At 42.7% G+C, this 144179-nt stretch overlaps 2 protein-coding genes across 2 annotated transcripts in view; one reads left to right on the forward strand and one right to left on the reverse strand.

Moving 5' to 3' along the window:
* The first annotated feature begins 7241 nt into the window (after positions 1-7241).
* Positions 7242-94582, forward strand: adamts3 (ADAM metallopeptidase with thrombospondin type 1 motif, 3). Its single transcript, XM_086169746.1, is given in 25 exon segments — positions 7242-7624; positions 8017-8038; positions 11397-11527; positions 11529-11568; positions 11571-11848; positions 35396-35552; positions 52078-52268; positions 58845-58928; positions 60506-60662; positions 65775-65880; positions 67011-67154; positions 68082-68214; positions 70063-70176; positions 73049-73194; positions 74299-74474; positions 75385-75518; positions 75990-76113; positions 79020-79103; positions 80567-80647; positions 82945-83108; positions 84101-84257; positions 84987-85119; positions 90170-90377; positions 91149-91266; positions 93923-94582. Coding segments are annotated over 25 exon segments (3573 nt in total). The 5' UTR covers positions 7242-7561; the 3' UTR covers positions 94351-94582.
* Positions 94583-123291: 28709 nt separating this feature from the next.
* Positions 123292-144179, reverse strand: part of npffr2a (neuropeptide FF receptor 2a) — a 26164-nt gene continuing 5276 nt past the window's right edge. The window contains exons 2-4 of the mRNA XM_086169626.1: positions 141335-141669; positions 133853-133952; positions 123292-126131 (exon numbers count right to left, since the gene is read on the reverse strand). Of these exons, the coding sequence (XP_086025752.1) occupies positions 125279-126131; positions 133853-133952; positions 141335-141662 (1281 nt within the window). The 5' untranslated portion in view covers positions 141663-141669 and the 3' untranslated portion in view covers positions 123292-125278. The remainder of the gene's footprint in view (positions 126132-133852; positions 133953-141334; positions 141670-144179) is intronic.

Genomic DNA, 144179 nt, shown 5'->3' on the forward strand with positions numbered 1-144179 from the left:
AAATAGCAAGAAAAATACGATCTGAAAGAAATTGTATTTTGTTATTTGTTAATGTATTTATTTATGTATTTATTTATTTATTATCACCATTATTGTTATTGTTATATTATATATATTATAATCCTTATCATTATTTAGGCTACAGGAGAAAATCAATCTCTCCCACAACTTCCTGGTTTTGATGAGATCATCAGATCACATGACCTCTAACCACATGTGCAGTTTTGCACCTGGTTCTCCAATCTGGGTTCTTCCTTTTGGGTTCCAGCCTCCTGAACAATTCCCTGCTTACATGGTTTCATCCAGCTTTATTGGCACCTAGGCCGAGATGCTCAGGACTACCTTGACAGATAGATTATAGATCTAAATAGATAGATAGTTAGTTAGCTAGCTAGCTTGCTAGATGGATATATGGATAGCTTGCTAGCTAGCTAGCTAGATGGCTAGCTGGATGGATATATGGATAGCTTGCTAGCTAGATGGGTATATGGATGGCTAGCTAGCGAGATGGCTAGCTGGATGGATGGATCAGTGGATAGTTTTCTTTTTCGGTCTACTTTACCGATGAACCAGTGGAGCGTGTCACAGCCTCTCCCTAAGCTCCGCCCCCTCCGCAGTCACATTATTCACTAGCCCAAGGCTAACTTTGCATTAGCGTACGCTCACGTCACCGGGCTAAATTAAAAATAAATGATTAACATTTAAGATGTAAGTAAGCCCCCTTCGTCTAGTCTGCGGTCCATTCATCGTAACCCCCCCCCATTTAAGCCCCGCCCCCTCTTTTAACCCCCCTGCTGCCCCCCAAACAGCTATTTAGCCGCACAAAACAAAAACAAAATAAATGGCCTCCCCCCAGGAGAGGGAGTCGGGGAGGGGGGGGACCCCCATTCAGAATATGACAACCGTCTTTTAAATTATGTTGGATCCCCAATGCCCCCCCATTCTGGTGGAATGCCCTCCTTGGGACTTTTATTGCCCCACCCTTTCTATTTGCGGTGACAAAAAACAAAAACATTGACCCCATGCAGGGTCAGGGAGTTCGGGGTTGTCCGGGTGTGCATGTGTATGTTTGAGTGTGTGCGTGTGTGTGTGTGTGTGTGTGGGGTGGGGTGGGGGGGTCGGGAAATGGAGGGCTGTGGGGGGGCTTGGGGGTACTTTTTCCCCTGAGACGCACAATGTGACTCGGGCATAACTTCACTGTCTGACGTCATGAGTCATTGTGTCGGACGTTTCTCTCTCTTCTTTCTGTCAGGAGGGGTGAAGGGGGGGGCGAAGAGTGAAAGAGAAGAAAAGGCAGCATTCCAGATTCCTTCGCTGACCCCCCCCCCACCCACCCTCGGACACCCCCTTTTATAAAGCGACCCAGGCTGGGCTTTGTGCGATCGATGACGTTCCTCTTTCTTCTTTTTTTGGAAAAAGCACATACCTACATCTTGTAATTAGGTTAGCCGTTGCCCTTGTTGCCCTCTTGTTGCATTCAGGATGGGGGCACCCAGATTAAAACATGCACAAACTCTGCAGCAGCTTGGGATCCCCCTCTCCCTTCCTTCCTTTCTGGTCTGCTTCGTGTTTAATATCTGGCAGGGCAGATAAATGAAACACAGCCATCCCTCGCCTGGGGGATTTGACCCTCCGGAAAAATATAAATACAAACAAACTGGATTTACAGGAACACAGAAAGCAGGAAGTGGATAGTCGGACAACCTCGTAAAATGAAACAGACCCGCTTCTCCTTCTCGCCATCTTTGATGCCCTTTAATGAGCGCTTCATCACACATCTGTGCCTTTTTGGACATTTTAATCATTCAATCTTTCACTTTTCCCTCTCCTCTCTTCTCCCGCGAGCTGTGTTTCCACAGAGCCGGGATCATTTATCATCATTTATTTCCATGTATTTTTGGTATGCAATATACCCTTGTTTTTCGCGGGGTTTACGTTCCAAAAAAAACCCGTGATAGGCAAAATCCGTGAAGTAGAAACCTTTATTTTTTTTTTACAATTATTATACAATTAATGCAGTCATTAATGCACAGAGCTAACACAGACTCCATCCTTACCATGGTCTTGTTGCGGACAACCCTTTTTGCATCCTTATTAAAACTTATTGCTGCTGTCGTCCTTATGTTTTTTTTCTTCCTTCTTTATGGAACGAACGGAAGATATATTAATTCCGTAATGCCGACCTGCAGCCGCATAGCTTTTACCTTCCCTTAGCATGTCCAGAAGTTTAACTTTATCTGCGATGGATAGCATCTTCCGCTGCCTTTTGGGCATTTTGTCAACATTATGGGTTTTAGAGAAACTCGAAATATGCTAGAGAATTTGCACGTACGTAATGTACATTTGACAAACTGTTTTACGTACGTGTACATATTAAACTGCAACGTTATTGACGCACAGGTAGAGAAGAAGCGGAGTGACTTTTTAGCCAATCAGAATGCAGAACACAATGCACCATGCAAATCCGTGAAGTAGCGAAACCGTGAAAAGTAAACCGCGTTATAGCGAGGGATCACTGTATTCAGTTTTCTTCTATTATAATATTTATTTTCCTCATTTTATTTATTTAGCGCTTTGGCCTCCGGGGCCGCATCTCCGTGGTGGTGCGTTCAGGTTCGACTCGGTCGCGTGCACTCTCCCCACCCGAGTCCAGCCATCTGCAATCCCATAATCTCGGAGAGTTTGCTTCCTACACATGTGGAGTTAACACTTCCTCTCTCGCTCTCACTTTATCATCTTAATCCCCAAAAGACAAAAAGAACAATCGATAACCCCCACCCCCATCCTGCAAGCATTTTGATCACACCCTCGGCCCTGAGATTGCGATTGGCCCCTGCAGGCCCCCGTAGGCCTGCTTCCAATTTGCTGAATGTGACCCCTTGCACCCCTCTGGCTGTAACAGCCACTTATTTGTCCGGATCTGCTCCTTTCGCTGGGATCCAGATGTTGTGCATCGGAGGCCCTCCCAGCGCAGGAAGCCAAAGGGTCCGCGCGGCTGCTGAGGGTCGGGGGGGGCCAACAGGAAGTTGACAAACTACCAAACAGGAAGGCTGCCCACCTGTTTAACCCCCCCCCCCCCCCCTTAACTCGCGACACACAGGTGGAACTGCAGGGTTAGGGGCTGTTCTAGTTAAATGGAAATAAAAAATAAACAAGAATTAACCTTAAAATGAGAAGTGTGTGGGTGTGTGTGTGTGTGTGTGTGTGCGTGCAGCGGTTTAGTTTACACTTAGCGTCCAGCCAGATTGCAATAAATAAATAAATGCTAAATGGTATAAGGATAAATTCCAAATGCTAGTTAGTTTACACTTAGCATCCAGCCAAGGCTGATTCCCGCACAGTTGATTAATAGCAGCAACAAAAAAAAAAAAATGCAAAAATGTCCGCCTCCTCCTATCAGGTCCTGGAGGAGGATGGAGGGGAGCAGATCCACCAATCCTTCGCTCTCCATCCGGTACAGGTGAACCCGTAGTACAACCTGACGCACCATCACCTGCACTCTCCTCCCATACATCCATCCATCACCCACCCCCTCTTCCTCATCCCTCCATCATCTGCCTCCTTCGAGCTGAGTGGATTAAACACTGGGCTATTTCCTTAAAAGACAGGAATATTTTGGAAAAATAAAATTTAACGTTTTTTTTTTCATATACTACTGTCTGTGTAGAGTTATGAAAATGGAGATATATACCATCTGCATTTTATACCGACCATACATGAAAGGATTTGGAAAAGACTTGTGTAAAGGTAACTTACTCCAAATGCTCACATCGAAAGACTGGTTTTTAGAGGCTCAAACTAAGATTTTTTAAGACAGTGAATGTTGCTGGGTCACTTCTTACAAGACTACAACTTGGCTGTTTCAGCAACCATGCAATGTTTTCAGCGGGTATTTCCTTCTCCGCTCGGTCGTGATCAAATTCATCTTTATTGTAAGTACTGCCATCAGTTTCACACACACACACAGGATTGAAATAACGTTTCCCGGTATAGTCGAACAAAAATGATAAATAAAACACAGACAAGTTATGACGAGGTAGCAAGGCCATGACGGAGACCAGGAAAAAAAAAAACTTCTGATTTTCAGTTTCTAGTCTGCAACTGCGGAGATCCTTCGTGCCAAATCCAGCATTAGTAAATCATGATGACTAAATACAATTATTACATCTTGCGAGACAAAATAATATACCACATGATAATAACCAGTCCATTAATTAACCGATCTGATAAGTGCATGCTGTTTTATCTGTTGCGTGTTCGTAACCTTTTTGGAATAGATGAGTATGTAAGTGCCTCCTACGTTTGAGCCTCCAGGTGGTGCAGGTCGTGCCTCTGCAGACACCTGACCCCTGGGTAATCTGACCTTTGACCCTTGGCCCCTGGAGGCCACCACAGCGTTTTACGAAGGTTAGTGCTCAGAAAGCCCCCTCCCCCGACCGTGGATCTATCTGAATCTGTGGCGTGCGGGCTCGGGATGGAGGCCTCAGGTCATGTCCGAGGGGGCGATGCCCTCCCCGACCCCTACCAGTAGAAAGAAAACAAAAAAACACAACTGGATATTCGGCCGATGGAAGTTTTTCAAAGGGAGGCGATGAAGTCGAGGAGAAAATCGCTGTGAGAAGCATCTGGCTCGTTTGATTCCAATGGACAAAAACCTAGCTTGTTTTTTTTTCTTTTTTGGTTGGGGGGGTTGTGTGTGTGCGTGTGCGTGTGTGTGTGTGTGTCTGGTGGGGGGGGGGGGGGTCTAGGCTGTGACTCCGCCCCCTTCTCTCTGGGGCCGTGGGCCTCCTGTCCCACCCAGTGTCCGAAATGGGAACCGGACTGGTTTTTAACATTCTGCTAGTTTTTCCCGGGCTGGAGTAAAGACATATATATATTTTTTTGCATTTTACATTGTCATTTCTTGTTGATTTTATCTTTACTTGCAGTTATTCCTGTTTTTTTTTCTTTACCGGTCAATATAATGATATATTTCCTCTTCCCTGATTCCCTTAATTTCAACATCCCCTGATTGAAATTCATTAACACGGATTTATTTTTTTATTTTTTTCCTTCCAAAAAGGTGTAAAAATATATCTTGTTGTTGTCACTACTGGCTTGCAGACACCGGAGCGGTTGCTGAACGGAATAATGTAATAACATGTGTGCCATAAATTATATGTGTGTAGTTACCTGTAAATGTATGTAACTACATTTATGACGTGATATATTCATAATAACTATTTGGATCAGATTGCAATAGATAAATAAATACTATATCGTATATAGATAAATTTCAAATGCTTAATAAGGAGTTATTTTCAAATGTACGTTATATTATTTTACCTAATTATTTAATTTAATTAAATTTTATTTTATTTTATCATGTTTCTAATTTTATCTAGCATTGGATGAATAGAGTTTTCTTCTTTACCCCTTCCCCCTAATTTCATTTTAAAATCTGGTTATTTTTCAAACCTGGAACTTTATCCCTCCTCATTTTCCAGCCAAAATCTGACTCAACATTGTTTTTCCGCATAGATTTTTTTTTTAATCGGTCATATATTTATTTAATTTTTTGAAAGGGAAAAATGCTTTCGGGTTAAATGCCACCATTCAGTTGGAAGAAATTACTTCGAAGGAGGTTTGGTGGTTTATACATTTATTTTATTTTTCATGTATGTATATATGGTATTCTTTATAGTGTACTGGATGTGAGAAAGATACAGGGGGTTCAAATTACAAAGGATCTTGAAAAACATTTAAAAAATGTTAAATCAAAAGACAAAATGGACATTAACTTTAAAAATTTGTGGTATGAATTTAAAAATACTGTTTGTTGCTGTAGCCGATCGGATTCTTGTTCAAATAAAAACAGGGGATTTAATTTTTCCAAATGATTTATGTTTTGGGATTTTAAGTGGTGGTCACGGTTTTGTCTTTTGTCGAAATGAGGAGTGGAAAGAAAATGAATAGATGGGAACAGACAGATCTCTGTGGCTGCGGAACAGATGAGTGAAAGCCACCGTCTCTTCTCCTCCGTCTGGAAGAGGAGCCAAAAGATCAGGTTCTCTGCTCCAGCGGAGCAAGACAAACAGAACTCAGTATATTCTTATATCATAGTAGTTATAATAAATCATATTCTTATATTAACCTAAGATTACCCTGACTCAAGATTAGGATTAAGTCGAGTTTATCGGGGGGGGGGGGGGTTGCTTGAAAAAACTTTTAATTTTCTTTATTTTTATCATCAATTGATGATCATCAAATGATTTCTTTTCTCTCCTGAAAGAAAATGATGACTTTCAAATTTTCCTTCAAATGATCTATTAATTTATCTATTTTCCTCCAGTTACGCATTTTAACTGCAAAATAAAATAATAAGAATAATAATAACATAGACATATGTGTTTTATCATTTTTCAATTCACTGAGATAAGTATAATTGAAGGGCAGAAAAAGAAAAAGAAATTAACCCAGATCAATTAACAATAATTATTAATAGATATTTTGATACACTGTTGGAGTATTTTATTTCAAGTCTTCAGACCCTGAAAAATGATCAGATCACACTTCTGAAATCTATTCCTCTGGTAATGTATAGTTTTTTGAAAAATGTAATTAATTTTAATTTGTTTTGGAAATAACTGATAGAAAAACAAGAATAACGAGTCAATGAGGGTAAAATAGAAATGATAATTGCATAAATATTTCATCAGAACAATTTCCTTCATTTCTCTTCTCCGCCCCTCTTTTTTCCCCTTTTCTTCCTATTCCCTTCTTTTCAATCTCCAAAACCAGCAGAAGAAGGCGAAAAATCAATTGAAATGAAAGCCAAATCTAATTGAACCTTTACTTTTATTTCTCTATTCCTCTTTATTTTCTCATTTGCCTACATTTTTCATCCGGCAAAAAAACGAAACTTAAAAAAAAAAAAATAAAATAAAAATAAATCGCTGATGACGTCACAAGTTTCCTGTTCCTTCATTGGAGAAGGTTTTTTTTTTTTTCCTTGAAAAAATAATTTAATGTTCATGTCATATTTTTTTAAATGACATGATAAGAAGTCACCCCAAAAATTTATTTTATTTTATTTTTCTTGAACAAAGTCTCGAAGAGGAGGAGGAGGAGGAGGAGGAGCCCCCACCGCCCCCCCACCGTGTTCCTGTGACGTCATACAGGGCCGGCCCTTCCCGCCGCCTCTTAAGCCGCTCTCCGCCACGCCGGGACGCGGTGTGTGTCCGGCGGGGCGGCGGAGGGGAAAAAACGTCCGGTTTCAGAACTTCCAGTCCTAACAGAACCACTGACTCCTGGACTCGAACCCCTAAACCGTTTCCGGTTCGAGCTGTTTTTTGTTTTTTTTTTTTCCCAATTTTTTTTTTAACTTTAAAAACAACAAACAGGCGCAGAAGTTTAGAGGAGAAGTTCTGAATGAGCCGGGTCACCTTCCTGTCACATATACACACACACACACACACATAAATATCATCTCACTTTCGTTTCCCGCTTTCAAATCAAGTCGGGACACACACACTCAAAAGTTTTCTTTTTGATTTTTTTTAATTTATAAATAAGACCCGTGATGGCTCCGCTGTCACTGCTAGCGTTTCTCCTCTTAGGACTTATACTGACTTCAGCCCAAGAGGTAAGTCCAATTTTATTTTATTTTAATTTATTATTTATTCCATTTTATTTTAACTTATCCCACCCGCACTTCCATTGATTTTTAATGAAAAATGAATCCTTTTTTTTTATTTTAAATAAATAAATAAAACAAACTTTCACGCCGTCATCGCGCACAGAGTTTTCCTCTGTTGGAAATTTGTTGACACGGCGTGTGTGCGCATGCGCACGATCCCCGCCACCGCTGTTACATAACGCGTGTAAAATAGAGCCTTTTTTGTTAATTTTTTTTTTTTTTTTTTTTTTTTTTTTTTTTACAAGTCGCCGCTGGACTTCCGGTGACCGTTTCCTTTTCCCGCCGCTAACACTTTTCTTCTCTTCCTCCTCCTCTTCCCCCTCTCCATGCATTCCCAGGCTGGCGAAGGAAGTAGAGAAGGTGAGTGCTTTTATTTTGTAATCCGCCGCCTGTCACTGGGGTGGAGGAAGAGGAGTGGGAGGGGACCTCTGTCACGCACACGCACACGCACACGGTTCGATGACACGGACGAGCTGCTTGCGGGGCTTTGTTTGAACAGGAAAGAAAATTCCACCTCCAAATCCTGCACATCTGTTCTCCATTGCGAGGTTAAGAAACAAGTGAGCTGCAACATTTGTCCATTTGGTGTGTGGGTGTGTAAAGATCCCTTTACACACACACACACACACACACCACTCCATCATCCCACTGAAAGTTGTTCCTTATCTATGTTTGTGTTTTTTGACCCCCGCCCCGTGCTTGATTTGGTATCGCCCCCCTCCTTCTCCGTCACAAAGGTGATGGTTTCCGGTGTGACCGCTTCCCCCCCCCCCCGTACTAGAACTGACTTGGTACGGCCCGTGAGAAACAAAACAAAAACAAAGGTGCGAAGCGGTGAACTGTGCAGGTGGGGGTTAGCAAGAGTGGGGTCCTGACCATGACAAGGTTACCGTGGAAACGGCGAAAGTCGGAAGAGTCCTTTCACCTGTCACTCACAGGGAAGCTCCGCCCCTCGAGGCCCGGGAGACTCTGCTTTCCCTTCGTTACACTCACAGCTGACGAAGTGTGTCGCTACGACGAGTTACTATTGGATCAATAACACAGATCGGCAGTTTGTCAGTGATCCAATCGTCTCCGGGCTGGTGTCTGGGTGGCTGGCGGTCTTGACGGCGTGCTGAATTTGTCGTCCCATATCTCTCCGCTACTCTTTCTGACGTCAAACCGAAGTATTTCTCGTGTGTATTCAAAGTCCGGAGTAACTCATTGTTTTATTGATCGGTTTTGGATCCTTGGCGGTCCTTCGTCTCCATGGCGCCCGTCATAAAATTGGGTGCCATGAGGCCTGAGGGTTGTACGCCGGATCCTAGATCCTAGACTAGTCTGATTGTGGACAAGTAAAAGGACAGCTCCCACAAAAAAAAAAAGACCTGATATTTTCAGATTATAATGTTAAATCCTGTTTGTGTAATCTGGATTTGTCAATTAATCTTGCTGATTTGGGAATTTATACGTAACTTCTACGAAATTCTTTTGTTAATCTGATCTGGGCTCCGTTTGATCAACATGGCTGACGTAGGAATTTCTATGTAGTTTATTTCATTAATCTAATCTGGACTCTCGGATAATCTTGCTGACATGATTGATGCATAGTGGATCTTGTTTTGTTAATTTAATCTGGGCTCTTTCGTACAACCCTCGCTGCTGTAGGAGTTTCTACCCCATTTATTCTAATCCCTAATCTGGATTCCTTGCCGATTTCGGAAACTCCGACCTTTTTTTGCTTATTTAATCTGGACCCTTTCAGCTCATTCTCACTGTTTTGATTTTGTTAATTTAATCCAGGCCATTTAGGATAATCCTCGCAGATATAGGAATTTCCTCTGAATTAATTTTTTGTTAATCTAATCTGCACCCCTCAGTTTATCTCAGTGATTTAAGAATTCCAGCATAATTTCTTTTTTTGTTAAATTAATCTGGACTCTGTTGGGATAATCTGTGCAGATTTAGGAATTTCTACGTAGTTTATTTTTGTTTATGTAATCTGAACTCTTTCTGATCGTGATCAATGACTAATTTCTTATTAGTTTATTTTATTTTGTCGTTTAATCGAGACTCTTTCAGATAATCCTCGCTGATGTAGGGTTTAATTTATATTCAATCTAACCTGGATTTACCAGATTATCCACACTGATTTAGGATTTTACGCCCAGTTTCCTCTGCTCGTGTGCCATTTTCTTTTCGCCGCCCTCCTCATCCTGGCCCTCGTGCATGTTATCCCAGCATCACGCGCGCAGAGGTCGTCCACGCTCGTCATTCCCACAGCATGCAATTTTCCTCAGATGTGTAATTTCGGCCCGGACACCTGTTTGAAGGCCTCCTCGTCAAAAAGCTACCCGATAATGACACGGTTTGGCGACACGCACCAGATACCCCCCCCCCCCCCCCCCTTGTTCTTCTTCTTTTTTTCCTGACATGAAGAAACACCTCCTATGCAGCACCTGTGAACATGCAATCCAAGCAGCAAGCAGCTGCTAGCGCAACCTGTCTGTTATAACTGGTTAGCTTAGCGTGCTAAATCAGAGGGATTGAGCCTTGGAACATCCTTGTCAATTTTTTGGTAAATTTGTTTTCCTTTTGTTTATTTCTAATGACCTGATTTTTTTAAATGTCATCTTTATCAACATTATTAGGAATTCATTTAGGCAGATTTATTATTCATTTCAAATCTCTAAATGAGTTTCGTCCGTGTCCAAAAGTACAAAGGACAGTGCAATTAATAACAATTCATTTTAATCCACATTAAATTTATATACTAGGTCTAATTAAGATGAATGCGCTTCTTTTTGAGCTGAGACATTATAAATATGAATATGCCATCTCCTAGTTTTTCTGTCGTCCTTGTGATAAGAGCCTGACGACCCTCATCCCCGACCCCTATTCTCTAAAACGCCATCGTGAATGTGCGAAATAGAATTTCCCGACTTTTTTTTTATTTACACTCAACTCATCATGGATTTTCCCAAAAGATCATGAGATCCGGCTCCTCCTCCTCTCACCCCTTTACATTTAACCTCTGTCCTGCTCCTCTGGTCTAAGGTACTGGAAGTATCACTTCCTGGGTCAGTCGGCTATCGTCCAATCAGCTTCCGCCCCCGCCCCCAGCGTCCACCTGTCGACCAATCAGTGGCTTTTATGCAGCCGGGTGTGCAGCGTCTCCATTGCTGTTTGATAGTTTCCTCTACCGAGAGATATTCTAGTTCGATTTCGGTTTTCGCTTTTGTTTTTTTTTTATTTTTTAAGTTTGTCCTTTTGTTTGATTGACACGCCGAAGGTTCTGCCTGCTGCATATATTTTATTTGGAACTATTATTTCCCTAAATATACATCAATTTATATGTATATATCAAATCAAAAGCAGCTCAGCACTTTTTCGACAGGCACTTTGGACAGAGGTGTATTTGTGTGTGTGTGTTTGTGGACACTGCTGTATTAGGTTGCTGCAGATCTGAACAGTCTAAGGAGCGGGTTGGCCAGATGACTATTAAAACAAAAAAAAGGTGCATAATTCTATTAAAAGCTGATTAGATAGACTTATACTTGTATGTTCCTGTCATTGTGGTCCTGACACTGCTGCTCCGGGGTCGGCAGCAACCTCGTATTTATTCTGTCCCTAAAGATCCTCACGTTTTCTTTTAGTGACTATTTATTTTTTAATTTCTCTTACTTCTACACTTCCTCTTAATCCAAACCCCGATCCCTTGTTGTCGACGGGCCCACAGAGCAGCTGACCAGAAGGCTGAAGGAGTACGGCCTGGTCACCCCCTTCAGCACCGACTCCCACGGCCACTTCCTGTCTCACTTGCTGTCGGCCACGCACAAGCAGCGCGTGAAGCGGGAGGCCACCTCCGCCTCCGCCTCCGCCTCCGCCTCCGCCTCCTCCGCCGACACCGAGCAGAGACTCTTCTTCAACATCACCGCCTTCGGGAAGGAGTTCCACCTGCGTTTGCGCCCCAACAACCGGCTGGTGGCACCGGGCGCCATGGTGGAATGGCACGACCGCGTCCACGACCTGGCCAACGACACTGACGACTTGGCGTCCAATCAAACGGAGGCGGTGAACGGAACGGAGAGGATACTGCGGCGGGAGATGCTGAAAACCGACTGCACCTTCATCGGCGACATCACGGACGTCCCCGGCGCCTCGGTTGCCATTAACAACTGCGACGGACTGGTGAGTCGGCCGTAAAACTCCGCCCCTTTTCTTCCCCTGCCCCCCCCCCCCCCCCCCCTCCCGCCACCGATTGATTGGCGGGGGATTGTGCGGTTTCTCTGTGCGTCAGCACTCAACGTTTTTTTTTTTTTTTTTTTTTTTTTTTTTTTACAGCGGGTCGCTCCTGTGGCGACCCCTTTTGTATTCTTTGTGTGAGTGGCCGTCCATCGCACCCCCAAAACGGAGGAGGGTGGTGACTTTGGCGGTTGCGGGGTCTCTTCCCAACATAAACCATGGGTCGCCTTTGTGCGCCACAAAAGCTTTGGCGTCCCATCGCCTCCCCCCACCCCATCACTGACACGCCTCGTAAAACTGTTTGAGGACAAAGGTCGATGTTTCAACCGCGGGTTTTCCTGTTTTTTTATTGTTTTGGTTTTTTTTTTCCGAATCGAAATCCGACCAGGCCGCAAAACGCAGGGCGGCATTGGAGGTTTTGATGCAGTCCTCGGAAAAACACTCATCGGGGAAGTTCGGTCGTGTGGGTAATTAGCTAAGCTAATGTGTTAATAGAGATAACAATGCTTCGATGTTTATGCGTTTTGTGGCCTTTTTGCTTTGTTTGGTTGCTGCAGATCGGTGCGCCGCTGTCTCAGGTCCCACTTTTCCCGTGTGCTCAGTGTAGCCTGCCGCTAAGCGCTAGTTAGCTGTTTCACGCAAGAAGTATCAGATTCCACGGTTCCAGGTGTCCTCGTTCTGACCCCTATCCGATTCGGTGGGATGGCGTCGTGGGTTTCGATGATCCTGGAAACGGGGTCCGACAGCCGTGGCGCTGGAATCAACGCTGAGGTCCTGCAGCAACCTGTCAGTCGTCAACTCTGAGAACGAAGTCGTAAATGATAACATGACTGCTGAATGAATGCTCAGCTGCAGGTTGTACCTGTATTGAGTAAATCAATACTTTGTTTACTGCAGTTAAGAATAAGAATAATAAGAATAAGAACAACTTTATCCCGAAAGAAATTGTTGTGCCAGAGTTACAAGTAAAACATAATAATAAATAATTGTAAATAAACAATAAAAAAAAAGGGGGGAGAATAAGAAATACAAATAAAACTATAAAGTGTCAAAGTCAAGGTTATAAAGTGTTTTTAGTTGTTGTTTGTAGAAAGTTGTATTTGACTGCAGTAGTATCTGGCAGGTTGGTTTTCCTGTTTTTTTTTTGTTTTTTTTTTTAAGTCAAAACTTGACCGAGTGGGAAAACACGGGGCAGATTTGAGTCGTCTGATTGACAGCAAAAGAAGAACTGGCAATTCTTATTTAGTCCTTGGAGAAACACTCATTTGGAAAAGTTCAGCTAGTTAGCTAAGCTAATGTCACCCTGTCTGTAGAGATGACCTGATTTCAGTATTTTATGCATTTAGTGACCGTGTCGCTTTATTGGGTATTTATTGCTGCGGATCAATGGGCTACAGTCTTAAGACCCAGTGTTCTCCTGCTGCCGTGCTGCTCGCCGCTACGCAGCTAGTTAGCCTTTCTATGCAAAAAGAATCGAAAAATCCGAGGTGATGGCGGACTTGATTTTAATGGTCCTAGAAATGGGGTCCCACGGCTGCGGCGCTGGAACTTCCGCCGGGGTTCTGCAGCAACCTATTCTCTGAACGAAGCGGTGAAATAAGGTTACGCTGAGTCGCTGGTTGTGCTATGATAGAGCGAGTCGGTACTTCTTGTACCGCACTTGTAGTTCCAGTAGTATCTGACTGTCGTAGTTTTCGGCGTGATGATGTTGACCCCTGGCTCGGTTGGCGCGTGAACGTCGGCGCAGGGCGATTCACTGGGGCGACCACGCGCGCGTTTTTAATATTTTTTTTTCAAACAGCTGAGTCACCTCAGACAAATTTTTCATTTTTTTACGAGACGGACTGCGGTTCCCAGCGGTTTTGGAGCGAAGCAGCAATCAGGCGAGCAGTTGGCGTCCAAATAGAGGAGCCCGAAATGGCAAATGAGCCTCTTCCTGTCTCTCAGATCATGAGCAATTGGCTCCTCCACTTCCTAAATCGCTCGTCGTCCGTGGCGACCCGGCGAGCGACCGCAGCTCTTACGCTCATTCCTTCTCAGTGTCTGTATTTTTAAGTCAAAAACAAAAATGCGAGGTTAAATCTTATTCCCTGTTAAAAGTCACGTTTTTGAGCTGCGTCGCTCAGCGTGGATTATTTAGAGAAATTTAAAGGTTTTCAACTGCGTTACTATGTAAGAACATAGGTATTAACGTCTTTACATGACAGACATTTTCATAACAGATGCATTTTCTTTAGAATGAATAATTATCAAAAACGGCATCGAGCCGTGGCTGAAATCTGTTTTCCATCATTTTCGCGGGCAGTTCACCTTAGACGACAGCGTTTTCGGCTGGCTGACTGACGTTTTTTTTAATTCAATTTAATTTTTTTAACCTTTTTCTTGTGTCACATGATCAGGAAACATTATGACACGCCTCTAGAATAGTTTATTCCCCGGGTATTTTCTGGCTACTTTATTTTAAAGACAGTAGGGCCGAGAATTGCTTCAAAATGAAAGACAAATTCGCAGAATTTAAGTTTGGTGCTGTATCTAATCTCAAAGTGCTCGTTCGAATTCCCGCTTCCAAATGGTGACCAAACAAATCCGCCTCCACTTGCTGACGTTCTGGATAGTCTTATCGAAATACCATATCTGGTGCCATTTTAGTGTCAGGAGGCGCCGTGGAGGTAATCCCAGTGAAGTGCGGAGCACAGAGAGCTCTCTAGCAGACGTCCCCGTATGAGGACACGTATCGCGGGCAGTCATTTCCCGACCGCTTATCTGAAAAGCCGTCGCTTCTCCTTCCGCTAGAACCTCATCTCCAGGTCGTGAAACGCTCCATTCCTCCGCTTTCCGGCAGAAGAGCGTCTGAATGACTGATTTATTCATTCATTCATCTATTCATTCATTCCCCCCGAGCACGCAAACCCCTTGCAAATGACCGGAGTGATCCGGAAGCTTTTTTTTTTTTCAAGCATCCAGTGAGAGTTGCGTGACGTCGGCGCTGCAATGAGGTCGTCTGTTCTTCCTCCGGCCGGCCGGGAGGAAGAGCTTCATTAATAGGGCCGGTTCAGTCTCTCCTCAGACGTTTACAGTGGAGGAGGGGGTTTGGGGGGCAGGATGTTGGGGGAGGGTGTGTGTGTGTGTGTGTGTGTCGGGGGGGGCGCTCTGTGGCAGGATGTCACTTAACGAGACGCCGAGATGCTCGCAAAGCCGTTTATTCCGGGACGCCGCCAGAGTACTTCTTCGAAAACCGCAAGTCGGACGAATTGCACAGTACGTACGTGAAGTACTACGGATCGGAGTACTTCGCAGTACTTCTCTGCTAATCTGGGCGGCTATCTTTACCAAAACATAGTTGTAACTGTATTCTTTTTCGTTTCTTTTTGGATATTTTTGCACATTGTAGTAGTAAATAACAACGTCGCATCATCTGAAAATGCCCTGTTTTTTTAATTTTTATTGTAAGATTTTTTAATTTTATCTATGTATTCATTCATTTTCTTTATATTTTTTTTTAAATGCCATCAGTACTTGTGTTCCGTGAACCTAAATATCATGGGGCGGGGTGACACACGTCATGTTGCCATGACAACTCGGTACCCAAGACCCGACATCATGAAGAAAAGTTGTTTTCACTCTGGAAGTGAACGTTAAAGTATCCAAGTATCATTTATAAACCACACGTTTATAAATGAAGCTGTTCCGGCTCCGTGATTCTGTTCGTCGATATCGGCAGGTCTCATCGATCGGTGCCCGATCAATACCCCGTTTGACGTCTGATCGCTTTGTTGACACAGACGATATCTCTTCCTGGAGATGGGGCCGTGACAGATTGAGATTCTCCGTCTGTTCCACAATCTGTCTTTAGGCGGCGCCAGACTGCAAACCAGTCAAATAGATGTTAAAAACATGGGCAATATTTTCATAAATAATCCCTAATATGAGTATTACTCATAATCGGTTATTATTGATTAACGCTGCATCCTGGATTATTTCCCGTTTATATTGACCTGCGGTTTAATTTTGATTCCCAAAATTCCATCGATGTAGTTTAATGGATCAAGAAGGTCGCAAAATTTCAAGTTTTTGAAAAAAAAAAAACATCTCAAAATGACAGGCTTTTTAAGATTTCTTTTTTTGTTAATTTCAATTATAAACCAATTAAAATATAAAAACCCTGCTCTTTGCCGCTGCATCGTCGGTGCCGTCTCACCTTCGCCGTCTCCTCCGGCGATGTTTGGAGCCTGAAAGCAAAGGGTAAAAGACTTCAGATCAAACGGCGGACGACAGGGATGCCGGTGTGCGAGTGTGTGTGTGCGTGTGTGTGTGTCTTTGAAGTGCAGTGACAGCCTTCACCGCTCACTAGGTGTGTGTTTTACTGTGTCTTAATTACAGCCAGCCTGCTGTCTGGAAGCCTTTACTGTACCGCTAAATGCTTATGAAGCAGATACTTCCTCCCGAGAGGGGCAGCGGGGGGGTGGGAGGGTGCGTGTCGCGGCTCACGTCGCTCGCCGGGCGTCAAATCGGAGTGTTTTACTCGAAAATCCAACATTCGTTGAGAGTTCGGTTGTTTGTGTGTGTGTGTGTTTGCTTGTGGAGTCGCTACCTTAGAGCCAACAGCACATCCGTAAGACTACAACCCGATGATTGTACAGTTCTTGGAAGAAAAAATTGGAAAATAATTAAAGCAATAACAAATGAAGCTAGTTTAAACGCCATCATGGCGGCCTGGGAGTGACAACACAACCCCTCGTCCAATCAGAAATCACTGGCAGGTGAATTTAACCGATCGGACCTTTACACAAAACTATTAACATGTGACCCTTCAAAAGTCCCTGAAGATTTTTATCAAAATATAGATTCTGGAACTGGCTGGCTTCCCCCAGTGGTTGCAGAGAGAAGTACAATTCAACGTGCTTTTGACCGACGGATGGCAAAACACGAGTCCATTTATTTCTTTTAACAACGCAAATAAAGTCGTAAAAAAGAGGACAAAACTCACCAGTTACTCAGAAAAATAATTTCAAATCATTATCAAACCAGACAAGGGGCCGAGACGAATGGAACTAAAACATCAAAACGGTCCAGACGTTGGATAATCCAAATTATAATAGAATTATTAACTAAGCAATCTAAAAACACTTTTAGCAAATCCCACCAATCGACGACAACAGTTTACACCGTAGATAAAGCCCAAGAAAAATATCTGCGAGGAACCCAGAGTACCAAATGTCATCAATCAAACCAACAAAACTTTGTTTACCCCATGCAGTTCCTTTGCCTTTCCATGCATCAACATGTGTCTCTGAGCGTTTCCATGTGTTTGTAAGCATGTCTACGGGTCTCCGATGTTTCCATACATCTCCATGTGTTTCCAAGCATTTTCATGCATCTCCGAGCGTTTCTGTTTTTTTCCAAAAAATTTCCATGCGTCTCCATGTGTTTCAATGCATTTCCATGCATTTTCTAGCGTCTCCATGTTTCTCTATGTGTTTCCGAGCATTTCCACGTGTCTCCAGGCGTCTCCTGCGCGTCTTCCCGAGCAGCTGAAATCCTCCTTATTTTTAATATTTTGCATGTAAACAAATATCTTTTTAAATTCCTGGGTGATTTAATTTCTTGGGGCTGTGGTGGATATCTAGATTTCAAATCATTTTCCTATATACTGTACTTTTCACTGGTTAAATTCTCCCAATTTAATTTAATTTTATTTTTTTCTCGGTGATTCTCGCAGTCGTTTTTGGTTGAAGGGTTAAGTTTTGGTTTTTTTTTTTTTTTTATAATTTTGTTTTATTCTCACATTCGTCCAATTGTCCTTGTCACTTGGCGCTTCTTAAAGTTTTCCGAGCGAATTCCAGTTTGTTCTTTGTGATTTTTAGGAGATTTTTTATTTTTACAAATCTTCCTCCTTAATAGTTTTCATCAGAATCTCTCTTCTCATCTTCTCTCTCTGCAGAATAAACTATTTTTTGTTTGTAAAGAAAAATGATACGAGGCTGACAAGGCAGGAATGCGGCCCGACCTCGGTGTCACCAGTGGGCGTCCACTCTCCCCGTTCCCATCCTCCTCCCCCACTCTTCCTCCATCTCCCTGATCGGAGCGGAGTTCCCCCCCGTCCACCAGGAGGCGTCGTTGTTGGCGGGGATATCGGGGTCGCCTCATCAGCTCACCGCTGCCATGGCAACCCAGATAATACCGGGATGATGCATGAGAGCGATCAGCGCAGATTGGGATTCATTTGCAATTCATATTGAAAGACAGGGTTGGACGAATGAACACTTGGCAGACATTTGCGATATTTTTATTATTATTTATACCTTATTAATAGTTGGCTGCCGTCTTTCAGCTCCAGGGGAGCATTCACGGGTTCGGCAAACTAGCAAGAGTTGAATTGAACCAGGAATATTCAGTTCCGACGCCGATCGTTGGAAATTGAATCGTTTTACCGTCCGTCAATAAGTTTCGCTTCAGCTCCGCTCAGTTCTTCCTCACCGCCTTGCCGTCCCTGACCTTTGACCCCCATCACATTCCCACGCCGCCAAAGAAACCAGTCCCTGGTTCCTGTTGCTGTTGTGTGGGAGCGGTTGGAAAATAGACTGTAGGAATTTTTTTTAGGGATGGCCCAGTCCATTCGGGATGGGGGTGGGTGGCCAAAGAAATTAAAGAGTGAATGGTGAACCTTATGCTCAGACCTGATTGGTTGCTGATCAGCCCTCTTTGGGATGCCCCATCACTTTCCTCAATACTTTAAGTTCTGTTACGTGCGCCCATTGCCCGTTATTTTAGCGAAACTTGTTTTTTTATTTTTCATTTTTAGCACTGCGGGAGGAGTCCATGTCCGCTCCCTACCCAACCCCCATTCATTCCTATGGAGCATTTGCTGCGTCCCCTTGCTGGGTTTTGTTGCCATGGTTACCACAAGCGAGAGCCCCGATGGAGACACACGTTCTGAAGTTTAGAAAAGTGGCTTTACGGACGCACACCTGTTCTTTGCTTTGCTTTGCGCGTTTTTTGGAAGTTTTTGACAACCCAAGGTCTTGCTGAATTAATATTTGATGTAAAGCTGGAGGATTTCATGTGCTTAGGGTCAACAGTCCAGAGCAACGGAGAGTGCGGAAAAGAGGTGAAGAGACGGGTCCAAGCAGGTTGGAATGGGTGCAGAAAAGTGTCAGGGGTACTATGTGATAGAAGACTTTCAGCCAGAATAAAAGGAAAGGTGTACAAGACAGTGGTGAGACCAGCGATGATGTATGGACTAGAAACTGTTACAATGACCAAAAGACAGCAGGCAGAACTAGAGGTTGCAGAGATGAAGATGTTGAGGTTCTCTTGTGGAGTGACCAGGATGGATAGGATCAGGAATGAGTCTATCAGAGGGACGGCACATGTTCGATGTTTTGGAGAGAAGGTCAGAGAAGCCAGACTGGGATGGTTGGGTCATGTACAGAGAAGGGATAGAGAATATATTGGTAGACGGATGCTGGAATTGGAGCTGCCAGGCAAGAGGTCTCGAGGAAGACCAAAGAGAAGATTTATGGACGTAGTGAGAGATGATATGAAGGTAGTTGGTGTGAGAGAGGAGGATACAGAGAATAGGGTTAGATGGAGAAAGTTGACTCGCTGTGGCGACCCCTGACGGGAAAAGACAGAAGAAGAAGAAGAAGAAGAAGAAAAAGAAAAAGAAGAAGAAGAAGAAGAAGAAGAAGAAGAAGAAGAAGAAGAAGAAGAAGACATCGCAGCAACAGCAGAAATATGGCCAACCTCAACCCTGGACTGATGGCTTTATCAGAGTTTCTCTGATGTGTTCTTGTTGGGGTGCAGATGAGCTGACTTGTGCGCTCAGGAACCGATCGATCGACCGATCTGCATTCATTATTAGTATTAGGATAAAAATTTTCTGATAAAAATCGGCATTACATATGCGTTGATGAACGGCAACAACCCCACCACAAATTCCCTTATTTTTCTTCCGTAGTGCTCTTTTCCAAACCCTTGTTCAGGTGTGTAATTCAAGTACCTGGAGGGAACTGTGTTCATTGTGTGTGAGTGTGTGTGTGTGTGTGAGTGTGTGTGAGTGTTTGAGGTGTTTAAACTCAGATTCAGAATGTTTCTTATTCTTCTCTGAGGAGATTTTTCCAGTTCTGACTGGTCAAATGACCTCACCTGACCCCCTGTTGGCAGCAGGAGGGATTTCATGCTGGGTACCCATTCTTTAGGTTTTTGCCATTTTTGTCTTAAAAGATTGAAAAAAAAAAAGAAAATCGAACAAATGCGCAAACAGAACAAAATATGAAAGTCTTATTATTTAAGAAAGAAAAACATAATAAGAAAGTCTGCTGAAATAGAAAATGAAATAAAACCTGAATGAATTCAATCATAAATTGTCCGAAGACCTTAAATTGAGGAGAAAAAAATTGTGATTCTGTATTTGACGTCCTTCCAATACTGATTTTGTTGATAAGAAAACAAGAAATTGTTTTCCTAGAAAAATGTTTCTTCATCCCGCCAGTCGTTATGTGTTTAGTCTAATTTTTCAAACTCCTTTAAAGAACAGTGGAGTCAAAGAAGATATTTTTATCGTAATTGTTATTTATGATTATTATTATGGGAAAAATGCAATTTCTTACCAGGTCATGGTAAACTATTGTAACAATAATAATAATTATTAGAAATAAAGCCTGTGCATGAAGTGATGCAGAATATTCCCAGAAATGAGAGAGTGGCAATTGGTGCAGACTTCAATGGACATGTTGGTGAAGGCAATAGAGGGGATGAAGAAGTGATGGGCAGATTTGGTATCCAGGATAGGAGTGCAGAGGGACAGATGGTGGTAGATTTTGCAAGAAGGATGGAAATGGCTGTAGTGAACACCTTTTTCCAGAAAAAAACAGGAACCCAGGGTAACTTATAAGAGCGGAGGTAGGAGCACGCAGGTAGACTACATCTTGTATAGACGAGGTAACCTGAAAGAGATCAGTGACTGCAAAGTAGTTGTAGGTGAGAGTGTAGCCAGACAGCATAGGATGGTGGTTTGTAGGATGACTCTGGTGACAAGGAAGATCAAGTGGACAAAGGCAGAGCAGAGGACAAAGTGGTGGAAGCTGAAAAGGGAGGAGTGTTGCATGGTTTTCAGGGAGGAGTTGAGAAAGGGTCTGGGTGGTCAGGGTGAGCTTCCAGATGATTGGACTACAACAGCTCGTTTTATCAGGAGACAGATAGAAGAGTACTTGGTGTGTCATCTGGAAGGAAAGTAGATAAGAAGACTTGGTGGTGGAATGAGGAAGTGCAGGAGTGTATACAGAGAAAGCGGTTAGCAAAGAAGAAGTGGGATACTGAGAGGACCGAAGAGAACAGACAGGAGTACACAAAACGTAAGGTAAAGATGACTTGTATGCTCAGTTGGATAGTAAGGAGGGTGAGAATGATTTACACAGGTTGGCGAAACAGAGAGATAAAGATGGAAAGGATGTACAACAGGTCCGGGTGATTAAGGACAGAGAGGGAAATGCCTTGACAGATGCTAGAAGAGTGATGGCAAGATGGAAAGAGTACTTTGAGGAGCTGATGAATGTCGAAAATGAAAGAGAGGCAAGGGTATAAAAGGTAACTGTTGTAGACCACAAAGTAGCACAAATTAGTAAAAGTGAAGTGAGGAAGGCATTGAAGAGGATGAAGAGTGGAAAAGCAGTTGGTCCTCATGATATACCTGTGGAGGTGTGGAAGTGTCTAGGAGAGGCAGCGGTAGATTTTCCGACTAGATTATTCAGCAGGATCTTAGAGAGTGAGAAGATGCCTGAAGAATGGAGACAAAGTGTGATGGTGCCTATTTTTAAGAACGAAGGGGATGTGCAGAATTGCGGCAGCTATAGAGGGATAAAGTTGATGAGCCAGACAATGAAGTTATGGGAAAGAGTAGTGGAAACTAGACTGAGAGCAGAAGTCAGCATTTGTGAACAGCAGTATGACTTCATGCCTAGAAAGAGTACTACAGATGCAGTATTTGCGTTGAGAATGCTAATAGAGAAGTACAGAGAAGGCCAGAGGGAGCTGCATTGTGTTTCTGTCGACCTAGAAAAAGCATATGACAGGGTGCCAAGAGAGGAGCTCTGGCATTGTACGAGGAAGTCTGGAGTGGCAGAGAAGTATGTTAAACTGGTGCAGGACATGTATGCTAGCTGTGAGACAGTGGTACCGTGTGCTGTAGGGGTAACAGAGAAGTTCAAGGTGGAGGTGGGACTCCGTCTGGGATCAGCTCTGAGCCCCTTCTTGTTCGCAGCGGGCATGGACAGGCTGACAGATGAGGTTAGACAGGAATCTCCATGGACCATGATGTTTGAGGATGACATTGTGATTATGTTAGATGCTTTGGAGAGAAGGTCAGAGGAGCCAGACTGAGATGGTTTGGTCATGTCCAGAGGAGGGATAGTGAATGTATTGGTAGACGGATGCTGGAATTGGAGCTACCTGGCAAGAGGTCTCGAGGAAGACCAAAGAGAAGATTTATGGACAATAGTGAGAGGATATGAAGGTAGTTGGTGTGAGAGAGGAGAATACAGAGAGTAGGATTAGATGGTGAAAGTTGATTTGGTGTGGCGACCCCTGAAGGGAAAGGCCGAAAGAAGAAGAAAAAGAAGAAGAAGAAGAAATTAAGCCTGTGTGTGAGGTTGCTTCTGAGGCAGAAAACTACCAAACTAATATTTGCAAAACATTTCTGATGAAATCCTTCTTTTGATATCAAAAGGCGTTTTTCCATAAAAATGAATGTGCATGACTCACTAGCTCAACAGATGTTAATAGGGTGTAACTAAGGTTTAACTGTGGAATAATTAAGATGAAACTGAAGTATAATGAGGGTTTAACTAAGGTGTAACCAAAGTAAAACTATGGTATCATTAAGGTGGAACCAAGGTGTAACTATGGTGTAATAATGTATAACTATGTTATAACATAACTTAAGTTGAACTACAGTGTAATAAATGGCATAATTACAACCAAGATGTAACTGTGGTGTAACTGCAGTCTAACTAAGTTATAACTAAAGTGAAACTCCGGTGGTGCTGAAATGTAACTACAGTGTCGTTAAAATGTAACTATAGCGGAACGAGAATTGAATCACGATTTTTTTAAAGCATAATTAAGATGTGACTATACAGTAACTAAAGTGTAACTACAATGTAACTACGGTGGAACTAGCATGTAACTGATGTGTAACTGCGGCATAACCCAAACCAGGGTGTACCTATGGTGTAACTAATGTGTAACATAAATGTAACTGCGGCGTAACAGTCCAAGTGTAACTATATTGTAATTAAGGCGTAACTACGGTGTAAGGACAGTGTGAGTAACGCGTAACTTAAATGTAACTACATAACTACAACCAAGGTGTAACTGTTGCAACTGAGGCGTAACTATGGTGTAACTACAGTGTAACTACGGCGTAACAAGTACAGCTCCGGTTAACTTGGATGTAGTTAGTTGCATGTTATTACCATGCTACAGGGGGCATTTTCCGCCCCTCCCCCTCCCAGCGTGAAGCTGGCGTTCAGCTCAGACTCTCCTCGCTTCAACTTTTGGCCTTGGAGACATAAAAAGAGCCTTCTGGACGCCTTTTTTTTTTTTTGGACATGTCTGCCGCGGCCCGGGGTAGGGAAAAAAAAAAAAAAATCTCTTTTTTGATTAGAAAAGAGAAAAGCCAGCCCGAAGTGTAGTCGCACAAGAGTTTTATTCAGCGATAGTTTTTAGCGCGCCTTGTTGACTCAGGCTTGTTGCGAGGTTTGACCCCGCAGCTGTTTAGGTAAACGGTTTTGAGGCGCGCAGAGGGGGGTTTGGGGGTTTGCTTCCCCTCCTACTCCTAACCCACCACCACCTTCAGTTCACTCCAGGGTGCTTTTTAACTACTCTTTTTTTTCAAAATCTTTCTTTCTTCGCATGTTTCGGGGCATCCGGCTGCGCAGCGGTCAACTTCACCCTCTTCTTCTTCGCCGCCGTGCTAGATAGCGCAACCTTGTTTTTTGTTTTAAAAAAAAAAAGATTGCAAGAATATATAATTTTTTTTAACATATGCACAAAAATTATTTTTATATGCAGGGTTTTTTTTTTTTTATTATATACGGACGCTCAAAAATAGTCTCACCCTTCTCCATACCTGTGTGTGTGTGTTTTACCCCCGTAGAGCTTCTTTTAAAGGCTGCGGATGAAAATGGCAGGTAATGATGACGAAGGTTTGCTCACATTTTTGAAAGCAAACACACCTTTGCACAACACGGAGGGTGAAAGGTGGCAGTGTCCCGGCAGGGTTTTTTTTTTTTTTTTTTTTTTTTTTTAACTCGCACTACCTCGACTTTTCTCTCTCGGTCGTTTTTTTTTTTTTTTTTTTTTTTCTAAACGAGAGCACGTTCATAGCGACCTCCTTAAGAAGTTTAGACTGAGAGGGGCTGTTTTTTGAAAAACTGGAGCCCTTCAGCTGAATCCCATATGTTTTTGTTGGCAGGCTGCTGCTGTCTGCTTGGCCGCCGCCGATGTTGGGGATATTAAACTGATGGAACACAGGAGTCTTGATCCCCCCCTTTAAAAATAAAAAAGAAAGAAATAACTTAAGGCCTGTTGTGTTACAGTACCGACTGCATTGATCTGCCGTTATTGTGTATAGCTACTGTATAACAACTGTGTCACTACTGTGTAACTACTGTGTAACTACTATGTTACTACGGTGTAACACAACAACCAACCAACACAACAAATCTGGCCTGCAGGAAGACCTTTTTTCAAAATTTTTAATTATTTCCTCAAACTGTTACTGACTACTACTTGCCAATTAGATTTACATATCTATATATATATATGTGTGTGTGTGTGTGTGTGTGTGTGTGTGTGTATATATCTGTATATATACATTTTATGAATTATTCTCTGGATGTAGATGCATTTTGCCGGGGGGAAGGGGTTGTTTGTGAAAACAAAAAGAGCGAGATCTGAGCGATCCTTTGTAAGTCATTAGAAATGTACTTTGTTTTTAATCTTTAATTAATTTTATTCTTTTTAAACCCCTCCTGGCTATGGTCGCAAACAGTAGTAGCTGAAAATAGTGAAAACGGACCGTTGAGTTGAAAAGCCAGAAAGACGTCCTCGCGTCCTCATCCAGGGATGCGCGTTTTATCTATTTATAGATATCAGGCATCAGAGGTTTTACGAAAAAAAAATAAAAAATAGGCCCGGAGTCCTCGCATGAGTACTTCTCTATCGGCTGCATGGAAACATGTTATGATTTTTAAATTCCGTGCATGAATGTAATTCAAATTATAGCATCAGGGAAGCCTATGCATATGAACGCTAGGAAGCAACAATTCATTTATTAATTCATCTAGTCTGCTTATCCTGCCCGGGTTCTCTCCAAGTTCTCCTTTTTCCCTCCTCTGTCCAAAAACAGCCAAGGTTTGTTGTGTGAAGGTGTGTGTGAAGGTGTGTATGGGAGGGTGAATAGTTGGAAGTTGCAAATTTTGATTGACAGGCCATTGGTTTGGGTTAAACCCCGCCTCTCGCCCCCGATGCCGGCTCTGATTGGCTCGATGCTGAGTTGGTAAAGATCAATGAGTGTGTGAGTGTATGTGTGTGTGTGTGTGTGTGGAGGAGTGAACGGCTGAATGATCCAAAAAGGAAGCGACGTTCTGGCTCACCGATCTGAGGTCCTTGGAGCTCTGACGGGTGGAGAAGTTGTGTTTTCCTGAGATTGCTAATTGTTATGCTAAATGGACCGTTCCATTTGGTTGGGTGGGGGGGGGGGGTTCCGACCCCCCCATCACATCAGCATCCGCCAATATCCCATCATCCTTCTGGGCCGAGTGTGTGTCGGCGGTGGCTGTCTGACGGCTGGGTAGCATCTTTAGCTAACGGGGTTACAGTTAATTGCGGACACAAATGAGGCGTCCGGTCCCGTAACGCTCCGTTAGCAAAGAGCGCAATGGTTTTATTTGGAAATGTGGAGCCCAGTACAGTTGAATTCCCTTTGTTTCAATTCTCAACAGTAAACTCTAGAAAGAGACTTTAGTCCATTAATATTTATTATTATCAGTGACAAAGTCCATTTTATTCTATTCATTTTAATGCATTTCCTGCAACCCCAATCCTCTTGTAATTAATGTAAGATTTATTGACAATTTAATGATTTTTTTTCATTAGATTTTAATATATACATATCATATATATATTTATTTAATTTAATATAGGAATTAATAAAGGATTTATTGACAATTTAATGTTTTTTTTTCATTAGCTTTCAATACATATATATATCATATATATATATTTTTGATTTAATATAGGAATTAATATAGGATTTATTGACAATTTAATATTTTTTTTCATTATATTTTAATATGTATATATATATATATATATATATATATATATATATATATATATATAAAAATATATGTATATATATATTTTTTAATCTTAATATCATTTACTTTGGACCTATTTATTAGTTTTGTGGAAATCTATCCAGCGGACCTCTCTGTGGAACATACCATTGTTGGCGTCCGACAAAATTAGAACTCGAGACGGAGAAGACTGCTGCTTCAGCCACGGGTCATGTGACTTCTGGCTTCTTGTGTCAGTATGGCGTCCATGTCTTAATGTGTTATTTCTTTTTGTTTGTTTTGTTTTAGTGCTTTTATTGTGAAATACCTGCATGCTGCATGCCATTAATGGAGCAACTAGGATGGCTTTTCAAAATAAGAGAATAATATCCACAGCATTTGCATTAACTCTGCAGACTCCACAACAAAACACTTGAACCTGATGTTGAGAAATGTAGCGGCAATGTAGCCACTAGGCTAACAGCTTCCACTGCTGTTTGAAAACATTATAATTTCCATTTCAAAATGATTAATCCGAGCTACGCCATCAGTGATGCTGGGTTATTATGGTATGTGTAAACACAGCCTATATCTGTAATAGGAATCATTTAATTCAATTACCCGTTGGTGATAAATAAGACACCTGCGTTGCGTCACCGGTTGCCATAAAGTGTGTCAACTGTTGCAAAGTGCTGGAAAACCGTCAATGGTGCAATGATTTTTTTTTTTGTTCATCTTTTTTGTACATGTGAACTACAATTAAGTTCATCCAGGCCTAGTTAGTTGGAGTGGAATTATAGTGTGTGTGTGTGTGTGTGTGTGTGTGTGACCTTAAAGAGCTACTTTCTGCTCTTTAAGGTCAGACTGATGGACATTTGGGGTCAGAAGGGGATGAATCATCAGCTGTCCTCTGGTCTGGAGTGTGTGACACAGTGACTCCTGGATATTTACCGCCCCCGCACACAGGGAAACACACACACACACACACGCACACGTGCTCCCCACTTCTCGATTTGAATTTGTCATGCAAGTGAAGAACCAAAACTCAGCTTGAGGCATTGAAGCAACGCACAACACTTCTATATGCCGCAGCAAGGTGGCGCCGTAGAGCGCGGCTGGAGGAGCCACGGGTAAATCTTTTTTTGTCTTTTTCTTTTAGATTTTCCATTAAAGTTCAAATGAAACTGTTTTTGTTTGTTTGCACGGCGCCAATAAGCTTTTTATAGTGCCGGTGTGTGATGGAGGCGACCGCGCCAGTTCTGGGGTTGTTCACCGAGGCACTAAGTCAAACGCTGTGTAACTCATACTGGTGTGTGTGTGTGTGTGTGTGTGTGTGTGTGCGTGCGTGTGTGTGTGTGTGCGTGTGTGTGGCCGGATTGGAAAAAGTCCTTACGATACTAAATGAACTCAAACTCATGACAGACCTCTTCGGATCAGGTCAAGTCAGGTCTCATGAAACCGGAAAAAATAAACAGACGGGTTAAAATCTATTAATCACCAAATTATAAACTCCCGGAAACAACGTAGAGTACGAATTAAAAAAGCTATGGATAAGAGGTGCAAAGCGATACGAGCACGAGAAAAATGGTGTGAATTAACATATAAATGGGCAAGTGAATTAAAATGATTATTTCCCGGGGATTGGCTGTAAGCTATCCCCCCCCGCCCCCCCTTAAATGGAACAGCCCAAGATGGCGTCCACAGGCCCAAACATATATTTGGGAATGATTATTAATGTTAATCTGCAATTTCGCCGTCGTAACCATGTGATATGATCAGGTTTGAATTTCCAAAAGTGTTTTTGGTGATTTCAAATGGCTGTCATTGTTATTAAACCTCTTCTTCTTCTAGTCCCTCTTCTTTGCGTGTTGAAACAAGATTTTTTTGTTTTTTAATAGTAAGATCAAACAGAATCTCACCATCAGTAACTTAGATCTGACAAAAACTGAGTATTGTAGCACCCCTACATACATACATAGTTCTAGTACCAGTATTTGTACTGCTAATAAAAAAAAAGTAAAAAAAAAAGTGTGAGCCATGTATTAAAGAGTAATTTTTATCAATTTTTTTTTTTATTTTTTTTATAATTCCTACTATCTACAGCGGAACTTATTTTTTTCCAAGTTTTCTGAGCTTCGAGCTGTCGCTCAACTCATTTTTTTTTTTTTTTTTGTTTTGCGTCGCGAGCCGAGAACTGAGTTCTCAGCATGTCTGTGGAGGTTCTCAATCATCCATGTCGGGGTAAATTCGCGTCGAAATCTTCTCGTCGTGGCAACCGGACTTGAATTTCACCCTTATCAGAGAAGCGTCCTCAGTTCCGATGGCCTGTGGGGAGTTTCTAAATATGGGACGGGTAGAATGAGCATTTGACCCTGACGTAGCCGCGGCGGCGAATTTGCGTTTTCGAATTACCTCTAGATGGGCCAGCAAAAAAATCATGGAAAAAAAAGAGTAAGGTGTGCGCCTTGTCGACTTCCGCAAGGAGCTGGAGAATTTGTTATCCGTGAGATAACGTAGCTGTGAGCATCATCTGTGAGAGACTTTTACACGGATAAAATGTAGTATAGCGTGCACGCTACATTTAGCAATGTATTGTAGCTGTAGGTGTGTAGCTAGCGATAGAGCACCAAAAAAAAACCTCCCTCTGCTGGCATCTTCATCAGATCTTCAAGGTAAATATTTAAGAAAGCCCCCATTCTTCTATATTATGTTTTATTTTTTGATACATTATTTGTTATTTATTTAAGAACACAACAAAATTGCAGGGCTGGAACGGATTGATAGTGTTTTAATTCATTTCATTGGGGAAATTTAATTTGATCTATGAGCAAATCGACTTACGAGCTTGGTCAAGTAACAAATTTAATTCGTACTGAACCGTATTTTAAACTTACCGTATTTTAAAAAGGAGCCGAGCCAGAAGGCGAAGTGTGGATGAGGGGAATGGAGGCTAGAAGAGTCATATATTAATGATTCACGGTGCTACCACCAGCTTCTCATGAGGATTTAACGCTCGACCTTCTCGGCAGCTGGGTCAGAGGAAGAAAAACACGATTCGGTATTGATCCGCGTCTTCTTTATTAGATTCACCTGGCCCCTTTTTTCATTTTCTCGGCTTTGGAAATGGCGGAGAAAATGTTGTTTGAAGTTAAAAATAAAAAAAGAGAGGAAGAAAATGGGGAGGATAAGAAAAAGGACACAAAGGAAACATGGAGCCAAACATAAGCCAAGCGGTCTCCCGCTGTGACGGTTGATGTCATTGTGCTCCTACAAAAAGTCGCCGTGGATGAATTCAAAAATACCTCAATGGATCCTTTTTTTTTTTTTTTTTTTTTTTTGAAATGAATTGTTTTTTTTGTTTTTTTGTTTGTTTGACAAAACAAATACTTTATTTATCCTTTGTTGTTAAACATGTGTTGTAAAAAAGAAATGCAAAGATGCAAATTCTCACATTTTGCCGTGGAGTGTGTGTGTATGTGTGTGTGTGTGTGTGTGTGTGTGTCTTGTATCACACAAGCGCCCACATCCCAGACCTACACCGACAGCCCAAGTCGCTGCGTCAGTTTGCGCTACCGTAAATCCAAATTTGTGACACCTTTTGTCAAAAACTAAGAAATTGCCAGATTTATCTAGATGTTAAGCTTGTCTCTCAATCTCATGACGTCGCCTCGTCGGAGGTCTAATTTGCGCCACGTCGTCAAACAAATGTGCAGAAAACCCCAGATAAGAACCCCAGAAGTCATGGAAATGACAGGTAATCCAGCAGCAGTAAATCCCGGATTATCTGATGCAGATAAAGAGTTCATTAAGTCAACAGCTACAAGAAATAAATTGGAGTTCTCGCCATGTGAGATTATTATTGTTTTCGCATTATTTGTAATGGTGAGCGACACCTGGAGGCAGCGGATAAAGATGAGATTAGTTTGAGAATTTATTTATAATATTTTTTTATTTTGTTAAAACCTGAATCATATCCTTGCACCTTAATTGGGTAGGGGAATGGAGCGGATGAATAAACCAAAAAAAAAAAAAAGAAAATTAAGAAATTTACCTTTGAAAAGATTTCAAAAAAGATATTTTTTATTATCCTTATTTGTAAAAAGGTTTTTGAAAATCAGCAGGAAACGGAGAATAAAAGAAAAAAAAATAACAGGTAGTGACTCATGAAGTGTGAATAAATAAATACCTCTGTGCCTGTCACACACCCCGACTGTTATAGGGACACACACACACACACACACGCACCTTTATCCCAGCCTCTCTTTGTCACTCACACCTTTAAATCCTCACTTTAATTTTCCCTTTAGACCCTCCCTAAACATGCCCGCCGCCGGGAAATAACTCGGGGCTGTGACCGCGAGGCCTCTCAGCGCGTGAGAGAACCTGACAGACATGTCACACACACACACACACACACACACACACACACACACAGTGGTGAGGTGACACATTCCTGAAGAGGGTGATGATGTAACGGCGTTGCCTGTCCAAGCTGTTAAACAACAGAACAGAGACACAGGTGAAATAAGCTTCTGTGACCTTTGGCTGCCGCCCTCCTCCCTCTTTTTCCTCCTCCATCATTGTAGCGGCAGCGCAGACGTTGCTCTTTCAGCGCTAAATGTGAACAAGCAGCCGTCCGCTTTAGCTTGAAATAACAACACAATGCTTCCTGCCAACTGATTCCTTTGAATAAAAGAGAACGAGTACCCATTAATTCGCGGGAAGATATTTCAAATCGAATTTCCCGTTTGTTGCCATAAAGTCCAAAGAAATGAATTTGCACATTAATTTCATTATTTATTCTAAGATGGTTTTAATCCTGACGTTTGTCGGCGTGGAGCCGGACAGACGGCGAGATGTTTCTGCAAGCTTAATAAATGGTTTTAAATTCAAAATAAAGTGATTAGAAATGAGGCAGAAGCGACTGCAGCGTAATCCTGAATCCAAAGAAAAGTGGATTACTAAACCGCCATGAATGATGGAGAAGCAGCCAGCAGGCAGCTCTAAAAACGCTTATTTTTTCAATGGAGTTCTGCATGGTTGCAGGGTTCTCCCATCATCAGTGAAGGTTTTTAAATGTCATTCAAACTTCCTTTCTCTCTGTCGGTGGGGGGGTTTTCCCTTTTCTGGATTTATCTAGAAATTAGGTTTATTATAAACCTCTAAATATGAATCTAGCTGAAGATGCTGCATTTGGTTGAATATCTAACTGTGAAATTCATCAAAATAATTCCTGAAAATGGAAATTAATGTATTTGTTTATATTTCACGTGCCGCCATGATACAGGAAACGGGAATTTCAAAATAAAAGCTTCTATGTGTCTATTAAGCTGTTTAACATTTCCGTGATCATATTGTCAATACTTACTTATTTCATTAAAGAGATGTTATGAACATGTAACAAGCCGAGGTTGAAAACATCATATCCGAATGGAAAGATTGATTTTTTTCTTAATTATTTTATTTTATTTTTGCGGTGACATTTAGGCTACCGTCCCTCAGCCCCAGAGCTTATTGCATTATTATTGCATTTCTGCTTCTCCGCGGTGCATATTGACTTTTCTGTATTTTACCCCTTGTGTGTGTGTGCGTGTGTGTGTGTGTGTGTGTGTATTGTACAATTGGCCTCATTATTAAAATTAAAATTCCAGATTTGTCCTGGGGTGTTATAAAAATTTGTATTAAATCACATTATCTCAAGCATGTGTGTGTGTGTGGGTGTGGGTAGGTTCATGCTCATGGTCACGCACCACACACACACACACACACACACACATACTCATACTCACACACGTGGTTGCTAAGACGCCAGACATGGCCCGGTTTGCCGCCACGTCCGTCCTCCCTCAAATACACCACCAATGTTTTCCTCGCTGTGGCGACCTCATACTCTCATACTGAGGCAGCTGTAAATCTCCACCTTTGGAGTTTTTGCATGTGTGTGTGTGTGTGTGTTGAAGGGTCAGGGAATGTCCAGGACTTCGGGATCACACACCGATCCCTTTCTGCGGGGCTCAAATTTGAACCAGCGAAAGAAAATTCGAACCGTTTGTCTCTGATTGGTCGTTCGTTGCGCTTTTTTTTTTTGTCATCAGCCAGACAGCGGAGCCGTGACTTCTTCTTGATTGCGGGAAATCTGGCCGGGGAGCGGAGGGGCCGTCATCGGAAAGCAATTTAGCCTCAGAGGCGTCGCCCGAGGGGGAAAACAACAAGCTAATAGTAAACAAGCAGGTTCCTTCTAGAATAACGGGCCGAATGCTCGACACCTTTCCAGGCGGGCATGTTTCGAGTGGACGTTCTGTTAGCATGGATAAGGTTCTAGAGCAGGAGTGTCCACACGCAAATCGCCATGGAAACACTAAAAATGCCGAATGTACAGTGGAACCTCGGCTAACGGACACTCCGGATCACGATCAAATCCGCCCACGAACGGTGTTTTCAATCAGATTTTGAATCGACCCGAAGACACCGCGGTGCAGGAACTCACCAACTAACAATCTCTGGGTTGTTTACATCGTCGCGTTATCAAGTCATAACGCTAATTTCAGTGCGTCAGCCCTCGTTATGGCCCCCGAAAACTTAAAAAGTGCTAGTGGTAGCGGTGTTGAGAAGAAGTTGAGAGTTAGTCGATCTGGAAAAGGAAATAATAGCTATAATAGCTAATTCCTGAAAAACAAAGCCGCGCTAAAGACAGCTGATGTGGCTAAAGGGGGGATTACGTTACCGCAGAAAAGTTTTTCTCGTTGGGATTAATGAAAGACAGCTTGATAGCGTTACGGAGGGTCTCATACGCGAGAAGGTTTTACTTTTGCTGATTTAGTGAAGGAAATGCTTAGTACAAGTGCTGGCAAGAAGAGAAAGAACACCAGAAACGCAGTCATGATTAAGGCTATCTTTAATCCCTCTTCGTATTTTTGCCCAAAGTAAACCCATAAAAAAAGTATCAAAAGAGTGCAATGGTTTTTTTTTTCTGTTTAGAATATGGATCAATGGGATTTACGTTGATCTCAACGGGCCACGTTGATTCATAATGCAAACATATCAGTTTGAGAACCGATGTTCCACTTTATATTTATTTATATGTTTACTTAGTATACTTCACAAAATAAAGTAGAACCACGGCTTAAAAATGGAATTTGTTGGTCCGAGTGTATGTGAAATCAATGTAAATCCTTTTGATCCGTTCTCCAGACCCCAAAATACTGTACTGTTTAAAAAGTTTTAGGGGTTCATTTGTGGAAAAACAAAACAGAAATGAATTAAAGATAACCTTGATTATTGCTGCGTTTCTGACGTTCTTTCTCTTCTCGCCACCATTTGTTCTCGCCATTTCCTTCACTAAATCGGCTTCTCGCACGAGTCCCTCACTAACGCTATCTCCAGCAAGCAGTCCTTCATTCATCCAAACTAACAATCACTTTTCTTTTTACTCTACGACTTGAAAACATCGGTTCAGTAACACAGTCCCCCCTTGTAGCCGAATCGTCCTTCTTTAACCCATCTTGGTTCTTCAGGATTGGTACGGATGGTTGACCTCGCCACGTCCGAGTAGCAGTAACGCCTCTCTCACGTTTAGATGTTATTTGCATCTTCAGATTGACTTTAATTCTTAATTTCCTCTTAACACCACAATGACTAGCATTTTTAAGTTTTTTGGGGGTCATAATGAGGGCAAACTGACAGAAAAAAGTATTATAACAAGTTCAAAATTCAAAAATCTGATTCAAAATGTAATCGAAAACTCATATACAAAGGAACTGTATATATTTTTGCGCCTTGAAACCTTTGTGGGACACTACAGCAGAGTACATTTTGGGTTGTTGGCTTACTCTTGCTGACTTGCGCTGCGTGGAGTCAGCAAGTCTCGAGTTTTCGAAATCACCCTCCGAGAAAAATCACTGGACGACTGTGAGTTTAGTTGCTTCACCAGTCTCCTTTTCGGTGGAAATTTGTTTGTCATGGCATTTGTGATCAGCTTGAAAGTGCCGTTTCCCTTTTCCAGTGGATAGAGAGATCCAGCAAATGCATTTTGAATGTAACGTCCCATTTGCACAAAAGTGGTACATTTTTAGTTTCTTAATTTTTTTTGCTCCTGCGCTCTTGTTTTACCCTTTCTTTAGAAGACATAATCTGAAATGCTAACTTGTTAGGGCTTAAAACAAAAAGAGATCTCAAACCACCTGCCCTGCATTTCAAATCCGCCGTAAGGGATGGATGATGGAATTTGATGAAATGGCATTTATAAACTTAATTTATGAGGATTTTAAAAGATTATATCCTCAAAAAGAAACTCACGTACGATCCGCCCTGTTGGTTTTTAATTTTTCTTCTTTTTGTTTAAAATTTACTTTATAAATTTTAATACAATTTTTTTACATTTATTTTTGATTGAATTTGAAAATTGTTCGCCTGAGTGGCTCGGTTCCGAATGAGATGTGACGAACAAATACTTAAGTGGATTCTGAGTGAGTGTTTCTGTCCTGGAGCTAAAATTATTTATTTATTGTTTTTTTTTTTTTGCCACATTTGAACAGCAGGGATTGAACAAGTTGGGCTATTTTTTTCTTTAAAATTAATTCATTCATCTATTTGTTCATTCATTCATTCATTCAACCAATCCCAGCTGTCATCGAGGCGAGAGAATGGGTTTAACCCGGCCTGGTCACCTGTCAATCACAAGGTCACCTGTCAATCACAAAGTCACCTGTCAATCACAAGGTCACCTGCCAATCACAGGGTCACCTGTCAATCACAAAGTCACCTGTCAATCACAGGGTCACCTGTCAATCACAGGGTCACCTGTCAATCACAAGGTCACCTGTCCATCCCAGGGTCCAAAAAAAGAGACAAAACATATTGACATATTTGTGTGAGAAGAAGAAAATAAGGAGTAAATCCATAGGAAGGTTATGATTATTCTGTTGTCAGGGGCAACCAACGTTCAGCGGATACTCCTGGTTCCACTTGACGTCCGGTTCTACTGGGTGAAGGTGGAACTCTGCGATATTGAGCCGATATTGACCAGGAATGTTCACGGTCGAGGTCAATGCCTGTCTTCAGATAAATCCATCATCTGTGTGTGCCACAAAAACCCCAAATGGTTATTGATCTTGTTTGTGTGTGTGTGTGTGTGTGTGTGTGTGTGTGACAGGCCGGGATGATCCGCACCGACTCGGACGAGTACTTCATCGAGCCCCTGGAGAGAGGAGCCCAGGAGCTGGAGGACCAGGGGCGTGTCCACGTGGTTTATCGCCGCTCGGCTCTGGTCCAGGGCCCGTCAGACATCTCGCTGGACTATCAGCGACAAGGTAGGACGCTGCTATCTGGGGGCGGAGCCGACGACCGCGCACACGCCAGAACATTTATCGGTCGAGTGTGTCCCGCCCGCCTTCCATCAATAAGCCGGGGGGAGGGGGGTTTGAAAAAGTAAAAACCAAGAAATAGATCAAAAGATCAACACAACCGTTATACCTGTGTTATACCTGTGTTATACCTGTGTTATACCTGTGTTATAAGCCGCTTGTGTGTTTTCTGCCGTCACAATGATTGTCATCGGAAAGAAAAGGGATGTCGGAGGGATGTTGCCACCCCCCCCCCCCACCCCCCCCCCCCCCGCGTCCTCTGCTAGCATAGTTTAAGAAGTGAGTTGGCTCGCGGGTAGTGCGACAGTGTTCAACACCAGGCTTTCCAGATAGAATCTGATGGCATCGGCGAGAGGATCGCAGAGATCTGTCAAATTTTATTACATTTTGCAGAGGTTTTGTGCGTCTCCTGATAACCCCATTATAAGATAGCAGAAACCTCCTGTCTGGATTTTTTTCCACACCGTGCAACAATCTGCAAATGACAGCTAAAACGGAAAATTCCAGGTGGAGACGAGACGCTAAAATATGCTGTCAGAATTCTGAAACTGGAGACCGGAGATTGGATCTTTGGCGCAGGATGGAGACGTGGGCAGAGTAGCGATGTGTCGCGACGATCGGGTTAAGTTAGGCAACTCAAAATAGGTAAAGCACTCCCGTGGATCCTGTGAATAAAATAAGATAAAATGATAGAATAAATAAAACTGAAATAGCATCAAAGAAATTAAAGTCAAATTAATAAATTTAAAACTTAGAAAACTCGGTCTATACATATACATATACATGTACATATATTTTGAATCATTTTTTAAAATTCTTCTTCCTTTTCACTTACAATTCAACATGTATATATATATATATATATATATATATATATATATATATTTGAATGTATATATATATATATCTGAATGACTCTCCGGGGAGTGTTTTTTCCCACTTTTAATGCTGGCAAGTGAACCCAACGCCACACTGGCTCAGATTTTTCCCCGCCGACCTGTAATACAGCATCAGATTACGTAATCCAAGCTTCGATGCAGTGAGTCCAAATGTCACCTGGACCAAAGGGGTAGAGGCGCACGTGTGTGTCTGTGTGTGTGTGTGTCCTATCTTGTGTAATAGTAATATCTTTCTTTGCTTAATGGAGGTTCATCTGAAATTGGGGATCGGTGCAAAATGCAGAAACACAAACACACACACACACACACACGGCAGTGACGTGTACGTGTTCTTTCCATTACCATTTTTCCTGATGGTCTGCTTTAGCGACTTGCATGGTACATCTGTGTGTGTGTGTGTGTGTGAGAACGCACCCTGGAAGTGTAAGGTGTGAAAGCACTCTATAAGTGGAGACCTTTTTAATGAGCCCTGGCTGAGAGTGTAATAACTGATGTATTAAACAGGAAGAGAAAGCACAGGCTTCCGAAATGAGACAGTCGGCGGTAAGAGACAAGAGACCGAGGTTAAAGCTGAGAATTTTTATTCTTTAAAACAGCTAAATTGGGTTTCATGTTCAGCCATTTTCAGTCCAACGCTAGAAAAGGTAATTTTCCATCTCGGCTGGTCATTTGTGAGCTAACGTTCAGGAATGGGAGATAAGAGAAGGCGAAACGGTTAAATGAAAACGATTTCCCACCGTTATCGCTGTCGTAGTGCAGGATAGCGCTGAGGGTTCTTGAACGCATCGTGAAAACGATCGGGGCTGAATTTGGCATTTGATGCCTTCAAGGTTTGAATCTAGGAAGGGGTGTTTGGTAAATTCCTGGAGCGACGCAGATAGTCGTGCCCGGAGTCTCGAGGAAATATTAGCAAACGAGGCGGAGTGTGTGTTCTAGTGTTTCTTTGCGTGTAAAAGCAAACAAGTTCCAGGCGTAGTCTGATGGACGGAGGTCACCTGAGGGTGGGAACGCCGACGCTCGAGGCTTCGCCTAAACAAAAAGATTATCCCTCCGTTTCCGGGGGGTGAACGCCTCAGTCAACCTTCCTCTGGGTTCAAAACAATCCGGCCCGCGGAAACGGGATCCGGAGGCAGACACTCCCCGAAGTAAAACACGCCGCCGGCCGCTTCTCTGTTTGCCCTTAAAACAAATTTTCTGCGATACCCGACGCCAAGGACAGCAAACGCAGATCTGGGGGACAGGGGGCGGGGCTTATGACGCCCATCGGCGGGAACGCTGTTCCTTTGCAGAGAAAAGATATCGCTGTCGCGGGGATTAGCCTTTAGCATTTAGCTTCACGTATAGATTCACATGAGTGTAATGCACAAACAGTGCAGGAGGGGGAGATGGAGTCGGCCATGCTAACATGCTAACAACAGTTTTTCATTTTAAATGCCATTTTTGATTTTCGTATCGAGCGCCACGCCCAGTGACAGCGCTCTCCAGCCAATCAGAGGCCGGCAGGCTGAAACCACATCCTACTAGCTGTGATTGACTTAGCTAATAGTAGTTGATAACAGCGATGCTAAGTGGCGAATGTTATATATTCACAAAAAAAACAAGTCTTTGATTGAAAAACTGTCACACACACACACACACACACACACACACACACACTGGTGGGAACACGCTCAGGTCTGTGAATAAACAGAGAGGGACGTGCCTGGAAAGCTGATGGCTCTGATCCGTCGCTGGAAAAATACACGCCTCCTCCTCCTTGAGGTTATGGTTGACCCGAGGTCAAAGGTCATGGTCAAAGATGCATCCTGGCAGTTATCTGTCCCGCTTTGTTTTCTCTTGGAAACATATTGCGGCATTTTTGCGTCTGCTTAGATATGTGCTTCATGCAGGGTTAAGCTTACATAACATTATCAATAAGTCCATTAATGGGTTGATTTTTATCTTGAAATTAGCAAATTCTAATTATTGTATCTGTGTATTTTTAGAGCAGCAAAAAAACCTTGGGAGTTTAATACAGTAATACCCTCAGTAATAACTGTCATTGTGGTCCATGTTAACCGGATATAACCAAATAACTTACATCTCATCAGGGATTAAATTAATTAATGATTCATGAATTAATTGATTATTTTTGACCAGAAGGGAAATTTATTGCCCAGTTTGTCACACTTCTGTCAAGAGGTGTCACCGCTCTTGAAGGGGCAGGAAGTATGTATATTTATTTTGATAGAAATAATTTGTGCTTGGTTACCATGGCAGCCACCTCTGCCTCTCTTCCCTTTGGGCAGGTGCGGTGTAGGGGGTTAAATTATAATTTGATATGAATTATATAGAAATGTGAAACAGCAAAAACAAGTGAGGGTGGAGAAGCTGGAAAGTCATTTTCGTGAAGCAGTCACTGCTTATTAAGCCGCAATAAATGTTCTTTTTTTTCTCTTTCCCTGCTTTTATTGATTTATTGCCCATTTGCATTTTATATGAATGATTAAAACCCTCGGTTACTCTTTTCCTTGTCGATAACATCACATTTCTCTGATTTTATTGTTGGGTTTGTGCTGGTGAAGAATAAATAAAAAGAAAAGCAAACAAAACAATTACTTGTTCTTGAGAGGAAACGATAAACAAAGAAGTAGAACCACAGGAATTCACAGTTTTTTATTATTTGTGGTAATAAATCTGACAAGCGAACAAATCATGTTTGTAATCAGTCAAGTATATATATATATATATATAAATATATATTTTTAAAAGTTAAAGATGTGGCGTTTTTGCATTTTTCTCTTCGACGCTGTAGTACTTCTTGTACCTGTACTACATCTTTAACCCAAGTTGCATGACAAATTGCATTTACGGCGTGAGATGGGAGTGGGTGCCTGACGATACTGCCGTTATATGTGTGTAGCAGAAAAAGGGGTGTCAGGCAAGACTTGGGGGGAAGTTAGTTAGCAAATAGGTTGAGTTCATGACTGGAGGAAGACAAATTATAAAAAAATGTTTTATTTTTTCCTTTCAAAAGGGGGGGGGTTCGCATTGCTAGCCATTAGGATGTGTGCTCTTCTGAGCAAATTTTCTGTCGCTTCACTTCTGCAGCCTCATTTCCTCACTTTGCCTGGCAGACGCAAACCAGGGCACATCTTCTCCCACGTCTTCAGGTGATGTGACAGCTGCTTGTGAATCTTTGTTCCAGAGGTGGCTTTGAATCACTCAAAGTATTCTGATGTGTGTGTGTGTGTGTGTGTGTGTGTGTGTGTGTGTGTGTGGTGGGGGTGTACTGATGAAGAGTAGTGACAACTGCATTACACAAGTGTGGATACAGGAGGTGTGTGTGTGTGTGTGTGTGTGTGTGTGTGTGTGTGTGTGTGTGTGTGTGTGTGTGTGTGTATGTTTAGGTCCTGCAGTATTAAATTTCATGAGGTGTTTTCCCAACAGAGGGCAGTGGAAATACTGACATCCTCAGGAGCGTATATGTGTGTGTTATGTATGTGAGTTTGTGTGTGTGTGTGTGTGTGTGTGTCTGTTTTTCTGTAGAAGTAGAAAGCGTGTGTGTATGTATGCAAGATTTGTGTGTATGTGTGTGCATGGATACATCAGGTGTGTGTTTTTGAAATTGCAATGTGTGGATGCAGGGATAATGTGGGTGTGTGATAGTGTTTGTTAAACTCAGGTGGATGGGTGTGTGTGTGTGTGTGTGTGTGTGTGTGTGTATGTGTATGTGTGTGTGTGTGTGTGTGTGTGTGTGTGTGTGTGTGTGCACGCTCATGTGCATGCATGCATGCATGCAAGAAGTGTATGTACATCTGTGTGTGTATCTGTTGAACTTGCCTATTGGAAAGAATGCAGTAATTGTGTATATGTGTGGATGCAGGAGGAGTGAGTGTGTGTGTGTGGGTGTAGGTACGTGTATGTGTGTGTGTGAGAGAAAGAGAGAGTGTCTATGCATGCAATATGTGTGTCTGTATCTCTTAACTCGTGTTGGGAAAAATGCAGTAATTGTGTGTACACGTGGATGCAAGAGGGGTGTTTGTGTGTGGGCATGTGTTTTTTGTATGCATGCATGCAGGAGATGTGTTTGTGTTTGTTAAACTCAGGTGTGCGTGTGTGTGTGTGTGTGTGTGTGTGTGTGTGTGTGTGTGTGTGTGAGTGAGTGAGAGACAGAGTGAGAGAGAGATTATGCATGGAATATGTGTGTCTGTGTCTGCTGTATCTTTGGTTCACAATAATTCAGTAATTGTGTGTAGACATGGATGCAGGAGGTCTATGTGTGTAGTGGTTATGTGTGTGTGTGTGTGTGTGTGTGTGTGTGTGTGTGTGTGCGCGCGCTCTGGTCCCGCAGTATTAAATGACATCAGGTGTTTTCTCCTGTGGTTGCGGTTGCCGATCACTTGCAGTAAGCAGAATCAATTCCATCAGAGGTCAGTGGAAACACCCTGGGAGTGTGCACATGCATGTGCGCGTGCACGTATGCGGACTTAAAACCGTAGCGGCATCGAGTTTGATTGTCCGCACCCGCTGTCGATTAAAAGTGGATATAATCCAGGAGTTGCCGCCGGCACCCGACTCCGGTCTGTGTTGTCACGGTAACCGACGTCTCGCCACTCCAGCGGCTCTTTGCACTCCGTCGCCCTCCTTCTTTCTTGCTTTCTTTCTTTCTTTTTCTTTTTTTTCTTGTCTCCGCACGGTGAACCAGCAGATTCAAAAGATATTTTCCACATTATCTCATGTCTTCAGAAGCCGGCCCGAGTACTTTCCATCGGAAAACCTGGGGATGATTAGCGAGGCCGCGGCGGGGCCGAGGAGCCCGCGGTGGAAACGACCTTGGGAGCATGCTGCCATATTTTGAATTTGAGAGAAGAGGGGAAAAAAAAAAAATTGCATCTCCATCTCCCCGAGTTTGAATGCTTCACATTCTTCTGGCTTGTTGTGATACAACGTACTCAGTTTCCTCACTACGATCACAAGACACACACACACACACACACACACCAGAAGTGGTGTTTGGGTTTCTGTCTTTGCCGGATGTTGCAACACTCTGGTCTCAGTTGCCAGATTCTCCCCCCCCAAAAAAAATAAAACAATACAGAAGAAAAAGAAGAAATGTGAAGATTTTAATTCCTTGCAGCTCGGAGTTGGGATTATTCTAAATCTCGCTTCACGATCACATTCATTGGCTATTTTTTTCTTTCGCTGTTCAAGTTAATCCAATTAATTGATTTATTGCAAAAACCTCAAAAATACAAAGTCCCTCGCAAATTAGATTAGATTACTTAAACCTTTATAAGCCCTTCATTAGGTTATAAAACACATGATGGAACATATGATAGAATAAGAAGTCTGTACAGACACAAATAAAAACAGATTTTAAAGGAGCAAAAATAGATAATGATAGGATGATAAAGATTTCACATGTATATCACTGTTATATCACATCTTGATGTTTGAGTGCTATATTGCATAGTGTCACGTAATGACCTATGTTACACGAGGGAGGAAGGATCTCTTAAAATAAATAAAGTATTTGGAAAAATGAAAGAAAAATAAAACTACCACAAACTCTACATAGTACCTACAAAAAAAAAAAAGAAATCAAAGTAAGCGATCATTTTTCTTGACACAACATGCAAATGGAAAAATACGTCAGAGGTAAAACGCTGATGTGGAAGAAGCATTTTTAAAACATTTTACAATCATATATTCAAATCTGTGATTACTGAGTCTCTGCCTGTATTAATCTAATATAAAATGTAAATAAAAAAAACTATCAAAATAAGTAAATATCCATATATACTATATATATGTACATATCCAAATATAATATATGTATACATATATATATTTAGTATACCTGTTTTTCTAGATGTAAATTGATGATTGATTTCCCCTTGTGCCCAAGCAATAAATAGTACAAATTATTAAAACGCTGTGTTTATTAGGATTTGATTAAAAAGAAAAACTGGAAGCCTGCTCAGGTGTGTGCCGGTTAGCACTGAAACCAAACAGGAAGTGAGACGCTTCAGCGCCGTCTCGGGGGGCATTCGACGGCCCGCAGGGGTTTGGGGGGAGGTGGGGGCGTGGACCGCTTTCGCCATTCACTTTGGTGACATTGGCTTGTTTGTCCGTCGTGGAGAAAGAGAGCAACTCAGCTGCCAAAAAAAAAAAAAAAAAAAAAAAGAGGAAGCAGGTCAGCGAAGAGGCTTGAAAGGAAACACAGTGAGCGTTTCTTCCCAGAGAGGCTGTTTCGCACCCGCCCATGAATGAGGCCTAAGTTTTTGCTGCGTGTTGTAAGCGGCCGACCCCAACAAGGCCCGCCGTTGTCCGGGGGCCCCATCCCTCACTTGTGCTCTGCCCGGGGGCCGGGGCCGAAAAGCGTGGACACCGACCATTTTAGCTCAATGGAGGCGACGGTGGAGAAGTGGTGTCTGCAGGGGGGAGGCGTTTGTTTGTTTACATCGGCGGCCATTGAATGCAAACACAATGTTTTGGAAGATAACCCAAGTTATGTTGCTGGTCCTCAGGGGTCGGGGAGGCTGTATTCCCCCTGTTTCCCCTGGGAGAGAGAAGAGTGGGTTAGTCCGCTAGCATTAGTCTGCTAGCATTCCCCCCGCTAGCGTATGTTGCTGCCGCTAGCCCCCTCCCTCCTGCGCTAGGTGGCTCGTAAAGTGGCCTCCAAGTGATCTCATGTTTTTGTGTATGAGGTCATGCCACTAGTTTCGCTAACGCTACATTTGCTAACAGGCATTGTAAGGCAGCTCGCATCTACTTCCTGGTTTGTTTCTGTTAGCATTCATACGGCGCACTCTCCGTCGTCTTGGGGTGCCATGCTTTCCTTTCCCTCCCCCAGGTTTACATTTTAAGAGATCTCATTATTTCACCTTTTTTTTTTTTTTTTTTGCACAGAAAGCGTTTAATTTCTTACAAGAAGCGGCGCTTTCTTGTAGTGTACCAACACAAGGCCCAGCGGGCGGCACTGGCGTCAGCTAAATTTGTTAGCAGAATCACACACACACACACACACAAACCTGCATGGCGCCTCCTTTGCACGCGCCGTTTGAAAATCCTTCGGTTTGCGCCAGCCCTCCCCCCTCCCACCAACGATTACGTGGCTGTCGTCGTCGTCGCTTTCCGCGCTCATTCTCAGCTCTGCCGAGGCGCATCGAGAAGAGAGAGTAAAAAGAGAAATAAATACTCCTCGTAAACTTCCGACGTAATTATCCGAGGTTTTATGTGCTAAGAAAAAAAATTTAAAATAGAAAAAAACCCTGACGTGACGAGAAATAAATTGCGAGCTGTAAATTCAGCGTGGGGTCGCAAAACCCCGCGTTTCAGCCTTGTTGCAAGATTCAGATTTACAGTGATGCCAGTAAATAGACCGTTTCGACGGCGTCGCCTCCGAGGCGCGTATGGCCATTAAGGGGCGATAACACACCGAACCCCTGCAAGGAACTAGATTTGGTCTTCTCCAAGTGGACAACATCTAAACTACAGCGCTCAATTGGCAGAAAATGAATAAGTCTCAAGATGTTTTTTGTGCGTGACAGCTTTTTTTTTCTTTTTTTTATTATTATTCTCCCCGAATTGGTACAGCTGTTCAGGTCAATTTGCTCGTTTCTATGCTAATTGCCGTTTTGTTTTTGTTAGTTTTCCTCACATCATAAGTTCTCTAAGTAATTATCTTCTGCATTTAAATATCAGTTTTTGCTAGTGGGTGCGTGTGCTTCCGATAGCACAGTTACTGCCTCGTGCAGCCATGAGTGTGTGGAGACCATTTATATCACCAAGGAGAACAAAAAAATAATAAAAATAGTTTGGTAAGACACTGTGAGGATAACAGGACGTTGGGGGGAATTCAAAAACACAGCAATGGTCAAACCTACCTGCTCTCAAGCAAAGTTTAGAGTCACTGTGCTAAGAAAGTGCTAATGTCCAAGCTGTTCATGATTGATTGATTGATTAATTGTTTGATTGATTGATTGATTAATAGGCCATTGATTTCATTGGGACCTCTGGGTCTTCCTGGGGTCCTGTTCTGGTTCACATGACATCCAACATGCTCAAGAGTTGGGTTGCATGTCGAGTGATATTACCTCCAAAATTCCTTCTGATGGCTCCAGTCAGGGTTAGGCTAAGGAGTGTAGCAGCATTCAAAAATTGGTTCACCATGATCAATGGTGGAACCTGTGGAGAAGGTGTCCTCCAGAGCGAACAGAAGGATCAAGAGAGCGGTTCCATTCGGCGGCTTGTTTTCATCTGGAACTCCCCTGGCGGTCTATCACCTTTTCCTGTGAAGGTCTCCATGGTGAGATGCAACAGAAAACAAAGAAAGATGGGGAAAAGGGATGAGGAAAAAGAAGGAGATGCGGTGGTGGTGGTGTGGGAGATGGATGCTTTATGTTGGTCGTTTTTTTTAAGTCTGTGAGAAGCTGTCAGGAACAGCTCAGCCGCTGAAGATAAAAGATAAAGGCGGATTAACGCCGCTACTTGCGTTTCACTTGCCTTCCTCAGAAATCAGGGGGAAAGGAATGCTATAATGGCAGGGGTTGGGGAGTTCGGGGGGTGATAATAAGAGCGCTCGGTCATAAATACTTGATTTAATTTGTAATTTGTGGCAGAAGGTTCTCCGCTTGCCTCGGAGAACCGCAGTCAAATCCAACATAACAAGGATAGGGTGTTCTTTGTTCTAGAGATAGCGAGAGAACGTTAGCATCTTTATCTTTGTGACCTCTGCCTTCTGCCTCCTGTCTTTTGATCATTATAATTGTTTCTAGGCCATACAGCATCACTGGTCTCACTACTGTCTTTTACAGCTTTCCTTTCATTCTGGCTGATATTCTTCTATCGCATAGTATCCCTGACACTTTTCTCTACCCATTCCAGCCTGCTTGAACCCGTCTCTTCACCTCTTTTCCATATTCTCCTCTGCTCTGGACTGTTGACCCCAAGTACCTAAAATCCTCCAACTTCTTAATCTCCACTCTCTGTAGCCTCACCATTCCACCTGAGTTCCTCTCATTCACACACATCTTCTCTGTCATATACTCTGTTATGCTATGCCTTATCTTCATTCCTCTCCTTTCCAGAGCATACCTCACCTCTCTAGATTTTCCTCAACCTGTTTTCTGCTCTCACTCCACATCACAATGTCATCTACAAACATCATGGTCCATGGAGATTTCTATCTAACCTCATCTGTCACCCTGTCCATCACCATTGCGAACAAGAAGGGGCTCAGAGCTGATCCCTGATGGAGTTCTACCCCCAGCTTGTACTTTTCTGTTATCCCTACAGCACATCTCATCACTGTCTCACAGATAGCATACATGTCCTGCACCAAACTAACATACTTCTCTCCCACTCCAGACTTCCTCATACAATACCACAGTTCCTCTCTTGGCACCCTGTCATATGGGTCTACAAAAATGCAATGCAGCTCCCTCTGGCCTTCTCTGTACTTCTCTATTAGCATTGTCAAAGCAAATACTGCACCTGTTGTACTCTTTCTAGGCATGAAGCCATACTGCTGTTCACAAATGCTGACATCTGCTCCCAGTCTAGTTTCCACTACTCTTTTCCATAACTTTCCATAACTTCATTGTATCGGATCATCAACTTTATCCTTCTATAGTTGCTGCAATTCTACATATCCCCCTTATACTTAAAAATGGGCACCATTCTAGTCAGAAAATCTACCACTGCCTCTCCTAGACACTTCCACACCTCCACAAGTATATCATCAGGACCAACTGCCTTTCCACTCTTCATCCTCTTCAATGCCTTCCTTACTTCTCCTTTACTAATCTCTGCTACTTTGTGGTCTACAATCATCACCTTTTCTACCCTTGCTTCTTTTTCATTTTCCACATTCATCAGCTCTTCAAAGTACTCTTTCCATCTTTCCATTACTCTTCTAGCAACTGTCAATACATTTCCCACTCTACTTTTAGAGCGGACCTGTTGTACATCCTTTCCATCTGTATCTCTGTGTTTCGCCAACCTGTATAGATCATTCTCTCCCTCCGTACTGTCCAACTGAGCATACAAGTCACGCCCTTTTTTTTGCCTTTGCTACCTCTATCTTTACATTATGCTGTTACTCCCTTTACTCCTGTCTGTTCCCTTCAGTCCCCTCAGTGTCCCACTTCTTCTTTGCTAACCGCTTTCTCTGTATATACTCCTGGGCAGGGCTTAAATGCTACAGGCCTTTATTTATTTGTTTTTATTAAAGAAATGCAGCTGGAGCCACTCCTGTCTCCAAAAAATGGAGATGCAGCTGATCTCTTTCAAACAGAGAGAACTTTAATAACAATAAATCAAGAGGGATTTCCAGCTCTTTTTTTTTTTTTTTTTTTATTTAATCACATTATTGTGCTTCTGCAAAAAAAAAAACAACAAAAGCGTTTGTTTCCACGAGGTTTGATTAAAAGCTGGTGAGTTTGTGGCGTTTGTGTGCGCAGCACCTGCAAGCCGGCGGCTGGGGCCTCACCAGGTCGCAGACGGTTCACGTTTGCTTCCGCGATGTTCAAAAAAAACAAAAAAAAAAAAGCAAATGGAAGTCTTGGCCTGAATCCTGGGGTGTTTGGATCACAAGCAGGCGACGACGAGTTCGGGCTTGGACGCCGTGGCTGCAGCACTCAGGCCCATGTTGGACGGAGTTCTCACAGAAATATGAGGCCCAAATGTTTACCGGGTCTCTGAGCGGCTGGCGGCTGAGGGGAGAACATTTATCCGATAACTTTTTAGCTGGGTTAGGGTTAGTATTGGTTTTGTCATTTTGATATTGTTCTCATTATAATTAGTATTAATAATAATTATTATTAATTATAAGTAATTATTTTCAATGGTGTTATTATAATAGTCACCATCATCATCATCATTATTTTTATTATCGCTATTGATTTTATTTTTATTTTATTGTTATTGTATACAGCAGTACAACAGCTGGGGAACGGAGTAGTTCCCGAAACAAGTTTAACTAACTAGTCGCAAGCAGGCTGCTAACTGCTAGAGATCTGTCAATCATGCTGCATCTTTTTTGTGAATGCCCCAGCTGAACCTACTTGAATATGGGATCCTTGGCATAGAAAATCACTTTCCTAGGCTATCCAGAGTATGGAATCAGTTTGAACGGGGAAGAAAACTTTGATTTGGGCGGTAATGAAAGGATTCATCCATTTTCCATCGTATCTTATGGGAACTTTTGTTTTGGATTATGAACGTTTTGGTCTAAAAACAACCTTCAGGAAAGATTTATATTTGAAAACAGAGACACTGCTGTGTAATAATAACAATAACATTATTAATGATAACAATAATAATGATAATGTCCTTTGGGTTAAATTAAAACTTCAGCAGATGTGACACCAACATCATCTTCTTTTGTGAGAAAGTCACTCAATTCGAGAAAAGCAAGAAATGTCCTGGTAATCTGTCTAAATAAATAGAGTATATATTGATCCTCGAAAGAGATTGAAAAATGAAAAAAAAATGAATAAAATAAAATTTTATTAAAAAAAAGCCACAATAATCTGGTGTTAAAAGAATATATATTTCCAAAATTAGCTTGAAAGATCGCACCCATCATCGCAGCCGTCATCGCCCGCAATCATCAACGCAAACAAACAATCGGGCGAGGGATTTTTCAAGAACCCCGCACGATGTAAGATTTCAAAAAGATAAACAAAGACAGGACTCGCACTTTTCGGAGTTCGGAAAAGTCGAAGGCAGAAAGGGCTCCAAAGATACCGAATGTAAAGTTGCTTTGCAAACAATTGTGTCCTTGGAACCGAGACAAAAACAAACGTTGTTGTTCCGCGCAATGTCCTCATGAGCCTGGAAGTAGCACATCAGAAAAGAAAAAAAGAGGAAGAAGCTGCTGTTCGGACTCTCAGGTGTGGAAAAACGCCCACGATATGTCATCCCGGCAACCCAACCCAGATTTTGCACGAGTGTGTGTGTGTGTGTGTTAATGGCGTCACAGCAGAACACGGTAGATTTCCACTCGGGGGCCGATGGCGAGCTGCCTGTCGCCCACCGCCGTCCCATTTTTAGCTTGCGGCCATCTGGGCCGGCCCACCGTTGCCACCTTGCTGCACATTTGCCACGTGTGGGCGGGGAGGGCGGGGTGAGGGTGGAGGCGGCGGAGGGGGGGGGGCTGCCGCTGCACGCCGGGGCTCCCCCGGGGCCCGGCGTGCAGCGGGCCGGCAGAGGCGGAGGGTCGCCGCCGGCCGAAGAGCACACTGGCGTTTCTTGAGGAGAGCGCCGCTGCCGAGGGAGAGTCCTGTGCGTTTGAAGTCGGCTGTTTACTCGGGTTTGGGGGGAGGAAGACGAGGGTCGGGGAGGAGACGGTGGAGGACGAGGGGAGGGGGCTGGCCGGCCGCACAAGAATGCCTGTGTCATGACGGGAGCGGCGCGGAGGTGGAATGCGCTCCACAATCCCAACACTGTCGGAGCCGGGCCGCCGCCGAGGTGGCAGCCATTCCTGCCTATTTATTTTAGCTCCCTGCGGGCTGAACGCCGGCCCTGTCTGCGGCCCCGGGCGGCCCTGGAAAAACCAAAGACGTGGCCCCCGGCTTTATTTATGGCCTCGGCATCGCAGTATCTTCAACCAGCGAGGAGGAGGAGGAGGAGGAGGCGGGGGGTTAACCATTGATGTCGGGGAAGTTTTTTTTTTTTTTTTGCCTGTCCTCGCACAGAAGCCCCCTTTTCTCCCGGCGCTGTTTTGTTTTCCTTACGGACGAATCGGCTCTTTACTACGTTATTCCGCGACCCGTGAACTTTGAAGGATCCTCCGGGGTTTAGTGTTTGTCTTGTCAATTGAAAAAAAGGAATCTGAAAATTAGCTTGCAGTTTGAGGGAAGATATTAGCATCCGTCTGTGCTTCTTGAAATTTGGGACTAGCGAGTCTGTGAATGTCTTTACCGAAGGATTCAGACATCGGTCATCGGTCTAAGTTATTACATGGCTCGTGAACTTCGATGGAACTTAGATCCTCCCACTTTGTGTTCATCTTGTCAAGCGATTAATGAATCGGTCGCTAATCGATTGATTAGAATCTGAGAATTGACAGAAGCTGGAGGAGGAATCTGCAGAAAATGTTGTCCAAAATGATCTGAAATTTGCTAAAACATTACCTTGTGAAAAACAGGAATTCACTTGGGAACTTGTCAAAATCGATCGAATAGAATGTAGTTTATCGATCCCCCCAAAAAGTTGTAAAAATAAATTGATAAATACATAAAATGATATTAAAAAAAAACAAAAAAAACAGACCACTTTGAGTTATTGAGTTATTTGTTATTATATAAATCATGGTGTAAAAAGAAAAAGAAAATCTTCCAAAAATTAGCTTGAATATTGGGGGAAAATGTTAGCATCTATCTGCCAGCTGGATTGTCTCTGAAATTTAGAACTGGCAAGTCTGAGATTGTCTCTTCCGAAGAATACGGACTGTCATCGGTCATGATCGTGAATGCGAACGATCAATCGAGCGAGGAATTCTCCAAAAACCCTGCACGATGTTAGAGTCAAGACAGAACAGATGAGCGATAAATTTCAGGCGACAGTCACAGGACTCTCAAGCTAGTTGTTCTCCTGAAAGCTAACATACAAGGAAAATAAACAAAATCACAACGTATAGCCTTTGTCGCTCTTTTTGTAAAAATAAAGAGGAGGCTCAGATGACTAAAAAGATAAATAAAAACACGAGTGAACACGAGCGGCAGCGGTCAAGCGGTTCACTTGCAAGGAGGAACCGGCGGAGTGTCACAACTTCCTGTTGAGGTCATCTGAACGTGGGGAAAAACAGACTCTCACACACACACACACACACTCACACACACACCTCCAGAATTACTGAAGCGGCCCCATCTTTTGCCAAGGAGAGAAAAAAAAAAAAATCATGAAAGAAACCAAGCGCCACGCGACCGGCACACTTCCTCCATGGAGCGTTTTCCAAAATAAAAGCGCGTGATGTGTATGCATAGCTTGTGAGGGGCCGTCACGCGGGGCCCCCGCTCAGACTTGGGCGGCGGCGGCGGTGGCGGCGTTTGACTCGTGACTGTGTATGAGTTGCAGTCGCCCCCTGGTGGTTAACGGATGAAGCGTGGCGGAATTGCAATTTTGAAATGTTGACATATCGGGCAGGGATGGGGGGGATTTGTCAGTATTTCTTAAAAAAAAAAAAAAAGGTAAATTTCCCCTCTGTCGCGTTCCGGTTGAAAGGGGAGAGAAGAAGCGTGTTTGAGCGCGTGCGTAACGGGGCAAGATGGCCGCCCCCGCATCTGGACAGGTCCATGTGAGTCGGTGTGTGCTGTTTATCAACTCTAGTTTGTTTTTGTTTGTTTTGTTTTTTTTCTTTGAAAAGGGGCGGCGTGAACCGCTGCAGCGCTCAAGGGCGGCGCTGTCTCGCCGGCAGACGGGCGGCGTTTTTTTGGGGGAGAAGCGAGGGAGGGGGGGGGGTTATGGACATTACCAAATGGAAGATGACGACCTCCGTCCCGCCGTGTTTACTCTTTGCTTTGAGCATTTGAGAACTGAGTTTTTTTTTGTTTTTTTTTGAACACAGATGCGCGGTGGAGCCGAGAGGGTCTGGTAAACACGCACACATGCACTTACACATGACTTCTGTTATTTAAACCTAAAAAAAAAAAAAGAAAAAAAAAAAAAAAACAGCAGTGGAACCCAGGTCAATGGAGTCAGAGCCAGGCACTTAACCACTGCAGTGATCCAGAGTACTGCGACCCCACGCGCACACACACACACACACACACACACACACACACTCACTCACAAACAAATACTACACTGGTGTGTGAGTTTATTCTGCATTCCACAACAGACTGGTGACAGATCAACAACCTGCATGTTGTGATGGACGTGTTGCTGTGTCCCAGCGTGCATCCCCAGGCTGCGGCTGACAGGCCCGGCCATCGGGGGGCGCCAGAGAACCCCCAAAACGTTGAAACACGAACGTTACCCTGGTGATGCTCATACACGCGAGGATACGTTCAACTTTTTTCTGCAGTCAGAACTTTTTGCAGCTATTAGTACTTTTCCAGGAAGTAGAATTCCGGAACCAGATTTCAGCCGCTACTCCAAGGCAGGGTCTTTCATGTGGGTGATGGGTGTAAGCCACGTTTATTAGCGGGTACTTCTTGCAAAACGCCATGTAAAAACACATCGAAAAAGTTGTTTTCTCGCTACAAAACAGGACCGAGCTGGAAAGAAACGGCGTGATGAAAGAGTTACTAGCTCAAGGGTTTACATGGCTCCGCGGAGTTAGCAAACAGTTAGCTCCCGTTCAGATGACGTAACATGGTAGATTCACCGCATTGCATCACAAACTATCTTGCTAGCAGGAGCGTCTTGCAGCAGTTCCCCGATAGATCTACTGCACGTTCCGTCTGTCCTCAGTCATCGCCATGTTAACGCCCGCCTTGCTTATATATCATTAACTGTACTATTATGTTTTTTTTTTGTTCTCGCATTGAATTGATCTGAAGCAGAGAATAGCCAGGATGTAGCTTGTAGCTGAAATAAGTACTACATCTTTTCTTTTTCTGTCTATTTACTTTTTGCAGAACCTGACCTGGCTGTCCTCGGGGGACTGGACTCCGTAGCCCGGCAGGTCAACGAAACAGCGCGGAGGCGGCGCCGTGACGCCGGGGATGACGACTACAACATCGAAATCCTGCTGGGCGTGGATGACTCGGTGGTTCGTTTCCACGGGAAGGAGCATGTGCAGAACTACCTCCTTACACTCATGAATATTGTAAGTCGCCCAGCGCCATTGGCTTCTGTTAGCTTCCGTTAGCGGTTTTGATCGTCGGATGTTGTCTTTTGATTGGCTGTTTCACCGGAATCAGATATTTTTGGCGCCGACTGAAGGTCGCTGGTCAGCTTTCCTGTTGTTCAAACAAGCATTTGTTCTTCAGTGGTGGAGGTTGATGGCATTATGGCGTGGCGTGGCGTGGCGTGGCATGGCGTGGCGTGTCAGGGGTGAAGCATCCAGTTTGGGTCAGTCAGAAGCTCTCTGACTTTATGTGTGTGTGTGTGTGTGTGCGCGCGTGTGTGTGTGTGTGTGTTTCATCTCCGTGACGGCCCAGTCCAGATTATCCTGACGTCCCATCCGGCATCAGGGGGGATTGACTCCGCCCCCTTCAGCCATGTGATCTGGATCAGCATAGTGGTATCGCTAAACTGGCTACTGGCTAAAGAGTCTGAATGAAGATTACACACACGCACACACACACACGCACACACACGCTCTCACTGTTGCGAATTCACCCACCAAAGCGCTGAGTCACATCCTGACAATCTGGGATTACATGGAATTAGCTAATTGGTCAATTGCGTGCAACAGCATGGCTCATTTGTCAGATTTCCCGAAAAAGAACTGTTAAAAAGTCGCAATGCTCATTCGGGTTGCCATGGTGATGTCATGACTCAACAGCAGGATTCATCGCGGGCTTATTCCTAATCGGCGGAGGCCCAATTTGAGATTGTAACTGTTAGAAAGAGTTTGGAAAAGTCATTGGGATTGAAGATCACCTGCGGGAAAAAAACGCCAGAAGCGATGCTGCGTTTCCGCGGAAACCCCGCAGGGCAGGGATGTAATCGCATTGATCCCATTTCCCACCACAGCAGTTGGATTTACACGGTGAGAGCAAACAAAAACTGCAATACCGCAGAGTCCCTCTGATATGACACCCCCCCTAAGGGTTCCCGACAGGGGGGGGGAACCACCGCACTGTACCATCTTTTGAAGTTTCCTTTCCCTAATATGGCTGGACTTTTCCTTTTTTTTTTTTTTTAAACATCTTATTCTTAAGGATTCAGGAAGTTCAAATAATGGTCTGACGCAGCGGCCGGTAATGTTATGACCCAGCGTTTCATAGCAACCTTTTTTTTTTTTTCGAATACTCAGATCACATCAGGGTACGTCAGCTGAATACAAATGTGCTCGCAGCAGGGTGTCTGTCTCTGTGTGTGTGTGTGTGTGTGTGTGTGTTGGATTTCGTCATGCAGCTGGAGTGAATCCACACCATTCACCGTGCACGCCACTTATCCAGAACCTTGGGTTGGCTGATGCGGGGCTTGTGGTTGTTAAGGGCAAGAGGCGGGGCTTAATCAGGACGCTCACAGTCACCTGTCAATCACAGGGTTGGGGGTTTGGGAGGTTTCACCGAGAAAAAAACTGGAGGGGGGGAGCAACTTGTACCGATTAGAGGTGATTTACATCGATGGATTGAGATTTTCCATCACACATTCTGCTGCGTTATCCAGAATTTAAGATAACGCCCGTTTCACAGTTATTACACAGGTATTACAGTGTAGTTACATGGTTAAAGTCACATGGTATGGTGGAATGATCTTTTCTGGTTCTAATAGATGAAGATTATGGGACAAACACTGCGTCGCTCCCTCCCCTGTTTGCCTAAGTGTCGCCTCCAATCTGCTACTCCGGGCCCTTCTTCAAGGTTTCTTCCTCTTTTCTCTCTCGTCGCCTCCCCACACCATCCTCCCCTTCCTCTCTGTCATCTCCACTCCTCTTCATCGTCCTTTCTCCAGTCCCTTCATACTCCTCCCGTTTCTCCCGTCGTCTCCTCTTACCTTATCTTCTGTTTTTCCCCTTTTTCACGACTCCGAACCTCCTCGAAAACGTCTTTTCGCATCTCCATCCCCTACCATCTTCATCGTCTCTCCTCCGCCCTGTCGTCCCCTCTTTTCGTTTCCTCCTCCCCAGCTTGTCTTCTTTCATTCCCCTTTGTAGTCCTTCTCTCCCGTCTCTCTCTCTTCTCCTCCCATTCCCTCTAATCCTTTCTTTTATGTCACCCGCATCATCTTTCTCTATTTTTTTTCTTCTCTCACCTCTCCCTTTTGTTCTTCCTTGCCGTAACGTCTCATCTTCCTCCTCCCTCCCTCTTCAATCCTCCCGTCTGCCTCCGTTCTCCTCTATCTTGCTCCTAAGATTCATCCCTTCCTTCTTCCCTCCATCCTCCTGGAAGTCGACCTGATAGGACGATTTAATGAACTTGTCTGGAAGTATGTGCGCAGGCAATTGTGTGTGTGTCTCTCTCCGACACACACACACGCAAGTATGCATGCCTCAGCTCGGAGAGAGCTTCCACAAATCAGCCACTGTAAACACATTATGCAGAAACGCTTTGCTTTTAAAAGGTGTGCAATAAAGATAATTAACAATAGCCAATCGCCCAATCGATAATATTTCCATACAAGTTAATTGGTAACTTGTAAAAATAATATATTATTATTATTATTATTAGTAGTAGTAATAATAATAATAATAATATCATGATAATAATAACTATTAATGTTTTTTTTATGAGTAATTGTCATAGACTTAATTATTAGTATTACTATTATTACTATATTTTGTTACTGATATTATAATTATTATGATAATGATAATAATGATTATTATTATTATCATTATTATTTTGGTAATACTTATTATTGTTAGGGTTGGGAGGTGGGACCCACATGCAGACGCAGGACTCCACACCAAACAGATAGGGGTTGAATGCTGTTCAATTGCAGGGGAGGTAACAGGTTACCCAAACAAGTAGAGGCAAGAACAGGCGAGGGGACACTGGGCAGACCAGGCAGGAGATGCTAGCATACACTGACGAGGGAAGTAGCCCTGATAGGGACGGTCGGCTAGGCGGAAGGTGTTTGCATACACCTAAGGGAGAATGAACCCCAGTTGGGGCCGGGTGGCTCGGCGGAAGGTACTAGCTTTCACAGACGAGGAAGTAGCCTGGTCAGAGATGGGCAGCTAGGCGGAAGATGCTAGCATACAACGATGAGGAAGTAGCCCGGTCAGGACGGGCGGCTAGGGGGAAGGCGCTATCATACACCTAAGGGAACGTGGACTCCGGTTGGGAACGAATGGCTAGGCCGAAGGTGTTAGCAGACACCCACAAGGGAAGAACCCCTGTTGGGGACAGGCAGCTAGGTAGAAGGTACTAGCATTCACCGATGGAGTAGCCTGGTTGGGAGACGGGCAGCTAGGCAGAAGACACTAGCATACACTGATGTGGACTTAGCCTTGTCAAGATGGGCGGCTACACGTAAGACGCTACCATACAATGGTGAGGAAGAAGCCTACTCGGGACAGCAGTTAGGCAGAAGGCACTAGTAAGTATGGGTCACAGGCGGCCAGGAGGCTGAACCCACCACTGACAATTATTATCATAACTATTATTATTATCATCATAAATTGGTATTATTACCATAAGTACTATGGATTTTACAAGGTAACTTCATCTTGTCAAGTCAGAATCTTTTTAGCAGCCAAGGGATAAGTAAAAAATGCTATGGTGTGTGTGTGTGTGTGTGTGTGTGTGTGTGTGTGTGTGTGTGCGTGTGTGTGTGCTCTCAGGTCCCGCAAGATTAAATGTCATCAGGTGTTTTCTCCTGTGGTTCTTCCCAATCATTGTGGACTAACCCTTTAATGTTCTCTTGGTCCATTTGCGTCCTATTTTAAGAGCTCAGCTGCCACCATGGTGCGTGGCCCTGTTTATTTATGTGGTTTGAAAATAAATATATATAGAAAATATATATAAGTAAATAAAATCAAAGGTTAAGTAAAATTTCATAGCGTAATCTGGAGGTCTGGAAATTATTTTTAGAATCGTTTGGATTCCGCCGAAATAGATGTGTCAATATAGCTTGAGAAAATATTGAAGTTTCAAGGATTCAAAAGAAAATATGGTAAAAATAAATAGGGCCTAAATGGGATAAAAATTGAATATATAAAAGGTTTTTTTTCCATAAAATATTCAAGATTCAAAGTGTTTATGAGAATAAACACTTTGAAAAAAACAAATTATTGTCTTTCTACCGCACACACATGGTTCCACATGTTTTGCTCCAGGAGGAGGACTTCTACACCTCTGACCTCTGACCTCTGACCTCTGACCTCCGGTAACCGAGAACTCCCGAAAACCCTGGGAGATCAGCGGTTCCTAAAAATACTCCAACCAGCGTGTGCGACCTTCCCTCCCGCCGTTCTCACACTCGGTCTGAACTTGAGCAGGAAGTCTTCACCTCGTCTGGACGATGCTGGCGTGTGATTGGCTGATCGGCTGCATGTGTTAGCGGACGGTTGAACGGGCGTCTCCCCTTCTTATTCTCCATTGTTATTATTCTTGTATTTTATCATTATATTTAATTTTATAATATCATTATATTATTTTTGAAACAGGATTAAAAAAGAGTTTCAGGCTGTTTATAAACCCCTCTTTGAACGTATGGAGTCTAAATTCTGATGTAATCAACATTTTCCTGCCCTAAATGTCACTGAAAGCTGCCAATGGTCTATAAAGCAATTTATTGGTAAAATGCATGCATTGATGTATCTATACATATGCATATATATTCATATTTGTAATATATATATATATATATATATATATATATATATATAGTTTTCCTCTACAGCTAGTCACCTGACTAAGTTGTATTCATTTGTAAAATTGCCAAATCGTCAATCAACTTTTAAATTTCACATTAGTAGGCAAAAGCACAGAAGCCCTGTGAAATTAAAATCCATAAGTTCCATGCAATGGAAAAAAGAAATTGACATGATAAAATGAAAAAGGAAAATAAAAAGAAGAAAATAAACTAATGAAGGACCAGAAAAGAATTTCATGTTGAAGCAGTTTGGGGTTTTGGAACTATCAATAAATACTTTTCAGAATCTCCTGATGCACGTATTGATCGATGTGATCGGTTTCTTGAGACCTCCGTCTTTGTTTATTTATTTCCCCGTCGTCCCGGCGACTGTTTGCGCACCCATCAGTCAAAGTGAAACACAACCCTCCTCTAACAATCGCAAAAAAGTCAAATGAAACCTTCAGCCTCTTTCTCTCTCTCTCCCTCTCCTCCCCCTTTCTTTTTTCTCTCTTTTTTTGTCCTAGATGCCTTCATGCCGTATGTTTTTCCGCTCGAGCACAAATGGATCCCTTTCAAATATTCGGTCTTCCAAAGAAAATACTTTAAAATTATATCTTTTTTTGCCCGCGGGGTGCACGACAGCCCCCTGGTGGTGACACGAGGCGCTGCAGCTTGGAATACCTCCTCCAGGGCTTTTCCCTTCTGGGGTCATCACATCTAACCCGATTCTCTGTGTCCTCTTCTCTCGTACCAACTAGCTGCATATCCTCTTTCATTTCATCCATAAATCTTCTCTTTGGTCTTCCTATCCCCCCCATGCCTAGCTGTTCCAACCCCCATATCCTTCTACCAATATATTCACTAAACCTCTTCTGTATTTGGCCGAACCATCTTAGTCTGGGTTTATTTCCAAAACATCTACCTTGTGCTGTCCCTCTGATAGACTCCCTCCTTATCCTATCCATCACTCCTATCTGCTTGAATCTGTTTCTACATTTATTTTCCACAATCCATTGCTCTGGACTGTTGATCCAAAGCAGTGAGAATCATCCACCTTCTTTATTGCCACTCCCTGTAGCCTCATCGTCCCACAAATATATTTTATCTTGCTGTGGCTATCCCTTATTCCTCTCCTTTCCAGCACATACCTACACCTCTCTGCATTTCTGTCAACCTGTTCCCAGCTCTCACTACAGATCACATCTGCAAACATCGTGGTCCATGAAGATTCCTGTCTAACCTCATCTGTCAACGCGTCCATCACCACTGCGAACAACAAGGGGCTCAGAGCTGATCCCTGATGGAGTCCCACCCTCATCTTGAACCTCTCTGTTACCCCTACAGAACACCTCACCACTGTCTCACAACTGGCATACATGTCCTGCACCAGTCTAACATACTTCTTTGCCACTCCAGACTTCCTCATAGAATACCAGAGTTCCTCTCCCGACACCCTGTTGTATGCTTTTTCTAGGTTTACAAAAGTGCAATGCCGCTCCCTCGGGTCTTGTCTTTGCTTTTCTATTAACGTTCTCAAAGCAAATACTGCATCTGCAGTACTCTTTCTAGCTCTTTCTAGGCATGAAGCCACACTGCTGCTCGCAAATGCTGACCTCTGCTCTCAGTCTAGTTTCCACTACTCTTTTCCATAACCATATTGCTCATGTTTTGTATGATTTGTTGTTTTTTTAGCCTTTTGGAGACTTCAATTCATGTTATTTATTTATTTTCCTATTTCTATATTTTCCGTACAGTGATGAAGATTCATCACGTACAAAAAGCAGAGATACCGACATTAAAACATGCACCCACGCATTCAGATTTGTCAAGAGATATGTCGTCATTATGGAGATGGTAGCATGTGGACCGCCTAGATTTAAATCCTGCCCTGGTTTTTCGATCGACTCTCTCCACCTCTGTGTTCCAGGTGAACGAGATCTACCATGACGAGTCGCTGGGTGTGCACATCAACGTGGTCCTGGTCAGGATGATCATGCTGGGCTACGCCAAGGTGAACCCCCTCCCCCTGGTCTGAACCATTCACGGCTGTGGACAATACACTGAGCATTATGGGATCATTTTAATTTTACAATCGAAATAAAAAATGACCTCCTCATCACTGTGTAGACCCGATAGCTAACGCTAAAACAATTAGCACGCAATGCAATACCTGTCTAGTCGACTCACTAACATGCAGTCGACGCACCTTGCATTTGACAGTGGGAATAACTTGCAAAGACTGTGGGGCGCATTGTATTAGCGCCCCCTGTGGAGAAAAACTGCATTAAAATACTAATTAATGCAAACAATGCAGGGGAGGAAAGAATTGACTCGCCTTTGCCACATTTTCAAAAGCCTTAAAAAATATTTACCCTTAGGCGCTCCGCATTGTCAATGAACGGGTCTATTTTCGGTAAAACAAAACAGCCAGTTTAGTCGAATTTTATTCATCTCATCATCTCGCTTGGTTCCCTTGGAAACTCTGTTTGGTTTTCTTAGCAAGCGAAGTTCATCTGCCTGCTTCCTCCACTTCCATACGATCGATTAATTGATGTTGTATTCTTTCGTGGCTGATCTATTCCAATACCCGACTGCGTGACTGATCATCTTTAGTTTGCGTGTCTCTAAGCATGTCTCTTAACAGTTGCCCTTTTCGGGAGTTCTCATACACATAGATGAACAGTAGTATTATGTTGAAGCATACTATGTACTGGCATTACTAAAAGTGGCGGAGGTAAGCGTGCTACGTACTGTTCTCTGATTGGTTTATCATTGTGGGCAATAGCGGACACCTGAAGTTAGTGTGAGGTTGGGATAACGTTGTATTTCGGCACTACATAATTAGTTATCTAACGTTGTTTGACGTTGCATATTCAGCGTATTCACTTTAATACAACGGCCCCATGTCAGTTGGAACGATCTTAAGATCGATCAAGAGGGGCGGCTTCGTCGCTTACTAAAGTAGCACTAAAACATTTCGCAAGATGTTTTGTGTGCAGTGTACCACATAAAATTGATTCGATGTCGGTAAGCACAACAGGAACTCATACATAAGGCGCACCGGATTACAAAGCGCATGGCCAATTTATTGGAAAATTTAACGATTTTAATTGTGCCTTATGGAGCGGAAAAAAACGCACAATAAACATTTTTTTTTTTTTTTGTAACCCACTTCCCTTCCTGGGCTTCAGTACTTCTGTATCTAGCTGTGTAGTAAGTCAGTAATAAAGATGTTATAACAGAGACAGGCGTTTTTAGGGGCATGTCAGTCTTGAATTTTTTTTTTTCTCCTGTGTATGAATCGCAGTATCTAAGACACACACACACACACACACACACACACACACACACACACACACACACACACACACAAACACGCACACACAAGCAGAACACTATTAAATTCATACCCCTCGCAGTGAATAGTGCCATTGAACAAAGACCTGGTTGGTAATCAGTTCATAAAGAGTAAAGAGGTGAGGCAGGTCAACCTCATATTGTTTGATAATACATTGTCATGGAAACGTGATACTGTTTTTAATAGTATCCCTATGTGTTTACAATCCTCTCTCTTTCGCCCTGGGTCAGTCCATCAGCCTCATCGAGCGCGGGAACCCGTCGCGAAGCCTGGAGAACGTGTGCCGCTGGGCCTTTGTGCAGCAGAAAGGCGACCCTGATCACGCCGAGCACCACGACCACGCCATTTTCCTCACCCGCCAAGGTTTCGGCCCCACAGGGATGCAGGGTAAGCCGACATCCCCCCCCACCCCCACCCCACCACCCCACGCGTGTTGTGAATGATTTCACCCAGAAAGCCAGTCAAAATAACAATAAATGCAAATGCTTTAAAAAAGTAAAGTCTCATAAAATGCCAGATATCGTTTAGCTTATCTAAGAATTGAATTTATCCAGAGGATGAGGCTAACTCCTGAGTGTCACCAAACCCTGCCTCCTTTTAGGAAGCTCCTTTCTCATTGTCATTCATCTGGGGAGCGGCCCATCCTTTTGTCGTATCTTGCAGCCAAAAACTAGCCGTCACTTTTAAACTGTCTTGGAACTTTAATTCATGGCGCAATTTTATTTTATTTTATTTTAATATATTTGATTTTATTTATTCTATATTATTCTACATAATTTTATAGAACTTTAATTGATTATTTAATTTTAATTTTTTTTTTTTTTTTTCAGGATTTTATCAGTGCTGAAGCAAGCACTGCATTGTAAAAAGTATTACTTTGAAGCTGACGTGTAATGCAGATACAGACTTTTAGTACGGCTAAACATCTATAAGCCAGCGCGCACATGTGTGTGTGTGTGTGTGTGTGTGTGTGTGTGTGTGTGTGACGGTTTGCTGCTCATGGAGCTTATTGTTTGGTAAAGTAGCAGGTGGCATAAATACTGGGATGAATCTATTATCTGGGCCAGCGGCCTCTGGAGGCAGCAGTTGCAGGTTGCACGCTGTTCACCAAACAAAGGTGCTCGATACACGCAGCGTTCGGTCAGAAGCTCGGTGAGACCCGTGATGGGAATCACGGCGCTCTTGTCTGTTTCCTTTCCTGTCTTTCTTCTTCTTCTTCACCGCTCAGAAGGAGCCCCTGCTGGAACAGTAACCTTTTCAGGGCTGACAAAACACAATGCCGGTGCCGGTGTGTGTGAAATTTGTGTGTGTGTGTGTGCGCGCGTGTATGTATGTGTTTGTGTTGAGCCGCATTTTGTAATAATGGTGCGTTTTGTAATAAATCTCCAAAATGTAATAACTTTTTCATTTCATTTTGTAATAAAGACGCATTTTGTAATAAACTGCCCCAACGCATTTTGTAATAAATTTTGCCGCGTTATGTAATGAGTTATTACATATTGAGAAGATTATTACAAAATGCACTTGCAACTTTTTTATTCTCTAGGAAATGTAATAACATGGTGCATTATGTAATAACAATTCTAAAGCAAAGTTTATTTTTTTGTTAATTGTATTTTATTTTACTTTAAAGTATTTGTAAAAGCTAGGCCTATCATTAGTATCACTGTATTAGCCTTGTAGCAGTACTTAGCAATTACTATTGGTACACTATTGAAAGGTTGCATTAACAGAGAATATTCTATAAATTCCATGTTAATACATTTCCTAGAGAATAAAAAAGTTGTAAGTGCATTTAGCAATAATCTTCTGCATTACAAAATGCAGCTTTATTACAAAATGAAATGAAAAAGTTATTACATTTTGGACGTTTATCACAAAATGCACTGTTATTACAAAATGCGGCTCAACAGTGTGTGTGTGTGTGTGTGTGTGTGTGTGTGTGTGTGTGTGTGTGTGTGTGTGTGTGTGTAGGTGTGGGTGAGAGGGTAAATGGCTGCAGGTCTCTAAGTGTGGACCCCATGATTGACAGCTGCCCCTGTGATTGACAAGATTAAACCCCGCCTCCTGGCCCAGTGTCAGCTGGGATTGGCTAGGGAATTGATAGATAGATAGATAGATAGATAGATAGATAGATAGATAGATTAGCATTTAGCAAATTATATTTTGTTTATTTTTTTTATTCTTACTTTTACCAATTTGTCATCTTTATTGTTTTAATTTTTTCATTCTGTCTTTTAAATATGTATTTTGTGTTTTTGTCCGTACAGAGTCGAGTTAGGTGCCTTAAATAAATTTTATCATTATTATAATCATTATTGGGAATAATTACAAAAATGTACGATGTCCATGTATTATTACATGGACCGGAACAAACAATCAAATACACATATACTCACAAAGGAACACATACACACATGCACACAAAGACATGCACACACACAAATATTTATATTTATAATTAGAATTGGATAGATAGATAGATAGATAGATAGATAGATAGATAGATAGATAGATAGATAGATAGATAGATAGATGCATTGATTGATTCATGTCCTCTGCACTTTCAATCTGTCACTGTCTGTATCCAGGCAACCACAAATGTACAAGTCAGTGTGACAAAGGCGTTAAGTTAAATGTGGTCTTCTACTCCAGTCAAAAATCCTCCATTCATTCAAGTCTTTTATTTAACTCTTTAAATGCCACGTGAAACCTGTACCGTGCTTCCCCGCTGCATTTATTCCATCGTCCCTGGCCAATCCGCTCTTCCATCTCCATGACGACCACTGCATCATCTGAACCATTTGAGCTTTAAGTAAGACCAAGGCCATATGGTAAATACCACTGGCAGATGCGCTCGACAAAAATTCAGTTATTTGTATAACTTACTGCTGCAGGTGTGCGGGCAGGAAGTGCACTTGGGTCAATCCTTTCAAAATAAAACACAATTTCCGGCTGGAGGAACTGACTTTTTTATTTTTTTATCTGCACTTATTGATGTTGAGGGAACACATTAGGAAGTATAAAGAAAACAAAATGGATTTGAATGCTAATTATTAATGTTATCTCGGTCAGGGGTGCTGGCAGCCCTGCTCTGCTGGGCGCCTCCTTCCTAACATATTCATGTTTTACCAAGAATCTTGTCAAACACACACACCCAAACATATTTACATTTCCTTGCCAGTCGACTCCAGCTCATTACATAGACATATATTCAGCTGGTAACCCAACGGCATGGTAATAAACTGTGTATTACACTGTTATTCAATAGTTTTTTTGAAAAAGTAAAAAATAAAATAAAATTTGCTCATCAACTTTGAGAAGGACATGCTTGAAAGCATCACTCACACTTTTTTCTTTTTCATTCATTTCTTTTTTTTTCTGCCGATTGCCTCGGCAGAAAAAAAGGGATAACATAATTGATCAATTAATATAATTGATTTGGCCTACTTACAATGAAAAAATAATGTTTTTCATGAGCTGTGTTGTATGTTGTGTGTCAGGGTGAGGGTTCTCAGCTCTGGAAATATTGAAACAAATTTTGTTCACATCAAAACATTCACATTTTGTACTATGAGATGTGTGCTGTAACACAAGCAGTTTTTTATTCGCATTTCTATTACTCATAACCTAGTAACAACACAAATGAAAATAAATGACACTTGAATAAGCAGAAATTTGATTGGGGACTTAAATTACGCCTTATTTTTCCCATCTGTCCTTCTCACATCTCCAATGGTGATAGGCCTGCCTGCTTCTTGCCGCTACAGCGGGTCCAAATGCGCCATTTCAAGACGATTTCTAGATGCTGTTTTGATATGATTCGTTAAACTATAGCCTCTTTCATAATCTGCACTGAATGCTTGAAATGTAGCACAAATATCCACATGCTGTGAGATCTCCTTTAGCTCCTCACATTTAAGCGCCGCAGCCACCATATCTGAGAATGTGCCGATTGAACCTTATCTTTTCGTCACTATGTACTTGAATTCAGCATATTCACTGTTAACGGCTTCCACTGAATGACCTCTTACTTCTTTGCTAATGTTAAATGTCTGTTGATCCATTCCGACGGCATTCAAATGACTTTTCTGTTGAATGCGACGCTCGAGGTAGTCTAACTTCCATTCAGTCCACAATTTCTGAAAACTTACTCGCTTTTTTAGCTTCGCGGCACGTCGTGCAGAGCAGCTCTTTCTCGCTCGAAAAAGAAAAAAATCTCACACAGTTTCACCCCTTGTTCTTGTGTTTGCACATACTCCGACAGACATTCCAGCTTAAAAGAACCACATTTCTTTTTTTACTTTGGCTTGGTGAGTCGATGTGTCATTGCTTTTTTTTATTTTGCCAGAATAAGGGATTGACAGCATTTACCTGTCTTTACTCCACCGCACTGTAAGCTAAATGCTAACCAGCTAAACAGCACCATGTATACATACGGCACTGTTAATGGCTGTTTTTGTTTGGCTGTTTTGGTTATTGTTTTGCTGTAGTTAATTTATGTCTTATTTATTTACAGTTCAGCTTGGATTTTATTTCATGCACTACATAGATTTGCTGTGCACGCAGAACGCTGGAGCAGTGCGGCTTACAGGGAACATTGGCAGAGATTGTTAAAAGAAGGCAGATTGTACTTACTTGTTTAATTAAAATGAAATTAATGAATATTTAACAGTAGTTTGCACTCTGGAAACTGGAAGTTTGGCACTGCAACATAACTTTTTTACATTTCTTGTTAATATTCAGAGTTGTGCCTGCGACTGGTGTTCCAAAAGACTCGCTGTTTTCCACAGTGGAAAGCTGAGGAAAACAAATCAGGAACAATAAAAATAAATCTGCTCAATTTTAAGGCAGCAGCAGGAATCTCTGGGGAAGATGTTCCAGGTGACAGGAAGGATGTTTCTGGCAAAGAATGAGGGAAAGAAAGAAAATATAGAAAAAAAATATATACATATACATATATGTAGATGAGTGAAACCCTGTGATGCAAATGTCCTATAAATCTAATTGTTCATTTCATATATATGTGTGTGTGTGTGTGTGTGTGTGTGTGTGTGTGTGTGTGTGTGCATACATTTATAAAGATAGATAGATAGATAGATAGATAGATAGATAGATAGAGCATTCATTTGATATATTATTATTATTACTTAATTTTGATTTATTTTAATCTAGATAAATTTGAATAAAAAAGAACAGAGTTTTATGACATTTAAGACATGCAGGTTTGTCCTTTATTTCCTCTTTTGTTTGATCCCGAAGTGTAGTAACATGCATACTTTTGCACTGACCAAATCAAATGTAAATTGGCCGGAATTCTCAGCGTGCACATCACTCATGGAGGTCTAAAAAAAAAAAAAAATTAATTCAACAATTTTAGCACCCGGATGATTAGAATATTGACAAGGATCGTCTAATCTTATTTTGAACTGATGAAGAACCTTTAAAGTTGTGCTGATCTTCCTCCTCCACTTCCTTCTCCCTCCCGATGTTTTCCAGGTTACGCGCCCGTGACGGGAATGTGCCACCCTGTCCGGAGCTGCACCCTCAACCACGAAGACGGCTTCTCCTCGGCCTTTGTCGTCGCCCACGAGACCGGACACGTGTGGGTTTCCTGTCCTCGTTACCGTCGTCTCCGCCGAGTTCTCGCCCCCTCACCCCCCTTTCCCGTTCCGCGCAAACCCGACGGGTTCTCGTAAATCCGGACCGCTAAGCTCAGCAGCCGCCGGGTCTGACAAGATCTAATCATCGACATTGGTTGCAGTTGTCTTTGAAATTACATGTCCATTAACAGTTACTCATCGACTTCCCGGTGATGTTATTTGTGTCTATCTTGACTTGCTCCGCTCCAAATCTCTGCTCGTTCCCGCCGTGCCGCATATTGGAAAAACGTCAGCCCCGATACCCGACATCCTCGAAGAGTGCCGGAATCGCAGCTTGTAACTGAAGCTAGTTTAGTTGTTATAGAAACTGAAAATGTAAATAGGATTAGAGGATCGTTCTAAACTGTAAAATTTAAGGTTTTTTGGGCGTTTGCACCAGATAATGAGGTATAAAGTATGAAAAAGAAGTAGCCATCACTCAAAGATCTACTCAGGGTTGGTGTTAAATGACCCTCCTCTAGCTGCCCGTGTCCTGGATCAAATGAATCTGATCCTCTCTGGTGGAGGGGGGGGGGGGGGGGGGTAAATAAACCTATTAACCATGGTTTATGATCATGTTGCTTGCAACCAGGGGCAGGCCTTCACCTGAATACTTAACAATTTAATTTCCATTGTTATCTGATGGAAAAAAAAATTGAAATTTCCTTCCACACTGATCAGGTCAGGATCTTTCTTCATTCATCCTTTCATTAATTTGTTATCTTATACCCGCCTGTCAATCACAGCAAAATCATTATCTCCAATGCTTGTCCTCAGACTAGGGTAACCGGGGGAACCAATCCCCAAGTGTACCTGGGTTGAGGGGCGGGGCTTAAAATTGACCAGGAAACCCGTCAATCACAGGGACGCACCTGAAAGATGACAAGGTGTTTCAAGGCCGGGTGGGGAACACACAGCGTATCCTGGCTCGACCCCTTCCCTCCTGCTGCCGAACGTGCCTTGATGGCTAAAAAGAAGCCCACGGGAAGCTTCTTATCAGAAACCTGAACCGATCGGGGTTCTTTTTAATTATGATTTTTTTTTTTTTTCCACCCCCATCCCTTCTTTTAACCCCTGCCCGTCCCACAAGCAGCCTTGGCATGGAGCACGACGGCCAGGGGAACCGCTGCGGCGACGAGACGGCGATGGGAAGCGTGATGGCGCCGCTGGTTCAGGCGGCCTTTCACCGCTACCACTGGTCCATGTGCAGCGGGCAGGAGCTGAAGAGATACATCCAGTCAGTGGACTCTCATACTTTAAGGGCCAGTCGTACTCTGCTCATTATCATATCATGCTACTATTTGTCAGTTGTTTCAGGAAAAAAAGCAAGTTTTTTTTTTTTACTTTTAAATCCTTTACAATGTGATTATATTAATTATTATTATTGTTATCTTCATTATTATTTATTACTATTATTACATCATTGCCATCATTATAATAAGTAGTAGTGTTATCATGATTGTTTTGTTGTTTTTGTCGTTGTTTTCATTATTATTATATATTTTATATATATATATATATATATATAATTTCATTATTATTTTTTGTTGTCGTAGCAGTATTATTATTATTATTGATGTTGTTTTTATTATTATTTATAATATCATATTTCACATTATGGTTGTTATTATCATATTATTGACATATCATTATTATATATATATATAATCATATTATTATTGTTATTGTCACCTTATTATCATAGTTATCAATATGGTCATCATATTTTGTAACAAAATTATTGACATTATTATTATCATAATGATTTTTATTTTATCATCAATCATTAGTATATTATATAAATGTATAATATATCATTTTTTTATATTCCTATTTCATTTTATTATAATGCCTCTTTTTATAATATCGTTGTATTTTACACATTCAAAGGAACGAGTGAATTTAGGCAACGTGTAATTTTTCCAGGAAAAACAAAGAAACAAACTCACAAGTATTAAAGTTTTACAAATCGATCAGCCGACCAGCAGGTACGAGAAGCAGCAGTTGCGAAGTCTAACGAGAAAAGGAAGAGACGGCAAATTGGGAAATAGTCCCCCAAAAAATTGGTTAAAAAGTCATTTGAACACATCAACCGGATGATTTCCCGTGATGAAATGATAGCGTGAAATGTTCTTGTTTTCTAACCCCACGACCTGCTCGCTAGCACGTACGACTGTCTCCTTGACGACCCCTTCAAACACGACTGGCCGCAGCTGCCCGAGCTGCCCGGCATCAACTACTCCATGGACGAACAGTGCCGCTTCGACTTCGGCGTGGGATACAAGATCTGCACCTCGGTGAGCATGAACCTCGCTTCTCATGAAAACACGTTGTAAAACCATGTTAATTTCATTTAAATGGAAAGCAAAGAAAGCAGCCGTTAGTCGCCGTGATGACCTCCTGTGTTTTGGGATGGTCTTGACAGGAAATGTGATTTTTCCAAGTTTGCGCCCATTTGCTAATTTCATGCCCTGACACCCGGCACTAACTGAATCACATCTAGCAATTTGCCACCACCGAGGATGCGCCTGCTCTGCATGTGTGTATGTGTATGAATGTGTGTGTGTGTGTGTGTGTGTGTGTGTGTGTCCAACGGTTGGATAGACAGTCAGGTCGTCCTTGTTACGTAATTAACAAACAAGACCGCAGGGAAGTTTGCCTATGAATTCGAGTTCAGTAAATCCAGATTGGGATTAAAACCACAGCTGGAGCACCTTGCAGATCTGCAGTTGCTATGGAAACCATCAGAATCCACCATTGGTATGATTAATATGATTTGACTTTATTGCATGTTTGAAAGGACTAAATAATGAAAATGGCTTTATATTGGTAGCCATTATTACTGTTATTTTTATTATTGTTACAGTAATAATATTCAGCATTATCATTTTGTAGCATAAATTGGTTTTGATAGGAGTAATCATTTTAATAAAGATAAGAAGAAGAATCATAAATGAATTAGTGATTAATATTTCAATATCATTTCACTTTTTTTTTTTTCATTTTCAAATGTGGTAATTAACTTTCCCCATACATTTATTTTTACATTTATACTGAAAGCATTAGCTGATTAATTCTGGAGTCTTTTAAAAAGAATTTTATTCTCATGCTCTTTTCAAACATCTAATGATGCGCAATTTTTCTGCTCTCTTTGACCCGGAGGTGTTATTGGAATGGCATCGAGCAAAGAAATGGGCCAAAGGAAAAAGGCTGTTATTTTCCAAAATGGCCCCAATAATGGCGGTCGGTGGCTCTCCTGGCCAGTGCACTGAGTAACATCCAGCCTGTACGACACGGGACCCCCACCTCTCCAGCACACTCCTATTACCCCGCTGATTTGGCTTGTTTGCCTGGAGGGCATGGGATCGGTGGCACGTCCTGGAAAAGAAAAACAAAACCCTCTCAAACCACTCAACAGTCGACAGGAAAACACTCGGCGATGGCTTTTACAACTCGACAACCTCGACCGGAGTGAAAGAAATTAGCTTAAAATGAGAGGAGCAACTCTCATTTTAGCAACACTCAAAATACCTGCTCTCTCCAAAAACACCAAGTACTTTGAAAGTATACGATGATGACACACATTTTGTGGTGGAAGTACAAAGGCCCTGGTTATAAAAATATTTGGCTAATAATATCGTTGCTAAAAGCTAGTCTTAGCCTGAGCGGTTAGCTTGCGGATCTAAAGAGATACTGTGCTATGGGGACATTAGCTGCAAACTGCTGCTGATCAGAATGATAGCATTAGCTTTAGCCTGGTAGACATCGGGAACGATTAGCAGTGGGACATAGAAATGTCCGACAAAACCTGGATTGATACTTGGGGTTAATGTTTTTTGTGAAGTTACAATCCAGGAACATGGCCTCTCCAGCTCCATCTTGGTACAAAGCCTCTTTATATACCTGAGAACCTTCTGACTTTCGTGTTATTCAGGGTTCTCCCGCCTGGGTCCTCCCCATCTTTTCCCACTCTGCGTAGGTTTATCGATAACTATAAATTATCCGTATGTGCGAATGAGTGGGTGAATGGTCGGATGTCTCTATATGTGATTGACAGGTAACAGGTCTAGGTTAAACCCCACCACTTGCCCCAATGGCAGCTGGGTTTGCCCCCGCCTCCGCCAACACCTGTTCTCCCGTTTCAGTTTCGCACCTTTGACCCGTGCAAGCAGCTGTGGTGCAGCCATCCAGACAACCCTTACTTCTGCAAGACCAAGAAGGGTCCGCCCCTGGACGGCACCGAGTGTGCTCCTGGCAAAGTAAGTTCATCTGCAGCCCTAGTTGTTACTCTTGTAATAATGTATTTATATTCTGTCTGTGAAAATGCAAAGTGGGAATTTGGTTGTATTTAGAGGATGCAGATTTAGCAGATTAATAAAGGAGATAGGAGCAATCTTAAGGCTAAAAATAAATCAATCAGATGAAAATGCTAATGACATTTCGCCTAGCAACGAAATTATTAGCAATGCTATCATTAATTATTGCAATCATTACCCTCTTCACTGTATTTGCAGTGTTGATCCGGCGGGCTGTCAACACAGATATATATAAATGATCATTAAATATATAGACGTCCTTATCTCTGGGATAAGGGCGGATTGGCCTTGCCACACTTAAGAAGTTACTACCTGGCAGCACAACTTGGAAAAATGGTCTCATGGATAAAACTAGATATGGACACAAGATGGGTGCATATAGAGCAAGGTTCAGTTAAAAAGGTGTCGCTTTCAACTCTCCCCTTTCTAAATTCAAAAGCAAGACGTGGACTTAAGATACAAAATGAATATGTCAACCATACACTTAAGGTTTGGGAAAAGACAAGACGATTCCTGAATCTACCTCTATCCCTATCAAGGGCAGCAAAAATAACAGCAGCAGGTGACTTTCTGCCAGCAAAGATGGACGGTGGTTTCATTAGATGGGCAGGGAAAGGTTTAATTACAATAAACCAGTTATTTGAAGGAAGAACTCTGAGGGCTTTTTCACAACTTCTGGCAAAATACGACATTGATTCTAAGGATTTATTTCGATATTTTCAAATTCGACTCTATTTGATGACACACAAAGAATGGGACAATATTAAAGAAGCTTCAACTAATTTTGAACAATATTGGATTGAGATAGTTGAGAACAAAATGAACATTAAAAATACAATATCAGATATATATGGCAGGATACGTATGGACACTTCAGTAGACACACTGGATGTGAAAGCGAAATGGGAACTGGAATCTAATGCCGTGATTGGTCATGGAGAATGGGAGAGTTCTTGGTTGCCCTGGCAACAATGTTTAAGCAGCCCAACATGGAGGGCGTTCAGCTGGAAGTTAAGAATAAGGTACTTTAAAACTCCCTTTATAATAGCCTCTTATGATAATAACTGTTCTCCCCTGTGTTGGAGGGGCTGTGGCATAACAGGGGACTTCTCCCACATCTTTTGGGACTGCCCTAAACTGATGAAATTCTGGGAAGAGGTAAAAAAACAAATAAGTGAGATTTTAAAATTAAACAGACCAATTGATCCACAGCAATTTATTATGAGTACAGCATCAACAAGCGGCCTAAGGAAAAACCAGGTGTTTACGCTTAGAGTTCTTCTATTAATTGCACATAAAATGATCACAGTAAACTGGCTCAAACCCCACTCACCTACCCTGGACCAGTGGCGTCAGAGGCTTAAGGATGTAAACTGCATGGAACGCATAACAGCAAACTTACGACTTCAGACAGACCTATATCTGGACAAATGGGCACCCATTAAAAAATATTTGGAGAGTTGAAGATATTATCACTATTTGACTGAGTTAGATGTTTTTCTTTGTTTTTTTTTGTTTTTTGTTTTTTTCTCTGTGTTTTTTTTTGTTTTTAGTTTTATTTTATTTTTCACGTGCTATTGAGGAAACAAGTGACCTATAAAGATTATTGTATAATGTATATCTTGTTATGAGGTTTTGTAAGAATGTGTAAAACTTTGTTAACCTTCTCCAGGCAGATGTTGCAGATTTGCGACAGCCAAATATCAGATTTTTCCTGCAACTACAACTTAATTTGAGCCTGAGAGGGTTAAGGAACTTGTTCTAATAAATGTTCAAAAAAAGAAAAAAAAAAAAAATATATATATATAGACATATACATCTAATGTACTTAAACACAGAAAAAAGGAAACAAAGGTTATAATTTCTTGTTTTTTTTCAAAACAAATTGATTAATTTTAATCTTTTCCGTGATTCAAAAAGACCAGGATGCAGGTTACCTTATGTATGACCTGTTGGTCAGCTTAGCATAATAAACAGAAGTCCATCATAACCATTAGCCTGCGTTTGCCAAATAGCTTTAATATTTCTGAAATGATGATGTGAAAATTCAAATCGGTGTTATTTTTGAATCAAATATTTAGTTGGAACCACTTTCCTAAGTAATTTACAGGGCACAGTAAGTATACAAGTACTTTATTTACACTAAAGATGCTAATGTTGTGGGCTAGGTGTTAGCATAGTATTGCAGTTTAAATGAGAGTTGTGCGGCTCATGCTTTGCTGTGCTAGTAGGCAGCTAGCTCACATGTTGTCAAGTTTCCTGGCATAAGGGCGTTAGCGCTAGCCACAGCTAACTCCGCCCCACAGTTAGCATTCTACAGATGGATCCTGATTTGTCAGAGACAGGACGACAGACGGGAGGAAGGAGGCAAGAAAAAAAAAAAGAAAAAGGAAAGAAGAAAGGATTTTCCAAACAAACGGGAATGACAGTTGACGTGAATAAAAGAGCTAAGTGTCAAAGCGTAAATAAGCGTTTGCTGACGCGGAGACCAAAGCCTTTATTCACATCAAGACTTCAAATGTTTGTGTCAGCTGTGCTAAGACGCGGCCCGCTAACGCAGTTTTCCATTGCCCGTCACAGTTCAGCAGCTAACCCCCCACCCCCACCCGCTGGCTGCTAATCTACAGCGATACTAGCTTTCGCTGGATTTTCCAAGATGGCTTTGTGGGCGTTCTGTTCCAGCACCAGAGCGCCTATCACAAACAGAATATTTAAAAGCGCTGCCTTCACTGTACCTCTTTGCAAAGGAAAAAACCCTTTCTTCTTGGTTAACCATGTACCCCCTCTGTGTCCCCCACCCCACCCTCTTCTCCAGTGGTGCTACAAAGGTCACTGCATGTGGAAAAACCCCAATCAGGTCAAGCAAGATGGCGCATGGGGCTCCTGGAGCAAATACGGCTCCTGCTCGCGCTCCTGCGGGACTGGCGTGCGATTCCGGACGCGCCAGTGCAACAACCCGGCGTAAGGGACCGCGCATGTTTGGATTTCAACTTCTCTGTTTTTAAGCTTCAATAAGCAAATTGTCCTCGCGCACGTCAAAACTTCCTCCCAATAATAAGCAGGGATCCGATGAGATTAGCATAACGATGACCGCGATCGGTCAATCTGCGAAGGAGTTTCCCCCCAAAAAATATAATAACATTTGTATAAATAAAGTGTTAGTTTGCTTTGTTTTCTTGGATGTTTACGCTCGGCGGTGCAAGATGATTGAGTAGCTCCTCCTTCACAATTGAAAATGTAATTTTAGTTTTGTTTATTTCTTTATTTTATCATACATTTCCTCTGGTCATTTTTTTTTCCGCACCATGCAGCTTCAGAGCAACTCAGATGGGTTCTTTTGCTTTTTTTCCGTTAGCGATAGCATCTGGCACCCCCTGCTCTGGTGTGAGCTTCCAAGAGAGCCAAGCAGATAACGATACCTGCCCCAGGGGAGACTCAAGCAATAGTGCTACATATTAGCATGGCTGCCGCTTGTAGCCTTGGCTTGTTGTCTCACGGCGTGTAGCCTTAGCTGTCCCCTTTCTAGGTATGACGAGAAACTATGATCGAACCCCACCCAAACTAAGCTGAACCTTGTCACAAAAAGGCACCTTTAAACCTAAATATTCATTTTAATGAACATCTGGACATGAGATTGCTAGTTTTAGGAGCTAGATTTAGTAGCTTTGATCGAAATTTTCTTTTCCAGCATCTTAGAACATACATACACAAGTTGAATGTATGATTTTTATGAAAATATAGTATATGCTAGCAATGAAATATGTGCTCCAACCACAGTACCGTCCAATTTTTTTTTTGTGTGTGTGTATACAAGTAAACTACCAAATCACAGAGTGACATAAAAATTGTTGCACTGCAGACAGGGAGGATTCTATTGGATGCAAAAACCACCAAAATCACTTTCAAATGCACCTGGATGTTGTCACAAATGTCACTGTCCACTCCCCAATTCACGAAAATAGTATCCTCTTGCCCAAATCATATGAAATTCACTAGTACTTTCGCACATTTAAACTAAAATGCCTTGTACTTTCCCATCTGATCATTTGGCCTGCCTCCGCCTAGCCCATCCAACGGCGGCCAGGACTGCCCAGGGGTTAACTACGAGTACCAGCTGTGCAACAACGATGACTGCCCCAAGCACTTCGAGGACTTCCGTGCCCAGCAGTGCCAGCTCCGCAACTCCAACTTCGAGTTCCAGGGCGCCAAACACCACTGGCTGCCGTACGAGCACCCGGACGGTAAGCTTCGGAGACGGGAGGGAGGAAGTCTGCGTTTTTGATGCGAAAGAGAGAATCTGGAACACAGGGAGCGGAACGTTCCCTCCAGGTTCGCCGTCTTCCGAAAAGAAAATTTGGTCACTAATTTGTTTTTCCAGAGTTCATGACCATTGTGGATGGTCTTCCTCCCGCTGTCTAAAAACCGTGAAGACTGAATTGTCTGTAGGTGTGAATGAGAGAATGAATGGTTGGATGTCTCTATATCTGGCTCTGTGATTGACGGGTGATCCTTTGATTGACAGGTGATCCTGTGATTGACAGGTGACGCTGGTGAAGTTAGTTGTTGTGAGAGAGGAGAGGAGAGAGTCAGATGGAGGCAGATTGTTGGATGTGGCGGCTCCTGAAGGGTGGAAAATGAGATTGACGGGTCACACTGTGATTGACAGGTGACTGAGCCGCGTTAAAACCCCGCCTCCTGGCTAGTCTCGAATGGGATTGGCTTCCAAAACAACTGCGAATGAAGGATAGGATAAATGGATGAATAAATGCAAAGAGCCGTGACAACATTGTCAGCATGTTTTTCCATAAACTCATTGCTATGCCGACGGCAGGTGTCAGATTATAGGATGTTTTAATGATTGTTACATCAACTGACCCAAATCCATTGGAAGCGCTATTTGACATTCTACTGATGCTTCTCCAGCATGAAATACACACTCACACACACGCACAAACAGCCAATAATCCTAATGATTATCCAACCTTTTCCAGCCATTTAAAGGCTAAAGCACACCAGATGCTGCTAACAAAAATATGTTGATTTGTCACCATGGCAACCTTTAACCCTCCATCTTCCTGCATCACTACCTCTGGAGTGGCGGGGAAGCTAACAGCCGCGGCGCCGTCCCCCTTCTCGTCCCTGGTCTTGTAGCCAGCAAGCGATGCCACTTGTACTGCCAGTCCAAGGAGAGCGGGGACGTGGCCTATATGAAGCAGCTGGTGCACGACGGGACGCGCTGCTCCTACAAGGACGCCTACAGCATCTGCGTGCGCGGAGAGTGCGTGGTGAGTCCTCGGGTGACGTCGACAGCACTTTGCGGGCTATTCCAGTACGTTGAAAATCTTGAAATCTTTACCAAGAAATCAAGAATATACCGAAGAGTAGTTCAAAAATAAGTGTTTTTGAAGAAAAGTCTATTTTTCATCACACAAAATCACTCTGAAGTTGTTGACAGAAGTGTAGTAACATAGTTATAACTTTAGAAATTTTCCTTAATGGTTTGCACTGTTCAGAAAAGCGAGTATCAGAATAAAAAAGGCGAGGGCCTTTCAGTCAAATAACAGCTACTCCACGAAATAGCTGTCTATAACAGTGGCGGCAGTGCTTGGATAAAAGCAATAGAAAGAAATATCAGGGTGTTGAATTTTCAAAAATAAATATTTTGCGAAAGTTGCAAAGGAAGAAATATAGCGTCGTGGGCTACAATGAATCATTAAATGTTATGACGATGCATTTATTATACCGAATGTCTGCAGAAAGTAGGCTGCGACAGAGAGATCGGGTCCAGCAAAGTGGAGGACAAGTGCGGCGTTTGTGGCGGGGACAACTCCCACTGCCGCACCGTCAAGGGAACCTTCACCCGGACGCCAAAAAAAGCCGGTAAGGACATAGAACCGCAACTTCTGCACAAATGTGACTATTTTCTTATCATGTGCTGTTTTGTCAAAATGTTTTTAATCTATGACTCACTCTGATTCTATCATTTCATCATTTATTTGTTTTAATCCAACACGTGACCCCCGCCATCGTCCTGATAATGTATTTCGCCGAAAATCATCACTCACATCCTGCGCAATTACACTTTAATAACACTTTAATTAACAGGCCGCTGTTCTCGTTGCAGCAACGTAACCCTTATTAAGTCCCGCGGGGATAATGACCTGAAACACACCGAATTATATTATTTATTTGTTCTATTTTCTGTCTTTAATTTATAGCACATCACCTGTTTCAGGTCATTTACTTCTGCTGATCCTTTATATCGGCAGTGCTTTACTCTAAATATATTACTCTTTAAATCAAGCCCTGCAACTCAATGATGAATCAAAGATGAAACAATCATTATTTTATTCTGTATATCCCTGTGACAAAGAAAAAAAAAAACAGGGTATGCGACGCTACAGGGGTAATAGCTTATTATATGGTTAACAGCAATGCTCATTGAAACCCACAAAGTTATTGTTTTTTCCTCCCTCCGCTAACCAGGAGTGCAAAATCGCCACGGTTACCGCAGGAAGTCCGACAATCGGAAAAAAAACATAGAAAGTGTACACATCAAATGCTTGCTTATAATTGAGCGGAGGTTGCCATGGTAACCTGCTGCTTAGCCATCAATAAACCTGTTGTCCAAATCCTAGAAGTATTGAGAATCACATTTCTAATCCACCATGCAAAATTATCCAAACCACTGTTTAAACTTTTCTTTCCTGCATTGCGCAGATTACAGACTACGGATTACAATCTGAGCAAGAAAATATAAAAGAAAAAAAAAAAATACATTTGATGTTCTAGGCCAGTCCAGATTAACAGTAATATCTAAAATTAGAAGTCTATTTATCAATGCATGAATCTTGCAGGAATTAATTTGTATAATTCAGATTCAAACCCCAGATTTAGATGAGATTAGAGGCCTGTTCCCCGTCGTGAAGGCCCAAATTTCGCATTTTTTTCATCGGTGGGAGAGTTGGTGGAGGAGCCCGGGATGACATCGGGGGTCCAGGTAGGGGGGGGGCAGCTGTCAATCAAGACTTCTGGATTAAAAATCTGCATTCTTTGGACGGAAAGGAGACTATGAGGCCTCATGAGGGAAACTTTTATTTGTTTTGCCGCAACGTCTCAGCTCATAGATTATTCATGCACTGCCCCGCCCTCTGCACTCGTTTATTAAATTGACTCCGCTTCCCTCGGGTTATCTTCCCTTCGCAGACACACACACACACACACACACACACACACACACACATGAGATTCGACTCTCCCCCTGCAGACGTAACTTTCCAATGTGCAGTCAATCCGCAGTAACCCCGATGTGATGGACCCCAAGGAGGATAATCTTAATCTTAATCTCAAACTCCATTTTAAACTCAATCTCAAACTAAGTCTCAAACTCAATCTTAATCTCAATCTTCCAAATTTTGATCTCAATCTCGATCGAAATATGGGATTGCAATCGAAGGCAGAAATTTTATTAGCAAACATCTAACCAATCGAAACAGTTTCGCAAAATAATTTGTTTATGTATTCATTTATTTATTTGATTGTTTGATTCGTTAGTTGGTTAGCTTAGTTTGTTTTCTTGGTGTTTGTTATTGCAAAAATTCCAGTCTGCTTCAGGACTGAACCCGTGAGAATTTTTGTTTCAGGAATAAAAAAAAAAAAAGAATAATTAAATAAATAAATGCTTTTTCAGAATAAAATCAAATATGCATAAAAATAAAAAAAGCTGTCATGTTCTCTGTAAGAGAGCATTTATAACTCCTTTTCTACTGATTTTATTTTACATTCAGTTTGGATTGCTAGCCTTTTCTGTTCGCGAACTGGGGAAAAAAATATATTAGTAATTGAAATATTGTTAAAATAATAATAACGAGAGGACCTGCAACTTCAAAAAAAAAAAAAAGAGCCTCTCTATTTAATTTTTCTCCGAACACCTCACCCGCTTTTTTTTCCCCCCAAACAGGGAAACAGTTAAGCAAGCGAGCCCAAAAAGAAACCTCTTTGTTGGAAAACTCAATATGCAAGTATCGGCAGCGTCTGTCTCTCCATCCGTCTGTCTTTCCGTCCGCTAGAACAGAGGATGTTCTAACCCCCCCGGAGCTGCTCGCTAATCGCCTGTCTGTCAGGGGCCGTCTCTTCGGCCCCGTCTTGTCCTTTTTTTTCCTCGCTTATTTAGTAAGTCATTCGATTATTACTGTGTAATAACCGCTTCATAGCTCTTTTGATATCTATGTTCCTTAGATGTGACAGCGACCAAATAAGTCATGCTAAAGTTTGAATGCAGGGATTTAAATATTGAATTATAACGCCCGTTTTCATCTCAGCTAACCGGGGGTGCATTGATCGATTCATCGGAATCCATACCTCAAGTGCTCGATCAATACAGGGCCGTGATTGAAAATGTGCCCATTGTTGTCATGTTTCGCAGCCTTTGTCATAGGTTGTTATTACAATCATAAAAAAAATTAAATAAAATTGAGAGAGCATCTAAAGTTAATATCAATTTGTTGTGATTTGTTGTTGTTCCTCAAAGTGTTATTATTTATAATGGAACAGGGTTGTTATTACAATCTGGATATTTAAGCTATTTAAGGAAAATTAAAAAACAAAACAGTGGATTTTTTTTTTTTTTTTTGTCACTTCCCGCTGTCGCCGTTTAGATGCTCCTTCCTTGTAGCCGCAGTGTGTTTATTTTCCGGCCCCTGCAGGGAGTCAATGAGGAGGGCGGCCATGAAGGTGAGTGTGTGGGGGGTGTTTGTGCTGCTAACACACTGATTTTCGTTTTGAAGGGAAAACCAGAGGAGCCTTCTCTTTGCCCAAAGGAGCTCGAAATGTGTTTTTAAATGAAAGCGAGGAGTCCAGGAACGTCCTGGGTGAGTCCTGGCCGGCTTGCAGGGCGGCGGACATCCCTCCAGGAAGACAACTTTGCTACCACGTCCGAAACCTTTTTATTTAATTAATTTATTTTATTTTATTTTTATTTTATTTTATTTTATTTTATTTTATTTTATTTTATTTTATTAATTAATTAATTAATTATTATTTATTTTATTTCATTTTCTTTTTCATTTTATTTTTTACATTTTATTTTCCTCTGGATTTATTGAAACATGGATCTGGGTTTTCTCCGTCTCCGTCACCGTCCTGTTTTTGAGTTGGGGTGAAAAATCGAAATGAAAAAATAATCCCCCTTGGATTTAGGTTTCAAAATAAAACTCCGATCAATAAAAAGGGGACAGGAAGAAGAAAAAAACCTTGTTGGAATAAAGAATAAAGAATAAAAAAATAAAAGATTAAATTAATTTGATAAAAAAAAATTAGGTCAAGGAAGTGCAGCGTTTAAGAAGTAAGAATACTTATTTTTGACATTCCATTGAGGGGAAAAAAATGAGATTGAAGTGAAAAATTGGAGACAATGATTTTAAAAGCTTTTAAAAGCATTTTTTCCCCTCAATTCCATATTTTTCACATTTGTCTCCCACTTTCCATCCTGCACAGCTATTCAACAAACTCTAAGGTGGCAGCTGTGATGCCCTGCAAAAAAAAAGGACGGCGGATGAAAAAGATCTGCATTTCTGTTTCAATAAAACCTCTTTCCTCCACATTCCAGAGGAAAACTTATGTAGATAGATTATTCTTTTTTATTTTATTTTTTATTTTATTTGAATTGTTTAATTTTAATTTAGTTTCATTTATTGATTTTATTTTACCTTATTTTGCTCCATTGCACGTTACTTTGTTTTAATTGATTATTAATTATTCTTTTTTTTACTTGATTCATTTTATTTAATTTTTTTTTTTACATCTTTTTTCTTTTATTCAATTTTATAATTTTTTCTTGGATTTATTAGCTAAATTTATTAATTTATTTAACCTTACTCCTTTTTTAGTTTGTGTTTTATTTTTTTCTCTACTATTTTTTACCTTTTTTTATTCATTTTATTTTAACTTTCCTTTCTTTATTTGATTTAATCTATTTTATTTTATGTTTACTTGATTTATTTCATTTAAATTTTTCCATACTTATTTCGTTAGATTTTTTTCTACTTTTTTTTACTTTTATTTATTTGTTTTATTTTGTTTAACTGAATTTTAATTTATCATACATTTTACTTTATTTTATTTTATTCGATCTCATGATCCCCCTCCTCCGTTGAGCAAAGCCGCCGGGTCTTCCAAGCCGAACGGGACGTCCGCCTCCTGCAACCGAGATATTTACCCGTCCGCCCTACTCATCCGTATCTTCCCCATCTCCCCTCCCCCCTCGAACCCGCCTCCTCCTCCTCCCTCCTCGCTGCTTCCCCTTCTTCCCACCCCCGCTGCAAACGTGACAAAGGTTACCTTAAGATGTTTCTCATTCCTCCCGGAGCGAGACACGTCATCATCCAAGAACATGAGGCCTCCCCTCAAATTCTTGGTAAGTGTGACCCCGCGTGACCTTTGCATGTTTCAAAACCGTCATGGAGAAATGATCGATGGAAACCAGGGATTATAAACCAGGATTATTCTATCTATCTATCTATCTATCTATCTATCTATCTATCTATCTATCTATCTATCTATCTATCTATCTATCTATCTATCCATCCATCCATCCATCCATCCATCCATCCATCCATCCATCCATCCATCCATCCATCCATCCATCCACCCACCCACCCACTTCTAATTATAAATATAAATATTTGTGTGTGTGCATGTGTTCCTTTGTGAGTATGTGTGTGTGTATTTGATTGTTTGTTCCAGTCCATGTAATAATACATAGACATTGTAAATTTTTGTAATTATTTCCAGTAATGATAATAATAATACATTTTATTTAAGGCACCTAACTCGACTCTGTACAGACATAAACATGAAATACATATTTGAAAGAAACAATGAAAATTAAACCAATGAAGATGACAAATTGGTAAAAGTAAGAAATAAAAAAATAAACAAAATATATTTTGCTAAATGCAGACTTCCTGTTACCATCAGAAAGACATCAGGTCAACATTTCAATCCGGTATCCGAAAAGTACTCGGGTTTTACAAAATGCAGTAAATGCCACGCATCGATCGCAGCTTTAACTGACAGACTATTGGTCAGACCTAACATGCCGATCGATTGGATTAAATCCACGGACTTTTAATAAATCTGCGGGTTTACACTCTTGCAAGCAAACCCGCTCGTCTCCTCCTGGAGAGCTGCTGGCGTATCACATTGTAATAACACAAGAATAAACCAATTAGTGCCAAACGCCAATTATTAATTAAAAAAAAAAAAAAAAAAAGATTTGTTGACGTGTGGGGGCCTCCTGCCTCCAGGATAATTCTTATTGTTGATTTATTTTGTGTCAAAATTGGGATTCTCATGCTGACAAGATAAAAATAATAATATTAATACTTTTTATTATTTGTATGTTGTTGTTATTATTGTCAATAGTAATAATGATAATAATACAAATAAAATAATGAATCAAATCTGCATTAAATTGCCCCAAAATTAACCAAATATTAAAATCTGTAAAACTGAAATAAGAAAGAAATAGATATCCAAAATCCACAAGAATACAGGGAGGGAGAAAATCCTAAAAATATGCAACATAAAAGGAGAATTTGTAATAGGAAATAAAAACGAGGCAATTTTTTTATTCATTATGTTATTACATACTTGTTATAATTGTTCTGAATATTTAGCTAGGTTAGTTGTTAGTTTGTATTTTGTGGTCAAACACACTTCCGTCTAGCTGTGTTTGATCAAACATACTATTACTTATAAAAAACAACAAAATCAAACATCAACCTCCAGGAAGCTGCAGAGTAAAAAAAAAAATCCATTGATTATTCAATTTTCCAGCAATCCTTCTGATCCAGTGATCAATAGCGCCTGCTGCTCTTAGTCACACACACACACACACACACACACACACACGCACACTCCAGGTTTTGTTTTTACTGCGTTTGTATCGACCCCTCCTGTTTCTTCAAATAGTAGCGTGTGGTCGTCATGGGGGGGGCGCCGCAAACTGGGCTCAGAGCAAAAGAAGCGAACGAAATAAATAAACAAACAAACAGATTAATAAATAAATGAATAAATAAAAAACACAGGAGAGGAAACCCAAGGCCTATCATTTTGCTTCTCAGATATTTTTTTAGACGGACCATTTATTTTCCTGGGGGACAAATGAGTTTTGTCATCCATCAGCGATAAATGTAATGGGAAAAGTCAAAAGCTGGCCCGGAATTATTCTCCAAATGGCATTATCATGGCTTCCAACCCCACGGGAATAATAAGTGTGTAATAAGGGTGTTGTTACACGCCCAACCCCCCCATACTTGTTTTATAGTATTAGTTTTGTCATTAAAAATAAACTATGGCAACTTCAACCACATGACCTCCAATTGTTTTTTTTTCCCTATCAACTGCCTGACCTTCTGACTTCCTGTCACAATGTAAAGGGAAACAAAAAAACAAAAAAAACGGAGGTTTCCTCGCTGGTTTGGGTTTCAGGTTTTTCCATTTTTTTCCCATGGCATGAAATGCAGCAGAGCTAGAATTCCTGCCGTTTCGTGTGAACGCTTTTGTTAGAGAACTGACGAAAACCAATCGGCCTTTCGTCGGTTCGGATAGACGAGTCCCCTCCACCCTCTTCCTGCCCTTCGATTAACCTCCGTCTTGACCTCGCTGGCTATACGTTTAACCCCTTCGTGGCGGGACGCCTGATTGCAGCGGTGAAGAACCAGGCCACGGGCCACTACATCCTCAACGGGAAAGGCGAGGACGTCAAGTCCAGGAGCTTCATCGACCTGGGCGTGGAGTGGAACTACATCATCGAGGAAGAGGCGGAGACGCTGCACACCGACGGGCCCCTGCACGACCCCGTGGTGGTTCTGGTGAGAGCGCGTCCCTGGGAGTCCGTGTTAAAAAATCGGTTAATACATGTCTGTCTAATAGACAATTATGTAATATACCATCTATTACCATGTAATAGACTCTATTACATGGTAATAGATGGTATATTACACAAGTCCGGGTGATCTTTGGCTGCAGATGCACAGATTTTAAGTAAGTTGTTGACTAGGGGTTCAGGAACTTAAACCTGATTCGGAGTAACTCGGGTTCTGGTCTGTGGACCAGGCCTGGGTGGGGTCACGTCTGGGGGTCAACGGCTGGCCTGGTTTAGAGAAATCTTTCCAAAACAATAAAATAAAAAAACAAACAAATAAAAAAGAGGGATCATTATCACCTTGTCAAACAACTGAAACAGGAATGTCCGCTCAACCACATTTACGCCTGCTTTCTGTTATTCTAAGATACTTTTACTCCCAGAATAAACTCCCGTTTGTGTGTGTAATGAGGGGGGTGAATAACTCTGATAGCTTTTTAATAACCAAAAAATTTTTTTTATATCAGGAATATTATTGACAAGTGATTTTACTGTATTAGATTCAACAGTTATTTTTTGGCAAAATCTTGAATGATATATTTTTTTTAACTTGACGGTTTGGATGGATATTATTCGTTTCCTTATGCAAATCGATGGGATCCCTCCGCAGGGCCTAATTTGTCAGGAGTGATGCGGTCATGTGATCTGCCGGACGGCGCCAATTAAAATGTAAAAGCAATTACAGATAAAAGTGATTTCATCCTTTTAATGTTTTTTTTTTTTTCTCACAGAGAGAATATTAAATGTATCAGCGCCGCCGCCAAAGTACACGGCGTGGGTGTCAGTCAAACAAAGTTGATATATACGTATAATTGTGTGTGTGTTCTGCATTCATTAACATAATTTATTCCCTGCTTGAGGGTGTTTTACAGTGAAATCTGAATTGAAAGAAGGTTCCTTTATGTTTTTTTACATCCCTTCTTCCGACGTTTTCCGCAGATCATTCCCAAGGACAACGAGACGCGCTCCACTCTGATGTACAAGTATATCATCCACGAGGATTCGGTGCCCGTCAACAACAACAACGTCATCCAGGAAGACACGTACGAGTGGGCGCTGAAGAGCTGGTCGCCGTGCTCCAAGCCCTGCGCTGGCGGTGAGCTGCGAATTTACATCACATCGGGGGGGGGGAATAAACGTCTGTTTAAGCCTCACGGCGGCTCAAACCTACTTTAAACAGCATTGCTTTGTTACTGTGTAATAAGCATGTAATGAGCAGTGAATATGTATTAACATCCGTCAATGAAAAACACAAGCATTTTATTTATCAATACAGAAATAAGGGAATGATATTAAATGAAAAAATTCTTGAGTTAATAACATCATTTTATAAAGATCATCGACAAAGTTCTATAAAGTTTTTCGCTGCTTCCGTTATGCATTTGTTGATTACGATCTTTTAGAAAATAAGTTTTATTAAAAGTTGTTACGTTGTAGTTAGATCGCGGCCCTATCGAAGTTAATAAATCATTTTTCAGGCCCTTGTTAATAAACCGTACTATTCGCAGCTCTCAACATATCGGGAAAAGATCCGACAGCTGGTCTCAAATGATTAAATCAGGATTTGAAAAATTGATAGTTTGTTTCTTAATGCGTAGTAGTGTGCATCGCTGATTGTTCATGTCGCCTTGTCTGTTCATTAATATAATACATCATGTTTTAGAATAAGTTTTCATTATAACACATGCTGCAGCTTGTAATTCAATCCCGTGGGAATTCTTCTAATCGGTAATTCCGCCTTGAGGTTTCAATGAAACCCCATTTAGAGGAAGAAGAGAAGTTTATGAAGAAACTCGATTTTCTTTATTTTTATTTATTCACAAAGGGTATCAGTACACTAAATACGGCTGCAGGAAGAAGGGCGACACCAAGATGGTGCACCGGGGTTACTGCGACGTCGGCAAGAAGCCAAAGCCCATCCGGAGGATGTGCAACCTGCAGGACTGCACGCAGCCACAGTGAGTGGGGTTCTTTTGGTTAGCGTAGCACTTAGCATACCTCAAAGTTCTCCCATATTCGGTTTCCCCTCTTCTCCCTCTGCATCTGCTCGGGTTCCTTTCATGGTGGCTCTGTAGAAGTGGTTCCTCTCGGGTGGGCGTTGCGCTAGCGTAGCTGTTAGCGTACAACGAGTTCTGGGTTCTCTCCGGGTTTTCTGTCTTCTATCAGCACCTCTCTATTCTATTTTTATGCCAAACTTCACCTCTTACCTCAATTTGGCTACATCCCGATTAGCAGCGTGGTGAATGAATGAATTGATACGTGAATATAGAAATTCAGGTGTCCATCAGCTGCCAAAACAGTAGCATCACAGCTAACTAGCAAACCTGCTTTACGCTAATCCGGCTATGGAAGGAGTGAAAGTGGGTTCGACGGCGGCAGATGATTGGCGACGGCGACCAATGAAGGAACCAGCTGACATGAAAAGATGATCCATCCGACTCCGAACGGCGGGATGAGAAGTTGGCAGACAACCCGAAAATTAGCGGGATGGAATAATATTAATTTAACAATCTGCCGCCGTGGATTACCATAAAAGTTCACCTTAAGGCTAATGACTGGCGGGTGAATAAAGTCCGACGGCAGCATCCGCAGCGCATCGCTACAACACCCGTTCTGCTTCTCTGGTAAAACCGGTCAAAGGATTAACTCAATGTTTGCGCAACGGCGTTAATCTCGTGCTCGCGGTCACTTCCAGGCAGAGACTGAGCGATAATAGCGGCGCGGAGGGCCGGACCCCCGTCGACCCGGCTCTCCAAACTGGATGTGAATACGGGGAGAAAACCGGGAATAATCCAGGAAGCTTCGTAAAATCAGAGTGGGATTACCGTTAATCCCCGTCGGGCAGACGCTTTTTCAAGTTATTTTCCACCTGACCCACGATCCTGCACCCGAATCCAGCGTTTAGCTCATTTTCAGTTGTGGGATTACCCCCCCAACACACACACACACACACACCACCAACACCACAGAACTCAGTTGGGAAGCGAGATTGAGATAATCCAGCCGGGTCGTCCCGTTCCACCGGTGTAGGGTGTCGAGCTATTCCAGCGCGTTCAAGAAAGAACCCTTTATTTACATCTATTTCCAGATGAAAACCAGGTTCCCGGGACATCGCCATGGCAACCTTGTGTTCTCCCTCTAACCCTGCCGTCTGATTGGAGCGCCCGTCCCCTCCCTCTTCAACTTTTGAGCTTTTTCTTTTAAAAAACTACAATCATTGATGTCGTTCACTTCACATTATTGCCGCTAGCAATGTTTATTTGGTTTCCATGGAAACGTCTGACTTCAGATTCAGATTTTTTATTTCTTCTATCTTGACGTGTTACAATCCCCGACTTGGAGCGAAACGCTCAATATCCCGGCGGCGCCCGTTCACACAGAGGTGTATCTCCGACTGACGCATACAATAAAACATAGCAGAATTAATTCATTCATTTCGCCGTTCAAAAGGCGTTCTTTAGTTCTAAGAACCACAGGCTTTTATTTTGGTGGATTCCTTAAGAAAATATCAATGCAGTTAATCATCTGCTAAGATACTTAAATAACAAAATGAAATTAAAGAAGCCAGGGATGTGGCTTCCTTTCTGCCACGGTAGACGGCGGCGTCCGAACGCGGGGTCTCCACAGGCGAGGGCTTGCAGGTGGAAATCCGAAAGGCGCGAGGGATTGGATATAAGCTGGTTAGTCTTGGAGGCTAAGAGACGGGGAGGGCGGGCCGCTCAGGGTTCTGAGGATTCTACCGCTGAGCTCCAGCACACCGTGGCGACCCACGAACCGCCACCCCAACCCCTCTGGATGACAATTCCCTGCCCGCTCTTCCTCACCGATTTAGGCAGTGACATCTGAGGCGGAAGAGATGAGTGTGTGCACACGTGTGTGTGTGTCTGTGTCTGTGGATGACTAATCTTCAGGCAACGATTATATTTCCACGAGCAGTCAAACCGCTGGCAAGTGAAGATACGCCGATATGTGGTGCTACTCGTCCCGGGTTGTAGTATTTTTAAAGTATTTTAAAATTATTTGGTGTTGTTTTACCTGTTTTTTTATCCAGACGAAAGTCACAAGTGGACTCAAAACTACAAATCGGTGCACTTCCACCTTCCATCCAAGGAGAGGAGCGGGCAAACATCCCATCATAAACAGTTGTTGAGTAGAATCATCGACCCCCCCCCCCATTTGATGTAAAGGTTAGATTCCAACAAGCGAAGTTTTGATTGGACGGCAGCTGGTGTCGGCGTTGTCAAAGGACACGCCCCCTTTAATGATGACCTCATGATGTCACCGAGGGGAATATGAAACCTGCAGCCGCGCCACCATTCGGGTGTTAGATGGCGGTTACCAAGGCAACGAATGTTCCCCCGGGAGTCGCGTTTTAAGATAGAACAAACACTCGAGCTTCCACGGACACGGCGAGCGGCAAGCGGGAGTTTTATCTGGCTAAAAAAAAAAAAACAAAGACACAGAGGAGCAGGGGGGGATTAGCACCCTCTTGTTGAAGCCATTATCATCTGACAGAATGCTAATTAATCACCATTTAAACAGGGTAAACATCACGAATACTGAAACCCTCCTGTTCCATCGTTTGCTTTCCATTCATCCATTCATTCATGTGTTGCCCGGGGACACCGACGACCACAAAATCTGAATTAGCAGGAGCGATTTGATTTGCCGAGCAAGTGAGACTAACTTAATGTTGGACAATCGGATTGGATCAGCTTCGAAGGAAGCTGATATACTGGGTATTATTTGAAAAACAGAAAAAACCTTTAGATGCTTTGACATCTTATCTTATCTCCCCATGGGTATTGTTGTGATTAAAATTATTCATGTCACCAGTACTTGACGTGAAAGCAAATATTTCCATCCTTGAGGACCAGCATGTTCAGCGCTTCACGTTAAATCCTTCAAAGCAGCGTAAAGATTATTTCATGAAGGACTCATGGGAAACAAAACGTGCAAAGCTACGCTACCTTAGCCAGAACCGTCAACCTGCCATGGGTATCAAGCTAACACACTCCAGTCAATGTGTGTGTGTGTGTGTGGATGCGCAGTTATGACCTTTTGTAAAAAAGGTTAATTCGATCTGCTTCGCGGGGGAATAAAATAATAACAAAAAGGGAGGGAAAAAAACCTTGACACTTACGTTTGCCATATGCTCCGATAGCGATCGATTAAATTATTCCTTTTTATTCTAGAGAATGACACCCACTGGGATTAATCTATAAATTACTCAGATTATCTCTCTCTGGAGTACACGAGCGGCAGACAGATGATTTCAACCTGCACCTCGACTTTTCAGAGCGTGACTTGAACAAACGCATTGGGAAAAACAAACAAACAAACAAACAAAAAAAACAACGTGTATTTGCAGTTCCACCGTTTGGCCACTAGGGGATTTTAAGTTCGAAATCGCGAATTTGTGTTCAGCAGCTGCAAGGAGCGTTTGCTTTCTGTCGTCAACATCTCACTGAACTATTAGCCCAACGCAGTTTTAACTCGGTTGGTGCCTCAGGCGGAGGCTGGCAGAAGTCCTGAGTGACTCAAACTGTCAAAATAAAAGCTCAGGTTACTCATTGAACTCAAAAGCCCAGAGATTTGTTTTTCTACTTCTTCATCTCAACTCGTGCGTGTGTTGCTCTGTCTGAATAATAGACCAGACCAGAATAATACAACCACCCCACACACACACACACCCCTGCTGTGATGCAAAACAATAAAACACCCAGATAAAATAGACAGTAAGACGACTAGGGAAGCCGCGGCAAAGTTTGTCATTTGTTTTCTCGGCTACGAGAGAGACGGCGTGGATGGCGGCAGCGCCCAGGAGCAATTTTGATGCGCAAAATACTCGCAGTTTAACGTGATATATCGGTAAAATCATCATAACCCTGCACTGCCTTGAAGGATTTTACGTGAAGTGCTAAACATGCTGGTCGTCAGGGATGGAAATATTTGCTTTCACATCAAGCAGGAGTGACTTAAAAACATCCCATAATTTTAATCACAATACCCATGGGGAGATAAGACATCTAAAGGTTTTTGTCTGTTTGTTTTTCAAATAATATCCAGTATATCACTGTCCTCGTGTCAACCGACGCTGATCACGTCCGATCGTCCGAGTCTGTCCGGCTCGACCAATCAGATCGCGCCGGCTTATTCGGATTTTCCTCTTGTTTTTCGTTAGTTTTCCTCCCGGCTTCGTCCCGCGCCTGCTCATTTAAATGTCAAAGTGGTCGTCGGTGTCCCCGGGCAACACATGGATGAATGGACGATCGCAAAGCAAACAATGGAACAGTAGGGTTTCAGCATTCGTGATGTTTAAATGGTGATTAATTAGCATTCTGTTAGATTATAATGGCTCGAACAAGAAGGTGCTTACCGTCCCTCCCCTCCTCCTCTGTGTGTTTGTGTTCATCGATCACGATGTAAATACCATGATGACATACACTTGGAGATGGCACTCAAATCTGTGTTTACCACTAATGGTTGATGTCATGCTCAATGCGATCATTCCTGAAATGTGTTGGGAAAAGTCTATGCAGGTGATTCCTGCCTGTGGTGCTGACAAAAAAATCTCCTGGGGGGGTGGGGGAGGGGGATCACCTTCAACCATTCATGCTTTGCTTCTTTTCCCCTTTTCTGTCTGCTGGCTGCAGAATGTAAGCCATGGTTCTGGTCATAACAGTAGCAAGTGATGCAAGCTATGGTGGCCGAAGGATGGGAGCCACGGTGGTAGCCATGATGGAAGCTATAGTAGCAACTGTGATTGAGGCCATTATGCCGGCCATGGTGACAATATCATGGAAACCACTGCGGTAACACGATGGAGCCTATGGTGGCAGCATGACAGAAGCAACTGGTGGTAGCCATTGGTGGCAATATGGTGAAAGCAGTGGTGGTGACTATGGTGGCAGCATGATGGAGGCCACGAATCTGACCGTTCCAACCGCGATTTTTTTTAGTTTTGACATCCTCTCCCTAACTAACCCCCCCGGTGTGTCCTCCTAGGTGGATCTCAGAGGACTGGGAACACTGCACCAAGACTTGCGGCAGCCTGGGCTTCCAGATCCGAACGGTGCGCTGCATCCAGGTCCTTCACGACGGCACCAACCGCTCCATCCACAGCAAGTACTGCAGCGGGGAGAAGCCGGAGAGCAGGAGGCCCTGCAACAGGGCGTCTTGCCCCTCCCAGTGGCGGACGGGAGCCTGGTCCGAGGTGCGGTATCCAGGCGAGCGGTGTGTTTGCAAGGGATATGTAGGCGGATAAACCTTCTTGCGATCAAAAAGCCGCTTTAAGAACATCCACTTTTCTTTGGAACTTTGAAGTCTCTGGTTGCACTTGATCTTAAGAACTCAGAAAAATAAAACATGAGGCTACTCGGATATTCAACCCCTCCACCCGCCACCGCTTCTCCACCACCACCTTCAGTCAACCGTTACAAAAAACGAGACCTTTAGAGGGCTCTAAAAAATCCAATAAACCAAACGCCCTGCTGAGCAGCGATACGCGGAGAGGAGCTAACGAGGCCCAACATGTACGTTAACGGTGCGAGCTGCTTCATTTATCAGAGCCAAGACGCCCGCGGCTTCGGCTGACCGACGCCCAAACCGCGCAGCCTTGTTTTTTGAGATGTTTGTGATCGAGTCGAACTGTCTGTCAGAGTCGAGCAAGTGTTATAATTATGTAATTACCGTGTTATTATGGAAGGAACACTTCACCCGCAATGAATATACTATAGAGCTCTGCATTGTAGTTCTTCATAATCTATAACATCCAAAACAACAACAAGGAAGCACAGAGTGCTACTAAGGACCTTGTCAATTGGTCTTTTGGATACGGGGCAAGAAGATGTCTTAGACTTCAAGTCAACATCTGCGAAAATGTGATGACTGTCAAAGAACAATTCATTTTTTTGTGAAAATAAAAAGAAATATATCTGCGGTCTTTCGCTGTACATAAAAAGCTTCTTTTTTCCCGCCTCCCCAGTGTTCTGTCACCTGCGGCGAGGGGATGGAACGTCGCCCGGTAACCTGCCGGATTGGAGATCAGTGCAACGGGGAGAAGCCCGAAAATGTGAGAACGTGCAGACCGGGACCCTGCCACGGTAAGGAACCCCTACCATTCGCTCACCTGCCTTTTCCTTTTGGTTTGATATTCAAAGCTATGGGGGTGAGAAACAATAACGTGCAGACATCAAGCTCTTGACGTCGGTAATGAGGCCTTCTCATGATGCCCAGACTGAGCGTGTCAATGCAGCTAGCGTTAGCCAACCAAAGTGATAAGAAAAAAGTTAATCCAAAACCTGAGATGCTGTAAGCCAAGCTAAATAATGAGACCTTCACTAATAGTGCTTTATTGTTTTTAAACGTATGTGAGTTTAGCTATCAACATGTTTACATCGGAGCTGATGGAGGAAATGCATACCTCAATCTAGAATGTAGGACATCTTTTGAGGCCTCTGCCCTGAATGTGCTTGTATTCATTGTATTTGTAGCATAGCAAGTTAGCATCTTTTACGCCAAACTATCCCCTTTGCTTAAAGACAGGAAATGTTGCTAAACTAAAGTGAGCTAATTGTACTACAAGTCTGATGCTAACATTAGCATTGTCACAATGTGTTTGGTTGATTACCCCAATCATTTTTTGGCAAAGCTAGTTGGCTGCGGGCTAGCCAGGCAGGCGGCGGAGGAATGCTAGCAGCAGTAGATGAGGGATTGAGCTGCTCCGCTCTTAGAAAAGTCCTACAACTGGACTTTTAGGCTGAGGACACAATTCATTGGATGTGGCTACGGGGACAGCGGGCTTGGCCGTCAATCAAACACAAAAATTAGAATACGAGGATTAAGGTGTTAGGAATTTGCAGGAATATCAAAACCAGGGAGGGGTCAACAGAGCAAAACTGGACTACAATTATGGCAGAAAGAGCAGATGGCTTTGCGAAAAACAGTGACAACCAACCATTTTGTTGGCCATGTTTCTTTACACCATGGGCACCCACACTTTTTTGCCTTGCAATCAATATAATGACCAAATGTCATTCCAAATGTCCATCAGTCATGGTGGAACGCTATTTGGATTGAGATCTCCAATTGGCTGTCCTGTATGTCAATCAAGCGTGTCAATGCTGCAGTGGGGATGGATGATAGGCTAACAGCTATTTTTAATGACATGCGATCTACCCGCACTAGCTGTACTGTAGTGTATTCTGTGGCTTGCACTTGAGTCATTTTTTTTTTACGTTGTGCGTAAAAAAGTTTATTTTGAAAGGCGAAGATCGACCCGCCTCGCCTTTGTAATCGACCAGTCGATCAGGATCGAGGTGTTGGGTGCCCCCCCTGCTTCACACCTTCACAAGTAGCAAACAGAAAAGCAATGTTCTCACTTCAGTGCCATAACCCAAATGAGAGTAGATGTCAATAATGGTCCCCCTTCTTCCCTTCAATGCCACAGAAATAAAACTAGCACATTCCAATGGCGTTTATTCATAGAGTGTGACATTTTTGTTATTTTACAGAACAAACACGTTTATATATTTTCAAAGACGACAGGAAGGAAATCGAATAAAATAAAATAAAGGTCTGTTGATCCTTGGTTTTTATCATTGAGCTTTTATTTTTTAAGGGCAGCTCCAGTTAAAGGACATCTAATACTGACTGTCGCATATTTTCTCAACAGCTCACAAAAAGAAAACCAAAATAATGATTTGGAAAAGTTTTGGATTATCATTCTAAACAGACCTCTCCTGTCTTTTTTTGATGAAAGTAAATGTCAAGTTGATATTTGGCAAGATGCGACCTTTGCTAATTTTGGTAAAATCCCGCCAGGGAAAGTTATTCAGAGCCGAAGCCCTCGAGCTTTGCCTGTAGCCGTTAGCTAAGATCAATCTACATGGGAATTAATACAGTATATTAGCAAACAGTTCCCACAAGGAGCATTTAAACTCGTGATAGTACACGTTTTGTACAAATAGTACCGGGAGATATACCTCTCATTGGAATCTAGTCTCAAATGCCGCATTTTTAAGTTTGCAGTCTCCTGACGCCTTGAACGCCCCCCTCTACTCCTGAACTCAGGTCACCTGTTTAGGCCTGAAGTCCAGGGCTAGTGTTAGCATGCTAGTGCTCTCAGCAGTGGAACAGGATTTTTTAAGTATTTGACCTTTTGATCAGAATGTCAAGTATACGCCTTCTCGAGCTCGCAGCACTTGAACAGGCTTTTGCTTTCAGTACTTTGACATTTTGATTTAAATGGTGAGTGTAAGCATGCTAGTGTTAGCAGGCTAGTGTACTCAGTACTCAAACGGGTATTTGTTTTGAGTGTTTTTGAGATTTTTGATTTGAATGGCTAGTGTAAGCCTGCTAGAGCTCGCAGCACTAGAACAGGCTTTTGTTGTCAGTACTTTGAGATTTTTGATTTGAATGGCTAGCGTAAGGACGCTAGTGTTAGCAGGCTAGTGTGCTCTGCGCTCACACAGGCTTTTGACGTTTGGATGGCTAGTACAGGTACACTAGTGCAGTACAGTGGACGTTTCCATGGCAACTTAGCTAAGATTATCTTGCTTTTGTTTTCTATGAAGTTTAAGGAAGGAGTTAGGGACCCGTTTTGCCACACCCTTCTGAACCTTCCGGTCCCGCTTTGGCTGGGATGTTTTTTTATTCCAACACATAGCAATTTATAACGATTAAGTTGTATAATCCCTCCCAACCACAAGGGCGTCACCACAACTTCCGAGGTCAACTGGTCTGCCTTCTGACTTTCAGATGAGCCATGTAACGGAGACAAATCCATCTTCTGCCAAATGGAGGTCCTGGCGCGGTACTGCTCCATCCCGGGCTACAACAAACTCTGCTGCGACTCCTGCGGCAAAAGGGGGGGAGTCATGTCCCTGTTCTCCGAGGCCGCCGAGACGGAGGAGCACGCCCGCTTTGGCTCCGCCTCCCAGCTGCTAGAGACGCTCACTGCTTCTGTGGCGGCTAACATCACCCGCGCCGGGAAACAAGGCCCGCCGAGGAACGCCGCCACCCCGGCGCCACTCAAGAAAACCCCGCCCAAGATCGCCACGGCGCCGAGGCGGGTACCGCGGCACGCCGGCGGGATGCCCATCGCCGCGGAACCCGGTCAGGGTCAGAAGCTTTGTGGCTCCACGGGAAGCCGGAGGCCGGCGTGGCGCTCCGGGGTGGAGAGATGAAGGCGGCGCTCTTCCTCTCCAGGGACAGTAAATGTACATTAGATGTCCTGCTTCATCCTGAGTCTTCTCAAACCAAAAAGAGCGAGAGAGAGAGAGAGAGAGAGAGAGAGCGAAAGAGAAAGAAAGAAAAGTGCTGGTTCACTTTGTTTTTATCAAAAACCTCTTTTTTCTTCCCCCCTTACAAAAAGGAAAAGACGCCATACTTTTAATTTTGTAGAAGACAAGAAAAAAAGAAAGGGAAATAAAGGAGGGGTGGGGGGGTAACTTGGTCCAAGGGGAGTTTTTCTTTTTTTAAATCAAGAATATATTTCCCAAATTAAGATGAAAGGTGTTCAGAACCGGACCAAAGATCTAACAAGGAAAAAAAAGGTTTAAAGTTTCTCATATATATATATATATACACACACACACACAAACATATATATATATATATATACACACATACATATATAATATATATATATATATATATAAACACACACACATATATATATATATACACATATATATGTTTGTGTGTGTGTGTGTATATATATATATATGTGTGTGTGTGTATATATATTTATCCTGCGATTCCTGTCAAGTGACGCTACTGCGGTCTCTATGGTAATGGGTATTTATAAAAGTTGTAAATACTGTACATGGGAATATCAGTATTATCACACCCGTTTGCGCTCAGCGGCGGCGGGACGTCACAATATTTACACATTCAGCCATTTTGTTTTATTTGCGTTGACGCCGCAGTGTTTGACTCCACAAAAGAATGCGGTTTTTACCTGACTGAATACTTGAAGAGACCCCCTTTTTTTTTTTTTTTTTTTTTTTTTTTTGGAGGGAACGGCTCCTTTGCTGTGACGTTAGATGAAGCGGGAGGCAGTAAATTTGTCCCGCGCTTGTTAGCTTAGCACAGGTGAACATGGGAGTCTATGGTACTGGTAGCCAGCTCTCCGGCAGGTCATCGAATACACATGCTGCGTAATTCGAATCTGATCAAATAGCCAATAGCTGGAACTACTTTCCAGGCGAGGTGCCCCAGTCGTTAATGCAATAAAGTAACAATCAGCTCAAGCTGATCACCAAACTAATAAAAGAAAACCATGCAGACGTTCCAGCATCATGATGCCGATTGTGGAAATACGCAAAGCCAGAGCGAATGTCAACGAAATTTCAATCCCTTTCTTACAATTAAAAAAAAAAACCCTTTTGAGACCCTTTTTTTTTTTTTTTTTTTTTCCCATAAAAATCACTTTGTAGTCAAGGAAGTAGTTTCGGCTTAGAATCCCATTTTAAAAAAAAGAAGATTTTAAAACCTCCACATCAGAAATGTGAATTTGATGACGTAAAGGGGTTACCAATTTTATGCTAACAAGCAGCTGGACCCTGTTGGGGATTTTTTTTTTTTGTCTGTTTGATTTCTCTAGCAAATAGACACATTTCAAAATAAAAGTGAGCGAGTCCCTTTAAATGAATCGTTCAGCTCTGTGCATAATAAAGCTACACGCCTTTTTTGGTTAGACTTTGCTTCAAGAAAAAAGTAGGAAAGGTGAACTTTTACTTTTATGAATCCTCTTACATTTCAGCTTTTTTTAATTTTTTTATTTAATTTAATTATTTTACTGTTTCCTCAACCAACTGGTGCTCAACCAAACCTACAAAAACGGGGCACATAAATAAAGATGTATGTCAAGTTTAAATTGACAGCCTTGTTCACGCTGGAAACACACACACACACACCCACACACACACTCACACACATAGGGCTACCCCTCGTAATGATCTTTAATTTGAAAGCTTTACAATCCGATTCCCAAATATATAAAAAAAAATTGTCTTTATTTGACCTTAATGGCATCAAACATTACAGAGCTGAATGATTGCTGTATTATTCATAGACTACCTAACTTGACTAAGATTAATAAAGCCTTTATGTCCAATTTATTAACTGTTAACTAAGGTGTTATTACATTAATCTGGCAATGTTTGTAGTCAGTGAAAATATGAAGCGTACAAAATACGCTGTATAAATTTCAAAATATACATTATTTCACAGGTTTCTATATAAATATATGTATATACTGTTAGAAAATGTTCAAAGCGTGCTAAGGGTCAGTCACCCTTTTACTTCACTTTGTCGCCTCATATTTTATTAACGTCAAAGTATCATGCTTGAGTTCTTTCGCCCTGGTTTTCAGCCTGAACAAGGATCGGTATCTGAGAAAAAAAAAATCTCATTCAACCACGAGAACTCTCAAAGGAGTTCAGACATACGCAGAAATGGAAAAGAACTAGCTTTTTTTTTTAAAAAAAAAATGGCGAAAGACGATGTTGAAAAGGATTCTCCTCGCAACCACCGTGCATCTGACTGCAATAGCAACATACACTTTTTAAAAAAAATTTTTTTTGTAATTTTCAGCGAAAATAGCTCAGAACTCCTCATGCTCCCTCCTGTGTGCCAATGTATAGTACCTGTATATAGCGTTGAGTATGGATATATTTATTGAAAGGCCAAAAAAAACAAAACAAAAAAAAAAAAACTATATATTTAAAAAAAAGAAATTAAAAAAAAAAAAAGGCTCTGCTTTACTTCTACGGCACGCTGCAGTGCTGTCCCCTCCTCTTTTTCTAAATCTCTCCGAGGAGATGCGTAGACTAGTGGTGACATTGTTTTTCACAAACAATTAGATGTAAATATACACGCTCAATTTATGAGATGTTTTTCTTCCTCGTGTCAGAGGGCTGTCTTTTTTTACAGCTGTTGTGTAGGAGTCGTGACGGGGCTGTGCTTTGTGCGCCACAGCGACCTGAACCCCCCACCCACCCGACAAACCCTTAAAAAAATAAATAGATAAAAAAAATTAAAAATATTGTATCCGAAGATAGCTTAGCGCCAGTTCCTGTATATTTTTAGTCGTTTTTTTTTTTTTAATCCTCCCCTTCCCGGCCACCTCATTTACTTGCTGCCTCTTTTAAAAAAAACAAAACAAAAAAAAAAAAAAAAACGACATTGCTGCTAACGCTACCCAGAGCTTGTAATGGTAAAGTACTAGCTGTAGGTGTTACCCTCGACAATCCCTGAGCCTCAGACAGATATACTGCATGGGATCCTCCGAGTACTGTATCGACGCGCCCTGTGCTACTCGTGCATTGTGATTGTCCCGACCGTCGAGTTCGCGCTCCGCTCTGATTCGCTGGTCTGTGTGTTTGTGTAGATTGAAGTGTACACTACTGATGCTGTTTGTTGTCACGGGGAGCACATAGCAATAAAAGTTACCATTAACAAACGTAGCCTGTCCTTCCTTTGTGTCCCCCCAGTCGGCCCTTGGATGACAATAAGGTGTTAGAGGTGTCTATTTTCCGTTGCCGCACTAGAGGAGGAACGCGATTTCTCATTTCGATCAGAAAACCGTGGAAAATACAAACTCAGCTTTTACTTTGGTCGCATTCGGATTTAGATTCTGATGTTGACATTGACGTGATGCACCAGGTCTGTTGAAAAATGACGGGAAAGGGGATTCTCATGTGACGCGAGGGGAAAATTCCCCATTCGTGATGCATCGGGATGGGAACGTGTTCGAAATGTATATGTAATTTATATTTATTTTAAATAATTTTATGTTTATAACGCATGTAAATGACTGGGTGAATGGTTGACAGTCTCTAAATGTGACCCTGAAATTGACTGGTCCAGAATTTTAAGCCACGGCTACTCGAGTTAAAGAAATATTCATGGCGTTAACTTTTCATTGACGGAGGGAACATTTGGTTGAGAAATGCGAAGACGGGTGATGGAAGACGTCCAGGTTATCCAATCATGTCTTTGGTGTCCAAGCATTAATTGGGTCAGGCATCATTCTATTCTCCAGAGACGTTGTGTGAAAACAAAACAAAAAAAGGGAGTTTATATTTATTTCCGAAAGCCTGTCTTAATCCCCCTCCAGCGCAGCGGCCGTTGAGACGTAAGTGGGATTAATTACTACGCAGTTATTGCTCTAATTTCATCACCGGTCAGGCTTAAAAACTGCGGTGTACTCGCTCGACTCGGTGAGAGCCACGTGGAGCGCTGACGGGAAAATCCAGCCGGCGAGAGCGAGCTGCCGAACAGGAACAAGATTGAACGCCAGGCAGATGATGATTCATTACCGTTAGCAATTAGCTTGCCCTGCAAAACAATTGCGGTGCGTTGTGTCGCTTCTGCAAAGATTCCGCTTCATAACTTAATACTAACTAGCTAATTGATTTTTCTCTGTTTTTGTCTCCTCGTGTTGGGTTATTGCGATCCCCAACTCCCGGCCCGGTCCAGGACCTCTTTGTGCCGCTGATCCAGGACCAGTGCTCCCATGAGCTTCTGCACAGCAGCTTTGGGCTAAAACATGGCGGGTCTTTGTCACGCTACATCGTAACTGCCTCACCAGTAGAGAAGAAGCAGATTGCTTTTCAGGAGCCGCTGCACTCCTTTCACAGTCACCCGCCTGTTACGTTTCGATGCCGCATCCGGGAAAACCAGGCGTGACTCGTGTTAAGATGCTAATCTAAGGCAAGCGTGAGGCTCTTAGCCCCGAGCTAGGAATCTTTCATTTCTTTTATTGCCCCTACAAAACAAACGGGGGTATAATTGTCGTCAGTCTCAGAGGTCCGCCCTTCCGAGAGTGAATGTTTTCGTCCTCGGGTGAAAAACGCCTGTGGGAAGAACGCTTACTACTCACTGTTGATTAAACAGCGCCTGCTGGGATGACGATAACCCATCTAACTAACTGGAGACAGAGTGAGATCTAGAGATGTTGTGTCATTTCTTTGACGCCAGGCTCGTTGATAATCACCGGGTTCCTACTATTTCCAGTTGTGACTCCCAACCAATTAAAATCTTTGAAAATGAAATCAGTCAGGACCCCAATTCATCCTCTTTCTAGTATGTCACCATTCCACCAGTGGTCGTCTACGCCCCTGGTACTGGTCTGCTTCGAGAAAATGTTTTTTTTTTTCCATTTATCTGTATTAAGAATGTATTCTCTGTATGATTCAAATCATTTTTAACACTTTCTTGGTGAAAATTGGCAATTAGATATAGGGCAGAGAGGTGAAGCAGGGGTGAATCGAGCGTCACCTCTAAACACCCCCACAAACCGTGGCGTGCGCTTGTTCTATTTTTCAGCTGTTATAATGAATTAGAAGGATTTGTCTTATTATTATACACAAGTAGACCTTCATATGAGCATGACACAGAATTATTCTTGCTGATCAGACGATAAACTGCAGAGAAAAGTCACAAGGTGAGGCAGACAGTGCTGTGCTGTACCTAAAGGGGGCCTAAGTGAGCTGATAGGTGGTCGTGCTTGCCATCCTCCTTCTTTAAAGAATATGGAATAAAACAAATACATAAATAAGGACAACTTTTATCAGAAACTGACAGAGCTTTTTCTGAAAGATAGGTGTATCAACGTCATAAACAAATGCAGTCGTCCCTCACCATATTGTGGTTTACCTTTTGCAGTCTCAATGTATTGCCGATTTTTAATCTACTATAAAATGAGTGATTAAAAACCCAAGTTTAACAGTAGCCTGGATTTTTAATCCGGGATCGTTTTTATTTGCAAATTTTATAACGCGGCTGATACCACAGATATGCAGTATGAATGTATTTTTATATATTCATTATTTCAATTGTTTGCATTAGGGGTGGGCAAACTATGGCCCGCGGGCCACATCCGGCCCGTTGGTCTTTTTAATCCGGCCCGCCAAAGATCGGTACAGCATTCATACTGGACGTGAATGATTGAATGATTGGACCAATGAATGTGGGAGCTTTAACAGGAGATTATTTCATTTTCGGACCTACTTGAGAACACTTGAGAATTTTCCTGAGCTGAATGACACAAATTGGCTTTGTGATTTAGCCTTTACTGTTGACATACTTGACACATATGAATGAGCTGAATGTGAAGCTATAAGGGAAAAAACGGTTTGTACATGAAATGCACGTCAGAGCCTTCAAAACCAAACTGGTTTTATTTTCAAAGCAAATGTCAGACGATGTTCCGACAAATGTCAGATGAGTTTGATATGTAATGTTAACAAATGCATTTTTTTTTTTTATCGTATCTTGTGCTGACCCGGCCCGTCTGTCAAATTTTAAAAGTCATCGCGGCCCCTGAGCCAAAAAGTTTGCCCAGCCCTGGTGTACATGGTAAAATAAGCATTGCCTAAGGTGGCGACCAACCAGAGCTTGGTGTTTTGTATCCTGGGCTCTGAATGTCTCAGCGACCGTAGCATTGTTCACTGCATCTCCTATACATAGCAGGCATACAGCATTTCACATCGATGTACGATCGATACTTGTAGTGTTACTCTATGTTTAAGAGTGTTTCTAAGAATATGGGAAAGGTTTATAAGAGCTTTAAAATAAGCTTTATAATATGTGTACATAATAGAATAAAAATTATGGTCGCTACTTCCTGGATTTTAAATGAGGGACAGCTGTAAAGGTAAGACCACAAGTGGTTTTCAGTGGGAATAAGCAAAAGAGTAAAAAGGGTTGACCTGAGGTGAATCATTCTCTTCATTTTCTTGTTATCCACCTTGCTGAAGAGCAACCTGTCTTGATATTGATAAAAGTGGCATCAGTTAAATCTTTAAAAAAACAACTAAAAATTGAACTGCAGGTCAAAACTGAAATTCTGTCGTACATCGCTCTTTGCTTCTATTTTCTTACATTTGGATTGAATCATTCAGGACAGGGTGCATTGCACATTTTACCGTTGTCTCTTGCCACTAAAAAAGAAATAGTCCATGAAATACGTTCCCATGTATGTGTTGCAGTGTGTGTCGGTGAGCGAGTGAAAAGAATGCTGATGAGATATGAAACATCACCAGTAGTCAATATGCAAAGTGAATAGGGAATAAGATGCTCTTGAGACCCTACAGTTGTAAATCTGACCAGCCATGACCCAACCCTGCTGCTGCTGCCGTGCCAGCTAAAGTTGCAATGGTTTCAATATCGTCAGATGTTTTGAACACAAAAAAAAACTAGTCGCAAGGCGGTATAGACGGGGTTTCGATCGAGTTCCCGTTGATTCTCACCCTCCGATCTGCCGCCACTGTCGGGTTCTGTTTGCTTGTTGCTTGTTGCAAACGTCACTTTACTGCCTTATGTGGATATGAAAAAAGACAAAAATAAAAACACACCCGTTACCCCGGTGTTTGATCTCCCTGGAGCGGCTGTCGCCCCAGCGGAGACGAGACGCAACGCTGATCTGGGGCGGTGAAGACGAAGAGGCGCCTCAGAAGACAAATCCGAAAGGTTTAGTTTTCTTAATTAACCTCGAAAAAATAGACCAAATAACAAACATTCAGGACTTTTTTAGAGGTGGTGGTGGGGGGGGACTTTCACTTCTCAGATGCAGGGCTGCGAAAAGTAACAATATTGATCGGTTGGTTGGATGGGGCCAGGTTCGATTTTATGTCAGCAGATATAATTAAGATTTTTTTGAATCCTCGGTTCCTCTTCCTGCCATTCAACCCCCCTCCCACGACTCCCAACACACACACACAAGCACACACACCCCAACCACTGAGAGGAAGTGATGACAAGTTCTGTATTTAACAGATAGCCAAAGAATACCTGCATGCTAGGAAACTGAGCGCACTGAAAAGGGCCATCGCTCCGAGTGATGCTCCATTTTCCATGAACCTGGAAATGGGATGTAATACAACACTGGCAGGCACAGGGTTGCCAGAAGAACGGCGGAGACGCAAGTGTGGAGAAGAAAAAGGCATAAAACACAACCATCGTAACAACTTGTCTCAGGGTCATTGGTAAGTACGATGACTTCCCGCTTTGTGAAAAAAGGCGTTTCCGACGCCTCTTACCCCTCGGCCTTCGCTGAAGAAATTCATTAAAAACATCTCCGAAAAAATGTAAATGTGCACCAAAAGAAATTGCGAGTTGGGCCTGTTGTTGTGGGTTCCAAGGTCTGAACCTCTCGAGAAGGATGTGAGCATGTTTAGTAGCTAATTAGCACTGACTATAATCCAGAGAACAAGGTCGGCTATCAACATTAGCTACAAGGAAAAACTACCATGATCAACAAACGGGATTAGCTAATAGGGACAGCTACCATGGATAGCTACCAGTGCTAGTTATCAGGGTCAGCAGCAAGGGTTAACTATCAGGGTTAGCTACCAGGGATAGTCCTCAGGGTTAGAAACCAAGGTGAGTTGACAAGGAAAGTAATTATGGTTAATAGAAAACCAGGGATGGCTATTAGATTTAGCAACAAGGGATAGCTACCACGGACAGCAACCGGGATTAGTTTATAGGGACAGCTACCATGGATAGCTACCTGCTTAACTGCTGTCACAGTTAACTACCAGGGTTGCTACATTTAGGCACTAAGAAGAAGTTTACCTCTATCCAAATTTCTCGACTGATTGATTAAAATGAGTGTTGAATGATATCATGTAAACAATGATCAAATATTAATTATGCATAAAATATAAAAGCTGTTGAATGTGTTATAATTCACAACATAAATACAATATTAGAAAACAGTTAGATGCCCATTATAGAAATGTAAAAAAAAAAAACCAGTCATTTACTTTTTTAATCAATCAATCATCAGGGAATTACCTCGGGTTTTCTATGATAATCAGATTTCCGTAATGACTTTGAACGCATCTCAATCGTCAGTCAAATAAATGGGTGGAAAATCGCGAGCCGTGATTGGTTGAGATTGGACAGGCGGAAGTGGGGGCGCTGTTTCAAAAACAAACAGAAGCGCTTCATGAATGAATGAGTGAATGAATGAACATCCCGTCCGCACCTGTCCAGGTGAGTCCTGAAATTCATTTTAAGACACCTATACCGGGTGATTCCGGTTCTGTGGTGCGATGGTTCCGTGCACGTCTTTGTCCGGTGGGCAATTTGAGTCCCGATTTTGCGTTTTTTGTGGGCCTTTTTCCTCGACGTGAACCAAGTTTATATAATAAAGTCTAGGAGCACTAGAATCTTCATTTCTAAATGTTTGGAAACATCATTGATTAGCGCATAGGAACAGGAAGTGGCGCAAACGGTTCCTTATTTGATATTGAAAATAATAGTTGTGCATTTTGTGAAGACATCATTGAAACCACAGACCATACATTTTTCTCGTGTGAAAAAGTACAAGGCTTCTGGGCTAAAACTCAAAAATGGATTAAAGATAAATTTCCATCATCACCAATTTTTTTCTCAGTAGATGATTTAACATTTTGATTACTTTTAGGCAACAAAAGAGATTAACTCTGTGTCAGTGTTATTTTATGCCTGGCCAAGTTCTTCATACACAAACAAACAGATTGCAAAAATGTTGCCCCAGTTTTACGTTCTTTATAAGCGATTTTGAATTATATAAAAAAAATCCTCAAAATTTAGGGGAAAAATCCAAATAACAAAAAATATACAGTTTTATGACTGATATTTCTTTTGATCCACTGAGTTAAATACATATTGTGTTCCCCTCCCCATTTTTATATACTTTTCTCAATTAATCATTATTTATTTATTTATTTTTATTATTAATTTTATTATTTTAATTTATCAATTATCCCCTCCCTTATTTCTAAAAGGAACATTTCTCACAGGCTTTTAATATTGTTTAGTCTTACAGTTAATTGATTGCATACAAAACAAATGTCCTTATGTTTCCTCACGCCTGTTAATATAATTGACATTCGATTCTATTTAGCCATGTTTGTTTGCTCACATGTTTTGTCTGTTTATACTATATATGAGTTTATACGTTTCTGTTCTATCGGTTTGTGTAAAAATAGTATAAATTCACATCCAAGTCCATTTTACCTCAAGTAGATTTTAAAGAATGAGGAAAAAATAGATTTTCTTGCAGTGCTTTTTTTTTTTTTGGCTTGTCGGGCAAGGTGTGCTTGACCAGTCGCTCTTTTTTATTGTTGCTGCAGTTACCATGTGTATGCACCCATGGAAGGGATCTATTTCTTTACTACAACAGATTTTGCAGAACTCATCACAGGCGGCCAACAGCCGTCATTGCCCCATTCCTTCTGACCCCCTTTGCAAGAAAGATGGATGAATGTGTGTGTTGGGGATAAGGAGGGTTGAATGAGCTTGCCAAAACATCTGAAGTGTGTGTGTGTGTCTGGAGTTAACAACACAGGCTCTATTGGCGGCCATTTTTGGGCGGCGGTGGGGGCTTCACCCACTGCCATCACTCATTCACGCAGACACGTCATTATTTGCTTGTCGGGGTTTGAAGGGGGCTTTGTAAGATTTGTTTTTCTGACTCCTGGCCGAGGAGGTGAGGCTGCAACATAAGGGGGGGCAAAACGCAGCTCGGAGCAGGTGATGTCTGCGGTTTCCAGGTTCAATTAAATGAAGATGTGCATGTAGTTGCATGTTTGTATATGGCAGGGGGTGTCCAAACTTTTTGCAGAGAGGGCCATATTTGGTGAGGTGAAAATGTGTTAGGGGCGATCATTCAGCCTGACATTCTTTGAACCATGTCTTAACACAGAATACAGATCTAAAGGTTTTCCCCAAATCACTCTGTCTTTCATATTTGAATGCCACATAAAATGAGGAAAAATCTGTCAGGGAAAAAAGAGACTTTCAGAAATATAAAACATCCATCCATCTTCCACTGCTTATTCGGAGTCAGGTCACGGGGGCAGCAGCCGGAACAGTGAAGCCCAGACCTCCCTCTCTCCGCCACATGGTCCAGCTCTTCTGGGGGGACCTCAAGGCATTCCCAGGCCAGCCTGGAGACATAGTCTCTCCAATGTGTCCTGGGTCCTCCTCGTGGCCTCCTCCCAGATGGACATGCCCGGAATGCCTCCCCCAAGAGGCTTCCAGGAAGCATCCTGACCAGATGCCTGAGCCACCTCATCTGACTCCTCTCTATGCAGAATCTCTAAGGGAAAGTCCGGCCTTTCTGCAGAGAAACCTCATTTCGGCTGCTTGTATCCGAAATCTCGTTCTTTTTCTCACTACCTACAGCTCGTGACTATGGGTGAGGGTATCCAGGATAGGAATGCAAAGGGACAGATGGCGGTAGATTTCGGTGGGTATACCGTGTGTCCAGGAGACCAGGTGGAAAGGTAGTAAGGCTAGAAGCTTAGGAGGAGGCTTTAAGTTGTACTGTCATGATCCTGACAGGAAGAGAAATAAAGTTGGAGTTATCTTAAAGGAGGAGTTTGTTAGGAATGTTCTGGAGATGAAAAAAATGAGAGACTTATGAGTCTGAAATTGGAAATTAAAGGTGTGATGCTCAATGTTGTTCGTGGTTATGCTCCGCAGCTGGGATTCGAGAAAGTGGAGAAGAAGAAGTTCTGGAATAAGTTAGAGATGAGAGAGTTGTAATTGGTGCAGACTTCAATGAGCATGTTGGTGCAGGCGATAGAGTTGATGAATAAATGATGGACAGGTTTGATATCAAGGGTAGGAACAGAAAGGAACAGATGGTGGTAGACTTTGCAAAAAGGATGGAAATGGCTGTAGTGAACACTTTTTTTTCCAGAAAAGACAGGAGCATAGGGTAATTTATAAGAGTGGAGGTAAACGCATGCAGGTATACTACATCTTGTATAGACGAGGTAACCTGAAAGAGATCAGTGACTGCAAAGTCACAAAGAGTGACTTTCTCTTTGACTGTCTGGCTACACTCCTTGTGTAGCCAGGTACAGCATAGGAATATGGTTTCTAGAAGGACTCTGGTGACAAGGAAGATCAAGAGGACAAAGGCAGAGCAGATGACGAAGTGGCGGAAGCTGAAAAGAGAGGAGTGTTGTATGGTTTTCAGCCAGGAGTTGAGAAAGGCAGTGGGTGGTCAGGGAGAACTTCTAGATGACAGGACAACTACAGCTAATGTCATCAGGGAGAAGGGTAGGAGAGTGCTTGCTGTGTTGTCTTGAAGGAAAGTAGATAAAGAGACTTGTTGGTGGAATGTGCAGGAGTATATACAGAGGAAGCAGATAGCAAAGAAGAAAGTGGGACACTGAGGGGACTGAGGAGAACAGACAGGAATAAGAATAAGAATAAGAACAACTTTATTAATCCCGAAGGAAATTGCAGTGCCAGAGTTACAGAAAATATAACAGTAATAAATAATAAAAGAAAGGCAGAATTAGAAATAAAAATAAACTATAAACTATAAAGTGTTTCAGTGAAACTATAAAGTGTCTTAGTAAGCAGTGATAAAACTATAAGTGTCTTAGTAACAAGTGAGGTAAGGAGTGCACAATAGTATGATAGAAGAATATAGGGAGTAACAGCGTAAGGTAAACTCAGATGTTGCAAAAGCAAAACAAAGGGTGTTAGATGACTTGTATGCTCGGTTGGACAGTGAGAAGGGAGAGAATGGTTTACAAAGGTTGGCGAAACAGAGAGATAGAGATGGAAAGGATGTACAACAGGTCCGGATGATTCAGGACAGAGAGGGAAATGCATTGACAGATGCTAGAAGAGTGATGGGAAGATGAAAAGAGTACTTTGAAGAGCTGATGAATGAGGAACATGAAAGAGAGGAAAGGGTAGAAGACGTGACTATTGTAGACCACAAAGTAGCAGAGATTAGTAAAGGTGAAGTGAGGAAGGCATTGAAGAGGATGCAGAGTGGAAAGGCAGTTGGTCCTGATGATATACCTGTAGAGGTGTTGAGGTGTCTAGGAGAGGCAGTGGTTGTTTCTGACTTGATTATTCAACAGGATCTTAGAGCGTGAGATACCTGAGGAATGGAGAAGTAGTGTGATGGTGGCCATTTTTAAGAAGAAGGGAGAATTGTGGTAACTATAGAGGGAAAAAGTTGATGAGCCATACAATGGTGTTATGGGAAAGAGTAGTGGAAACTAGACTGATGAGTCAGCATTTGTGAGCAGCATTATGGCTTCATGCTTAGAAAGAGTACTAGAAATGCGGTATTTGTTTGGAGAATGCTAATAGGAAAGTACAGAGAAGGTCAGAGGGAGCAGTGTTGTGCTTTGTTTGACCTGGAAAAAGCACACAAGAGGATGCCGTGAGAGGAGCTGGTGCAGGACATGTATGCTAGCTCTGAGACAGCGCGGTGTATGTCCAGAGCAATGGAGACTTTGGAAAATAGGTAAAGAAACGGGTTCAAGCAGATTGGACTGGGTGGAGAAAAGTGTCATGGCTACTGTGCCATAGAAGACTATCAGCCCAAATGAAAGGAAATGTGTTCAAGACAGTGGTGTAACCAGCGATGTTGTATGGTTTAGAGACATTGACGACTAAAAGACAGGAGGCAGAGATGAAGATGTTGAGGTTCTCTTTGGGAGTGACGGGGATGGATAGGATCAGGAATGAGTCCGTCAGAGGGACAGCACATGTTAGATGTTTTGGAGAGAAGGTCAGCCGAGGACAGAGGAGGGATAGGGACATTACTGTTTTGCTAGAATGATGCTGGAATTGGAGCTGCCGGACAGAAGGTCAAGAGGAAGACTACATAGAAAATAATAGTAATAAGATTTTATGACAGAGGCTGCAGGTCGTTGTAAATTTGAAGATGGGCTGCATTTTGTCCGGAGGCTGGACTTTAGACACGCCTTGTATACGGCATGTGAATCAGAGTGAATTGTTTTGTATCTATATGACATGTAAATGAGTGAGTGAATGGTTGTGTCTCTGTATGACACAGGAATTGATGAGTGAATAATAATAACAATACATTATATTTGAGACACCTTACTGGACACTCAAGGACACTGTACACTGTGAAATAAAATTCATTTGCATAGGTGTCAACTTGCAGTATCCTGATATAAATGACTGTCCATAAACGCATATTTCACTGCTGTTGCATTTTTCCTGCTGCTTCTCACCACTGTATAAACATACTATATGCCTACCACTTGCACCTTACGTACCTGCACTCTGCTGTCATTTATATTGAATACATTCTCACTCCCAATGCGTCAACAGTCTGATGAATGGAAAAAGTTCCCTTTGCGTTGCATACCGATTAGAACATACATTAGAGTCCCTTTCTCTGGAGCATCAACATCGACATCTGTGTCTGAACCTAATCGAAATAAAAGCGGTGTTTGTGTTTTCCACGTTTTTCTGTCCTGAATTAGAAATCGTGTTCCTCCACTGATACGGCGCCTGAAAATAAACATTTGCCAAGGTTTGCTGAAAATTGATGAGAAGGGGCATGCCTAATGCGTCAGTGTCTGACGCAAGCTTGGGAGGGACGATGTTAAAGTATATAAATATGCAGACAAATTTCACTGAACCGTGAGTATGTGTGTATGCAATGACTGTGAGTGTTTACGGCAGATGAATGATTTATGCTGCACGATTGCAGTAAAATCCAGAAGTATTAAAAACAATACATATCTATATCTATATCTTTATCTATATCTATATCTATATATATAAAAGGGGTTCCTTAAACAACCTGGAGTCAGCGGAGGTGTTGGAAACTGACGAGTTGTCACGCTGTATCCCTGGTGTTGTTACCATTTTAGGCTGTATAGGGTGAAGCAGGTTTTTATTTGACAGATCCATGGGAGTGATTGTTTGTTTATATAAGATATATAGACCTCTTAAGGAACAAGAATGAATAGTTGTATGTCTCTATATGGCCGTTTGGTCATTAAGCAACTGGTCTACATTAAATCCCGCCTCTCGCCCAATGAGAGCTGCGATTGGCTCCAGTCCTACTGCCAGCCAGACTGCAGGATTAGACACAAATGAGAAAATAAATTAAATTAATTACTGAAAGTCCAAACAAAAAAAAAATTAATCCTTCTCATGTCCATCAAGGCTTGCCTGCAGTTATTGATCACGAGTTGACATTGAATCAATCACGGATTATTGATTCATTGGGTTCTAAGAGATGATTTCAGGACATGTGGCTGAAAACTCTCACAGTCAACATTGAAGCAAATGAAATAAGGTTTGAATCAATTTTCAATAGATTAGTTGGTAATAATCAGGATCTTCTATTACATGATTTCTGTTTAAATGGCATATATATATATATATATATATGTATGTATGTATGTATGCATATGTATGTATATATATGTATGTGTATATATATATATATAAGTGTGTGTGTGTGTATATATGTGTAAATATATATGTGTGTGTTTGTGTAAATACATATTACATATATTTTTTTTTCTTTCTTTCTCTCCAACTGAGTAAGACATCTTTCAAGGGCCTCATCAGCCAATCAGGATGAGTTTAAATTGTTCCAAGTTTTATGGATTGATTGAGCCCCCGCTCCCCACCTACTCCCCTTGCGCATTGATTTTCAGCTTGTCATGACCTGTTTGTGCTTTATTTTTGATTTATTGTCAAGTCACATCATGCTGGTTCTTCACTCAAACAGGCTCCCCCTTCGCTCCCCTTTTACTCCCCCCGCGCTCCCCCTCCTATTATATAAGAGTAAATCACAGCGTCACGTAGGGTGCCAGCGTTGCTCCGTTACCACCGGGGGGCTCAGGGCCGATGTTTGTGTTTTTGACCTTTTCTGTATGCGCGGCTGAACGAGTTGCCGTGGCGCCGTCCCAAAGTGACCTTGAAGGAGATATCAGCTTGCTAACTGATCCCGACAAGTAGACCGTGGCGTCCCTCGCCCGTCCAAAGAGATGCTCCCCCGGCGCCCCGCCGTCTTCCTTTCTGTCCACACGGAGCCGTTGAAGCGATTAGACAAGGCCTATCTTTTTTTTTTTTTTTTTTTTTTTCCAGATTCATTTAAATTTCAATTCGGAATCTAAATTGAACAAGTTATTTCACTTACCCAACCTGAACTTTGCACACCAAGTTTATTACGCATGTATTACACCCCGTGGCTGGGAACCGGAAGGAGACAGGTGTTTGCCTCTTCACCTGTAGGTGTAATAATGGCGCATTCTTAACAGCAAAGAGAATTTAATTTATATTAATATCGTAATTACATTAATTCAGTGACGGGCCATGCATTTTGCACCCAGGCCTTCAGTAGTGCTCTGAATCAATCCACCCCCCAAAAAATTATTTTATGGCTATAAAAAAAAAACAGAAATGCAGAAATGACAACCCCCACGCATAATTGATCACGCACTCCGCGGCTTTGTCTGGCACCCCAAGTGCCAAAATTCCAAGAGTGTGTAAAACAAGTCCTTATTAGGAAGTAGACCCGATGGTATAAAATGACCGCGCCTCCTCGGCTCGGGGCCAGAACCTCCTCACATCCTGCACGTCTCCTGGACGCATCGCAGCGGGTGTGCAGAGAGGGTGCTTGATCAGTTCCTGACTATTATGACGTTTTTTCCCGAATGAAATCTGAACACGCCGGGACAACAAATGTCCGGTCCCGTGGCGGGAGCCACAAAAACAGACAGTAGCCACTATAATGCCTTTATAGCAAACAGCTGCAACACATAAAAACCACCAATTATAACCTTATAAACTTGCGGTATTATTTAGGAAAATAGCAGCATTTTACTCACCCAAAATTCCGATCATTTGGAGACAAAATCCATCTTCCTTTCTTTCGTACATTCTGTCGTACAGATTATCCGTGCGCTTTGTCTCCAAGCACTCCCAGTAATACAATTTGCAGTGTACCTCGGAGCCTGGGAGCCAGGGGTACCGGTCGTAGTTTGTGGCTTGGAAATGTAGGACAAATCCTTTTCCTGGTTGCGACAGGTTCGCTAGCTTAGGAGTTGTCCGACCTTTTTTCACTATGTCCAGCTTTTCTTCAAAAAGAAAATGGCTTTAACAATATATTAGTAACTAAATCCGTTTCTTCTCCTCCTGCAGCCATTGTGGGTTGACAATACCAATATTAAACAAGCACAATTTTATTTCTGTTCGCAGCTGTCTAGTACTGTAAGGTTCTCCTTGCTAATACACTTGTTCACTCTCTGACTGTCCAATCAGAGGGTGTGAATACTCTGATGTTGCTGAAGCCTGCTAGAAGGCTTTGATGTTGCCAACTCAAAATCTGATTGGTTGAAGCAACAGCATCATCAACACTTAGCTTTTGCGTAAGGGCTTGCAGAACTGATTGTGGCAGGCAGATTCCTTTGACTTTGACCCTGCCTAGTAACAGATTATGGCTGAAATGTGATTGGTTAAATGCTTTAATATGAAAATGCATGTCTTGAAGCAGCACAACCATGAGAAAAGCTATGAAAGGAAGTGAACAGACCATTTTGAATTATTTAATAAGTGTTCATGGACAAAATATAATCAAGAGTTGTGATTCAGATAGTTTTTTAGGCCAGCAGAGAAGGCCTTGCAGGCCCTGACGGCCCACCACTGCATTAATAATGCCGCCGTGAGAGAACCAATATGCACGTTTATCGCAAAGTTACATTGGTTTTAGACAAATACGCCCATTCTTTTTATTTGGGGTCCGAAACAAACACAAGGACTTTTTTCTACCAGGCAGACAGTTTTTCTCATCAGAAATAGACAATGATATTCTTATTTTTCTTAATTTTGAAAAATAGGATTTTTTTCTCCTTCCATTGTTGCTCAAATCTCATTATTACCTTGTCGGGTGTTTTGAATCCCAGTGCTCTTATCATGCATCACGTCTGTGTGTGTGTGTGTGTGTGTGTGTGTGTTTGTGCGTGCTTGAACCCTGAATTCTGCTTGAGAAGGCTCAAGGCACTGCATCGATCTGTTTATAGCAATCATTTATTCTCTCACATTTAATAATCACTTCGTAAACAGTTGTAATCTGGATTAAAAGAAATCAATTCAATAGATATTTAATAGATGATTAATCATATCATTGATATAGGGGCATACCAGTGCGTATTTTAATACTACTTACATGTACACTAAGACCGTCCTGGAATCCACGGTCCATTTCAATCCCAGATTAAATGCCAGTATTGGGATTAAACATGAACCGGCAGAAAGCCAAGTGCAGCTAACCCCGCTGGCTAATAACAAATGACCTCGTCTGAGAAAAAATGATCCGAGGCATCCTGGCAGGTTGCGGTTTCGGCGTGCCGGCTGCAAGATCAGGATTAATGAGGCACATAGGTCCCCAAGGGCAAGTTTTTTAAAAAATAATCTATATGCATTTAAATAAATATTTGACATTGTACACAACGGTGTTCCTTTCAAGCCCTGAGGGTTTTTTTCTCGGGCGATCTTGGAGATTAGGCGACTTTGAAAAGTCCCAGTGAATTTTTTTGTGTATTCATGTTTGTTCCTTGAAAGAAATATCAATATTCTCTCACAAACACACAAAAAGAAGTCAGAAGGAAAAGTACATCCGTTTTTTCTTGCCATTTTTCTTCCTTTTCTTTTCGTTAATCATCCAAACTCTGAGAACAAAAGGAAAATTAAGAATGAAGAAAGAGGCTTGATATCAATGTTTCATTGATCAGCGTGGAAAATAGGGGGTGAAAATAAACCGCCTGTCAATCAACCTGGCCCGGATTCTGTTCTTATTAGCAGCCCTTTGCTGTTCATGTAACCAAAAATTCTGCCAATTATAAAGTATTTTCTGCTCCTTTGAAGGTCGAAGGTTCAAATATGGGAGACAGATGTTTCATTAACTGAACAACAAAACCTTTTTTTTCTAAACCTATTTTTTTTTCAATCAAAAGCCTTTGAACCAACAGCCTCGCTGAAGAGTTTCAGCATCCGGAGCATCTCAGGGCTCTTTCCATTTTTTTTTCTTTCAAAACCTTTTTGAAAATTTTTTTTTTGTTTGTTTCTCTTCTTTCTGTCACTGTGACAATTTTTTAAATAGTCATCGCCATCCCTCCCTGCGCCTTGGCTTCTTCGCACGCAAAAATAAGTGAACGTGATCGCCGGGATCCTTAAGCAGGTTATTTCTGATGCTACAAAAGTTAGCAGGAATGCTAAGTGGCCGTGTAGGTGCACAGTGAAGAGGCAAGAGGGGTCGGGGGTGTTTTAACCTGAACCGGTCACTTGTTAACCCCATTTCAAAACACCTGCGGTCCAGATCGGATTTTGGGCACCAAGAGCTAGCCTCCTCTTTTTGTGGGGCATCTTTTAGCTTTGCCTTCCCAAGGGCAGTGAGGGACCATGGTAGGAGCCGGTGTGATGTTCACCTTAAGCGCGATATTCAAAACAAAAAGAACAGGTGAGCACACAGAATAATAACCAGGGACTATCAGAAGGGTTTGTGTCTTCTCCCTGCAGTTCGCCAATTCGCCAAGTACAAACTCCACCATTAGCTAACTCCGTAACCCCTTCATCGCTTGTTTTCTAGCTAATTCTGTCAATTTTTTCACAAGAAAACAGTTAACCAGTGACTGCAATAGTTTTTACTCAGTGGTCAGCAAGAAGTACCTGATGATGGGCATGAAATATGAGTTCCACCAATCACCAAGCACCCATGCTATGTGAAAACCTAGAAAGACCCTGAAAAGGTGTTAGGAGTTTAGGTCCTCTGGTTCCTCTTCTGTCAGACACAGTCAAGTACCCGAAACCCCCACCGGCAGCATGTTCTGCTGTGGATCTTCTGGATCTGTTTTTGTTTTTAATGCTTACAAATGGTTACATGCTTACAAAACACTGCTCTGTTTTAATCAAAATCCAGTTCTCATTTTGGTCTGGTTGCGAGCCTGCCCGGGGGGGTGGGTTGGCTTCTGATGAGCGTCTGTCTGTCAGGTGTCGTCAGGCGGAGCAGAGACTCCGCCGCTCCTCCCAGGGGGATTCTTCAAGTGGGTTCACAGATGAGACAGTTCCTCTTTTTTCGCAGGTCCAACTTGTCGGGAATGCCTTTTGTACGGCGTGCCGGGAGGCATCCTAATCCCCATCACCTCAGCTGACACCATGGAGGAAGGAGCAGCAGCTCCTCCTTTTCTCTCCAGGCAACCTAAGGTAAGCGCGGCTATCAAACACACTCATAATCGCCGAGACCAGAAAGGGTTGGGCGTACGTGCAATGAGGTGACAACAACACCAAAAAAATAACAAAGACGCGTGTCTAGAAGACACAAACTCAACAGAGGAGAACCCCGGCTTGAGGATCATCATTGTAGAGCCTGCTGTGTTGCTTATCTCAATGTTATGAAACTTGATTGAACCAAAGTTTGGGGCAGTAAATCATCCAAGGAAATGGTCTTGCAGTTCCATGTTTGGCCACAAGGATGTGTGGTTCCTATTTCTGGGTTCTACAATACAAATGTTTTTCATTAATTCAATACCAGTGTGTTTTCAATTGGGTTTGGAATCCTCGAGTTCTCCCAGTCCTGCCTGGGTTCTCCCCAAATTCCTCCCGCTGTCCAAAACTAGTTTGCGGGTGTGAATGGTTGGATGTCTCTCGATTCAGGACTGTGATTGACGGGTGATGCATCCAGCTTAAGCCCCGCCTCCCATCCCCAATGTCTACTGGGATTGGCTCCAGATAGACAGTGAATAATTGACTGCGCATATTCTTTCTTTTGACACCATCTCTGGAGTACAGTAACAGCAGTGACCCTCACCCCCACCCACCCCAACCCACTCCCACCCCCACATTAGTGGCATCGGGCTGCTGTAGATCTCCACGCATTCATGGCTCTGCCGCAAACAAAACGTACACTGCGGGTTCTGTGTTGCTGCACGGGTTAACTGTCAGCATTTCCCGCTGTCAGCTGGGAATCAATGCCCTCCTGCCCCCAAGCGGTGAAGGGGCGGGCGGTGAGGAGGGCAGATCGGAACAGACTGCATAGGAGGAGCTTGTTCTCCCTTGTGTTTTCTCCATGGTCGGGTTTTAGCGAGCCATGGCATCAGGCTCACCAGTCCGCGAGAACGGATATTGTGTTCCGTCAGCGAAAGTCATGCACAAATGCCATGATGTCACCTTAGGGTCTCAGGCTTTGAGACGGATAACCTCGCTAAAACCCCCCCGAAAGTGTACAAAAAACGCCGGAAGTGCTTGGTGACTGCTTTCTAACAGTAGCCTAACAGCTAGCAGCTCGTGTTAGAGTCAACGTGAATGGCAGTTAAACTTCAATTCTCTGCATTTTCCGTGCCGGTGGATAGACAAGGGTAACATCAACTGAATAAATGGATTAATGCGTGGACTGAAAGTAACTAGAAGCACTGGTGCCCTAACATGCAGCTTACCCTGTATGACCTGATCTGCATCGGTGGTCTATAATCCAGTCTGCGTAATCCAGTCTAGTCTACATTAGAAGAGAATAATTCTGAGATCAAAAAGTCACGACCCCTTTACTTCAAGCTGCCCCCGCAAAAATGAACAAGGTTGGAAAAAAATGTTTGCTTTGAATGATAGATTATAGTATAGTTTATATTTTAAAGCATATGATAGGGTGCCAAGAGAGGAACTATGGTACTGTACAAGGACATCTGGAGTGGCAGGGAAGTATGCTGGACATGTATGCGAGCTGTGAGAATGTGGTAAGGTGTGTAGGCATGACAGGTAGGACACACCCTCCACATTTCTTTAGCTAAACCTGAAAAAGGACATTTGAAATCAAAATCAAGACTCCAGACTCTTGTTGTGAAAGGCAACTGAAGCAGAAACTGAGTTGGGGGGAAAAAATATAAAGACCCCACAGAGGCAAATCTCCTCCAGGAGGTTTCAGTCAGTGCTTGTGAAGAAAAAAAATCTCAATGGAGTGAAAGGAACGGTCTGTGCCGCTAAAGACTGTTAATCCTCATTCATGCATTGTTTCTCTTTTCTTGGGCATGAAAGCGCACGATCCTCATTTCCCTTGCAGTCAGGCTGATAGTATCATCTGCATAACTTATTGTACGTGCAAAACCGGGAACATCCATGGGCTGCATATCCAGTCATTCTGGCACAAATTTCAAATACAACCTCAGCTTTGGAGTCTAATGACTCCTTTTTTTCTCATTTCATATCAGGGGTTCAAAGGAAACAGCCACTCTCACTAAGGCTAATGCTAACACTAGCCAGTGTCAGTTGGTAGCAATAACTGTTAGAACAGGCATAATCTGGTCTATATATTATTATTTATCTGGTCTCTATTATCCAGTGTGCGTAATCCCGTCTGTATAATCTAGTCTATGTAATTCAGTCTGTATAATCCAGTCATCATAATCTGGTCATTAGCCTCAACCGCCTCCCTAAAGACAGGCGAGAAGTTTCTTGAAAGGATTTGGTTTTAGATTGTAGGTTATAGTTTATATTTTAAAGCACGTGATAGGGTGCCAAGAGAGGAACTATGGTACTGTACAAGGACATCTGGAGTGGCAGAGAAGTATGCTAGACAGGCGCAGGACATGTATGTGAGCTATAAGACAGTGGTGAGGTGTGCCATCGGTGGGGCAGAGAAGTTCAAGATGGAGATGGGACTACATCAGGGATCAGCTCTGAGCCCCTTCTTGTTTGCATTGGTGATGGAGAAGCTGACAGATGAAATTAGAAAGTAATCACCATGGACTATGCTGTTTGCAGATGACATTTTTATCTGTATTCTGAGGAGGGAACAGGTGGAGGAAAATCTCAATAGGTGGAGGTATGCCCTGGAAAACGTTAGCTACAGCAAGACGGAATACATTCACAAGTGGAACGGTGAGGCTACAGGGAGTGGACATAGAATAGAATAGAGAAGATGTGAAGAATCATGTGCAGCCAAGTTGGAAAGATTGGAGTCAGAGTATGAAAGGAGTATGAAAGGAAAGGTGTAAAAGACAGCCGTAAGGCCAGCGATGTTGTCCAGTTCGGAGTCAGTGGCATCAAGAAAGAGGCAGGAGGCGGAGGTGGAAGTAGCCGAGATGAAGAAGATGAAGTTCTCTTTGGGATTGATGAGGATGCATAGGATCAGGAATGTGTCCATCAGAGGGACAGCAGATGTTTTGGAGGTACAGTAGGACTGAGATGGTTCGGACATGTACAGAGGAGAGGTGGTGAAGCTCTGTGTAGAAGGATGCTGAGGTTGGAACTGCCAGACAGGAAGTCTGAAGGAAAACTGAAGAGATTTACAGAGTCAGAGTGGACATGAATTAGTTGGTGTGAGAGAAGAAAATACAGAGGAGATGATTAGATGGAGGCAGATTGGCTGTGGCGACCCCTGAAGGGAGCGGCCTAAAGGATATGGAGGGTGATCAGGAGCCAATTGCAGCTGACACTAGGGATGAGAGGTGAGGTTTGACCAGGACGTTTTGCCAATCTGCGCAAATCGGCACAGATCTCAACCCATATCGCCTCATCTCACTGTATTCCATCGCGCTAAAGTCGATCGCCGTCAAAACACCGCAGACAAAATGGACCTGGGCTCGGAATCCTGCCTCTGCCTGCTCGCAGTGAGAAGAAGAAGTTGAATACTAGGTGGTGAGGTGTGGTGGAGCTCCTTGCTCCTTTCTGGAATTGGAAGGAAGGTAGAAAATAGAAACTGACTCCACCTGAAGGTCACCATTCTAACCCCCTCCACGGTCATCTTCACATTGTTTATGCGCAAACTTGAAAGATAGAGTTTCAGTGTGAATCTAATGGTTGGAGACGTTTCATCCCCAGTGTTTACTGTTAAATCTCCAAATTGAAAATTTGAATCACTTCCTGGTTGTTTCTAATCTTACTGTCAGCCAATCACAGGGTCTTGCTGTTCACCCGTTCACACTTCATATAGGGACATACAACCATTCACCCTTTAGCGGCAGAAGAAGGAAGTTGAAAAACGAGACGAACCAGTCTGGAAAAACTCTCACAACACAGTCCAGCTTTATTTCGACGGTGGGATGTGAGTGGTGGTGGTCTCTCCCATGTCCGGGTTTAAGGTTTGGCAGTTAGCTGGCAGTTAGTCAATACCCGCCATCTAACCAACCAACCAACCAACCAACCAACTCACCCACGGACTTTTATACAAACATAACATACATGTCAATAAGGCTACAGGTAATGTTGTGAATAAGCCCAATGGGGATAACAATAAAAAAAAACAAACAACACATTTTCTTTTTTTTTTCTGTTACAAAAATAAAAGATAAAGAAATGACACATCAGCGGTGTGGGGGTGGGGGTGGAGGAGACGTGACGGAGAGCGGACGCCGACCAGCTCAAGGTCCTCTTAAGATGGAAAGCTTGGTGGGGTTGGTAGACGGCGTCCACCAGTCTTGTTTGCTCCGGCGCCGCTCAGCGTGACGCCAACCTCGAGGAGTGACGTTGCTGCCTCTCCATAGAAGAATCGTCCAATATATGGCTTTTGTGCAGCTTCTCCGCCGGCGGGCCGGTTCAGGTCGACGCCGATGGGTTAACTACCCAAAGCACTGGCGTCTGACTAGCAAATAGGTTCTAGTTTAACTTAAAGGGCGGAATCGTGGGTAATTTATTTAAAAAAAGAATCACCCAGCTCCGTTCAGATTTGGATTTCCTGTCATTTAATACATTTGAAAATTACTTTTTATTTTAATTTCCAATATGATCAACAGATCAAATGAACAGTATTTAGTTGTCTAGCTGGAGACAAATGATGCCCGGCATCGCTTTATGATCGCTAGTTTTATGAGCTCTATTATTCAATTATTACAATGTCAGGAAAATTATAAATCAACCGCTGGCAAAAATATATCCAAAAAAAAAATCTTAAATTTGTACCACATAGTGACAAACGTTTCCAAAATGAGGTGCTGAATAATTAAAAAAAAACTGATTAACTTCTTGTTAAAATCCTCTACAAAGATTTTCATATAGATTGTTACTCATGAGTAAACGGTTTACAAACCCGTCATTCTACAATCTCATTTTCCCGCGGCTATTTACATCATTTTGTTTCAGCTGTATTGACAAAATGATAAAAATGGTCAAACATCGCCACAAGTGGTAATTACAATTGAGTAACTTCTCAACAGCAGTCAATGAAACATTAAGAAACCTGAAAAAAAGTGAGTTATTGTTTTTTTGTTAAGTTCCTCTCCCCCTCAAAATGTCAGGTTGTGTAGAACAGCGTCGTCACGGCGACAAAGCTTGTGCTCAGTGGTCCAAAGTTCTTGTTTTTGTTTGATTTTTTTTTTTTTTTTTTTTTTCCTTCGAGGCACAGCAGTGTCCCTCCCGGTACCTTTCACACGCACACGCCGACCTCGTCATGCACCGAAAACGACAAGCTTGGCGTTTTTTGCGCAGCTGATCGAAGAGGTAATAATGTGATGAATAGCCCTTCACAAATAAACAGGACATCGTTCACGTCTTCCTCGCCGTTTGCTTCCCGTCAGGTATTTACAAATGGGGAGTAGGGGCAACAAAAGTTACGTTACAGGCACACACATACACGCACATTGATAAGAAAATACGCATATGCTAGTACACACATGCAGACAACACAAACGTACTGCAGTTGAGGAGGAACACGGGAAGTCATTCACAAAATGTTCGTTTTTTTTTCTTTTCCTTCCCGGCGCAGGCACGACGTTCACTACATTCGACACTGGAGGATCACGCATAACGCCCTCTGCGTGACCCAAATGTCAATTTACACCGGCGGTGTCAAAAAATGTCCCTCATAAAACACGTTGGCGTTGCTCTGTGTTTCCCCTTGTGTGCATCGCCTCCTTTTGTACATGAACAGGAGGCTAGTTTTTTTAAAATATTTACCTTTTTAGCACAAAGTAGTGTCTGACATTTTTGGGGCGGCGTACCTTCCAAGATGGCGCCAGCACTTGCGTAACGCATATTTGTTTCTGCAACCCACGCAATTTTTAGCAATAGATAACTAGCGGCTAGCTCTGTCCTCTTAATGCTAGCAACATTAGCATGCTTGCCAACTCACCTCTACACAAACCTGGTATGCGTACTCAACCACAAAGGAGAGACGCTTTAGCTATTTCTAGCAATGGCTAACTAGCAGCTAGCTCTATTCTCTTTCCATAAGCAACATTAGCATTCTTGCCAACTCATGCTTTCACACACCTGGTATTTCTACTGGCCTGTGGGTTTCATGTACTCGTATCTGTGTGTTTTTGTTGAGTAAACCCAAAAGGTGCTAGCTGGTGCTAGCTGGCACCCTGATATCACAGCTAAACAAACTTGTCTTGCAAAAATTAAAAAAAAAATACAGCACTAACAAAGGGGTGCTGAGCATCTCCCACAAATATCAATATGTCTATAATTGTTAGGGTTGAATCAGGTGTGGGGTGAAAGTATTTAAGTCATAAACAGAAAAAAAGACAGCAAATATTGATAAGAATAATGTTATAAGTTAATAAATTGATTTGTGAGGGCCTGTGTGAACCGACCCAAGTGTGTGTGTGTGTGTGTGTGTGTGTGTGTGTGTGTGTGTGTGTGTGTGTGTGTGTGTGTGTGTGTGTGTGTGTGTGTGTGTGTGTGCGCGCGCGCGCGTGTGCGTGTGCGCGTGTGTGTGTGTGAACGAGACCAAGGGTGTCTCTGGCAATGAGGTGTGTGTATGTGAACAGGATCCAAGGGTGTCCTTGACAATAAGACGTTATCGTGAACGATGCCTATGTGTGTGTGTGCGTGTGTGTATGTGTGTGGCCTGCGCGCACGTGTGCGTGTGTGTGTGTTAGAAAGAACAGGACCCAAGGTTGTCTGGGAATGTGGCCTAAGCGTGTGTGTGTGTGTGTGTGTGTGTGTGTGTGTGTGTGTGTGTGTGTGTGTGTGTGTGTGTTTGAGAGTGAGTGAGAAAGAAGAAGACCCAAGGTTGTCTGGAAACGAGACCGGAGCACGCTTGTGTGTGAGTGTGTGTTTGTGTGTGTGTGTAAACAGGACCAGAAGGTGTCAAGGTGTGTCGAGGAACAAGATGTGTGTGTGTGTGTGTGTGTGTGTGTGGGTGTGTGTGTGTGTGTGTGTGTGCGTGTGTTTGTGTGTGTGTGAATGAGACTAATGGTGTCTGGGAATGAGGTGTGTATATGAACAGAGTCCAAGGGCGTCCTTGACAATAAGCCTTAATTGTGAACATTGCCTGAGCGTGTGTGTGTGTGTGTGTGTGGGTGTGGGTGTGCGTTTGAATGGGTGAAAGGGACCAGAAAAGCTGTCTGGGAACCAAGTGGGCGCGTGTGAGTGTGTGTGTGTGTGTCTGTGTGTGCATGTGTGTGCGCACACATGTGTGTGTTTGTGTGTATAAATGGGATCAGAAAGTGTCAAGGTGTCTAGGAACAAGGTGTGTGTGCGTGTGCGTGTGTGTGAACAAGACCCAAGCCATTGTATAATTGTTTCCCGGTCAATCAGCCGCAGCAGGAAGTCACGGCAGCAGCCTGAATCCTTCATCCAGTGCAGATGGACAGATGGAGGTCTGGGCAGGGAGGTGGGATGGAGGGATGGAGGGGGGGGTGTTACCACAATGGATGAAGGAGTGAAAGACTGATTCCAGAGCGTCAGCAACCAGAGTGCGAAGGCGGAGATCCCCCTCCCCCGCCCGTATGCCTGCCGTTTAAATCTTTAATCAGGGCAGAGACCCGTCCTACTTTATTTTCTGCGCCATTTGATATCTTTCGATATTTTTTTCAACAGCACGGCACCTCCTAATGAGCGTTTACGGTTGTAATCCCGTTTGCCGAATTAACCGGATGATTCACCAGCTCGGCCGCGCCGTGAATCTGATGGGTGCCACTTTCTTAAAAAAAAAAAAAAAAAAAAAAAAAACAACAAATAAAACAAAAAAAAAAAAGGAAACGTCTCCTTCGTTGGACACGTTTGCGGCTTAATCCCCGCCCCTTGATTGTTTTCTAATCTGCGCATAGGCACCAGATTTGAACCCTCACCCCTGCTGATGCAGCAGATTTTGTCATCTTGTGCGTCGGCTGAGAACTCAAAACCATCTAGATTACCGTTCCAATGTTTTTTGGGGGGTCGGTGGCTCTGGTGATACCGACCTGCCAGAGGACAAACAGGAAGTAGTGTGGCGAATAGCACTCAGCAAATAAACACCATCTCCTTTTTAACGCCATAACGAAGTCGAGGTTGGAACTTGACGTTTGTCATCTTCTTCGTATTTTGCAAGAACACGCAACACAAAAAAAAAATAAAATAAATAACCATGGGCCTCGATGGTTGTCAAAGTGAACCAAGGACGTTCACTTCCTGGTGTCACTCTGTCAATGTTTTGATTTTTTCTTTGTGGTTATATTAATGGTCGGTCGACTTTTTTAATATATATTCATATTTTGAGCTAAACAGGATGCGATGACCTTCGGGACCCCCCTGTTTTCCATCTTTTTTTAATGATTTGATGCCTTGCTGAAGGCTACGAGGAGTTTACTGTTATATTTTCATCGTATTAGTCAACCCTACAGGATTCCTTAACCAAAAAAAGAGCCTTTTTTATTTAAAAGAAAAAAATTGAAAACAGGAATTAACATTAAAATAGCTGTTTTGATAATCTGAGAATTCAAGAAACATTCAAAGCAGGCCCGCGATCTAGCATCGCAACATGTGCATTCACAAAGCAGATTTCAGAATAAAAACTTGAAAAAGTTTGCGGGTACATTTCTGACACATTCAATAAACCGGGGGAACATTGCCGCCGGGATTTATTGAATTTCATGCGTTTCGCTCGTGTAAGTAACGCCGTTTGGGGGACGGGGGGAACCCGAACATGTATAAATGATCACAAGTTTTGTTGAGTGGAGCAACTAGAACCACCAGATGGGCAACGGTTTATCCCAACCCGGTGCAGAACCTTTGCAACCATGGTCGTCTGGCAGTCTGGATGGCACACAACTCTGACCAGCCTGAGGTGCAGCTGTGCTAACACAACCTCACTCCCTCATCCCATTAGTACCTCATCCATTCACATGTCATGCCCTGACTCTGCTGTCTTTATTATCCTTGTTGGTCCCAGCCCGCACACATCCTTTCTATTTTAGTTTATTTATTTTATTCTTCTCATTGCTGCTGTTGTTATTCTCCCTGCCGTCTATTTAATTGTTGTTGTCTTCTGTCTTCTAACTGTCCCTCTATTTATATTCATATTCATTTTTGACATAGCTGTTACGCTGCTGTGACAAAGTAATTTCCCGTATGGGGCTCAGCAAAGTTTATCTTATCGTATCTTATCTTAAAGAGTTACCAGTTTGTCTAATTCTGATTCTAGAAAAATCACTTTTTAAAAAAAATAAGAAAAATTCAACCCATTTGACATTTCTGGATCTGATGTTGGACCGACCCGGCAGTCGACCTCAAATCTCAATTTCATTTTTTCCTTTTCCTTGCATTCTCCGCCTTGGGACCTGTTCCCGCGGCGCATTAATGTCAGAGTGCCCGGTGAGGTGACATACCACCGCCAACATCCACGTCCCGTCCGCTCGCCTCGGACAATTTTTTTGTCTGGTGAGTCAAGGTTCCCGTCTCCGCCTCCCACGGATTTCGTCTTTGTCACGTTCCCTCCGGACGGATGGTGACATTGATTTTATGAGCGGTGAAAGATTTTTCCATCACATTTTCAAAGCAGTAAACAAAAGTTGCGCCAGCTCCCGCGGTGAATGCCGTGTCTTTAATTTATAGTCTTAGTAATATTTTGCTTAAAAGATGTTTGAATATGATATAATATAAATTTTCAATACTTAATAATTCAACCATAATGACTCTTTGACAGTACAGACATTTACATAGCTATCACAGATGTGAATGCTAGTTTGCAACAACTGGATGTTAATTTTTGCACAAGCGCAGTAAGTGGGAATATGGTATTTATATTTTTTCCTCTGCTGACACTCCAGGAATGACATTGAAATGTGCACAGGTTTTTTTTGCAGTTTGTGGGAGAAAAGGAACAAACTTGTCCCCAACTTGGGGTAACAACGCTAAGCTAAATTTTGACACATGGCGTAATAAACTGGCAACTTTTCAAAGTGAGTGTCTTAAATTCAAATCCATTATTTGCCGAAATGAATAATTTTCTGCAGTTTGGACTCCATTACTAGCTTTAACACCTCACCCGGTAAACTAGGCTGATTACAATTGTGTTGCATCAGTGTAATTTTGTGCATGATTTTAACAATAAATTATCACATCCATTGTTTTCCTCCTTGGCCGGTCACATGCTAATGGTTCATTCCCAGCCTTGTCAAATTTTAATCGCGTTTATGTATCTCCATTATTTTTTTATGTTATCAGAAATACATCTGTTCTTAGTTTGCTGAAACGGTAAATGAAGCCAAACAGCTCTGAGAAGTGGAAGCGGAGTACATCTCACCCACGATATGTGGAACCGTGCTAGCGTGACCAGAGGAAAATTAAAGTCTGGGCTGCTAACTCAAGACGAGCAGCAGATATTTAGATACTTGTCAAAACACCATCTACTCGCAGCGGAATTTCGACCTCTAAATTCTTCCAACGTTAATTTAATGTCGAATGGTGATTTTATTGACATGATTTATGATTTAAATAAATAAAGTGCCTGCGTGCAGAGGTATTGCTGTTATGTGGAATGGTTATACTGAGTTGTTGTACTGCAGACAGAAGTGTCATATGGGTTCCGTCCAACCTGCCATTTGTCCTGATGATCATAATAAACCATGTGACCTTCTAAAATCTGCTTTGAAAACACCAGTTCACAGTATTTTTACGTGCCCGAAGCACGTTTTATACATTTATACAAAAACTTCTTTAAAAGGCGGGCCAGCGCCACTTAGTAACACACCTATTTGCAGGGCATTAGCAACATGCCTGTTATCCATATTCATTGCACGGCCGCCCGTCCTGGGTGTTCATAAAGCACTGGACCCACAGAGGGCCGCAGAGATCCGCCCGCCTCCCCGGCGTTGTTCACCACTTCATCGTCGACATACTTCGTGAAAAATCTTTTTTTTTTTCACCCTTAAAAGATACGAAGTATTGATTGACAACTAGGTTTTCTTTTTGAATTCAAATTCAAGGGAGCAAACCCACTGAGGTAGCTTCCTGCGTGGACTTTTAGCACTGGCTTGAAGAGCAAAGAACCCCGTTTTGTCTTTTATTCGTAGTCATTCTTTTCGTTTCTCTTTTGGCACTCATTTGAGAACATCGGTGTACGTGCTACCAAACGTCCTTCTTGTCGTCTCCCGGAGAGCGTCTGCCCTCTCAGATGGACACCACGGTGACGCCGCCGCTGCTGCAGGACGCTTTCTCCAGGTCCTCCATGACCAAGTCCTGCTCGGTGACGTGGTTGACCCGCCGGGAGCTGTTCTTTTCCAGGCTGTTGAGGGAAATGGGCTCCAGGGAGGTCTGCACGTTGTTAGCCGGCAGGACAGAGTTGGCCTGCAGCCTGTGGGAGTAGGTCTTCCTCCGCTGCCCGTCGGCAGTGCACAGGCTGAACTTGAACACGGCCTGGAACCCGCCGCGGAAGTTCTCATTGAAGAAGCCGTAGATGATGGGGTTGACGCTGCTGTTGAAAAAGGCCAGCCAGTGAGCGAAGGGGTAGATGTATATGTTGATGATCCTGTACTGCTGCTCTGTCAGCCGGGCGTAGTCGCTCAGCATCATCAGAGTCCACAGGGGCAGCCAGGAGAGGATGAAAAGCAGCGCCACGATCAGGAGCATCTTGATCACCCTCTGCTTCTTCTTCGACACGTTGTGGCGGTTGTCGTGTCCCGGCTTGCCACCCGTCGGGACCTCCGTCTTGAAAAGCGTAATACCGATGCGGGCGTACATGATGACGATGAGCGACAGCGGGGCCAGGTAGATGTTTGCGAACAGCACAGTGGTGTAGATTTTTCGCATCTCCTGGTTGGGCCAGTTCTCTCGGCACCAGTAGAAGGGACTGGTCTTGTTGTCGTAGCCCAGCAGCACCCGGATGGTTTGCTCCTTGGTCACTTGCAGCATCACGCCGGAGGGGCACATGATGGAAATGGCCAGGACCCAGATGATGACGATGATCAAGGTGGCGGTGGAAATCGTCAGCTTCTGCTTGAAGGGGTAGACGATGCACCTGAATCTGCGAAAATGTGGGGAAACGTCTTTTGAGATCTTTTTTCTATACCTCTGTCATTAGGATTTGGGTTCACCCTGAACAGGGCCACATACAGAGACATACAAACATTCACGTATTCATTCCCACAAATGGGCAATTTAGGGTCTCCAATAAACCTTCTGCATATTTTTGGACTTTGGTAGGAAACCTGGAGGACATGCAAATCCTACACAGGAAGGCCCCCGGTCATAATTTTTGTCCAAATCTTCTCATGGTGGTAACTTGACCAGAAGTTGAAGACCTTTCACCCCTTACTCGAGAGGCTTCTTCAGTTCAACTGGCCTACGGGAAGTTTCTCAATATAACCACCAGGGTTGTGGGCAGGTCTAGGTTATGATGGCTTGTTTTGCAAATGAAAGAGTTGATCGACAGAAAATAGGTTGAAGGGATTTCTTGCACTAACTGGGGTGTCATTAGTTGGGGACAGAGGTACAATTTTTTGGGATTTGACTCTGAAAAGGTGATGCCAAAGCCATACTTGAACCAGGGATCTTTTTGCTGTGACTCAGAAGCGCGAACCATTGTGACACTGTTCCACCTAGTAACTTATAATTATGAATTCCTCATACTAAGAATTCATTCATTTGGCAGTAAATTTATCAATTTTTTTTGCAATATTATGTTTGGATCATGGCTTGAACAATGAAGAGTGGGATGGAGCCTGTTAGCTCATTCATTGTCCATTAGCTCCTGCACACTCTCTTCTCCACTGCTAAATGGTACTCGATACAACAGCACTTTTTTTTTTTTTTTATGAATTGATGAATCACTCAAAGCAAAAGCCACTCAAAGTCACTCCGGTAGAACAACAGGAATGTACCAAGTGCCCTTTAGCATTCACGTTAGCTAGTGGGCTGTTGTTGTTCTATTTAGAGGCCTAAGGTAAGCCCTGCCCACAGCATTAATGCTATTGGCCAGGGGTCAACTCAGTATTTAATACAATTTTATTATCTTTTCTTAATTATTTTATTGTAATTCTAAACTTTAAAAATCAAGCTGATCCTGTAACATTAAAACAAATCATTCTTATTTTGTTGTTGTGCAAAATATGTGCCATAATGGCCGATGGGTGACACCTGCCGGCAACACCATTTATTGAGCTGTTACAGCCCGGATGTGCAGACACTGCGCCCTGAGGTTCAGAAGCAAAAACAAAGTAAAATAGAAATATTAACTGTATCATTTGTAAATATATATCCTGCCATGTTCAGTGAAAGCAGTTGTTGTTGTTTTTTTATATTCACACTGACAGCTGACTGTACGCTCTAGTACACGTGACAAAACAATGATGGTACACGGAAACAGACAGCATTTTTGATTTGCTGCAGGGAGATGATATCAGTTTGGCTTTGTATTTCATAAATACGTTTAATATTTTATTTGAACATAACCTTCCAACCTCTATTTTTTGTTTTTGGAGTTCAAAATGTTTTTGTTGCAAGAGAAATTGAATTTATTTCACTCTGTTGTAGTTCATTGATTTCATAAATGCAACACTCTATATTTATAGCATCAAGGGGAAAAAAAAAAAATGTAATCTTAATTTTAGATGTCAAAAAGGGTTTTTTGAATCCCCCTGTTTTCTGTTCTGTGGGAAAATAATATCTCTGAGTGTTGAGGGTTGTTGACCCCTGCCATTGGCAGTGCTAGCAAGGGAAAATGTGGCTATGAAGGATTATAATAAATTATTTGCTAAAATTTAGAAATACCGCGCTAAGAGTCCCAGATTGCTGACGTGTACATGTTAGCTCAACTGCATAATTTGCTTGCCGCGCATCCGCCTCCCTCCGCCCGCCCGCCTTGCACGGGAAAAATAATTCGAGTGTCGGAGGGCTTAAAGGCAGAAATAAAGTACACTTGATACATTTCCAGTTTAACGCGGTGCTAGCTTGCAGGCTAATTTGGGGAAATGATTCACGCTCTTGAGGGATCAGAGAAAAAAAAGACATACCCCGTGATTCATGCGTTTCAGTTTCAATATATTCTCGGCTGATTAGTAGTTGTGTAAAGAGCGTTAACTCCCGACTCCCAGCGTGCAGCCGGAGGGGCTGTGAAACCGCCTAATTTGTGGAAGGCTTTGCAACTGAGCTGGCACTCTGAGGCCACCGCCGGAGCAGTGGCGTGACAGACCGGGAGACAGAAGTGGTGTTTACGAGTGAGATCGGTGTGTTACATCCCAGAGGCAACAACGTGTGGTTTATTTCCACGCCGGCGACTATGACATCTTAAATGCGACGTTATCCCCTGCGTATGGTTTCTAAAAGGAAGATAATGGTTATTAACACATCTCATTTCATGGTGATAAATGACCATATTAGAGACAGTCAATAACAAAAGCTAAGGGTAATCTAACATCTTTATGTTTGTTGTTGTATTTTGGAACAGCAAAGTAACTCAGCAAGCCATCTTATGAATTATAAACCCATTTTTAAAATTATTTTTGTGTGCCCCGAACTGCTGTCGGGTTACTGGATAAATAAAAAATGATGAAGAAATACATCGCTGTTTCACCAAAGGCTTCAAAATAAGTGGATTTTAGAGTCGGTACGTTCAACTTATAAGAACATTAAAGAAAAAATGGGCTCCGTAAATCAGGTTGTTCCAGGGTTCCACATTTGCGACCCCCCTGTCTTCATACAAAGACATTATATATCCAGTCTATACATCATTCTGCTTAACTTAAAAGAAAGAAAGAAAACAACAACACATCGATCAATGTTGTAAAAAAATTACATAGTCGCTTTTCAGCACACACTGTTATAGATTAAACAAATTTTTTTTTTTTTTTTTACATTATTACACTGGTTACACTGTAAGAGAAATGGCACTTTTAATTATTGAGTCGAGCGGCGCACTCAGTGATGATAATCTCCGGCCAGTCGGAGGCCAGCGTTTTAGAATTGGCTCAACTAACCAGACCAGGTACTAAAAAAGTACCAGATACTGTCACTTATGCAAACAGAAGAAGAACCCAGTTGAGTATTACTGGAACTGTGTACTACTCAGGTGTCACCAATAGTACAAAGAGTCTGTGCTTGAAGATATCCTTGTTTTTTTTTTTTGACCTCACGTTCTAAATACATTGTTTACTTTCCATTATTAGCTAGATATAATGCTTACAATAATTTACTGCAAATCCCATTTAACTAACTGCTTTGTAATTGCATGAACAGTTCATTTTCAAATTCCTCAAATGGAAGAGCAAATATCAACGATTGGTGAGATCAAGTTGTTTATTACTTGAATTTGATAAAGGAAATGTGCGCATGATCGGAAAAGACAAATAATCAAAACAATGGCCTCATTAACATTTCAAAAATGTGAAGGCAGTAATATCTTCTGTGGGCGCCCCCACGCTCGGATGGGCGTAGAAGCGACACGGAACACGCCGGTCAGCGCTGCCAAAATGGTGAATGATTTAATCACATGGATTAAATATTTAACATTCACTGAAGCATCTATATAAACCCCAAAGAATTGTGTTCTGGTGTGAAAAATGTGTGATAGATGGCGGGATCTGGCAAACATCTGCCTCCGTCTAACCCTCCCCTCTGTATTCTCCTCTCACGCACTTCATGTCCATCCATAAATCTATCCGGTCCTCCTCCAGCCCTTCCTTCCAGCGAGATCTTCTCTTTCCCTCATCTGTACATGTCCAAGTCTTCTCAGTCTGACTTTATCTAACTTGTCCCTCTGATGGATTCTTTCCTGATCCTATCCATCATCCACTGCCTCCAACTCGGCCTTTTCCTCAACCCAACTGTCTCCAAACCAGAAAAGTCGCTGTTCTCACCAGCGTCTTCTACACCTTATTTTTAATTCTGTGTGATAGTTTTATCTTTCTCCACCCTCTACCGCTTTATCACACACCCGTTGCTCTGGACTGTTGACCCTAAGTAGTTAAAATCCTCCTCCTCTAGTAATCTCCACCTCACCTTTACTAATCTCTGCTACTCTGTTGTCCACTATAGTCATCTCTTCTACCCTTTTCTCTTTTTCATTGTCCTCAATCATTAGTACCGTAAATTATGGCATATAAGCCGTTACTTTTTGAGAGCTACGGCTTTTACAATGATGCGGCTAATTTATGGATTTTTATTGGGTAATTACGAGAGCTTCCTTCTGCCAGCACCGTCACAGCGGACAAATGAGACCGTTTCGGAAAACCCACTTGCTTTTACTATAATTTTTGCACACACCCCTATCATGAAAAAGGCATGTTGAACGCAAACGGTCTGGCTATCGAAGAAGGAGATAAAGGTGCTACACGTTAGTGCGGTATCTGTTCTGTAAAAAAAAGCATTTGTTATGTACAAGTAGTTTTAGATGTTACCATCATTTATTTAATTAAAAGTTTTCAACAAATCTTTCCTTTAACTTCTTGCTGCATTAATATCTCATGTTTCAATGGGGACACCTGTGGCTTATAGACAAGTGCGGCTTATTAATGTAATTTTTTTTTTTTTTTTTTTTAAATTAGTAGGTGCGCTCTATAGTCCAGAATTTACGGTACGCTTTTTTTTTTTCCTACAGATTTTGGAAGTAGAATCCACACACAGACACAGGGCTTCACACCAAGACAGACTGGATTAGAAAAAAAGCAACTTTAATTAGATCACTGAACAGGTACAGCAGATCAGGAAGGGGGACGCAGGGCAGGAGAAGGTAACGAGGCGAAAGGTGCAAGCGTGTACCAACGAGGTTGGCGACGGGTGGCTAGGTGGAAAGTGCTAGGATACACCGATGGGAGAAAGCCGGGTTCGAGATAGGCGACCAGGAGGGCAGCATTGGCGTACACCGACAAGGGAAGACAAGGGACATGGGCGCCTGGCAAGAGGAGGAAACCTGAGCAGGAACAAGAAGCCTAACACAAGCATACACCGATGGGGGCAGCCTGGTCGGGTCAGAATGGGCCAGGAAAATGGTGCTAGCATACACCGACAAGGGAGGTGGTTGGCCCCGCAGGAAGCACAGGTTTGCACCCCCGGGGGGAAGGAGCAAATGGCGAAGACCAAGGAAAATAGGCCAATGAGAACCAGTGAGGCTCAAAGGTCAACGTTCTTTAGCCTTGCAATCCGCGGGCCCAACACTTTTCATCTTCCCATCACTCATCTGGCACCTATCAATTCTTCAACCTCTCCGTCTTTATTCACCCAAACCTGCTGCACGTCCTTCCCGTCATTATCTCTGTTTTGCCTACCTGTTTTCTCCCTCCTTACTGTCCAATCTAGCATACAAGTCATCATGTGCCCTTTTTTTGCCCTTTGCTACCTCTACCTTGACCCTGCACTGCATGTTCCCGTACTCCCGTCTTCTCTCTTCAGTCCACTGAAATTAAATTTGCGAAAACCAGCCTCTTAAATCCTCCCAGCTCGATGCACACCTACTTTCTTTCTTCTTCCTCTGTTAAGCACTGATAAATGAAGTGATGGGGTGGTTAAAGGTTGGAAGGGGGTGGAGTGGTATATTTGTGCAGCAAGATGGGAAAATATAAAATGCATGGAGGGACGTGTTTATGTTCAGATGTCTCAGCAAATTAGTATCTCACACATTCTATCTTGTGTGTACGTGCGCGCATGCGTGCGTGCGTTGGCTGTTATACTGTATTAGACCTTCACTCAAGTCAAACATAAATAAAAGATCTGAAATGCCGTAAATAAAACATTTGATTTACATAAAGCAGAGTCCCAGCAGCATGTGCTTAACATCTTTAAACTACAGGTATTATGTGCTGGGCCTCCCTTGCCTGTTTTATAGCTGCACCTGGAGCAGAGCCTCGCAGGACTTCACTGATTTTTAGTTTTACAGAACATTTTTGTAATTGAAAAATGAATAATGAAGTGATTGGATCTTCTTCGGTTGTAATCCCCTCATACTTTTAAGTTACATTTGTCAGATTTTAAGATGTCAGCTGTCCAACTGGCATGGGGCTAATTATCAATTAGCTATTATAGCTGGAACCTTCAACAGGGTAGCTGACACTTCACGGTGCTGTGGCGTTGGGATGTCTAATTGAAGCTGGGGGGACAATATGGTCAACTAGGAAAAACAAACTAAACAATTTGTCAATTTCCGCCCTTGTTGTGAGACTATGCTACGATCCCATGGCAGTGCAAGGTGTGGCATGTGACGCGCCTGTCGAAACGGACGAAACCCAGAGGCCTTTCACGCTTTAAGCGGTTCAAGTCCAAATTGAGCCGATTGCTGACCGTTTTACAGCTCGGCTTTGCGGCTCTTTGCAGTTTCGCCCATCTGTCGGGGACAAAGATGCAGCTGCTGATTCAAGTTGCGGCAGCAATGCCTTACACTTCCAGTGTCTGGGATGGTGGGATGCTAATTCTGTCACTTTTTTTGGCTTAAGGAGCTGCTGCCACCCTCTTATCTCCCCTGACTCCATCCACCCTCGGCTCCGCAGTCAGCAACTCCGCCGCTGGTTTCGTGACTCAGCAGGATGAACAATGGCCGCCTGAACACTGCTGGTGAGGCGGTAGGGGCCGTTGAAAAGATGACCGCGGGAGGGGTCGGAGGGTGAAGCTCTGCAATCAGGCTGATACGTGTTCCGATGCAAATCCAAAACGAAAAGCTACGCGGATTTTGGGGTAATTTCCTGTTCGATATCGGCTCACAATGCGGAAATGTAACGCTAACACTGGCCCGGTCTATCTCCTGATCTTTTACTCCTTCCTTCTCGCCGTTGCATTCTGGCAAGCCATCGCAAACTCTTAGTCATTGCAGTTTTCCCACTCCGCAACTGAATTGTGTTTGGATGCAGTGTCTGACAAAATTGCACAGCAGCATTTTAGTTGGAGTTTACTGGTACAATGAAATGTATCTACAAAATACAGGAGTCCCTTTTTTTCATTGCACTCGTGTCATGGGTATGAATGAATGAAATGAATGAAAATTATATTCTTTCATTCTCCTGCAGTTGTCACGTAAATCACGGAGTCACCTGTCAATCACGGGGCCACAAATAGAGACATTCAAATGTGATTCAAATCTACGAAGAAATTTTAGGACTGTAAGAGGAAGATGGAGAACCCGGAGAACCAAGGCAGTCAGGGGAAAACATACAGACCGAATAAGGAAGCATCTGTACATCCAGCCACTGCACCACCGTGCAAAAAATCTTAACTTCCATTATTTTAAATCCAAGACTTTGGAATGATATTTCATTAGCATGCTAACCGCCTATTGTTACCCTGCAGTACTTTTCCAACTGCCTTGGGCTAAAAGAAAGTCTTTTTCTTAATGTTTTTGTGCCTGGTAAAAACATCTCTATATTTATATCTGTTAAGTTTATATGTATATGTCAAAAAAAAAAAAAAAAAAAGGTTACATAAGCTTACCTTGCATTCTCTTACCGATGGCACAAATTTCACAGTTCTGCACAGAAATGTATTATACTTTATTTTGATGTTCAGAATTTGAGTCCCCCAATTGCCCCTTGGGGATAAATAAAAATGATTCTGATTCTGATAATTCATCCCAAGAGGAAGGTAGAAGATAGAGTAGTGTCATCTGCATAGAAATGACGTCGAACAACATCAGCAGCAGAAAAAAGGAATTTTCCTACATCAGACCCTTAAAGTCTGAATCGTACTGGAAATGGGAATTGAGTCTGCGCCCTGTGTGTGTGTTTGTGTGTGTATGTGTGTGTTTGTGCGCACACAGACACAGCATACCTGTCAACGGCGATTGCGACCAAGGTGAAGACAGACGCCGATACAGATATCCCTTGGACCATGCCACTCATTTTGCAGACCAGGCTTCCGAAAGGCCATCCTGTTGACAGGAAAGGAAAATTCAGCATATGTAACATGTTGGGGGGGAGGCAAGGTTAGACATAACTGCAGGGTACATTGATTTTAATACACCGAATCCAGTCTTTACACACGCGTGCAATGTTTTTCCATGATTTTGTATCTGACTGATGGGGTGGGATGGGATGCAGGAATCGATCATCGTTGTCGGTGGCGAGCTGCAGATGCGTTGATGGGATCTGGTTATGGTTAAATTGGAGTTTAACTTCCGCCCGTCAGCCCAATGCTGAATGGCGTTCCACCTACGTTTTGCACGGCTGGTGATATTTAGCTCGTAGCTGTAATTTTTGAATCTGAATCATAGAATATGATTCCAGATACCGTGCCAGTCATCTCTTAACGCTGTGATGGGACTCACTTCCTGTCTGTTATTACATGTCATCTTTTCTGGTCAAATTAGCAAATCAAATAGAGGCAAATGTGCCTCGGTCCTCTGCCGTTATCTGGCGTTGGTTCACAGCGGGTGGCGACCTTTCCGAAGTCAGAAGAACCATTAGCCGTGTCAGAACTAACCGGCAAAATCGCGCTTTGGATGATTGGCGCCGATGTGGCTCACAATCGTGGGCTTGCCAATTAGCGACAAACAAAAACAAAGAAAAGTTGACAGGGTGTCAAAGATGTGACCTTTGGAATAAAAAAAAAGGTGACAAAGATGAGACGTTATGTGGTGGAGTTTGTTTGATCACCCATGATCCTTCTCTACAAAGAAGTATTTGGATTTTCAAGGTGAATCGTTTTATCATCCCGTTCAGCAGCCGGGAAGATCTCGAGTAAAACAGGAGATTTGGGGGTTTTCTTTCTCGGCTCTCGGGCCCAAACCCCCAGGAGCGCCCGCTAATCCTTATCTAGTCACCTGGCCGGAGGAGGCAAGGGTTATCCGTCTGAACCAGAGAGCGTAATGAACCTCTACGGGCCCCATGGGACGGATTAGCTCATTGGCAAATTGACCTCTTCCAATTTAAGAGAGAAAAAAAGGTTTCTGTTCAAGTGGGGAGGGAATGTTCGAGGTAGGCGGAATTATAACCCAGTTAATACAATACACACTAATGGAATACAGCCACATCCAAAACTGTGCCTGTCATAACACGGTTACAGACGGTCGACTTGAACTCATCAGTATATTGATTGACCCGATTCAAATGACCGATCTATTCAGACCATTTTCTGCTGAAAATAGGGGGGGGGGATCCACAAAATGCATCCCAAGCATTTTGGAAAACATGGAAAATGATTGACCAGTTTGCCATTCATGGTAAATATAAGGGAAAATAATGTCCTGGAAAAGCCTGTCTAATCATTTTTCTCTCAACTGCTTTGTGAGAGAATGCTAGCGGGTTTAAAAGTGACTCCGTCATCACAATGGCATTTGGCGGGATGACTTAGCTCGTCTGTTATGCAAGAATAGAATGGGAACCCTGGGCGTGGCTCTATTTTATTCCCCCTCTCATTCCAGATTGGATGGATTTGGCTATAAAAATCCAGACTATTCCATATCTTGTCCATATCTTAAATAAGTTTCTTCGAATGTAGCACAGTGTTGATACTGCTCTTGTACAATATTCATATTTACATCACTTTTATTGAATATAATGATGATAACAATAAATTCATATTATTATATATATTATTTTCATTTCATTTTTATGACCCACTTCTACTGTACACCAATGATTTTATAACCGTTCCCTGCACATATTTACCCTTTTTATATTTTTGTATTCGATTGGATATGGTGTACATTGTTTTTGTTTATTTGTATCCATAGCCTTGTATGTGCATAGTCTTTCTATTATTGCTATTTGAATACTTTTTTGTTGACACTGTAACGCTAACGTGGCTATTTAATTTTTTTCTGTCATGGCATCGATACAGTCAGTCTTATGTTATCTTAAGCGCCATCCCATAGCCATTCATGTGTAGCTCTACCAACAGTTGTTAGACTCGGCGCCCCTGGATGCCGTCTGGCTATTTGTTAATTAAAATACTTCAAACCCCTTCAGCGGGTTCTGATAATTTCCTAGTTGCCATCCTGATTTTTCTTTTCACGCCGCTATGATTATTCCAGATCACGCAAAATGTCACGCCGTCCCTATCAAACCCTCCTCTTTCCACCGAGTTTGTCTTTTGGGTGTCCTTTACGTGCGTCTCATTAGCCATCAGCCCAACCCCCTGCAGCCCAAGGGGTAATTAGCCAGATCTGCTACATCGTACCCTACCGAAAAGTCGGCCTTGTTCTGGGAATATAACCATCAGACCAAATATCGAGGTCCCGATGGGGTCCCGATTTTGAGTTTTAATTCAGCGTTGTGGCATCCTGTTGAAAATGCTTTTCGTGTTTTGTGCTAATGAGCGTCATGAAGGAAAAGAAGGGTGATTTGTGCTCTTCGGAGCGAGCAGCTGCTCCTCAGACCCCCTCCTCGACGGACACTCGAGCCGCGCGCTGCCTTTCTTCTCCTTGTCTGGCCGCTCTCCGCAGCCTCTCAAACAGACAAAAACGAGCAAACAAAAACCCTTCGATTGAAGTCTCTCTAAGTGCGATTACTCAGATGGCGGGTGAGATGATGGCACTCCTCTTCCGACACGCAACCGGCTTCTAGAAAGCTAACGTAACCTTGAGACCCCTTCTGTTTAACCCAATTCTCATTAGCGGCATGAAGGAGACCCGCCACTCTGATTATTACCTTCACACCATTGCCGTCCACCGAAAGCCAAACGGGCCGCCTTTATGCTTCTTCTCTTTGACTTACGAGTTGAATTAATTGAGTTCATCCCTAGACTGAGCTCATGAAAATGAAATTTCTCCATTAAAATGAAGTGAAATGCAATTGATCTGTTCCCATTTGAAATAAGATAACTGGATTAATAACAAATAACATATGAAATGCAATAATACACAATGAAAGGCAAAGAAATAAACTAGTTTTATTAAGTATATACCATTAAGCTCGGGTGAAGAGGAGGTGATGGTAGAGGAGGTTGGGGGAGTTTTTTATTTTGTGCTAGATTGCTTTACTTACCTGACTCGCTATACATTTAAAGCTACAATGTATTGCTAAATGTAGCTTGGACACTGTGCTATACTTTAATGCTAAACTAAATTTAGCAATGGGGTGAATGCCAGTACTCTCTCTAGAACGAATCGACAACACGCACAAGTCGCTCATGTTTTTCCATGATTTTCACTGGGCTACCGAGTGGCTGCCGGCGTGTCTGACTGGTTTTGAACGCCGCTTCACGGACAGTGTTGTCGAACGCCCTTCCTGCTCGCTCCTAACTCAGCTTAGCTCGTAACACAAAGCAAAAATAAATCATCTGACCGACGTCTGGTATCTCACAAAACTCGGAAGTCAAGGTCCCGCTGTATTTTTTTTAGCTGTTTCTCCTCAATATTAAACAAAAATCAAAAATCTGGTGGTTTTGAGCTACGAGAAACGCCGATCCCACGATTGTTCTAAAACGTAATGTTGACTAAAAACACGCGTAACCAAATCCCGACAGTCAAGCAAAGAGACAAACGAACCTGCCCACACGGCAGAGAAGGATAGCTTAACCTCATTCTGGACCTTTTTAGCTGAGAAAGGACCGCAACATCTCACACACACACACACACACACACACACTGCTTAAAGCCTCCTCCGGGGGCCACTTGCTTGCAGCGATGCTGTCAGATAGGAAGTGGCATCTGCCTCCAAACTACCGAGGGGGGGCAGCTAGCTTCCATCTCACCACACTAGAAATTGTCTTTTCTCCTGAGGGTTGAGGGGTGTATTTGAACTCTTTGCTTCCCGTCCCTATTATTTGCTTTCCTTTAGCGCTTCTTCTGCTCTGATTCCAGGAAGTGACAAGCGTCGTGCCGGGAGCACAACCACAGCGGGAGAGGAGGGATTGTTGTTGTTTCTTTTTTTTTTTTTATTTGATTGGCGTTCCTCTGTCGCACAGTTTGGTTGAATGAACAGCTGCGGCATTGGTGAAAAAAACAAAAATATTACAGGATTTCTTCATGCATTTGGCTCAAATTCGCATTTTGACGTATTGCCATGAGATTTAGCATCCGTTGTTTTTCTGACATCCTGATAATAAAGTCGTCTGTTTTGCGCCACCATCTGGCCAAAAGCTGCTCGAGCATGAGAGCAAATACTGGAAGACTTCTCCACATCACTGGATTTCCGACATTTTGTAGTCCTCAAAACATATGAGAATATTGACCATTCAAAACACACACACACACACACTCGCCTTGAATAAGACTTCAAAATCCAACTTACGATACCACATAACTACCTCGGCATCTGATCGATGATTTTTGATTTTCTTATTAGTCATTGCTGATAGCTTTACAAATGGCGATTTGTAAATATATCAATGGGATGGGAGCTGTAGTTCAATGATGGAGTTGGAGTTGGCAACAATAGCAGGGTTTGGCAGTGAAAGCCACCATTTTCTCATCTAGCCATTAGCTGCTAGCTGCTATTATCAGCATGAGATGTCTTGCCTCGCTTGCAGAACGCCCCTCCTCAAGATAAAACGATTCTTCATTGAGTGCCTGAGCGAAGAAGTTCTCTTTTTGCTGCGTATGTCAATTTTTTTCAGGATCATCTCTAGACTCCAGGCTCATAATTGGCACATTTGGTTGACCCTTTTGTGTTAGAAATGTCCTCACATTGGTGGCGGAGGAGGAGAGGTGGGGGGTTTAATGGGAAAACTCAGCATGAAGCCGGGACTCGTGTCCAATTTGGACAAAGATGGCTGATTAGGCAGTTCTCCTCAGCGCGTCTGCTCCCACCAAGGCTTATAATTAGTGTGTAATAAGGTTCTCAATCATTAAACCCGATCATAATGGATCTCTGGACGTATGAAAAGGCCACGTATTTGATTTACAGTCACCCTTTTTTTTAAGTATACCCGATTGTTTCATCATTCAGTTGATTCAAACAGTTGATTCAACCTTGTTATATTTTGCACAGTCATAGATGTGCCAGATTAAATGTATTTTGTATTTTATTTGGTATTTTGTTTCAGCCTGAGAAAAGCAAATATTAGTTGAGGAGAGAAAAAAAACAAACAACAGCGACACCTCGCTGTTTTTCATCCTGGTTTGTTTACCCACGAAACTGCCTCTCTGGTAGACGTGATGCGTTCAGGTGGTTTGGCTAATCATGTAGCATCTTTAAAAAGCGCGGTCTTTAAATATCCGCTAGTTAGCATGAACTCCAAGTCTTTCCGACATCGGTAACCATGGTGACAAATGGAAAATGTTCCTTTAACAGCTAAGTGGCCACCAGTGGGCATCACCCGCCACGAGGGATGTCAACATGCTGCCCAGTCCCTACGGTCGCGCCTAGAGATTCTCTCCGCTGTGAACTTGGCGTTGCCGAGACCCAGCTGTCAAGTCAAATCAGCGAAGCGATAGAAAAGGGGAAAGAAAAAGCTGGGTTTGATCCCAGAGCATAGGGAGCGTGTCGGCATGGCTGACAGTTTCAGCTCCAAGTCTGTCCTTCAGCTGCCGCATACCCTTACCCTTCCTAAGTGCCACAAATTGTGGTCTTTTCATTTAAAAAAAAAAATCTGTTTCTGTGTAGATAAAGAAAAGCCAAACACGGCACTACAAAAAAAAAGGGAAACAGACTGGTGGCTTTTTGGCAAATCCAAATGGTTGAAACCACAGTCGAACAATTTTCGTTAGAAAAGAAACAACATCCATCATGGCCGCCTGACTCACATTGTGCGTCCAATTGAGGTGCGCAACCTCAGCTAGTGTACACTTGTATTTGTATGAAACTGGGATTGTTATGTTTAAACAATCAAACTACAAGAAGAGGGCAAAAGAATTCAAAATGACCTGGACGTAGAAACAGAAGTTTCAGAATCAAATTACACATTCAGGCATTTAACTAATTCTAATGACAGAATGGTAGTGCTTTATTTCGACATCCAAGCTGGTTTAAACACCAGAAGGGTTCAGGTGATTTTGTAAAGAAAGTGTTATGGATTTCGAAGTAGGACCCACGGGCAGAAACAGGACTCTGCACCAAAACATACAGTGTTCAAAACTACAAGTTTACTTAGACTAGGTGAACAGGAACATGCAGACCGGGTAGACGGGCGCAGGGCAGGAGCAGGCGACTAGGCAGAAGGCGCTAGCATACATCGATGCAGAAGATGCCCAGTTGGGGACGGGTAGCTAGGTGGAAGGCACAAGCATACACTGACCGGGGAAGCCCGGTCGGGTCACGGGTGGCCAGGCAAAAAGGCGCTGGCATACATCAACAAGGGAAGAAACCTGGTCAGGAACAGGCAGAGGAACGCTGGGAACGAAGAGGCAGGGGAATACCGGGCAGGAACAGGAAGCCTGGTTTGGGGTTGGCGGAGGGAGGTGTTGGCCTGGCAAGATGCATGGGTTTACACCGCCGCAGAGAAGGAGCGAATGGGGTAGACAGAGTGGAATTAGCATCGTGAGATGGCTCAGGTGACGGGGAAAGAGCGAATGACCCGGCAGCCAGTGGGGCTGAAATCTCTGGCTTTCAAGCCCTCACTGATTGCCACCAAATGGGTCCAGCCGTTTGCTCCCATTGCACAGCAATCTGCGGCAGGTGCGCGCTCACCAAGCGCACACCCGCTGTGAGCCCAACCCTAAGAAAGAACAGGAAATGGATGAATCTGTTCCTAACTCTTTGCTCTTCAGGATGGAACAGACCATTCTTGCCATATCATCCAGCAAACTCTTATTCTTGATCTTTAAGCTGTTCCCTTCAAGGACCATCACAGTGACCACCACAAATTTAGTATGTGTACCAAGGGCTCTTTCTGTTCAGGAATACTGTCCATATATGGATTTGTTTGGGATGTAGTCCATTCCCAAACCACGGTACACTGTATCATTGTGCGCGTCCAGTGATGTATATAAACAAAAAATCGGGTTCATCAGAACAAGCGCGTGGTTGCAGTCAACAAGGATAGAAGGGCCTCTTCAAGATTATCATCAGCAACATTTCTGGACGGCAACGCCCTCAGATCTGACAGCGGACACTTCTTGCTCCATGTCTGTTGCTCTCTTGCGGACACACCACTAATATTCATTACCGGATGTAATGAGGCCCCATGAGCCCCTGTTTTTCTCTGCTGCCAGAGGGCAGAACAGAGGTGGCGGGTCGATCCTTGGCATTGTGCAGCTCAAAGCTCACCCTCTGGGCAGGGAGGGACAATGGATAGAAAGTCAAGGTATCGACAAATAGTATTAATTCTCTGGGGCAAAACCCAAAATATCATTGAGATTTATCTGGAGGTGCTAAAGGGATTACATCACCGTATATGCGAACTGTAGCTTCGACGATATGTAACACTCACCTGTAATGATGTTGTCGAGCAACGTTGTTGGCATGCAGAAGATTCCCACCAGTAGGTCGCTCACGGCCAGGTTCAGGATGAAGAGGTTGGTGACAGTCCGCATGTTTTTGCTCCGCAGGACAATGAAGCATACAAGTCCGTTCCCCACCATGCACACCAGGAATATCAGTAGGTAGGACACGATGAAGATGGCCGCCGTGGACGGCTGGTGGAGGTAAAATCCCACATAGGTGATGTTACTCTGGGCCAGCGCCGGCGCCCCCGAGGAATTGTATAATGTCCAGTTTTCGTAGGCATGAGTTGAGTTGTTCTCTGGTTCCTCGTTCATCTTAAACCTGAGAACACAAAATGGTGTGAGCGGGATCACATGGTCAAGTCTGCTAAGGGGCAATCCTCGCTGGGCCACGAGGGAGGGGAGGGCGCCACCTCTGAACTGCCATTGAGCCTGAGCTTCTGTCATCCTTGTTAAAAGGGAAAAGAAGTACTCTGTGGAGTAACTCGCCCTCAGGTAGCTTTCTAATCAAACACCATCAGAGAGACGGAGGACCAAAAACAGGCAAAGGCTTGTTTTTTTTTTCTCTCCTGTGTGAAAATAAAAAAGGGGACGGCATGCAAGAACCATAAAAACATTTAGCCGTACGTGTTTAGTCGGAGGCAGATGATTCGCTATGGCGACCCCTGAACGAGAAGAAGAGGAGGAAGTGTTGCTTCACTGATTGTAGCGGATTTTATTGACTCGACTCGCCTCGGCTCCTCGCCGCAGGGGACGTTAACCGAGCTCCGGGTCGAGCCTGTCCTACAAGAAGATTCAGAGTTTTCTCGGTAGGCCTGTAAAAAGAGGCCGCTGTGTTGAATTATATAAACCCAGAGCTGTCAGGCGAAAGGCTTCCAAGAGCCGACCAGATTTGAAAGTCTAGATAATTTTGTTGATGAGTCGCAATGCGACTGATCGAAAGACAAAGAGTGCACTCTGTGCCTCTCCACGACTGTTGTACTTCCCCCCCATCAATGTGAATTTCCATTCTCTGGTTGCTGTGAGAAACAAGCAGGGACTGACTTCTATCTTGTTTTATTAGCGACTGTGTTGCCAGGTGACTAGAAACTGCGCCGAGACAATTAGCATCTTTTGTTAAAGAATTCATTCACTCGTGTCTTAATGATGGGGTGAACATCCGTCAGAAGATCCGTCGGCGTGCTCCCAGTCCTGTTCCATTGGCCGACGACGCTCTGTTGTATTTTATACATTTTTCTTACGTGACCCTAACTCGATAACACATCCTGCTCGGTGTAATTTTACAAATGATCAGACAAAGTACTAGTAAAAAGAAGTGACTGATATGCAGCGGACAAGCTAGAGAAACACCAGGTTCTCCGGCAGTGTTGCATTTGCAGGTTAGCATGCTAATGAGAACATCTCAGGAGGTTTGGTTGGATGATAATGAAAGTATGAGGCTTGTGCACGGTGATGCATTAGGTAGCTGTGCTGCCTCATGGTTACAAGCTTTTTGATTGGGTTCTCCATCCAAAATCATTGAAGCCCTTTGATTGGCCGCCGGTCCTGCGACGGAGAGTCGATCCGTCCAGGTTAAACCCCGCCACCCGTGCCAGCTGGGATTGGCTCGGTGGCTCCGGAGAGGTGGCGTCGATCATGAACGGATGAAAGAACAATAACAGGAGATGATTTTTTTTTCGCCATGACTTGGCCATCACTACTTCACAATTCATTCTGACAACGTGCAAAACCTCGCCTCCTATAACAGACTTCCTTGTTCCGAGGAGATGAGCCGGAAAGCAAAGCTCTCATTTCGCCGTCCCCTTATCTTCCGACTCTCACCGGTGCTCACACACATAGTATCACGTGACGGAAGGAATTAGGTCGCGATAGAAGATGAGTTTCCCCCCCCGTATGACGGGGTAAGGCTTAGCCTAAGCGACAGGATGAAGAACATCGGAACCTGCTTTTCCGTGTGTCAAAAGGAGGAGGTTGTTAACCTTTTTCTACTCCCATTTGCGCCGCCTCCACCAGGTGGCGCTGTAGTCGACCCGGATAAACACAGGAATAGCAGATTGAGCACAAGAAATGCTAGACTCAAAAAAAAGTTTGTTCTTTGGCCATTGTTTTGACCTCTTGGTTCCGCGTGCTGTCGTCGGAAGATCTGACTCATGGGTGAAATCCAGTGAGCAGCCACCAGATCTTAAACAGAAACTCAACAGTACGATTAAGAATCCCAGCTTTTAGGTTTCCCTGCAGTGCCCGGCAACCCTTGAAGCAGATTCAATTTCTCTCCTGCGCGTGAGATTCAGAACAAAGGGACGACGATGGAGATGAAACACTTTTTTTTTCTAGCCGCTTCAACGTCTATCCGCCGAAATGGCCCCATCCCATTTCGCCGCAGACGAGCAGAAATAATGAGGTTTGTTACATCCCCCATCTTCCCCGTAGAGCCGGGAGCACAAACAAACAGGAAGTAATGTGTTTTGTTCCACGGGGGCTTTAGACGGACAAGGTGCATTCACCTCAGCTGAAAGAACTCCTCATCAATCTGTTGCGTTCCGCTGAGAAATGAGTAGTCGAAGACGTCATGGAGCGTAAAAAAAAAAAAAAAACTCCGGTTCAAAATCCCTAAAACGTCCCCTTTGGCCTCTTGCCTCAAAAACAATTCGGGAGCGCAGGCGTTTTTGTGGCAAGGCGACGCACGCGTTGGCTGTCGATTAGAGTGAGGATGAGAAACCCGATGATTGTAATGTTGTTTACATTGGAGATAATATTTGGGGGAGGGGTGATCGCACGATGGTGCTTGGGTTTGGGGACGTGCCGGGAAGAAGGCACTGAATAAAGAAGCAG

Source organism: Fistularia commersonii, chromosome 22 (genome assembly GCF_037954325.1).
Source record: "Fistularia commersonii isolate RoL2024-O1a breed Wild chromosome 22, RoL_Fcom_v1.0, whole genome shotgun sequence".
Lineage (NCBI taxonomy): Eukaryota > Metazoa > Chordata > Actinopteri > Syngnathiformes > Fistulariidae > Fistularia > Fistularia commersonii.